The sequence below is a fragment of the Centruroides vittatus genome, unplaced genomic scaffold (genome assembly GCF_030686945.1).
Source record: "Centruroides vittatus isolate TY-2023 unplaced genomic scaffold, ASM3068694v2 contig_3187, whole genome shotgun sequence".
NCBI lineage: Eukaryota > Metazoa > Arthropoda > Arachnida > Scorpiones > Buthidae > Centruroides > Centruroides vittatus.
In genome coordinates this window covers 49,919-194,097 of record NW_027122049.1, presented here as the reverse complement: position 1 = coordinate 194,097, position 144,179 = coordinate 49,919, and the positions used below count along the sequence as shown (strand labels likewise).

Genomic DNA, 144,179 nt, shown 5'->3' with positions numbered 1-144,179 from the left:
ATCTCATTGATTGATAATTTTCTGTATTAATTAAAATTAAGACAGAATCCATCGAAATCAGTTATTTTTATTCACTTCAGTCCCCGGAACAATATTAAACTGGCAATGGCCTTCTTTTTTAGATGAAACAGGAGCGGGAAAAACCTTGATAATTAAAAAAAGTGTATGATAATATTCCATTTCATTCCTAATTTTCCTTAAAAATTTTATTACTCACAGTTTAATTTCTTCACTGGAAAATTTCTGTTCACTATTTTCATAATGTACATTAAATTATAATTTACTTCTCTGCGCCAATCATTAACTATATGAATTCGTAGAATATAAATGTTAAAAATGGGAATGATGTAAATTACATTCATACGTTCCATATAGAAATGCTGGTTTTTAAATATTTCGATCAATAATTGTCATTAATTTATATTATAAAGTTATAAATGGTAAATCGAAATGTCAATAGAAGTTGTTTTAAGCTATTTATAAATAAAGAAAAACAACTCAAAACACATTTAACATAGATTTTCATGATTTATCTTTTATAACATTTAAAAAACAAGAAAAAAATTTTAAAAAATATTCTTTCGATTTTTTTAAATGTTTGATTTAGTCTTAGTTTCATTTAAAAAGAAAATAAAAAAGAAAATAAATGTTAAAAATATTTTAAATCGATCATTTAGTGTTCGAGAATAACATCCCGCCATCTGGTGAATAAAATTTGTATTAATAAAATCTTTGTAAATATTTCCTTTAGAAAAGATGATATAACAAAAATTAAACATTAAAGCTCTTTAAAGTTACCAATTGGCACAATAAAGATTTCATCCGAGTTCATAATTTAATTTTAACGATGCTACGAAGTGAAATGAAACATAATAACTTCCTATAACAAGCTATAATTATGGACTCATCCATCATCCTTTCTTATTTCTAGACATAGGCGGATCAAGTTTTATCCCTTTTAAACTATGTATTAATATTTTAAAGTTACAATTTTACATCGGTTTACGATAACCATGATTCATTATTACACTTCATTATCAACAGTATCAGATCGAAGTACAGACGTCACTTCATACATTCTGGAACGGTTACATCTCTCCATCTTGTTCTGATTTAAAAACCAGAGAATACTTTTCTAGAATGTAAGTGTTTTATTTAAAAACCAAAAAAAAAAAAAAAAACAGAAAAATATATTTTATTTCAAAGCTATTATAAATAAGAAGATAAAGATGAAAAGTAACAGCATCACTTTTCATCTTTATCTTCTTAGATAGAGGAAATTTTCAATAAATAAATGGTACTTTTAGCTGAAGTAAATAGAATTATTTAGAATGTATAATCTTTCTTTTAAATATTTTCATTATTTATATATTAAAATAAATATTTAAGAATATTTTAAACTATACTTCGGATACATAAATTAAAAATATATTTATACTTTAATATACTTTGTATTATCAGCGATATTTTTATTTAAATGATTCCGATAATATTTTGGCATAAAAGTATCGAGAATTTAATCTCTTCTTTAGTTATGAAAATAGTTAATAACATCAGATTTGAGTTTTCGATCGCTTTACTGGACCTTAATCCTTTGATGATTAACAGCCATAATCGAAAATGAAAATAAAAGACATTTTTCGCCAAGTCAATGTTATAATTACAAACAAAAAAATTAATAATAAATAACCAAAAAATAATAATTTTGATTTGTAAAATTCATTTCCAAATTCGAATATTTAATTTTCGAACTTATTTTCAATTTTAAACATCGGTTTAACGATTAGACGTTCTAACTGTTGTGTTTCTTCCTGTAAATTTTCTCGTTAAAAATTAAGAATATATATTAATTAATAATAGAATTTAAATATTATAAAATGTTATTAATGTATTTTCAGCATTCGTAATTATAATTAGGAGAGATCGTTGCATGGCTAATAGAAAACATTTGGAGCATTTGCTCGGTTCTTCGCACGAGTTGAATATCTTAGATTCAAGTTTTATAAAAACTTTAGAACAGAAATTAATAGAAGAATATAAGGTATATTCTGGAAATATTTTACTGTTAATTATTTTAGAATAATTTAGAAATATAGAACAGGATTCGAATTATTAACATTATAAAATCTGTAGTTTATCTGATAAATTTTCATAAATAATTATGAATTATGCGCCCGAAAAGAACTTATTATAATATAGAAATGTAATTAGATATTTGATAATTACCTCCAATTTCGGATTTGTGGTTATAGGTACTTGGGCCCAGTCGGTTTTGGCACCCCTCCATCACAGATTCCACACTCATTGAAACTTATACATAAGGGATCCGTCCCACACAATATTAATAAGGGAAACTAAGACATTAGTTCCAGAATTTTGTGTCTTTTAAAAATTTGGGCCCTGAGCCAGGCTCAGCCAGCTCATAAATCTGGCACTAATTAGCTCCATTATAGAATATATTTAAATATCGCATGAAAATAAATTACAATTTATTACACAGCTTTATTTTAAACTACTGTGTGATTTGTAAATAAACTACAATTTATTTACAAATTACACAGCTTTTAGCATATATTTAATCTTATTTTGTTCTTTATTTATAATATTCAAATCGTTTATTTACTTCTATGTTTAAAAATTAATTACGATATACTTTTCCTTTAATATAATTGAATGAAATAATATTTATCTACATTATGTAATGCAATAAAAAGCTATGACGGATTACATACGATCCGGATTCCTAAGTAAGGTTTCCACTGATCTTGAACCTTGTCCCACTCTCCTTGAATAGAATAAAGAATACATTACATAACTTAAGAGTAATGTACAATACATAATATCACAAAGTCACATGAATCGATTACAAATTTTTATTCATTTCCTTTACATTTGTATTTTTAAAAACTTTAGTGTTTTTTTTTTTTTTTTTTTTTTTACCAAAGTGTAAGAATTTAAATCAACAAAACAAAACGTATCCGATTTAGTGTAAATGAAGACTAGATGACTAAGATTCTCATCGTTCATTCTTGAATGCAAAGTACTGAATTATCATCTCAAATATTCACGTGTACATAAAATTAAACCGTTTTTTTTTTCGTACATTCAATTGAACTTATTTTTCTCTCGGGTAGTGGCGCGTTATAGCTACCTGAGGCCCAGCGAATTCGAATTAGGAGACCCCATTTAAGGCCTTTTTTTTCGAGGGAATATTTGGAGAAAATATTTTCTTATGAAAGATCTGTTTGGGGCCCCTTGTTGATCGAGGCCCCAGGCAATTGCCCTTTATGTCCATCCCTCTCTTTCGGATTTCTAGCCTCAACCTAATGATTAATTCGCTACTGATAACAAGTTATTAGCATTCTGGCAACATAATTTATGAAATAATTAGCATAAAAATTTTTCTATAAAAATAATTCTGAAAAAATTATCAAAATTAAATATTAACGCTTTAAAAATATAAATTCGAATACATTTTTGCAGTAAGATTCTACATTTAATGTTTCATAAAAAAGAATGATTAATATTATAAGTTATGTAATTTACAAAAATTTATAACTTATGAAAATTTCAATAAGATTAAATGTATAATATTAAATATTCACATATTTATCTTTACATATTTACATTTACAAAATTAAAATACATATTCTGTCAATAATTATTTGAAAGTTGATGAGGAATTCAATTGTAAATACATATTTCAAAGGATATTAACTTTTAAAATATAAAAATAGAATGAAATAAAATTAACTAAGCATTCTAGAAAGGCGTCAAAGAAAAAATTAAGAAAAGACACTTGAATCAAATCAAAGTAAATAGTACATTAGCTGCAACTGGCCATGCCACCAGCAATGAAATTTACACCAAACTCGCCAAAGAAAAAGAATTATTAATAAGTGTAAGAATTCATAAATATTTTATCATTAATAAATTAACAAACATCTTCCTCACATTTATTAATTAAATTTTTTCAGAGCGTGAATGACGATAAATTAGAAGCAATTAAATGTCCAAGAGGAAAAGAAAAATTATCCGAAGAACAAGTTATTTTTATTTATTTATTTCATTATTTTAAAAACTTTAATGATAATTAACATATTTTCTGTTCAATAGAGAATTCTGTCATATGTTTTTAATTTTAATTTTGTAATAGAATTTCTATAACTAGATTAACAGTTTTATATACATTATATTGAAAAATACAATATATACAGCTACAACTCAAAGCAGTTACGGAATATTGCGATATAAAGATATTATTTTATAAGGTAAATTAATACAGTTAATCTAGTTTTAATGTTTTACGATCTTATTTATGATGCCGCTCTTAAAAATTTTAGAATAATCTCATTCTTGTTATGCTTGATTTGCTGTTGCAAACTACTTGTCTAGCATGAACACATAGTTGCAGGATACCGTTGGCTAGAATTACTTTGTCGCAAGATAATGCTGCCAAATTTAAAAAATCCTTTTTAATTATATAAAAAAATTATCAAAAATTTCATCGCTGTACTGTTTGTATCGCAATATCTCTTAATTGTTTGATTAGCAGTTGGATACTTTTCGATTACATTGTTTTAATATTCACTACTTTAATACTAATTCAATCGTTATCGTTTTATTTATAGACAACTGCGGATTTTCCTATGACAATGCAGAATTATTGTTCAAAAGATAACCTTCCTGATATTGTATCAGATGTGACAAAATGGCAGGTTAGCGTAAGATAAACCCATTTTTACAGAATTATGTAAAAAAATAAAAAATAATAATAAGAAGAATTAAAACGACAAAAAATAATAAATAAATATAAATAAATTTTTAAAAATTGCAAAAATATTAAAATACAAGTATACATTATTTTTTATTATGATAAAATTTAAAAATAATTTAAAATGATATTTGATGACCTTCACAATATTTCATAATCTGTAAATATTTTAAATTTCTGCTTCGGCTGTCAATATTTCCCTCATTCATAATTAACTTTAAAAATTAGATTAATATAACAAGATTTGTGCATTTATCATTTACCAGAAGATAATATGAAATTTTCAATAATTATTTTGAATATATTCAAATGTTTTGAACATGTAAATCATAGTTTCTACAACAAATTGCAAGACATTTAAAGTTACATTTTGTTTAAGAATTTAAATACATAATTTAATATAAATATAAAATTTAAATATATATATATATATTTACAGCAAAGGCAAATGGAATTTATTTCATCAAGACAAAAGATTCTTCAACGAAGAGAAGATACTAGTTTTTATGAAAAATATAAGTTTCCTTTATTAAAACAAATAAAAGAAAATAAAGTGAGTGAATAGGAATTTTATTCTGTATATAAGTGTTATTCATTTATAACTTATATAGTATGCCTTCATTAATATCTTTATGTAATAAATTTAAAACCAATTGCAGACATTAGAAGAAATTTACGCTACATCGAATTCTATTATTTGGAGAACAGATTTTATAGAAAATTGGATAGCCGATAGAAAAATTCTCGATTATACAGTAGAAAAAGAAGAAGATAAAGAAGTGGAAGAGAGGGAGACAGATATCAGCAGTACTTATCTTGAAATAAGCAAAGCAACACTTGCTTCTGAAATTGAATCTGATATGTTAATACAAGATAACAGTTCATATATACTCGTAGATGGCCAGAGAGAAAAAGTATCATTTCATACAGATCATAAGGAAGAAACTGAAAATTTACCAACACCAGATATAGCGGAAGCCATGCCGAAAGACAATATATTAATTACACCTATTTTAGATAACACAGTTATCAATGAAGCTGTAATTCTCAAGAAAGAGGAAGAAGCTCCAAATGTAATACCTAATGAGAAAATATCATTTGTAGAAGAAATTGTAACAGTTACATGTGTTGAAGATCAAAAAGACGAAGAAGTATCAATTAAGCATTCGGATATCGAGTTACCTATAAGTTTAGAGGAAAAAAGAGAGGAAACCGTTCCCAGTTCATCTGTTGAAAAGGAAGAAATTATTCTTACTCCACCAGTCGAATTTAAAGATTACGAAACTACACAAGACATAACAGATGAAACCACTCTAACTACACCTTCAGTTAAAGAAAAAGAATTAGTTACAACTATTGAAGATAAAGTAAATGTTACAATGCCTGCCGTATCTGATAGTGAAAAAGAAAATATTTTATCAGTTACTTCAGTTACACCTGTAGATGAAGAAATGAATACTTTAGAACCTACAGTTTCAACTAAGTCTTTTATAAAAGAAGAGATCGAAATAAATCAACAGAAACTCGAAGAAGGCGAAATTGAGTCGATTATACAGCCTGGAAAAGAGGAGACAAGTTTAAAAGAAATTAAAGAAAATGAATGTAAATCACTTATACCTTTCGGAGAATTTCTGTCAGAAAAACATGGCAACGAAAAGGATAAAATAATATCTGATAAAACGCTAGAAAATTCATTAACATCACCTTCTGAGGAACATAAAGATATAGTTACACCATATAGTGAAGAGCTAAAAGTTGAAATTGGACAGACATCAAAAATCAAAAATGAAAAAATTACTTCAAATGATAAAATCGAAACAGAAAAATCTGATTTATGTGTAATTTCTAAAGAAGTAAAAGAATACAATCCTCCTCCCACCCTTGAAATCGAATCTTCCCGTCCATCTTCTCTTGAAATGGAAGATCCTGCATTACTTACTAAAGAAATTAAAGAATCTAGTCAAATAATTTCTTCTAAAAACATAAATGAAGTTGAAATTTCTACCCTCGAAGAAACAAAAGAAATTTGTTTTGCGTTAAAGTCTGATAAAACTAATGTTCATGATGTTACAGAGAAAGAATTCGAAAACGATACTGATTATAGAACTGAAATAACTGATAAAAATGAACCAGAAGTGAAAAATAAAGAAAGTGATATAGATATTGAAAAACCCGTTATTTCCTTCGAAAATCGAAGGACAAAAATTTCTGTACCACTTGAGGCCAAAGAGACAGGTGGATCTCAAATTAATGATGAAATGAAAGCAAAAGAAATTGTCTCGGCTGTATTACCCATTGCAACCGCAGAAGACCCGTTCGAAAGTAAAGAAATTACAAATGAAGTGGAGAAAGGGAAAATTATCAATTCAAACGAAATTCCCACTAAATTTATAAATAAAAATATTGCAACCGATCGAAATAAAGAGGAATGTCATTCAGAAAATAAAGAAGATAAATTCGCATCAAACGATGATATTGAGGAGAAAATTGTTAATCGAACTGAACAAATTGTTAATGTGTCCAAAGATAAAAATATTCCATCCATAAAAGAAGACGTTAATAATAATAATAATACAGAAATTTCTAAGCAATTTATCACCGATAAACAAAATGACGTAACAATTTTAGCTAGTCATTCAAAGGAAATGAATGAATGTAGTGCATGTCCAAGTGCAATTCCTCAAACTAAAATAACAATTAAAAATGAAGCTTCACGACCAAATTCCTCAATACAAACTAATAACATTGAAACTGTTAGAAAAAGCAAAGAAGAAATTTCAATTGAGACGAAATTCGAAACTAATAAAGAGGAACAAATTCCAAATAAGCTTTCAAGCGAAGTTTTAGAAGGCAAAAAATTTGTCGACTTGCAAAATAATGATGCGAAAGATAAAGAAAATCAGGATGTAACTGATGTTTCAATCGAGTTTCAAACTGGACAACCGAACAAAGAAGTTTAATTAATAAATAGCTTTATGATTTTCAAATTAAATTTATTAAATTACTTTTTAATTGTTTTAAGAACAATAATTAAAATAAAATATAATAAAAAAGTGATAATAATTTTATAACTCATGCTGTTTTATATTATATAATAAATGTATATTATTTTTTAATCTTGTAGGTAACTTATAGCAATATCAGAGGCAGGTTATTTTAAATTTATAAATAAAATTACGTACCACAAAATAATATTTAAACACATTTTAATAGAGAAATAAAGAGGATTTTTTTAAATACACGAAATATATAACAAATAACATGTATAAAAATATTGTTAAAATTAATTTTCCACATTTTAGTGTGTTATAAATACAACTCTTTTCGAGGAAATGACGTAACGGAAGAGCGACATTGAAGAAATGACACCTAAGTAGATGAAAAAACATTTAAAATATATGTTCTCCATCTCAAATTAGTATTAGCTTGCCCCTGTACATCATACTTTTCTTTTAACAATAGAGTCGTGCCGGTCATCTATCTAACACCTTACAGGGGAAAGTTTTTGAATTGAAATAACACAAGTTCTGGTTGTATCGAAAGTTCTTATATAGTTAATCAGAGCCTCCTTTACCCAAGCTTTCCAAATCTTTTCTCGTCTTTTATCTATATAACTCTGTTCTAGACAGACGGACAACGGTAAAAATTTATAGGTCTACAATTTTTTCAAATTGTAGCCATACTCTATACAGAATATATTGTGTTTTCAAATGCGTATAACATGGGAAAATAAAGCAGGAATTCAAATTCATAAAACTTAAAATAATTTTTATAAATTAATTTATAAAATAAGAACATTATTTAACAACTTTATTATTTTATCTTTAAAAATTATAAGTAACCTCTTGGTAATTGGCATATCATTGTAACGCTGTCACTCGCATTCCCTTGTTGAATACTTTCATGAAATGTTCTTTCAAGTAACCCATTTCCTTTCTAAGAATGAGAATAATTAGATATATTAAGTGACTCCGAGTGAGAATAGAATCTTGTCTTGTCATAAAGACAATTTTTTTTTAATCGCTAATCTGGGAAAATTTAATAAAATTATATTTTGAATTCACTGTGTAGTGATTCATTGAAGCTATTTCCATTTCAAATTAATTAAATGGTTTACTAATTATAAAAAATAGTCGAAAATTTAAATCCATATTTGTTAAAAATTAATTGTTCTTAACAATTAATAATACTGTTTTAACCGCAAGAATGTTATCAAAGCGTACCGAGAATTGCGAAATTCAAAATTACTTTCAAACGTTTAATTAAAATCGAATCATATTTTATCAATTTTAATTCTTTGTTTAAAAAATTATTTAACAAATAAACAATTATGATACACATGGAAAATAAAAATAAACATTAAGATTGGTAATTTTATCCCGAACAAAAGTACAGAATAGGACGTTACGCTCCGTGGTAATCATAATAATCATACATTTTTTTTCATAAATTTTCATTTATTTAAAAAGTTATTGTAAGAAATATTACAAAATAATTTTTATAATTACGTATATATGCCATTTTAATTGTATCTTTTCCTGTAATATTTATTTTGCTGCTTTATTTCTAAAAAAAAAAAGAAATTCTACACTTCACTCTCGCTAATCCGAATATTTGTTTTTCGGTTTTTTCATTACATATTCCAGCCAAAAACAGCAAAAGAAATAATAGATTATTTTTTAAAATCATGTAAATTTGTATCAATATAAAATAATTATTTAAAATAATGTATATATTTCTTAATCTTTTGATTTTCCTTTTCACGAGTAAATAAAACTCCGCTAATCCAAACAACCTGTAAAATGATTAGTTTGGATTAGCGCGAGTACTTCAATTTCTCATGATAATTATTTTATTAATTGCTTTGATATTGAACCGTCACGCATGTAGTAAGATCGTCTTAATGCATAAAAATGAATAAATAATCTACACTAAATTTCATATTATAGGCTAAATGTTTATTTAGATTACCATTCAAAGTTAAAATTTACAAGAATATTGTATATCAGTTTTATGCATTTTAAGAGTTATAAAGTTTAAATGAGGTATATCGGTCTTATATTAATTAGATACAATATAAATTGATTATTTATTTTACAATAAAAAATAAAAAAATATATCTTTTCTAAAATCAGTTCTATAAACAAATAAAACAATAAGAAAATATAATAAAAATGATTAATACAATAGGTATTAAGTAAATCATTTAAAAAGTATGCATTCAATAAATCATTACGCTTTGCAAATATATATATTTAAAAAAAGCTATAATTTATTATCTCATCATTAAATTTTAAAAATAGTCTTTATAATATATACGTATTTCAATATTAAATAAGCCTATATAAATTCTTAATATTTAATCAAAATTCGTTAACTCTAATAATAAATTACTTTAAAAATGTATTTATTATTTAATAGAAAAAGAAGTATAACAAATTAGTGTTTAGAACCAGGTTTTTTTTATTACTAAACAGCCATAAAAAAAGCAGAACAAGGTTTTTGTTAAATAAGTTCTTGCAACACATAAAAATCAAGTTTTTAGAGTAACTTAACTAAAGCAAATATATAACTATATTGAGTATTTGTTTTGGGTTTAACCTTGCTAATCATTTTGTGGTTGGCTAGAAAGTATTTGAACATTTCCGACCTCGACATTAACCCAATCTGACCGTGCACAAACCGATTCAAATGACCTATATTGTGAGTTTACATACAATGGACGGGATACGCGCTGGGCTCTGTCATATTGGAAACAAAAGGTGGCATTTCCTCTAAAATGGTAAGGTCACACTAAAAATTTTGATATCTGAGATAGTTCTTTGTTCATTTTCAGTGAAATTTTAAAAAGAACGTTACCTCATTCACATTTATGTCTAGTTTAACTTATATCGTTTCGTATTACCACACGAATATAATCCTTGTTACATTGCAGTTAAAGGACATATTATACAAACTGTTTCATAGTCTATTTTAAAATAAGGAATATTCTTTGTTTTCTAGTTTTAAAAGCTTCACGAAACATATTATATTATTCAAAATATATTTATAATTCTTTATTTATTATAACATTTATTTAACACACAGAATATTGTTAAGGCTATGGAGTTTTTTCGAAATTATACGATCTTTGATCGTTTATTTTAGGTAATAACCGAATAAATAATTTTAAAATAATATTTAATTTATTAATTTTTGTTATTAGCTTTCTACTTTATTTATATTTTTTTATAATTTAATATTTATTTCATATTTAAAAGGATTTTTATAGCTATTAAATACATAATTTTATTATTATATATTTTAAGTATTTTCGAAATAAAAAGTATTTAGAACTCAATAAATATGTGTAAATATATTTAAATCAGTTAATATGTTTAGGCAGTATTTAGACAGACATTAATATTAAAATCATGGCTTTTTATATGAAAACTATTTGAATATTCTAATTTTAAATAAAGGTAAAAGTAATTTTCAAAATTTAATACGTCAAATAATTCTATAGATACTTTGAATAATAGAAATCAAGAAATTATTATTAAGATATTGAATTTGCGAGAAGTTCATATGATAATTTTAGGATTATTTGATTTCTTTTCACTTTAGTGAGTTAAATAGTTTAAATAGATCAAAATCTAATGTTGTTTTACATAATTTTAAGATTATATAAATTAAAAACATTCATAAATGTGTAAATGATTAAATATTTAAAAAAAACTCAAAAATTACTTGTTTTATTATGCTATATTTCAATAACTGTAATGATAATTATAATAATAATGAATAGAAAGTAATTTCTTTTTGTTTATTAAAAATTATAAGTTTCATTTTGTGAAATAATTATATATTAGAACATTATATAAATAAGTTAAAGTTTTGCTTTATCAGATCGTAAAATTGTTTTTAAAACAGAAATAATAAATTAATTTCAAAATTCTATAAAATAAAAGATAAATTTTCTAGTCAAAAAGATTCGATTATTTCATTTTGTGGGAATCGTCAAAGTAAAATGTTCTCAAAAACGGCGCCAACAATACAAATTAAGCATTAACGTCATAACAAATATCCAGCATTGATGTAATTTCCGTTGGATTATAATAGAACAAACAAACAAAAGAAAACTAGTATGATCATTAAACTTTCTTGTATAAATCTATTGCGTAATGGAAGGGTTTTAACCAGACATAAAAGTACAAAAAACGGTAAATGATCTCCAAGTTCAAGTTCACATTGAAAATGAAAGGTTATCAATGAATATTTATTTTCTATAGCACCGCTAAGTACAATGACCTGTCACGTCCAATCATTTGTGAACTCATCCGTTTATCAGTTAATATATATTAATAAAATATCCATTTTTTTATATAAAGAGAATTTTATAAATTAAATCAATTTATACACAATAAATTTTTACGGTTTTTATTATATATTTTACACGCAATTTAAATTATTTTTATATTATTAATAAAAATTTATTATTCAATAATAAACAAAATAATATAAAATGATAATTAGTATTTTAATAAAATAGTTTTAAGACTATACGAATTATTGAAGAAATGGCGTTAATCACTTAAAAATCTTCGTTTATAAAAATCGCTACAAGACTTATTTTTTATATGAAAGTCATACAAATACATCAGTAATGTAATTTTATTTGTAATTTATATTTGTAAGAACTAATACAGAATTTCACTGCGCGATATTAAACCCATTCAGTATAATTTGATATGATACAGTTTGCTTATTAGTCATTACAAATAAAAACTAAGAATGAAAAAGTAAGTATAGAAGTTAATGTAACAGGATATTCGCTTTCTAATTCATTCTTTTAACAAATTAATTCAGCATAGAAATACTGACATGGTTCCCTTAACCACAGAAATCCAATTAAATAGTAAATGATTTTTAATTCGCATGAATGATATCCAATGAGGAATCAAAGAAGCATAAAATATTTTATGGAGAATATCTCAGAATTATAAATATTAAATAATAATATTTCAATAACAATTTTTTTATATTTATTCTCGTTTGATAAATATAAACTTTATCGGGAAATGGTTATATTGTTATAGCTAGGGTCAAATTTATAAAATTGATATGTAGATATAATAATTTTCTAAATCTGACCGAACAAAGAATCTATCTAACAGTATCAGGATATAATTTTGGAAGGTTATTGAATCGGAAATATGAATGATAATGGAATAAACGTTAATGTACTCGCAAATGATATCGTGATTTTTTATTGTGTGCATATTATACAATAAGAAGAGGCATTTGACACATGGCGTGCTCATTCACCTTTCGCGCACCGTTTCAAGTAAATCAAGTTTTGGTTTCAATGTCACAACAGAGTCTTTCGAATCGGATTTCACTGAAAATTTCAAGGTAATAGCCAGCGAAAGGGCGTCAACTGAGTCATTCACCCATCGCTTCCCGGATATATATTGCTTAGCTACGGAAATAAAAGCTTACTATTTAAATAACTGTCTTATTCTATATCGTCCGTGATTGGTTTAACCGAAATTACGTCATTCTTCTGTTCGTATCTAACTAGTGGCCCGTCGAGTAAATTTTGCATCCCGACCATAAAACCTCACTTCATACACAATATAAGGAATATAGGAGAGGATAAATATGTAAAGTGGCAACTTACATGTGCAAAATGAGCTTCGGTAAAATCATGTTTCCTGTGATATCGTTTCTTGCAGCTCTGCGATTGTTGACTGAAGGTAGGACCTTTAAAAATGTTTCAAAATTAAGTTGTTATAAAATATAAATTATTAATAATAATCAATTTAGTTTACATAATTTATAGTTTTCGTTCGATTGATGCAGCTCTTACTATTCTAATAAATGTTAATCAACAGTACAAAAGTTTTTAAACAATTTCTATAAACATCACAGTTAATGCTTTCTTTTACAGTTTTTTAATTGCTGCATTGTATTTTGGCAATCAATTTATGTAATAAACATTGTGAAGTGTTTATATTGCCTTATTTGCCTGTTTAAACTGTGAAAAATTAATCTAAAAAGTATTCATTTGCACCTAGTTTATATTATGCATAAAATAAATAAATTATAGAAAGTTATTTGTATATTATGAATCTTATTGTTGCATAATTGCATTACTTGTTAATTTTTATTGGTAGCAATCGTTTATAAACACTAAGAAATAAAACATGTTCAGATAATATTAAAAAGCGCGTTTAATTTTCACATACATTCGGAAGGGCTTTCTTTGTAAAATTACAAGCGGAAAACGGAAGAACTAATACTACACGAATGCTGCTAAGCGGAAATGAGTCACAAAGTATTTCCTTCTAGTTATTTTTTAGGTCTAGGGATAAAATTAACAACGGAAGGTAGTGTGTTGACATTACTGAAGCTATGGTTTTATTCTAGTTAATATATAATTACTTAGTAGCATTAAATGAAAAATCTCCATTCTTTGCATTTCATTGACTTCATTACAATATACAGTACATTATACCTAAAATATGTTAATTATAGTTATCCGTATTAAATTTTTAGACTAAATCACTTGTGATTTTTATGTAAATACTGTATAACTGTCAGAATATTATTATTCATTTTTACTGTATTGTAAAGTTGTTCAGCAGGAAAAACACTTTTACAGGTATTTTCCTCAAAAAAAAAAAAAAAATATATATTTGATGAAAATGCCTCTATTTTTTAAATTGCACAAAAACAAAAACTTAAACTAATTAATGAATAAATGCATATTTATAAAAAGAATATAATGTTTATTATAAAATAATGTTTTTATTATAAAAATTACAAGATAATATCTAAATAAATATAAATTAACATATATTCATTATAATAAATATGCATAAAGTAAATGAATTTTACAGCTCACTCGTGTAATAATGGCAGAGGTATTTACGTATACGAGAAAATTCCAGACTATGTTTTAAGCGAAGGTTACGTTGGTGAAACTACGAAAGTTGAAGTGGTAAGAAATTTTAATGTGATAAGTAGTGTATTGTGAATATATAGTAAACATTTAATAATCTTTACTATATATTCATTATATGTTTTTGCACGTTGAAAGAATATATGTTTACCATTAATAATATATTAAAAAATACTCAATTAATTAATAACTAGGTAACAAAGACAGGGGTAGGCGGAGATGTAGCAAGAGAATGCGGGCAGATTTGCCTTAAAAATCAAAATTGCTTTTCTTTCGGATTCCTCCCGGGTAAAAGACGATCATCTCCATACGCACCACCGACTGATAATTCTTGGAGAAACGATTTATATGAAGTTCCGACATTAACAGCAGATTACGACGAATCTGTATGTTATATATATCAAAATAAAACATCAGCCGTAGGAACAGAAATTCTAGTTAAGAGACCAATGTCATGGCATTTTAATAAAATATGTCTAACTTGTAAGAGAAATTTATATAAAATGAAAATGAAATCTCATGAATTTGTAGTGAAATAGTTAAATTTTAATTGTTTTTGTTTTTTATATCTTTTATAAGCTCAAAAATTAACAAGTGCAGTAGAAAATTCTATACTTTTCGCATTCTTAAGAGTTCCTGGTTATAAATTTGAAGGAGAAAATGATAAAGATGTATTTGCGGCAAACGTTTCTGAATGCGAAAGTAAATGTTTTGAAGAAGACATGTGCAGGTCTGCAACATATAATATGGCTGGTCAACGTTGTCGTATGTCCACACAGACAAGAATGATGAATCCAAAAAATTATACTCAAGACGGAAATAGTGAATATTTAGAAAATATGGGCCTTCCTTGTAAGTATAGTTCGTGCATTTATTTCTTTTTACAATAAAATATAATAAAATTTAACATTATATAGTCCGCGAGAGATGTCCTTCAGTGGAATATGCATTAGAAGCAAAGAAAGCTGTAGAGGAATTATATGAAGCGGCTCTACTTTCTGTCTGGGATACAGAACAATGTTCTAAACAATGTGAACTCGCTCAAACTTTTACTTGTCACGGCTTCCACATAAATGAGGTATCCAGAACTTGCATTTTATATGACGAAGAAATATCTGGATACAACGAGATCCCTCGTCCTCAAATAGATAGCAGTGGTTCTTTACATAAGGTCATATGTAACACACTTGATCGAGGTTAGTTGTACTTTTAACTTTACATTCACAAATTAAGATCCCGTTTTATAAGGAATCTTAATATTAATAATTAATAATGATAAATCTTGAATTTGAAATATCATTTTCGTGATAATTTTTTCATAAAGTATGAAAGCGTAAGAATATAAAATTTAAATTATAAACCATTTTAAAAGAGAAAAAAGTTACTGTAAATATTTATTACATCATTAATGTTCAGAAAATAGAGTTAAATTCACGTATATTCGGTATGAATCCAAATGATACGGCTCCATTTTATATGGATATAGCTTATTTGAATGGATTAATTATATAAATCATTCACAATTTTAGTTTAATAACGCTCCTGAAATGGCATTTAGTAAAAATAATTCAAATTAACAGATAATTTATTTTACTTGAATTAACCGAATCATAATTGTAACTTTTTAATAATTTAAATTCAAGATTTATTAATTTTATATTAATCTAATTATTAAAAAATTAATAACATAAAACAATGAACATAAATCTCACGAAAAAGTACGAAAAAGTGCCATAAAATTAATCTTTTCACGAGGTAAGTTTTCTAGAAATCTAGTGGCAAAAGACTATTCTAGCTACGAAACAGAGATTTTAAACATTAAAAAAACTCAAAATGGAAACACTTCATCAGCAAGAAGAGAAATTTACAAATATTTTATGCATTTCTGAAGACCTATGACTTCACTAACTGCAAATCACTAAACTTACTATGTAGTTGACATCATATTATGAAATGTGTAATCTAAATAGACCTACTACAAAAAAAAACTTGAAGTAATTATTTGTTTCAACAATTCAAGATCAACAGAAAAATTATTCGTTGTGACTTTGAACTATAAAAATCATAAAAGTTTATATATACAAAGAAGGAAATAATAAAGTGTCAAACAACAATATTCAAAAACATCGCATTAATCGCATATTTCTCATCCTAAAATAAAATAACCAACAGTGAAACTATTTTTGAGTTTACTGATGTAATTTTCTGTTATTAAAATGAATTTGTATATGAATAAAATTTTAAAAATATCGAGAAGAGCGATTTCTCAAGGATCGGCAACAATATCTCATTCAGCTTTCGTTCTCTCATTTGACGATGATAGTTACTTCATTATAATGTAATATTTATACTTTTTTGATGAAGAGGTAGCAGTTATTTGTCGATGTACAGTACTTCATTCAACTTTTCAATCAAACACCGAATAGAGATGAAAATGAAAACAATTTTTCTATATTTGTATCTATAAAGTTAAAATTTTGAATGTGCATATACTACATCTATATTGACACAAATATTTATTTATTAATATAAAACACACTATTATCTATTTATAATATCCTATTTTTCGAAATATTTAATGTATATCTAAAAAGAATAGTTACTCGATTATGTAATAAGTAATACTGGAAGAATTAAAGTGCATTGGAACATTCAGTCCTCAAGAAGTTTATGTCATTGAACAGAAGAGAAAATACATTTCCAGGATGAAAAGTTAAACGAAACAACAAAAATTATTATTATTATTAAAAAAATATAATAAATTCTTTAATGATTATTATTTGGGCGAAATGAAATAATAAATAATAACAAAATAATTTGGAGAGATTTAATATATTCATTACAGAAAAATTGCAGATTAACGCAAAAGAAATGTAAGTAGATTTTTCTGTATTATGTTATACGATGATGGAAAATTTTATATTGAACGAGATACTGACAGTTCCATAAAATCTCCTTCCTAGACGGATTTAACTATACATGTCTTCGACGCAAGAGATTGGATGTGGAACATCAAGTGGAAGTGAAAGCTCATTCATTCCAAGAGTGTTTAGACGAATGTGTCAAGAGATTGGGTCACTCTTGCCAAGCTGTCACCTACAGTTCCGGATATTTATCTTGCCGATTTAGTACAGATCAGGACAATAAGAGAAGTGGACGACCAAAACTAGTGGATGACAAATATTACGATTACTACGAACTTAAGTGGCGTAAGTAATGGATGGAAGGGGAGACTATTAAAGGCACTAAAAACACTACTAAAGGCACTAAAACGATACTGGAAAATAATTAATTCTACAAATACACTGTTGCTTTAAACTCGTTATATTAAGATTTAAATATCAATACAAAATAATCAACATTTATTCGTTCCTTGAGTTATTAATTGCAAATCACTAACAATATTTTAAAATTTAGTATATGGAATATATTCCCTCAGCGACGTGTAGACCTATCTTTTTTTAGAAATGATAAATCCAACAGAAATTACACCAACACTTTCAATTTCTTCTTCATTCAAGTCACAATATTTTTCATTTTTATTTTATTTTATTTTATTTTAATTTAGATGTATTTAATTCGTTTATTGAATGTTTTAATGTTAAAAGTCATAATATCAGTAAACTATATTTTAAATTATTATATATTCTTGTATCATTTTGAAATATGTCAATTTATTCCAAATTATTTCCAGTGCGAGGAGCTCCTAATCAAGGACATCCAGGATATCCAGGAGGAAGTCACGGATATCAAGGAAATCATTTTGGTAGTCGCTCTGATAATCCTGGAAATAGCTACGGCCCCTTTGGACCGGGTGGAAATTATGGAGGACAATTTGGACCTGGATACATTCAAAACAGTAATTATGGGCATCCTCATGGTGGAGGGTATGGCGGAATTCAACACGGCAGCGGTTATGGTGGAATGCCTCAAGGAAGTGGTTACGGCGGCATTCATCATGGTAGCAGTTACGGAGGAAGACCAGGATCTTACGAGAGAAATTGGCACAGGCCAGGACCATCTTACCCATACGGACACAGATTTCGACCTCCGATGTATCCTCCTCGAGGTCCTCCTCCTATTCATGGAGGTTATCCTCCTCTTCCACCTCGTGGTCCACCATTTCCTCAGGGTGGAGGTCATCCTCCTCCTCCTCCTCCATTTATGCCCGGCGGTTCTCCAGAGATCTGTAAACCCGGAATGCTAGGAATGTTTCGAAGAGTAGGAACTGGATTGCGTATGAGAAACTTTTATATCCGTCGAGTTGTGAGAGCTGAACGAATAGAAGAGTGTGAAAAGGCCTGTATGGACGAAAAGGACTTTTCTTGTGTCGCCTTCAATTTTAGGTAATGAATTTAATTAATATTAAATAATTTTAAAATAAAAAACTTGTCAATGTGTGTACCTTAATTTTCTTTTTTAGAGCTGTTTTTCCAGATAATTGCGAGCTGACAGATCAAGATTCTAGACAGCTACAGCTCATTAATCCTGCTCATTTTGAAAAAGATTCTCAATTTGATTATTACGAAAGGGAAGGATATGGTACTGGAAATTCTGGTTGCATGGATGGTAGGAAGATTCTTAATAAAATTATCTGCTTTTTTAAAAAAAATCATAAATTCAATAATAATTTCATATTTAAATTTTTATTTTAGTTAGTCAAAGCTGTTCTTTGGATGGAATGGAATTCTCTTTGAAAACAACAGAACCATTTTTTGGTAGAATTTACACTTATGGTTTTTATGATTCATGTTTCTTTGATGGCAATGGAGGAACAGTAAATGTGTTAAGAATCAGCCGTCCGAATGGCTTTCCTAGATGTGGAACGCAACAAGTACATTATTATTATTATTATTATTTTATTTTAATTTTCTATGAAAAAAAAAAACATTTCTTTTTGTTTAAAGTAACTGAACTGAAATTCTTTCAGTATGGTGATTCTATGACCAATATTGTTGTCGTACAGTTCAATGATTATGTTCAAACAAGTAGAGATAAGAAATATAATTTAACTTGTTATTTATCTGGTCCTGGAGAAGCTGTTGTAACATCGAATTACTTAGATGCTAGGGTTGATGGGTCGGTAACAATTTGGTAACATTTACTAGAAATCTCAAATAATATATTCTAAATTTTGTATTTTTTAATATAAAGAAGAAGGTTTCCAACACAAATAGAACATCTACCCGCTCAGGATATGCTAACATCAATAATAAGGCTGATTATTTCATATAGAGGAACTCCAACAAATACTATTGCTGTTGGAGATCTTTTAACTTTTAGACTAGAAGCTAGAGGACACTGTAAGTAAAAATATGCTGGTATTATTAATTGTATTAATAAACTTGACAATAATTCAATATTTCTGTCTAAAAAATTTTTTTCATTTCTAGTTCAATATGATTATTATTCTGATATATTTGCAACAAACGTGATTGCCAAAGATCCATATTCTGGAAGACAAGTTCATCTAATTGACGCTAAAGGGTATAATTTTGATCTCAGTTTCATTTGTTATTAAATAACATTACAGATTTGTGATCAATCTTCACGTATATCAAATTATTTTATTGCAAGGACAAACAAAAACGATTCGATAAAGATTTGCAGGAAATAGAAGAAAGTGATAAAATGTAAATAATCAGTCAAAAGTACTGTAAAAATTTTCAAAAGAAAACATTTCCCTTTAGTTATATCCTGTTGCCCTGTACTTTCTAAGGGTCAATGGTAAACTATACAGGTACACTTCCTGTTTATACAATGCAAACATTGTCGACTACTTTCCACCATTTCCTACGATTGGTTATTATTTGTTTCCTCAATTAAAGATAATTTTTTTCGGAAATGAGTAGATAGTAATTTTCTCTTCTTTTTTTTATTTGTAATTTAAATTTTCAAGAATTTTACACAGTCTCATTTTATTGTTGAATTATTTTATGATTTCAGATGTCCTGTAGATTTATATGTTTTTCCGGAACTCCACCGCACACCCGATGGAGCACTGGAAGCTGAATTTTACGCTTTTAAAATACCAGATTCTAATTTACTCGTTTTCCAAGCGACTGTTCGAACGTGCAGAGGTCCATGCGAACCAGTACGAAATAAGAAATTTTTATAAATTGAGACAAGTGGCGAATTTGTAATTTAACAAATAAAATTGCAAATAATAATTATTTTCAATATATTTTCATTAGGTTATATGTAATGATCGCGATCGTCCTGGGTCTTTTCCATCTTGGGGAAGAAAGAAAAGGAGTGTCGTTGATCCCAATTCTAACTCTAATCTTAAAGCAGATAATGTTACTGAAGAAGAAGAAGATGTCCACGAACTATTTAAAGTCTATTTTGATCGAACTGATATACCACCGAATTCTCCAAAATCGAATAGTATGCTATTTTTAAAAAAATTATTCGGTTAATTAACTATAAATTTAATCAATTTAACTAATATACACTAAAATAATAACAACAGTAATTAATTAGCACGCGTTGATTATGAGTATTTTAAAGCATTAATTACTCTTTTTATCTATGGTAAGATCATTATATTTTGAATGCTTAAAGTTTTAAAATGTTTCAAAAAACTAATTTTGAAATAGTATTTGTTTCTATATAAGCTTATGTTTACGAAATATTAAAGCAGCATTTGCACAAAATGTTGCAATAAATTACATCATTACGATAAATGATATAGTACAATTTTGTAATACGTTTTATGAACAATTCAGATTTAACACATTTTAAAATCGTTTATAAATATGTAACTTGTGCAATTCTTTTTTTATTTTTATATTTTAAAATGTCTTTTGTCCATTTTATAGAAATTACAAAAGCGCCGGTATGCACGTTACAGTCAGGATATTACACACTGATGGCAGTTGTCATTGTACTGATTTGTGTTATTCTAGCCATGTCTATAGCTGCAGTTTTCTTTATAAGAAAATATAAATTGGCCGTAAGTATATTTAACAGATAAAACATAATCGAATAAATACAAAATTGTATTACAATTAATTATAAATCTATTTATCAGAAAAAGGAATGCAACACTTCTGGGACGAATCGAGGTCTTAGTAATTTATACATTAGCCGGTATCCCGCAACTGGTCGGATAGAAGATCCAAGTGAGCCAATTTATACAGATCCAGCATTATTTGAATCAGCCAGGAATATTAGACCAACGACGTTAACTCAATTTGGACGAACAAAGCCAGAACTCGATTAATTTTATTCACCGATTTGGATACTTGACTTAATATAATTCGGAGATTTCTATATTTTTTTAATGAAAAGCATATGGAAAAACTTCCTATCTTCATTCATTTTTAGTTTTCTTTTAAAATTCTTTTGAATGTAAAAAGAATTAGAACAAATATTTAATTTTCGGATGAAGGCTAAGCATTGTTTTTAAAAATTCTGTTTTTTTTTTTAATTAAAAACATGATGGAATTTTTAACAACAATCAAAGCTTTTAACAAGTAACTTATTTATATCTTCCGATCTTAGAATTACCAAGATTTGTGAACTTATAATAATGTAGATAATCATTAATTTTCTATTAAATGTTTTTGTCTTGTATACACTGAAATAAATTTATAGGCCAAATGTGATTTTATTGGAATCTTCAACGTGCTTTCATCTTAATAATCATAAGTCTTTTGTAAGAAAAAATCGTCTGTTATACATTTTAAAATACATAAATTTTATATTTGCATTATTCTCCAGACTCTTCATTTATTTACTTTTAGACACAAATTGTGGAAAACGAATTAAAATTTACGATTTACAAAGTAACCGATTTAAATAATATAAAGACTGAAGTACGAATAAGATTTAAAAAAAGAGAGTAGTTTCATACTATTTTTACTTTTTTACGGCCAAAATCAAGAAATTTATAGGCATATTTTGAATTTATAAATGAATATAATAACAAATCTTATTCTAAACATTATCATTTATTCATAATTTTATTTAATGTTATTAAACATTCTACTTAGCTTTTATTCCTTTTTTATTATATATAAAAGAATATAAAAATATTAAATTTAAAAAATCTACTTAATAGTGGTTATGGTGGGAAAATATATAGTATCATTTCATTGCCATCACTGATATGACCTTCAAATATTGTACGGTATGTAGGTTTTCCTGCTATTGTTGCTACCGGTTGACATATTCATTGAACTGTATTTAAATAATGATGACAGATAAATATGTTTACGTCCTTAGCGAACAATAATGTATAAATAAAAGTAATTTCTATATATATATATCATCCTTTATAATATGAAGATAAATAACAGATTATTTTATTGTCATCATAATAGATTACATTACATTATATTGATTTTTGCATTTATATTTCATGCAATCAGTCAGTAACATAAATTATGAGTTTTTCGATAGCTTAATTAGACGTGTACTAGTCATAACCACAAACATAGTGGAACCAAAATTGCGCAAATTCTAACTACGGTACATAGTTTTGCTAGGTCATACGAAACTTCTCTATATTTTCAAGCAAATGTTTAAAAAATATACAATAATTTGTATATTTCGAAGTAACATAAAATGTATTGTCAAAAAGCTATGCTATCTTTGAGTTTTTTGTTTGTTTCTTGCATTAATTATATGTGATGGTTGATCTAAAATAAATAGTTTTGAATGATAAATTTATATATAATTATTAGAAAGTATTATACATTCATAAATGACAAAGCTTGAAGTTTAACGAATTCACAAAAATCCTGTACATCTGTTTAGTCCATTATATTTCAAATCTATCAAGCTTAATTATTCTACGAAAATTCTAGATTTCAGGTAAATATAGTCTCTTAACGATAAAAAAATATTATATACACTTAACAAGAAATGTTCTATATCAAGTACAAGTCTGCTATCACATACTTTCTAGAAATATTTGAGTTGGAAATATGATTCCTTTAGTCCCTTTTTTATATTTATTCGTACTTTGTGAAAATTACCACTGACTTTGAAGAAACGAAATGAAAATATTAATACATACAAAATTAATCATTTTGTACAGTACATACTTAACTCGGTATTCTCGTTAATTTTTGAATAAAATATTTTGAATCAAGCCACGTTTAAATTTTATATTCAACATATACTTAACGATAAATAATGTACTTATTTTGTTATATTTTGATCTTTATCTAGTTAATTGAAAACATTCAAATATCACTTAGTAGTGTCACGCGGAATAATAATTAAAAGAAATTAATCTTGACTGTCGTTCACGGTGGTTCCGTAGTGTAGTGGTTATCACGTTCGCTTTACATGCGAAAGGTCCTCGGTTCGATTCCGGCCGGAATCACGTTTGCTTTCTGTCTTACCGGTTTCAATTGGTTCATTTTATTAAATGTTCAAGTAAAACAGTTTTTATTTATAATTTGAGTTTAATAAATTTAATTTAATTTAATACTAATTATCTAATGAATTGTTACTATATTGAAGAAGTTATTATAATAAAAACTTGTTTAATACAGTAACAATATACTGTAGGGGCAGGATGAGGACGTTAAGGTTTGAAAGGTCATAAGATCCGTAGCGTAGCGAGGGGGTGCAAGAGGGTGTATCATGCACCGGGCACCACTCGCAGAGGGGCGCCCAAATGGTCTCCAAGACAATCTATATGTGTTTCTGAAGGGGGAGAGGAGCGCCAATAAAGTGTCGGGCCCCAGTTATGCCCCGGGCGTCAGTTATCTTCGCTACGCCACTGCATAAGATGGCACTTTAATGAGAACAATAATTTTTTTATTCTCAGCAACTACAACATTTGGTAATATGTAATACAAAATTTAGTTTTTGAAAAACGTTTTTAAAAACAAGAAAATTTAATATTTTAAAATTATATGTAAATGCACCATCTTGCCCCACCCATGGGGTGAGATAGAGATATTATTTTTATATACAAGGACAAATTAAAATGGTTAAATTGTCGTTTTCTTCAATATTGGCACAAGAACAGTGTGCCCATTTATCACAACAGCTACATTTATTATTATTTTCCGAATAAATAAAAAGTTTGAACTTACTCGTATTTACTTTACCAGACGATACTGTTACTTCGCGCATGCTCAATTTCGCTATTTTGTAAGCAGACGATGTTTTTTTTCGTGGAAAAAATTTTTTATTTCGATTGTTATCTCACATTTTATTTTTTGTTAAGATAGTATTTAAATTTCAAAAATGTTTTCATAAATAAAATAAAACGTAAAAACATAAATAATAAAGTAATGCAGTATATACTGTACAGTTAGATGTGATTTAAAAGTGGAATATTTTTATTTTCTATAAAAAGATCATTTTTAAAATTATTTTTTCATATGTTCGAAAAGGTGATATAGAATTATCAACGACAACGAATTTAAAACTAGTTCACTGCACTATATTGCAGTACCTCTAGCCAGCAGCAGAATTCGTGGCCAACCTTGGACAAGATGGGGTACTCCATCTTGCCCCAACGTGCACTTTTCATACTGGCTGCAAACACGGGCAACTTTATTTTGAAACTAAACCATTTCAGTCTTAAAGGTTACTTCGAATACCATAATATCTTCATATAATAGGTAATGTAAAAGTTCACAATAATACTTATTTTGTAAAAACTTTGTAGCGGGCGTAAAATTAGATGAAGTATTGCTGAAACATGGAAAACTGTCTTACTTCCAAACAAAGAGAGCGATTCGGACGTTCTCTCGTCCCGTGATCCTTTTGAGGTTGGCATTTAGTTCCCCAAATAACAGCTAGATGAAAGCGCGTTAACCACAAATAAACAGACATCCCCGTCTTACCCCATGGCCCCATCTTGCACCACCTTCCCCTATATGGTAATACAATATGGTAGGATTCACTGTAAACATATATATCGGATTTAATATGAATAAATAGTTTCTTATCGATATTATCCAAAGTTAATTAACATTCGAGTTTGCTCTTTAAAACTTTTATTTGTGAATTTAATATAGCTTAATTTAGAAATAAGATTGCATCTTTGTATTACTTTTTCGCTTATTTATTTCTTGTATTATAATTTACAATAATTTTTTAGTATTTTTATTAATACACTTTCAAAATGAAAATATTATAATTGGGAAGGGAAGAAGCGATCTATCCATAACTTCTTACATGTGAAAAATCCTTGTCAGACGCCAATATACGATATTCGTTTCAGCTTTATAACGTCTTTATGTCCTGACATCACGAAAGCATTGTCTTTGCATCTTCCATTTTATCTTCGATCGCTTCGTCTTCAGAAAAATTTTTGCCACCAAAAGTTTTCTTTGGTTTAGGGAAAAAGTGAATGGCAATCTGATTTCCTGAAATTTTGGAGTATAATAATTTTAATTGGATACTATTCGATACTATTGTGATAACATAAGAGATACAGTCTAAGAATCTATAACACATAAAATATTTACTATATTCCATGATATATCAAAAACATTTATGTCTTACATGTTACAAATAAAAAGTAAATTAAAAATGTAACAAATTCATAAGCAATTAAATTCGTGAGAAGGTTTCAAAATTAGTTATGTTCTATATTGTTTTAAGTGCATCTTGCCAATTTGAATAAGTAAATTTATCATTCTGTCAACATCACATTACTGTGGTGGTACAAAAATTCTTCTGAAATTAATTAAATTTGAATTACATTAGAATAATTTTTCACAGATGAACAATCATTTGTATTGCGTTTTATTTTATGTATGTTTTGTTTCTAATTTTATGTATTCACACTTTGAATTTTCAAATCTAGCAATAAAAAAGATAAATATTTGTCTTTTAAATTTTTTATTTTTATCATTCATGTAATATATTAAATATATATTAAAATATGGAACTGTTATACATAGAAGTGTTGTATTGTTCATTTAATAAACTTCTTTTTACTTTCCTAGCTGTTATATACAACGGAGGAAAGTATGGCGATCGGTCAAAAAATGACCCCTAAAATTTAAAAATTTTTGGATTTGGGGTTCCTTAAAAGGTCAAAAAATGCAAAAAATTGGATTTTGTTCTTGTATGTATGGATATTCGTGTGTTTGAGAAAATCTATTTTGTTCACCTTGAGCGTAATAACTCCTGTGCCTTCTATATATGCATCTGGAAGAAATTTAAAATTACATCTAAGGAGAAATTTATCCTTAGGTACTTAGAATGTAAGAAGACTTTTACAGACTGGAAAGCTCTACATAGTAGAAAGAGAACTTAATCGAGAGAGAATATATCGATTTGTGGCATCTCGAAACACATTGGAGAGAGAATGGTCATTTTGATACAATTGACCACACAATATATGCTTCAGGTACAACCAAAAATGGACGTAATGGAATGGCCTTTATTATCGATAAACGCCTAACAAAATTTGTGGAAGGCTATGAACCTATCAACGATGCGGTTGTCTGGAGGAAGTATTCTGAGAAACTTTATAAAGACACTGGACAAACAAATGGTAATTATCAACTTTAGAATGGATGGACAGGGGAAGTTAAACCACCTACTCTTAAATCAGAAATAGAAAAAGCCACTCATAAATACATTAAGAAATCAAAACTTCGGGACCTGACAATATAACAAACAGACAATATAACCTCCGAAATTTTAAAAGCAATGGGAGAACTGGGTGTTGATATATTTCATAAAATCTGCTCTTTAATTTTGAAATCTGAGAGATGGCCGGAGAAATGGTGTAAATCAATATTTATTCCAATTTATAAAAAAAGTGCACCAACAGATTGTAGTAACTACAGAACTATCAGCCTAATTAACCATGCCAGTAATGCTCCAAATAATTAATAACCGTTTAAAACACTTCCTATTACCTAAAATAGCTGAAGAACAGTCGGAGTTTATCTCTGGTAAAGAAACTCGTAAACAAATCTTGAACGCTCGACAAATCATTGAAAAAGCCTATGAATTTAATGTCAAAGATTACCTAGTTTCGTATACTATACCAAAGCCTCTGATTGTGTAAAATGAAACAAATTTTGGCTCCTCTCCAGAACATGAGAGTCCCGCGCCATCTTATTTCGATGATCAGAAATTTATATGAGAACAACTCTGCAAGAGTAAGAGTTAACAAAACTATGTCTAATACATTTACATCTGAAGCTGATGTAAGACAAGGATGTCTTTCCCATTTACTCTTTAATGCTTATTAAAATAAATAATCATGAGAAGGGTATTAGATAACTGAGACGGAGGCATTTCCATCGGGGGACCGAAAAGTTAACGACCTGAGATACGCTCACGATACATTTATAGCATCCATTGAATCAGAACTTGAAAATATTATGAAAAGTCTTGAAACTGACAGCAGGGAATATGGATTGCTGATTGCTGCTAAGTAAAACGAAAGTTATGATAATTGATCGTTCCTTGACACAGACTAAGGAAACTGCAGGCTATAAGGTGGTGAATGAATTTGTTTACCTTAGAACACTTCTTACGAATAAAGGATGCGATAATGAAATTAAACGCAGAATTTGCCTTGCTCGCAACGCAACCTCTAAATATGGTTAAATTAGAAGGATTAAATTGGGTTTTGGTCCAGATCTTTCATAGTAATAGGCTAACACCAATAATAAATGGTGGAAGAAGACGCCAGCCTTCCAATTTAGAGCAACCACTTCGAATTCGAGTCGATATAGAAATTTTCATGAATAAATTGGTCTGGATACGTTGGGCCTCGTCCCTTACCTCTCTCCACCTGTATCATAGCCTATCCGCACGGAAAGAGCCATTTAGCATCTAAAAAGCTTAGAAAATACTCGTACTGTTTACAAAGAGGTGATTCTATATAATTTTTAAAAGACAACATAAATTTTGCAAATATTTATTTTCAATATAACTCATTCAAAACAATAAATTAGTAATCGATAATGTATTTAAAAATTAACACAAAATTAATATACTTAAGAATTAATTAATAAATTATTTAAAAGTCAATTTTGTTATCGATTAGTCGCCTTTTCTCTGGATTTTCGTACAGGTCTAATTACGTAAATTTTTCTTGTTTTACGAACAAAATTTCTTCCAGTATTTAAATTCTCGATTGCATCTGGTGCAATTTCTGTATTTCCTGTTCTTAATTGACGATTCGGTCGATTATCCTTCGACAGCAAATCTTTGTTTCCATTTCGTGAATCCGTTTGCTTCTTCACGAAATCGTCTTCTTCATCGACCCATTTTTCGCTCACTTTTTCCAAAATTGTGCAGAGATCCACTCTATATTTTTCGAGTTCCTCGCGAGTCGATGCTCTTAAAACAATGTGATTTCCTTTAAAATAATCTTTCGAATTTTTACCACGTTCCATGGACGATCTATTGTATGCATCTCCAGAATGAGTAACTCGGTTTGAGTTCCTGAAGCTTCCTTTATTCATTTGAATAGCTGGTGGTACGTTGTATGTACGATGGTATGGACCGTGTAAAGATCGTGCGTTTGATTGCTTAATGAAATCTTGTTAATTGAGTTATTTTCTGACCCACAATCCTTACTGAAATTATCATTTTCCTGTGTTTTTATGTTTTGCAATGCACCAGCATCATTACTCGTCTTCATGAAAACACGAGAAATGCTTTCCTCTTCGAATGGCACACCGGAAGATTTTCGAGAGTCGCAAGTATCATCTTCGTTTATACGGTTTCTCTTTTGATATTTGTAGAATCTGGTTTCTTCCTCTTTCTCGGATGAACTGCTGCCTTCAGGACTTTTAACTTTGATTATCGTCTGTATAGTTTCGATCCCATTCGACGAAGAAGAATGATTCTTGTCCTTTTCGGTTTTCGGTGACGTTGATGCCGGAAATAATAACGGAGTTGTTTCTTCAATATCTTCGTTTTCCGATGTTTCTTCCATTAGCAAAATAGTTTCTTTGCCTGCTTCTTCGGAACTGACGTGAAAAGATGATTCTGATAGATGTTTTTCGTGCTCATCATGCAGAAGCGAATCAATATCGACGGAGTAGATGGACTTTGGTTGTTGGGATACTTCGCATTTCTCTGGTCTAGACTGTTTTTCGTGAAATATCTTAAAGAGAATGCACATGAGCACAGTAAGTAAAAATATCAAAGATATAAGGCAAGTCACCAATACGTTGGATATGGCACGGCCGATTTTTTCTATTATAATTTTCATTTCTTGTTCTGTGATCTTTCTGTTCATTTTCAAATCAGTTCTAAAACTGTCTGGAACTTTATTTTCGTCATCTTCCTGCTTCGTTGGACCAACTAACGTTCTATTAATGAGATTTTTATCGTCGTTCTTCTCCGAAAATTCGACATTGTCATTCAATTTTCTTGTTTGTTCCGTTCCTTCTTTTTGCTCGATCTTTTTATTTGCGTATTTCCGCATAAAATTAAACTTTTTGTATTTGTTATAATTTTCTATAAAAGAAGGAAGCTTCGACACTTCACTTCTTGAATTTTTAATTATTTTTGGTCCAGTTACACCTCGCTTTTTTTCAAAGTCGTCATAATCTTGATTCTTGTCCATTGGCGATTCTTTAGTTTTTTGAGACGAGCTTGGATCAGTCACGAATTTCTTTTTTAGCCATATCTTATAGCTTTGCCCCACAGGAGCATAAATTAAAATAAATAATGGTAAAATAACCATTAATATAACGCATATATTCATGTTTTATCTTCGAAAACGCTTGTAGAACTATTTACTTCTGAAAATATTGTCAGACAATACTAGCATTGTTTGCATTATTGAGAACGCAATAATGAAATCGTTTACGGAACTTCATGTATATTAATATTTTTGCAGGATTCATGTATACAAATTTTCCATAATCGTAAACATTAATGCCTGTTGGCATAATATTTCATCTAATATTCAAATTTTAGTCTGTTGATATCGAAAAAGTCTAATTTATTTGAAGTGTCTCATGGTTTCGAACACATGAGGCAGTACCAATTTGGATCTGGATGAACAACCGTACCCAAATTGGTGGACGAGAACATATGGGGCGAGGGTAATGAAGCAAGATCTGATTTATATGGGCCAAATTAACCACGAACATTTTTGAAGTTCATATCCGGGCTTTCATAGCAACAAGATAATGCAGGACGAATGGTGGTGCTGATAAAACTTTGGAAGCCTGGATATGAAGCCCCATCTCTCGCCGCTTAGTGGTCCTATTCGTAAATCTGTCTGAACTCAGGTTGAAAATCTTGAAAAGGCTTTTTTAGCGTCAAAAAGTAAAATATGTAAGCTAGTGTCTTTGTCGCCTCGGCTATCCAATCACCTTTTTTTTTTTTTTTTTAACTCTTTCCGCCCTGTGGGCACTAAGAGGGCCTCTTTTAGTAGGCCCATTACGGGTTCGGCCAGGCCCACAATGGTGCGACCGGGTGGTGAGGGACGGGGCTCGACATATCCGAACGGACCACCCCCCGAAAAATTCCTGGGGATTATTCGACCCGTTCGGATTCGATCCCGGGTCCCCCAGAGCGGTAGGCTGCCACCTTTACCGCTCGGATCCAATCACCTTAGCGCCCACAGAGTAAATGGTCCTACCTCTTTATGGGCACAAAGATGACACCCTATTACGCTCAATTATAGGGATCCCAATTAGATTCAAATATATCTACTTTAATGGCATAAATATTTTTAACTTTACCAAAAACGCAATAAGTTTCTTTGCAAAATCAGCGAATTTAAGGTAAGAAGATGTAGGCACATCAGATGTCAGAAGTCCAAAGAAACACAAACACAACTTAGAAAAGAATTTATTTAATATTTGGCCCAGTAAGCTTTATATTATACAAGCGATAAACATTTAAGAAAGCAATTAAAAATGTTATAAAAACACAAAAGTTATATTCAATGCTCCACGCTCTTAGAAACTCGCGTAACAGATTTGCTCTGTCTGCTTCCGGCGTAACGATAATCTGTTGGAGGTTAAGCGTAGGAAGACTTTTGTTTCTTGGTGTCTACATAGCTCAAATCCCTGCTGGAGTAAGTAGCACGCGGATAGTTTCAATCCGCATTGTACTACAAAGCTGTTAAACACCCCCACCCGGCAGCCTACCGCTCTGGGGGACCCGGGATCGAATCCGAACGGGTCGAAAAATCCCCAGGAATTTTTCGGGGGGTGGTCCGTTCGGATATGTCGGGCCCCGTCCCTCACCACCCGGTCGCCCCATTGTGGGCCTGGCCGAACCCATAATGGGCCTACTAAAAGAGGCCCTCTTAGTGCCCACAGGGCGGAAAAAGTTAAAAAAAAAAACCCACCCAAATTAGACCAATAAACACAACTATTTATCTCCGAGTAGCTATGACTATGTTAGAAGCAGCTTGGGCTTTGCTCTGTCTCATCTTCGTACAATTCGTTTGTGGTATTCAGGCATTTTTGCTTCACCTGGATTTACCGAGGAAGCTTTTGTTGCTCTACGCTCTATGTTTGCAGATAAACCAACTTTATGCTGTTAAATAATCGACGAAATGGCTGTTAGACAACATAAATATTTTAATGGTTATTATTATCATGGTTATGTTGTCATAGGAACTAGGATTTGTATGACAGGAGAACTTGCAAAAGATGTTTTAGTTTTCATGGTAGTTGCTTTGATTGAATCTTGAAAGATTCCTTGTGTATATTTTTTATTGCTGGTTTATCTCCAGAAGAACGTAAAGGCTTGCTGAAACAGTGCCCACAACCAGGAGCAGATCTAGGTTTTTCGGGGCCTAGGACTATTGACGTTCAATGGGGCCCCATTTTTTGTTAGATTAAGAAATCAACTAATCACAATAACACAAATAATACTATAAATTATCATCATTATTATTAATATTAACTATTTTTTATTATACGATAAGTGCTCATTGTTAATGAAAAAGTATTAAAAATTTATGATGATAATTCAATTTTTGTGGGCCCTCGACACTTGGAGCCCAGGGCTTAAGCCGTATTAGTCCCTATGTAGATCCGCCCCTGCCTACAACGATTGCATGATGTCAATGTGGAAGGTAGTGGGAAATACTTTTGATGACACAAGCACAAATTTTTCCATTGCTAGAGCTCTGGTGCAAAAATTTCACCTAGTTATGTTATAGAACCTTGGTTTTCTCACCCTAAAAACAGCACTTCGATAGAAGTATTCCTTGATGCTTGCCATATGATTAAACTTTTAAGAAATATGCTTGCAGAAAAAAAAAAAATGTTGATTTTAGCTTCTGGCAAGGTATTCTGCACTTATTTATTTGTTGCACTGATAAATAAATGTAAGAGCTACATTTGACTTCATTGCATTTTTAGGTTGTCAAATGGGAGTATATTGAGACTCTTCGACAACTGCAAAGTTCTGAGTTTACATTTGGAAAAAAGCTCACAAAGGCCCACATTAGCTTCCAACAAATGAAAATGAACGTTTATCTAGCAATTCAAATATTTAGTGCTTCTGTGGCAGATGCTCTGCAAACTTACTTTTTTTTTAACTCTTTCCGCCCTGTGAGCACTAAGAGGGCCTCTTTTAGAAGCCCATTATGGGTTCGGCCTGGCCCACAATGGGGCGACCGAGTGGTGAGGGACGGAGCCCGACATATCCGAACGGACCACCCCCCGAAAAATTCCTGGGATTATTTGACCCGTTCGGATTCGATCCCGGGTCCCCCAGAGCGGTAGGCTGCCATCTTGACCGCTAGGCCATCCGGCCTCTGCAAACTTACTTAGAGTCCCAGTTGCCACAATTTGCAGGACGTGAAGCGATTGTCGATTTTGTTTGTGATAGGGTTTCTCAAACGGGATCCCGGCTGTTTTTTTAACCCGGGAAATATCCCGGGAAATCTCGCAAATTTCTTAAAAGTTTCCTTTTTTCTTATTTGTGTTAAGATTGAGGAAATTTTGCAAATAGAAAGTATAATTAACTCATAAACTGTCAGAATACATTTGTATTTGATTAATTTTAAGCCTGCTTGTTCGTTTTTTAAATTTTTGCTTGTTATGACATCTCACAGATTATCGATAATCAATATGTATTTGAGGCAGGACTCTGAAAATTCTTTGTCAGAACCTGTACCTGTTGAAAAACCTGTAATATCTTGAATAATTGCGCCGTTGCTGTCTTAATTTTAATTATTCCCAATAGTTTCAATAACTGCATTATGCCAGATTATGCAAATTGGGAATGGATAGAAACGAGTACGAAGTTTGTAAGTATGAAGTTTTCTTCATAAACCTGATTATTAAAGCCAAACGAACTGCCGAATTATCGGGCTATAAGCTTGATACTTCTATTAAAGCAGCTGAGGTAGACAAATCAAGAATAGTTGAGAGCAAAAAGAAGTATTGCAACGCATCTCGAAAACGAACTAGAAATCTTCGACGCTACGGGTGAAAAAACACGTAACATTTATGTTTTCTTAAATGCATTAAAGACTATTCCATCCACATTCATTGAATTGAAAAGGGCATTTTCAGTACCGGGACTTTTCATTATTAAAATAATAACCTGATTGAGTGATCGGAGTATTGACTATCTTTGCTTTTTAAAATCTTATTATAAAATTTACAATAATATTTTGTACTATATTTTATTTAAAAAACGAAAATTGCCTTTTAACTTAGAAGTTTGATCTAAGCTCATTTTTTCTTTAAATTTTCCACTCAATTCAAAGGTATTTTTTGTAAGCAGTTTTCACAAACTTTAATAATTTTTTTTTATTTGTGAAAATTTCTACGTAATTCAAAGATAATTTTAATGTATTTTACAACAGCATTATTAGAGAGGTTGCGGCCGAAGTTCAAACGTTAAACTTGTACGGCAAGCAGAAGTATACGTTTGACGTTTGAACTCCAAGTAAAACACGTCGCGCACTGACTCATGAAATATTGTTGAAAAATGGCGGAACACGTTTAGCAACGACGAATGTTACCAGCAATAGTAAATAAACAAATTAAACTGTTTTAAAGTATTTATAGGATGCTTAATAACAATAAATAATTAATTACTAACACTAAATTATTTTTAATTAGCGTCGTGTCTCCTTCTGTACGATAGGACTACCTCATACTTTTGTTAAGAGAAGTGGCTTATGTAAATCCGAAAGCAGCTCGAGAAATTATTTTTAAAAAATTTTACAAACATATTACGCAGTTGATGGTAGAAGATGCTGAGAAAGAACAAACATACTCCTACAGAATTATGATAAGCTATTATGAACACAAATATATGTCAATTCTATAGGCACTTCAAATCAATTGCAAAAAAAAAAAAAAATTGAATAATTAAATAATTTCTGGATTAAAATCGTCTGTTTCTTTACAATATCATTCATAAATGCTTAAGTAATCATAATTTTAAAAAAATACGTCATGATTTTAACCCCAAACACAAAAAATGAAGGTTAGGCCGAACTTTTACTCGCATGCTAGACGTAGGGAACGCCATTATCAACCTATGAGTTAATTATATTTTTTATTTGCAAATAGAAAGTATAATTAACTCATAGATTTGCCTTTCTAGAATTGCCAGATGGCGGCGCTCGACGTCCGACGTTCACGTTTTGGGCTGAAAACGTCGGCCGCAATCTATTAATATTATGATTTTGGAGGTTGCAGAACGTATTAAATTACTTTTAAAAATGAAAAATAATTATATCATTCGATTTCAAGATATTTTTTATATTTTAAAAATAATTATATCCCGGGAAATAGTTTACTTTTCTCCCGGAATCCCGGGATAAGCAAAAGACCGGGAAATGAGAAACCCTAGTTTGTGATATAGACAGGTATATAAATTTGCTTGTTGATGTAAAAATTGGTTGTGTATAAAAAGTTTTTAATTTAAGATTTTGTTTCGGACTCTACGATATCCCTAACAGTAAAAATTCATTTGATAGGAACTTTAAGACACCTTTGCGAGTTTCAAATCAGCATTTGTGGTGGCTCATTTTGGCCGAAATGGAAGATGGATTCCGGCAGCGCCTTTGAGAATGGACAGCTGATCATAAAGTCAGCACGACATACATCGTTGACAGGTTTTATTTGCCTAATCAAGGCTGTAAAAGCTATATTTGAAGAGCTAATAGCATCACCTTTATCTCTATTGGGCCCATCAGTGGCCAAGCGGTCTTCGTACCCTGAACACTACGAGCTCGGTCGTGAGTTCGCGCCTCGCTCGGACGGGCTGGCCTCGTTAAGTTTTCTGGGTTTTTCTCCACGTCTGTAACGTCTAAATAGAGGCCAGTTTCCCTTAAAAGACCTCCCGGAAGGCATCCCCACCTTGGCAGATCGTCCAAGTGTTGCGTTGCCATAACTTAACAAACAAAATTTACCTCTATTGTAGTATGAAGCAGATATTCATTGTGTTTCATTTACTATTACATAATTTTTTATCTGCATGTTTATTATTTTTTCAGTTATTTTCTTACATACAAATTGTCACAAGATCATATTAAATTGTTTTTTGATATGATCTGGGCAAAAGATGGATGGAACAACAACCCCACAACAATCTGATTCACTACAGCATACAAGTGTTTGCTTTTTTTTTTTTTTTTTAACTGTTTCGGCCCTGTGGGCACTAAGAGGGCCTCTTATAGCAAGCCCATTATGGGTTCGGCCAGGTCCACAATGGGGCGGGCGGGTGGTGAGGGACGGGGACCGACATATCCGGACGGACCACCCCCGAAAAATTCCTGGGGATTTTTCGACCCGTCCGGATTCGATCCCGGGTCCCCCAGGGCGGCAGGCTGCTAACCTTGACCGCTCGGCCATTCGGACGCTACAAGTGTTTGCTTACCAAGGCGTTTAGAAAATGTGACGTAAATAACCAACCGCGTTTAAAATTCCGGTAACACTGGTTACAATTTCCAAACGCCCCTTGTGTTTATAAACTTTGACTTTTATGTATATCACATTCTATTTCAAAATTCGTTTAAGTGCTCTTTTATTAATCTAATTTAAGATAATTTCTGTAAATTATTAATTATTAATATTTAATAGAATTATATTTTATTCATCCTATATTTTTAATTTTGTGAATTCGGAATATCGAATTGTCTCAGCAGAGGTCTCTGTTTTATTTCGAAAAACATAATTTGAGTCCGAATACTAAAACGTGTTGTTTTTAAGTAAATAAAATGAATTTTAATCGTATACTGAAACTGAGACAATCGGATTTAAGTTATCTTGTAACTAAACGAACTTTTACGTTTCATCAGTACAATGAATTTACAGGCAAAGGGAAGAAACTATTCAAATTATCTTTAATGGATTCCACGGGTATGTGTAAAAGAAACCTTCAAGTTTGTTCCGTATTGGCTGCCAAATCAAAGATGTTTTTCTTCCAAAGTCCGTTTCGATGGTTGAGTGTTAGATTAGATTTATTTATTTTCAAGACTAAATGGGATCCGTCTTTCTCGCTCTCGGAATTTATTATTGGTGCTAAACAGGTAAATGGAAACAACAAAATTGAAATGATGCTTTCAGGGTTTATATTGCGTTTATTTTAAATGTTAAATATATGTGATTAAAAGTTTGATGTTATATGAATATTAAAAGTGCTTGATTAAGGTTCCTTGGACCACACTGAAGCCATTTTTGGTAATTTTAATTAAGCAATTATTGCTGTTTTGATTAACTTTCAACAGGTCTACATAATTATAAATATTTTAGAACAGATTATCATACATTTCTTTTATGTGTGATTTTGTATGTGATATTTAATAATATAATTCCATGAATCTTAAATATAAGCAGCAATTCAGTTTATAATAATTTGATATGATTTCCTGCATAATGCCATTGAGTGAGAGACATGATTCTTTTCTATGAATGAAGAATGAAAATCTTATTAGTCATACAATTAGTTATTAACTAATATACACTGCTTGCTAGGGCACTGTTAGAGAGCAAAATCTATGTAGATTGATTCAAGCGTTAAATCAATCTGCATAGTTGTACAATCTCTACATTTTGCATAAAAGGTGTTCATCAGCAATCATTCTCAGTGCATAAAATTTGCATCTGTAGGAATAACATGTAATAGAGATTTGAAAGATGGTAATATGAAGTTTCAATGGAATATCTTCTTGTAAAGTTGAAATGGAATTTTTGTTTTTGTTATCCCTTTCCATAGTAAGGAATGTCTGTCATTTCATGTCAATAAAGACATCACAGTGTCTCTACTTATACTGTATATAGTATGTAATTCTTTCTTGTCCAGTTTTCAATACTAATTATGTCAAAAAAATATTGCTGTTTCCTAGCAGTTTATATATTTAGTATGTAAAATATATGCTGAAATATTTGCTATTTTTAACAATAATAAAAAGATGCATATTAAAAATTCAATGTCTTATGTTATAGATTATTTTTTACAAAGTTTGCCTTAAGAAACCTTGATTTAGACTACCAGTAAGACTCATTATATTTAAACTCCATAAAATAAATATACTTTTTGAATTAAAGTTTTTTTGTTAAATGATTTTTAAATTTCTTCATATTTTTATTAGATAATATACAATTAATCGTGTTCTATCAATGAATTTATAAATATTTCAGATTATATAGCTATATATATTATATTATATATAATATATATAGCTATTAGCAGATTATATTTTCATTTTGAATTAAATTTGTTACTATATTATAGTTATGATGTTACAATTATGATTATCATCATCATAAAAAATATATATAATGCAACCTTGAATTAAGGCTGTTTGTTAAATTTGTTTACTCTTATATTTATTTTAAAAGTAACAAAATATACTTAATATCAGCTAAAAAATTGTATTTATATCAAAAAATTTATCATTTTATTTTATCAAATTGAAAAAAAAGTAAAAAAATAAGAGAGGATTTGAATGAAAAACTAATTATTTTAAATAGATATTTTCAAAATATAAAATTAAGTATTTTTTTTGTTTCAGGCAGCTTGTACAGTGATAAATTTAACATCTCAGAAAAATTTTGATGATTTGAAAGGTCTTATTGAACAGTCAGTAAGTTTTTTATATTCCATATTTCATTATTTTACTCAATTTAATTACTTTATTCAAATCTATAGTTTTTTTTTAAGAAAACATGCACATGAATATTTTAGTAAATGAATTCTACAATTAAATAAAAGTCTCCTTTTTACTATTTGGTATTTATGTAAAACATGTGCCTGGCATTGTACAGGATTTGAGAGGGTGGAAGATTGGTGAGGTTGAGTTGGGAAATGATAAAAACAATGATTTTAGTAAGTAAAATGTACTTTTATTGACCTGAGTATTTGCAATAATTAAATGGCAAAACACAAAAAAATTGCTCAGGCTAAAGTTGGCTTTATGGGTAATTGATGGGATGGAACCCCACAGTATTTTTTCTAAGGTTTTGAAGAATGTTCATGCCAAATTTGATGTGAATTGTTATCATTCTCTCTCAACCCAACCTCACCAATCTTCCACTATCCCAAGTTTTTGGCCAATACAATGCTGGGCACATGTAGCTGGTTTTATTTAAATTTACTAATGTTAAAAAATAATGCAAAAAGTCAAAAATTAGCAAAAAAGGAGGAAGTTTTAAAATGTTAAATCACTATATGAGTATGTGAGTGTCTGACATGTTTGTCCTGTAGACTTAACATTATACCTTTGCCACCTCTCCAGTCCTGAATAATTGTGTCTTTATCAAATCTCTCTTCAGCAGGTACATCTATAGGATAAGAGCTTTAATCTGATACCTGAACTGTATTTTAGCCTCAGCTATTTACCCAAACTAAGTCAGACAAACTTAAACCCTCTTTCAATTAATACATAGATATTCAGTGGTAATTTTTACTTAATATTTTCTGGATAATGAAACTGTAAAAAAATGTTATCTAAAAATTAATTCAGCAAATAGATTTCCATACTGTATGTTGATTCTAGATAAGTTTCTGATTTCAAAATTTATAAGTCAATAGTCTAATGTTAATTGTCAAAATTATTCCGATGATATATATTTTATTATTAATACTAGATTGATGTGATATAATATTGAAAATAATTCAACTTGAATTGTTTGTTTACTTTCACTTTATCTTTACAATTTACAAAAATGAATTTATATATACTAGATATTTAGTAAAAATGCACCATGGGAATACCTGATGAAGCAAGAATGATGCACACTATAGCACAAAATAAAGGTTTTCTATCATTTTTTCAATGTTTTGTGGAAACATTTGACTGTTGTACATTAATTTGTTAGAGATCTTTTCTTCTATTAACAATTGTTTCTCTTGTTGACAATACGGCAAATGTATCTGAAGTATATTATGTAAGCTGTGGAAAAAGAGAGGCTTACAAAACACTTTAAATAATTACATTTTATTTCATGCTGCTTTTGTTGAAATGAAGGAAAAATTCATGTAAAATGTTGGAAAAGCAACCAACCTACCAAAAAGTTAATGATTAAAACAATCTGGAAAGTGTTGCTCAAAGAAAATGTTTTATTTGACCGAAACTACTTTGTTGAAGTGTGGTAGTCCTTCCCTGAAATGGCTGGAAATCTGGCATCCAACTTAAAACACTTCAATGGATAGATGATCCATCCAGCCTGTTTTTCCACACCTAATGTAATAAATAGCAGCATGCACAACATCTGCCATATTGCTGATGAGAAACAATTCTTAATAGAAAAAAGATCTTTAAGGCATTATTGCTCAATAGTCAAAACTTTTCATAATATTGAAAAAATGACAGAAAATCTTGTTTTTTTTTGCTATGGTGGATGGCACAATTCTGGATATTGATGTTTCATCAGGCGATTCTATGGTGCACATTTTATTGAATATCCAGCTGGTATAAAGATAACGATGTATATACAATTTTGATCCATGATTATAAAATTCTTATGTTTTGGAACAATAACTGTATTTCTTACTGAAAAAGAATGATAGTTTTTAGGATTAAAAAGTTAGGATTGGAATTAACTTTCTACTGATTATAAGTATGTTTTATATTCATCAAAACATTTCATTTATACTAAAACCAAAAAGCTACTAGACTTGTTTTTGAAGTATTATATAGTAAACCCACATTAGCTGGGATTAATTGGTGGTGAAGATTGTCCATGTTTATGAAAGTCTGTAAACTTTTGTAAAGAGCATGATCAGTTCTATACAAAAGCTTACTGAGCTTTAGTAGTTTATACTGCTAAATTTATTATTACAGGAAATGAGCTCAAAAAATTTTATGACAGTATAGGTATACAGCAATGAACACTTGAGTTATTTACTGACTATAGTAATATAACAAACAGTATCTCAAAAACTTCTGGATATCAAAAATACTTATTAATTATAAATTTATTTTAATTACTCATAAATTAAAATTAATTGTAATGAATGAAAACAAGTAATTTAATTTTTCTATTGTCAAGAAATCTTAAATTACTGTGCAGTTTTTCAAAAAATAAGTCTGATTTATGCAAAGACTGAGTTGGCAGCATCCAAGTTAGCATGAGTTTACTGCATGTGCATTTCTTTCATATTTTCATTGACATATCATTAAAATTAATTAAAATACTACTATTTATTTATCTCATTTGTAGAGGAAACTGTGATTAAATATTTTGTCAATAAATGTATTATTTGAATGAATTTTAAAATAAATAAATTTAATTTAAAATTATTTTTTAGGCTTTTCATAAAGTTACAGATGATATAATTAATCAAATGAAAGAAAAATCTGTTGAGAAGTTGATATTAAATCCTGAAGATATTCAAGTTGCTATTCCATATGAAGTTAAACTTTCTAGTATTGGAGGTAAATCATATACATTTATTAAAACTATAAAGTTACACTGTACATATAAATTTTTAGAGATGTTTAAAATCTTTTGAAAGAGATAAAGAGAATTTTTTAAATTTAATACCAAAATGTCCCACCTATAATGTAATTGTGGATTGTGTATTAAGATTTTTAATTCTGATGATTGTGTAGATTGCTGTGGGTAATTTGCAACAATTTTTCTACATTATCAAAACGTTGCTTAAATCATTTTAGTTTTCATTGTGTTAAGAAATATTCTTGACATAACAGCATGAAGGAGTTAAATTTCATTCATATAATAACAAGAAAATTTACTTCAGAAATCTGTTTTATCAAATTTCTTGCACCAAAATAAAATAAAATGCAAACTACACTGGAGGGCAAAAGTTAAGTTACAAGTAGTTTTTGCCTCACAATGAGATCCTCGAGCATTATATTTGTCCAATGGCTCGCACAGAAGGCACAGATTTTGTTTTAATGGACGATAATGCTTGTCCCCACAGAGTGAACTTGGTGACTCAGTATCCAAGACATTGGAATCCAAAGAATAGACTGGCCATCCAGGTCTCCAGATTTGAACCCGATAGAGAATTCTTGGGATGCTCTTGGAAGACGGGTGGGAAGTCTCTGTCCCCCACCCAGAAACCTTGATGAGCTCAGGACTGCTCTCGAAAGAGAATGGACTTTAATTCCTAACGAATTGATCAATAACCTTGTAAAGAGTATGAGAAGCAGGTGTCTAGCATGTATTGCTGTAAGGGGTGGTCACATGCCCTATTGAGTGAATAAATTTGTTATTTTAATAAAGTTTCTACTTTAATTTAAATTAAGAATAAAAAAAACATTTGTAACTTAACTTTTGCCCTCCAGTGTATTATCAAAATATTTCCAAATAAGAAATCAATAATATGACTGATTATGGGAAATCTAATCATGAAAGCATTATTGGAAAGATATAGTAGTATTCAAGACTTCAGTTATTGATTTCCTATCAGTTCTCCTGGTACACTGTGAGTACTGATACAAAATTGCATTAGAATATGTCGTATAATATATATTATAATATGTTTAACCAATAATTATGGGTTAAACACCAGAGCAACTGTAATATACAGAGATCATTTCCATAGATAAATTGTCAATTTGTAAGCTTTCAAACTATTACAACTTACAAGAGTTAACATTGTTTCTAAGGGAATGACCTCTATATTGTTCTGTACAAAAGATAATCATCATGAAATAGTATTATAACAATGAAAACAATTTTTCTGAAGTTATTTTGTGATTATCAAAAAATAAAAATGACCTAGAATGTGTAATGTTGTAAAAACCATATAGTATAATACACAGAGACCAAATTCTCCATATAACTGGAAGTTACTAACTCATTGCTTGTAGCACTGCAAAACTAAGTCATATATATGTAACATTACGTTACATTTTCAGCAAGTTAATTTACCATTAAATGCATAGTGCTCGATGTACCCAAAACACAAAAACAAATGAGCTTATCAAAAATACGTCTGGTCTCAACAAGTTCAGATAATTAAGTTTCTACTGTATGTTAATTATTTGAACAAAATTCTTAATTATAAAATTCAACCAATTGTAATTTACCATTAATTTAGAATGAAAATATATTCAATTAATGTTAAACATATTTTAAAAAGTTACTTGTTTAATGTCTGATTAAATTTAACCAAATCTTTTATTTCTTACTGAAAAATAATGAGTGGACACTATATCCAATCTTTAATTGGTTTTAATTATTTTTTCGAAATAAAATTTAGGCAAAAGAATTAAGATATTTATGGAGATTATACTCTACATTCAGAAAGATCAATGTTATATTTGCAAGTATATTTTATTACGTGAAAAGTGTTTTTTCATTCAATAATATTGTTTAACAATTTTTATCAATATGTATTTTTGGATAATAAATTTGACTCTCTTCAGATTCCTTTTAGCAGTTTTTTTAAATAAATTATTAACTATAATTCACTCTTGCTAATCCAAACTTGTATTAGTCTGAACACTGCTTAATCTGAACCAGTTTTATTCATAAGATTTCTAGTTCTTATTTTAAAAAATATGTAATTATGATGAAAAAGCATTTCTAGTAGTCAACAGCATTTGCAAACAAAAATGAAATCAAACTTTGTCTTTAACTTTATTTCAAACATTCTGATACAGACTTATTTGTTAGTTTAGTTTCAGTACTTGACATTATTTTTAAGAAAACTTTTGAATTTGTAAGATTAATATATACAGGGTGCATAGGAAAGTCCCTTTAACTGGAAAATTCTTGCAAACGGAGAGAGCTACAGCTGTGCAAGTGAGGTAATGGTATAGTAAAGTGACTACGCCCAATCTAATGCAAATGATAGCAGTGTCCCTAGTGGCGAAATTTGGAAGATAGGCAGTGCAAAAACGAAAACAGATAGAGCAAACTTTCCAATTAGAAAGTTTTAGAACATCAATTAATTAGTACGAAACGACATGCGGTTCACACGGATAAGATAAATTGTCGCCTGTAAACCCAAAAATGTCCAAAAGCGATGCACATCATTTTGTGTAAACGTTTGAAAGAAATAGCCATAGGTATGAAGAAATACGCACAATTTATTGCATAAAATGTGTACTTATGTCAATACAGTTTGATAACAATGGCGTGTATCGTGAGCAATGGCGAACTTTTCAAACATACTCGACATTAACTTGTTATCACTGTGTGACAGTTTGCCTTTCCGTTGTTTTTTGAGTGATGTTATCAAACTGTATTGACATAAGTACATATTTTATGCAATAAATTGTGCATATTTCTTCATACCTATCGCTATTCCTTTCAAACATTTACACAAAATGACGTCGCTTTCGGACATTTTTGGGTATACAGGCGACAATTTATCTTATCCGTGTGAACCACGTGTCTTTTCGTACTAATTAATTGATGTTCTAAAACTTTCTAATTGGAAAGTTTGCTCTATCTGTTTTCGTTTTTGATTTGCACTGCCTATCTTCCAAATTTCGCCACTAGGGGCATTGTTGTCATTTGCATTCGGTCGGGCGTAGTCACTTTTCTGGTTAAAGGGACTTTCCTATGCACCCTGTACAGTAGACCTCCCCTATAACACAGGTTCATATAACACGGATTCATATAACACAGCGAAAAAATTGTGATCGTGTTTGTATAACATGCTAAAAGAGACTCGTATAACATGGTAAAACGTCATCGCCGACTTGTGTCGTGACAGGATTGGGCAAATCTGGACCAATAGCGGATATTGTACAAACTGTTGAGTTTAAATGAGCACTGGACCTACTAAAAAACATTTATTATTCAATGGCCATAAAAATTATATTTTTATTAATGATGTCTCCAAAGTTAAGTTATTTTTCTGTGAAAAATTTGCTGATCAAGAAACATGCGTCTGCTGTTCGATGAGCTGCTCCGCGACGAAAACAAGCTTAAGCAATGGCGTCATTGAACGGTACACACTCGGTAAATAATCCTTCAATTTTTTGTTTATAGCATAGTTTATGTGGATTATTTCCAAAAAATTATACGTGATTTGGAAATATTGAGTCAAATTAGTCTAGAATCGATTAATTTTATGGAAGAAAATCTTTCAAACAGCCGTAGCCCCTAAACTGCACAAGTGCCGGGCTGTGATTGGCTCATGTATTTAAGTGACTCGTACAACACGGATTCATATAACACGAAACGTATCTACCGTGTTATAGGGGGGGGTCTATTGTATATACTAAAAATTGTAACTCTGTAAATAACAACATCGTACAACACTGGGGTGTAGTAAATAACTTTGCAACTCTGTACAGTATAATAAAGTACAAATATTTAGTACAAATTAAGAATTTTTAAGAAGACAAGCATTGTGTGTAATTCTCTTTTCTCTATATATAAAACTGCTAATCTGAACAATTCTGTACAATGATTTGTTTGGATTAGCAAGAGTGCACTAATATTAATTGAAATTGCTCATTCTTTATGATAATTTAGATGGTTATGTAGGTCATTATTTATTATATTCTTTAAGTACTCTAATTTATGAATATTCTCATTTCAGAGAACAACTACTGTGACATAGAAACAGTATTTATTGCCCATAAATTTGATTCCATGTTAGATCAAAGTAATGAAGGAGTAATTTTAGTTCTAGACATTAAAACAAAGTAAGAAATTGTGAAATTTATCATTTCTTATATAATTCTTAATTCATATAATTTTTGTAACAGTAAATATAGTGATACCTTGGTTTTCGTCGATAATCTGTCCGAAAATAATCAGCTAAATCCAAAACCAACAAAAACCAAAGCAATTATTTCCATATGAATCAACATAAATCCAATTAATTCATTCTAGACACTTCAAAATACATACCAAAAACACATTTTATAGAGAATTAATATAGAGTTAAATACTAAAAGCAATAAGAAATTAATATAAAAGACTAATTAGCATAAAGATAAAAGCAATGGAATTGTTTGGCTAGACACATGGGGTAATGTCTTGTCTTGTAGAAGCTAGTTGGACATGAGCTTCTAGCCTATATCGCCCCATGGTAAAGTGTGACCTAATTGTCATGTAATAGTAGTTGTATGCATTTATGATGGCCATATCGAGGGGAATAATTCCTTCTGGGAAATCCATAATATGGTAACTGGCCCCTATTCAGGCGATACAGATGTGGAGAAAACCCGGAAAACTTCATGAGACCAGCTTGCCCTGGCGAAGCACAAACCCACAACCGAACTCCCAGTGTTCAGGGAATGGAACCATTGGCCAATGGTGGGCCGTCACGAAGTAATGTTCACACAACGAGAAATAACACCACACTGTGCCAGAAAACACGTGGATCGCCGTTTGTTTTAGCAAAATTAGCAGCAAGGTCACTTGAGCACGCCGACGAAATCCGAGGCAATCGATGAAAACCGAGACAAATTTTTCATGAAAAAAATCAACGAAAACTGAAACCGACGATAACCAAAGTCAACGAAAACTGGGGTATTACTGTAAAATCACAAAAATTATTTCATCGCTTTTTATTAAAATATAAATTGCATTGTGAATTATTACATAAGGCAGTGATTCTTACATTTCTGAATTTCTCAATGATTAACTAAGTTTATTTTAAAAACATTTCTTAATATCAACAGAAAATTATCAAAAGGTAAAATCACACAAAAGAAATATGCACAAAAAATTAATAACACTAATTTGTGTAAATATTTAATAGTAAATACTGTTTGCATTAAATGTTGATTTGTAGCATGTGTCCTCAATCAACCATCATAATTTTACTAAGAAATAATAAACAGCAGAGAGTACTGAACATTGTATTATTTTTTAAATTACATTTATAACAAAGTAGTGACATAAACAATACATTTCACTATGCAGCATCTTTTTTCTTTTGTGTTTATTTTTTAGTGAATTAGACAATGAAAGTTATGGCCAAATCTGAGTTACTGTTGCCATTTGATGAAAAAACTACTTATAGCATAATCCCTACATATTTAACGAAACACCAGTCAGTTTACAGTCCTTAGCATTATGTAATGTTTTTACAAACATCTCCACTCCCTTGTAATGATTACCTGCATATCTACTCATATCTGTGTAATTTATAGATATCCCAAGTTCTAGCTCAATAGTTAAAGCCAATTCCATCATTTGATTATTAAATATAATTCAAGCTTAGTTTCACATATAACTGTTATATTGCAGGTTAGATATGAAATGTATAGAAAAAAATTATTTGCCAAAATCCCACAATTATTATTTTTATTTTTTTTTTATGGATCTGTTTTAGAATATTGGAGGAATAGAGATAATTATAAATATAGTTCGACATATTTCATTTTCTCCTGTGTCATATGTGGGAAATGATTCACTTTCTTTCCGTTTGGACAGGTTGAATGACCTGTGTTATTTTTAAAATACATATTTGTGAATAAAAGGACCATCTTGATTGCATTTAAAGTGGTAATACATGTTATTTAATTTGTTAAGTTAGTGTACTGAAAGACAGAAAGATGGAATGAAGAGAATTTGTGAATGGTTGGCTATAAACCAGAACACACTTCTAATCCCATTATTGAGATAAAAGAACAGTTACTTTGAGTATTTTTAATGACTTTGTTTTGATAAAATATATATATTTTTTTAAATCTGAGACAAAGGATATATGGATCCCACTCAGACACCTATTACATCTTTATATTCATCATTGTAAGCATACTCTCTCAGGCTATTGTTGTGCATTGTTTAGTATTAATTATCAGTATGTTCAAACAGTATATATTTTTATCCTGAGATACATGAGATGTACATACATATGGTTGAAATAATGTTTAAAAGATCTTACAAACATCATGAAAAGTAATGATTTTTCCACAAAAAGTATAAAGGTTAAAAAGGAAAGAACTATTCAAATCAGTCCGGATGAACGTGATCCAGATAAACAGGATTTGATTGTACGTTCCAAAGCCCAACATTTAAACCTCACTCTTTTTAAATCAATTTTTCAATTATGCATTGCTTCCAGGAATGCATAATTGAAAAATTGATTTCATTTTGTTCATGAAAATGTTTAATAGGACATAATATTATCTGATGTTCAAACTTTTATCATACTTTTGAGCTAATCTTTTTTTTTTTTTTAATGTTTCTGTTTTCACAAAAGAGAGAAGCTAACTAATTTAAGATGAGAAAAATACAAAATAAAAGCAAATTATATGATTTTACAAGAAATGAAGCCTGTGATGTGATACAAAAATTTATCAAACTATAAACATTAAAATGCTGTCAATGTTAAAATGTTAGTGTTATAGTTAACATTTCAATTTACATTTTGAATACAATAATGGGAAATAATATTAAAATTTCTACTCTACATAATAATTTAATTGAAATATTGATTCAATTTAATAGGTATTCTGTGATTTCATGTTAACAAGCCTGTTATTTAAATTTATTTTTATTAAACTTTTTCAAAACAAGAAGTTTCACACACAAAGATTTATTTATTTATTTATTAAAGACGTGTTCCCTCATCATCAGATGTTTGTCATCTGTTATGAATTTATAGAGATCGAATTTAATGTGAGTAAATACAGTACAAATTGTAATTTGTAGTGTATAAGCAAGTATAAAAGATGGCTGGATAGCTAAGATGGTAAAGATGCTACTCTGGGGGACAGGATTGAAACCAGGCAAGCAAAGAACCCCAGGAACTTTTTTTATGAGCAATTAATTTTGAATACATTGAGGTTGCTGAGTGGCCTCTATTAGTGTCCACAGGACAGAACAAAGTATAGAAATTTCTTATTTTCTTTTTCTGTAACAATTGTGCAATAATGGGTAATATATTAATACTATCAACATATACAGTATGTATTAATTTAGAATATTGTATGTTAAAAATATCTAATTATTTTTAGAAATGTTTATTCCATAATAAAATTAAGATTTTTTTTCCAGATTTTGTAGAGATTATAGTAAAGGGGCTTTTCCAAGTTGGATTATTGCAAGTTTGAAATTAAATATAAACAAACTTAATCTGTTTCCTTCTTGATCAGCATTGTTGTTTGTAATAAATAATATGCATTTGTAATTTTATTCAAATTATTCAAATTGAATTTATTAAATAATTAATTTAAAATTTATAAATATGTTAAAATAGTTAACGATAAATTGTAAGAATTCTATACAACGAAATTAAATAGTCACTTCTTAGACGTTAATGAACCTCTTAGTGCCCACAGGGCGGAAAGAGTTACAAAAAAAAAAAAAGAAAAAGACGTTAATGAGAAAATTGACTGTCTTCCATTGCCTCACCATTTTGAGATTATCTTCGAAATTTTTTTTTTCGTGAAAATCAAAATTACAATGTCTAAATATGCTAAATATGTTGAGTTAGACGGTTCTACTTATACGAATTTAGAGGAAAAGGCTTCTAAATTACCTCTGAACTTTTCAAACAGAAATTTGTGGCATACTGTGGAAGACCTAAAAGTTAATTAAATTATAATCACTGTTGTCATAATTGTTTCGAATATAATAGTAATCCGAATATATAGAAAGACTTCTCAAAATAAGGGAGATTTCAATTCCATATTGTACCGAAATTGATGCAGTCAAATTCGGTTTATATGACACACCGGCTTATGCGAAGATTTGCGGTTACACGCAAGAGGATAGACATTTCAATGTTAACACGTTCGATTAATATGTAATACAAAACGTGCCGTGATCTCCTGAATTCAATAAAAATTCTTGTATTACGTCGTTTCATATAAAGCACAGTCTTCCAACATAGACATAGTTCGTGTGACATCCCCGAAGTCATACCAGCTAGTGTCAACATAGTTCTGCATGATAGGAGGCACGTTTTTCGACATTAAAGTTAGCCACAACGCTTATGACGTCAACATTATCATCATTGTTGGGGATGAAAGTATAAGCCACTAACGACATTCACTCCAATTCGAAAAATTTCTCTGGTCAGCGCTTTTTACACTGTGAAAGTTGACATTGGACATTGGAACAGGAAGTTCATAAGATTGGAAAATTTTCGATAAAAATCTTTTAAGATTTATATCTTTTGATACTTTGCCATTAGTCTTTTTGTTTAGATGATATTTGCTAGTTAAAATCTTTTTGTAAAACGGACGTTTTACATTCCCAATGTATACCAACAGAAAATACAATGTTTACTATTTGCATTAATGTACAGTACGTATCTAAATAGCTCGACAAACTACGAAATAGTATACACTAGCGTGACCTAATAGTCGACAATACGAATTTTATTAGGAGACGTTTAAGATAACAACATTAAAAGTAATTTAATTGTCTGTTGTTTCATTATCTTTGTTAATCTACTGCGAATAAATGAATTTTCATATTCTTTCGTTTTCAGATATTTCATATTCGAGAATATGAAAGATGTAGTAAATACAGGAAATCCTCGTTAGTTCAAAACTCGAGACGAAATAATCGCGACTTCGGATTATCGAAGATTACGTATTTCTGTACGTTATGCCAAATGCCATGTAACTGATGTAATGTATTAAGCAAACAAAATACATAATGCCGAATTTTATTGGGCAAGACACGGCTATATCTAGTGCCTAATTGGTTGCATAATTAGTAATATAGCCGTGTCTAGCCCGATAGAATTCGGCATTGATTGGTGTCTAGCTTTATAGTATATCGGGTTTAGCGATGTTGTTTGTTTATGAAATACATAATGTTACTTTCGTTAATTAATTAATTAATAATATAAATAAACTGCAGGTAAACAGCACGTGTCCGATAATAACCTCACAGGTTGCCAGATAGGTTTTATAACGAGTAAAGCAGAATTCTAGAAAAAGCCTAAATTATTTTTAAAATCGCCCAACCCTACAAATATCTCAATATGCCACTTATAGCCCAATCTTGCCCAGCTGTATTTTATGAGATGAAAAAAAAGGATATTCCATGGGTAAGGTGACACCCGAAAATGAGTTACTGTAAAAGCAAAATCATGTTGACCAGATTAGTTATTTTTGGTCTATTGTTTTCTTATAGTATGGAGGCACTTGATTTAAAACGAATTAACCTACGTTAACATATCATCGAAATGTGATATACGTAGGTTAACTCGTTTTAGAACAAGTGCCTCCATACTATAAGAAAACAATAGACCAAAAATAACTATAATCTGGTCAATATGATTTTGCTTTTACTTTGAATTTCGAAGTAATCGTATTTCGAACTAACCGAAATTTTTAACGTAAATCTCTATATCCCCGGACAGGACAAATAGTACAGTTACAAACTAACGGAATTTCGAACTATCCGAGTTCGAATTAAAAAGAATTTCCTGTACCAAACCGCGAATATGGAGCTTATACTGTTTAGTGATAGACCGCCTATGTGTACACTTTTTTATACTGTACGTGCAGTTTTAATAAAATTTCACTTTTCCATGTTTTGATCTAGTTTGTATATTGAACCCATTTGTATATTGTAGTTCCTTTCTTTTGGCTAGAGGAGTGTGTAGCTCATATGTGGCTTTATACTCCAGAAGAAACAGGAGAAGTGATCGCACAGCGACCGAAGAGACGGCCTTATAGAAGACAGCCAATCCGGGAAGACAGACGAGAGGTCACGGACGCGACCAAAGCCGACCTTATAGGAGACGGCCACCGCGAGAAGGGGAGATAGAAATGCCTTCCGGGAGGACTTGGGGGAAAGCTGGCCCCTATTCAGGCGTCATTGGCAAGGAGGCGCGGAAACCCGGAAAAAACTCCCGCTGCCAGCTCGTCCGAGTGAGGCGCGAACCCCCGATCGAACTCCGGTGTTTAGGGTCTGGTCACCGCCATTATGAGCGGAGACAGAGTCCACCGGCCACCGGTGGGCGTATATTGTAATTCAAACTCATAATTTGTTTAAAAAATGCTTATTTGAAATTTGTACATTTTGTTTTTACGTTACTAAATCACTGTTAACAATAATATAGTAAAATAATTAATAATGCTCATCTATATTTCTTGGATGAATTTTAACAAGAGAGGATCTGTATTTATTAGCTGCGGCTTCATTGTCCCGTTCTGACATCAAGAAATTACGGTCATCCTATCATTTGAAAATCTTAATGAATGCTAAACTATTGAGTGGTGGTGTTGACACGACGTTTAATTTGCGAACTTTACACCATTGATTGAAATACAATTTACGATTAGTGAATTATTGGCTAAGTAATCTAACGGAAAATCACAAATTACCTGTGTCAATTACTTTTCCGTTAACAATATTGTAGATTTGATTTAAATCAGTACATTAACTCTAAAATAAGATATCGACAAAATTTTCGGACGAGAAGCTATGTAAAAATTTGTAAAAAAAATGAGGTCATTCATTACAAAATACTATGATCTGTTTAATTGAATCATTCAGACAAAAACTAAAGTCGCGCGGAATTTACTGCATTTAAATTCCGATAAGTATCGAATTATTTTCCCCCATGTGGCTCTGAGAAAAAAGCCAATAGAGGTAAATGGTCAGCTATTAGTTCATTGACAACTGTCTCCAGATTTGTTAGTGCATAATCTAACAAAGACGGAGGTTCCGGCCATCGTGGATTAGAAATCGAAATCTGCTATTTTGAAATTAATAATAATTAAAAACTGGATCATTTCCTGAGCCTTGGTAGAATTATGCTTCAAATCTATATTAAAGTAGCCAATTATAAATTGTTTTTGATTTACTTTTATCTCAGCTATGGCTTGAAGAACAGATTTAAAAACCCAGCAACGAGTTGCTTAACTTTCCCGTCAACATTTGGTGGCGCTATCTGTTAAGATATTTTATTTTTAAAACTTTTTATATTCTTAACTATTATAAAATGGCATAAAGCTTAATTTTGAGGGTAGGGATGGGTTTTATAAAAAAATTGTAAATGCTAATAACGAGTAAAATCGTCATTAAGTTTGACCGTACTCGAGATATGACGCACGACCCCCTCTATCTCCCCACTCCCTTGATCTTTAATTTCCAAAATTTGATAGCATCAATCCCTCTTATAAAGAAACCTACCTGCAAAATTTCAGAAATTTTCGACAAAAAGCACAGAGATTATTAAGCTTCAAAGTGGATGAAAACATCGTGCCCCTCACACACTAGAGGTGGGAGATCCAGTTCCGCTGCCGGAAATGGAAATGTTATAAATACGCATCCTAAAAAATAACTCATTGAACCGAAAATGTTAGATGAGGCTATCGGTATCATCATAGATGACGCTACAATCGGGGATAAATGAGGTTAACTTCAACTTAAATGGGAACTCATTTTTTATTGTATATTCTGATCTACATCAAAAATATACAAACTTTTATCTAAAATATTTTTTCGAAAGATGCACACATCGGAAGTTATGAGGGTTTGAAGTTTTATGCCGCTGCCAAACAGTACACGCGCGAATCTGTGGATATCATTGAAAAAGGAAGAAAAATGATTTAAGATTTACTAGGACACTATTATCATTTGATGGAATCATTCTTTTTCTTCAAATAATGAACTGATACAAAAACTAGCAGCACAGCGCGTTAAAGCCATGGAACTTGTGATAAAAAGAAGACGCTGATCCTGATTCCAGAACTGCCCGATTGATTCGAGTTAATTTTTGTAGAAAAAATATAATTGTATTGTGGAATAATTTAAAAGATTATAAGAATATTTAGTTTAAAAATAAGTTTAAAGTTAAATATTATCTAAATGCCGGAATACAGCAACGCTGTATAATGATCTGAAGAGGGTCCAACTAGGTTTATTGGCCCGAAATGCATAATTGTAACGTAAATCAATAAAAGAAATCTGTATATCATCTAAGTTATGTCTGTTCTATTGAAATCGGTATTGATAAGGATCCTACACAGCGTTTTACTTTTAAAAAATTTTATTTTTACATTTAAAAATTACCGATTCGGAAACTTAAAGCCTTTTTACGAAAGTTTTAAGAGTCTAATATATATAAAGATTGTCCACTTAAACATATATCCAGGGGCTAAATCTATCCAGCATTGCAGCGTTGAGTGTATGCATGCGGTGCAAGCTTGCAGAAACTGAAGGGAATCAATTTAAGACAGTTTAGCATAACACAAATAATCTCTGACTGTAAAGGATAAAGACAACATTGCAGAAATTGATACAAAAAAATAAGCTTTATTTTGTTTCAGAACATGTTCAAAAAAGTTTGCCTTCAGCGGTAATACAAAGATGTAGACGGTCGAGCATGGCGTTATTGATGGCACATTTCATTTTTGGTTTCACAGGGTTTTCGTATGTGTGTCTCCAGTTCGTCAACATCACGCGGCGCTGCTGGGTACACATCATACATTTTAGGTGACCCCATAGGAAAAATCCAAAGGAATTAAATCTGGAAAATGTGAATGTGGAACAGAATAGTGTTGTCCTACCCAGCTATTGCCCAACCACTCTGCGAGCCACTGATGTATGTCCATCCGGGAATGAGGTGGTACACTATCGTGCTGGTACCAAATCTACTGTTGTTGCGCCAATAGCAAGCCATTCGTCCACTGTTCTGTTTAGGACGTTTAGATAGCAATCACTCTTCAGGGTGTCATCAATGAATACAGGATTAAGAAACTGCGCACTCCAAATTCCATACCAGATGATTAAGGATTCTGAAAACCCTTCCGCCTTTTGGATACTAATAGGATCACCTTTTTTTAATCAAGCCAATTAATTAAGGGTTCGGCAACTCCAAAATGGAAGCCGGATGGTGTATGACGGGACCCGACATATCCAGGACGGACTACCTCGAAAAATTTCCTGGAATTTTCAACCATTCGAAATTCGTTTTCGGGTTCCCTAAAGCGATAGGCTGACATCTTAACCGCTCGACCGACACTTTAACCTTTCTGCCATCCAGCCGCAGAAGTTTAAGGTAAAACGCACTTAGTGTCCAATAGCGACCCAGAAGTCTTTAGAGATGGCGCAGAAAGGAAACAATATGCCTTACAAATTTTTAATTATCTGATGTACCCGGCTTCATTCGGAAAAACTCCAGAACAAGAGTGCAGCTGCGCTCTGCGCACCCCCTAAATTCGCTCTTTTTGGTGTCTTGTATGTCTCGTATATCGTGGAGCACGTTCTGCCCAGTGGCGCGCGCACATCGCGACAGTTATACTACGTACTGTACATTCCATTCCATTTCTTTCAAACCATAAAATGTCCTGAAAGAGATGTGGTTCGTCATAACTTTAACATCATATTACATCATTCAAATTGTTGTGCGGCATGGGTGCTTGTCAAGGCTACGCAGCCTAATTTCTGATCTATTTTGTCTACTTAAGTCCACAACCTAACCAGGGGTCGGCAAACTACGACCCCTCGCTCGTTTTCAATCCGGCCCGCGGGTTAATATTTTATTATATTTACTAGAAAAATTGCAATTAAATCAAATAGGGATGGCACGGCCAGTCTTATCTCAGATGGCACCACTGTCAGATGGGCACAAACGTGCACAAAACACTTAGATAAATTTTAGCTTCGTTAATACTAAACTTGAACCGATAAAGACCGATTATATGTCAGAAACATTCATCAACAAGCGATTTCAGTTTAAAAATCACCCAATTTGACGTATAAAAATTATATCCTTTGTTACAGTCCATCGGATTGTATTTAACATAAGTTAATAGATAAGATGAAATCAAACAATCAATGTTAATCAATGATAATCAATGTTATACGCTTTATTATGCATTTATGAAGAAATAAATTGTGTATATTTTATAAATTTCACCTGCTTTATATAAAGAATATACAATCTGAATTAGTACACACCATTTTTTTTTTTTAAGTTTAACATATAAATCGTGAAAAATAATCTGAAAATCTGAATTGTCCCTTTAAAAAATGAAGAGAAAAGGATTTTCTATAATTTTTTAATCAAATTCACAAAATACGAATATCTTTACGGTCGTCACGATATATCAGGTTAACATTGTCGGGATGTTTTGTAAATACAGAGAATAAAAATACAATAAATAGATTTTTAAATATATCGCAAAGATAAAATAAATATAAAAATTATATCAAATTAAAAAAAAAAATTTATATTATAGAATTTAAATGAATTTTATCTGTTCAAGTTTGCAAGGTATCGTAAATTACAGAAGCGATATAGATCCGCACTTTCTATAATAATATTCCAAATTTTTCTTTAATCATTTATGGTTTTATCAAAATTTATTTTATTTTTACTACAAAAATCTTCTAAAAAATTAAAATACAATTACCAACTGTCTTTAGTCCCATCAGCTATAGGACTATACGAAGATATGCATTATTATAACTCTGAAAGAATAGTCGATTACAGTATGAAACGATGATAAAATAGCCTTCTATACATCAAGGCTAAAATATTCTAATAAGGGCAATGTATATTTTGGTTAAAAGGAGAAAGAATTGAACATTTATTTATATTTCGTAATAATACATTCGTATCTAATATAATTACACTTTAATCTAGTTAATTTAAACGTGTGATAAAGATTTAAAAGTTAATGTAAAAATTTTTATTGCAGATATTTGAATGCTCGTCTTTACCGTCACACAAGGGAAACGTTTCGGTTGACTCCATGATGAAAATTTTTAACAATTTTCGACGAAGTTTTATACATTTTTGATTTGTCATCAATCTGAGATATCATTTGATGAAAATGGACATCTTCTCCATTCTGTGAGTTTTGTGGATCTCTAAATCGATGAAGATTTGTTACAATAACAGTTAATATGATCACTGTATAAAACAAAACCACCACCTACAAGGGGGGGAGAAAATTGTATTTAAAGTTATAAGACGAGAAATAAGTCCAAATTTCCATTTAAAAAAATACTTACAATAACGTAAATAACGGCTTCTGTCGTTTGTTCGGGAAACAAAACTTTAATTCTTTGAGAAAAGTCATCGCTATTCGATACGAGTCGGAGAGCCGTTGATATAACTGTCACGTTGCATGATATCGGGACAGAATGACTGTAAAAACAATAATAATTTCTATTTTAAGCTATACTTCTAACAACTATTTTAAATGGAAAACGAATTATTTCATTTCTTATGATGTATATCGATAAAAATTATTATATAATTATTAAATTCTTGCTACCGTTAAAGCTCTGAAGTGTAGACGTAAATAATAATTCGAGTAACCTATTCCTACTTCATATTTAAAAAAAAAAAAAAACATTTAAATTCAAATTGCCTATTTAACTTTTGATTTAAAAATAATTACAGTAGAGCGTCGATAAGTGGAACCAATTGGGGACTGGGGTCCTTCCAGTTAATGATTTGTTCCAGTTTCCGACTTTGTACGAAAAAAATACATTAACCTGTCCGATGTTCAAATTTTTCTCCGTTGCGTATCGCTTCCTGTTGAATTTTTCTCCGTTGCGTGTCGCTTCGTGTTGAATTTTCGTCGATTTTAAGCCTAACGAAAATTTTTATAATAATCATCGAGGCTATCGTATCGTTAAAAATTATTTCTGCATTTTGTACAAACAAAATAAATATATTAAAGAATATAAAAAACATGAAAATTATACTTTAGAAGTAAATTTAGTATCAAAAACATTCGATTCAGCACGACACAGTCCGACTGAAAATCGTTCCACTTTCCGGCCATTCCACTTACCGACGTTCCACTTATCGACGCTCTACTGTATAACGGTATAAAGGAACAATTATAAAAGCTAAATTATAAAATACTTTGCTTATTTTTGCATTAATATACAGTACTTTAACAATGTCTCAGTGTATATTTAATAAATTTTTTTTTGTTTTTATTCATTCTAATGCAAAACGAGTACGTGTGCTTGCAATTACAAATGCTAATTAACTAACGTTACATAAATATTTTATTGTATTTTAAAATGTTTTCTTCCATTTTAAATATTCATAAATTTTTAAAATAGAATATTTCAATTTATATATATATGTATATATTGTAAAAATTATAAACTTTACTGCTTATTTTAGTTAACTTTAATCTCTTAATAAGGTAACGTAAGCAATAATACAAATTCCATTGTTCGGGTATCTGAAAACAGTTCATTTACAAAATACTCCATTATACATAATAACGAGAAAGTTATTATATAATTAACTCACCTGAATAATTAAATTATTATTAATTACATTGTGTTTGTTTTATATTATCTCTGCTAAAATTCTTTGATGATACTTAACGGTAAATAAAGTGCAATTTGCAAGCTATGATTTAGATAAAAGATAATTAATTATTCTGTAACATATATATAATATTTATATATAATGGAATAAATTAAATTTGACTATTATATAATACAATAACTGTTGAGTTGATCATCGATAGAATGCATTTATAATGATATAGTCGCGAGTTTAGAATGTACTTTCATCTAATTTTATTACAAATTAGTAATTGAATTAGATTGCGGATGGCCAAACAAATTTACTTTGTAAGGACATTTTTAAATAATGTTATTAAAAAATAAAAAATTCACTTTACTATATTAAAGTTATTTGCAAATAGAGAAATTTTCAGGAAACTTGTTGCATATATTCTTTAGATGTCTGTGAAGTAATTATTCAAAGTAATTACAGACACCCGACAAAAAATTAGTTATACCTGCCACTGATGTCTACCTTACCTGCTGGAAAATGTAACATTCTAAGAAATGTGCAATTCATCTAAATATTTTGGCTGTTTGAACGTTCTGAACAATGAAATCTTAGGATTTGAAGAGCATCTATCAGTGATACACATGGAATCCTGTTGTTCCAGGGTGAAAATTGTATTCACAGAGCCCGTAACACGAGGAACACGAAACAACGATCGAATATGTCCGTTGGCCAGACAGGTCACCAGATTTAAATCCCATCGAGAATTTGTGGGACCATCTTGAGAGGTAGGTGAAGTCCACAGGAGTGCCCATAAATGTCGAGGAATTACGTGAGTGATTGCGAAGAGAACGGCTTAAAATTGATAAACTGTACAGTACATTATATACAACAGCTTGTAAAGTCCATGTCCCGACGAATTTTAGTTGTTGTTAAAGGTAAAAACCTAAAGAGCCGCTATAAATACTTTATCCGTGTTTTTAGCGGAGGCGATATATGAATAAAAAGCGAATTTATTAAAAAGACAAATTAATCCAATTTTTTGTACTTAATTTAAAATAAATTGAAAACTTTCTTTTAGCTAAAAACAATCAGACAATTCTTTAACTTGATATAGAAAATTCGAAACTTCTAAATTGTTCAGCGAACATTAGATGTGAATGATAATTGCATCAATTTACGAGTTGCGACTCTCTTCTTTACATCTAATTTACAACTCTTGAAAACGTATTCCACAACTCTTCTTTTCTAAGAAAAGTTTTGTTATTTTTAAACAAATTTTTTAATATCGAATTTTAGTATTAAAAAATACTAAAAATAAAATAAAAGAAGTTATAAGAAAGAAATTTAACAAGGAATTTATTTACTTATTGCGACCGTAATTCGAGGGATGAAATCATTGCATATCTCGTATATAAGATCAGATGATTAATTGCTATTTAGCATAAGCCATCTTTCACAATGCAAATAAGTTTTCGTAAAATGAATGAATAAATGATGAGAAATGGGCTTTAGATTTTAGTTTTTATTTATTATTTGACTAGAAAACTCTTGGCTAATTTATCTTAGCCAAGTTTTCTTGTTTAATATTAAAATCTCGCATGCATTTGTAAGTTTAATGGCTTATAAATTAGGTTTAAATATTTCGCTTTAAATAAGTAAATTCGTTAATTCAGTTTAAATTATTATTATTGATTTATTACTATGTTATTTACATTCGATTTTTTTACAGTTACTTTTAAACAATAACTTGATTATTATTGACAGTTACTAACGTCAATGCAAATAAAGGAATGTAACGGGCAGATATTGACGAATTCGAACTTTAAAATTTAAATAATTAAACCAAATAAGATATTATCAATAGACTCTTTGACAAAATTTCAGTATTGATAATATTTAACTCAATTGATATTGCCTAACACAGGCCTATAACTGATATTTAAAAAAAAATATATATTGCACCGTTCGATGAATCTAAATTGGTATTAAGATAAAGTAATAGTTTATCACAGTCGTTAGTTACGGTCTAAGGGGTGAAGTAATATTAATTTAATGCAGAAATATAAAAATAATACAACGAAATTGTTTCCAGGAGCATACGAAAATGGGTGGAATTCTTTTCGATTTGCATGTAGATCAGGTTTCCAATCATTTTGTTAGTGTGCCCCATCCTTTAAAAAGTTTCATTCATATTTTTATAAAATAGTCGAAATTAACAGGTATGATTGTTATTTTATGCTCTTTAATTTAAAAATTTAATACACACAGACACATATAAACTATTTTTTGTAACAACTGTAAGTGAACATAAACATGATTTATAATGATGATAAAAAAAATTAAAATTGTTAACGTCACGGATGGTTTCTCAGGATAAAATTACCAAAATGCGCATCATTAATGTATGTCATTAGACATCACACCTCATAACTCTTTAATCGAAATCGATGGTATTTATGACATTTACAAAGAAAAGTCTGCTTTACGCAGATATGCTAGATAATGGCGAATTTTCATTATCTTTTAGTTTAAAAAAAGTTAGAAGACTCGTCAACGTTTTGGGGGCATTCATAAATTTTCCTCCACTCCTCAAGGATTATCTCCTATACGTGGAAAATCCCGATACAGACAATAATTTTCTCAATCTTAACCTTTCTCTTTGTGATTCGATAACGAAAAATGTTAGGTTACATCCAGAAAAAAACAACAGTAATATATTTAAAATACGTAAATATTAATTTTAAAAAAAATTCTAAAAATCGATTAATTTCGTTTCTATTTTAAAGACAGTATAGTAATTTTGAATTTGCAATTATTTTCCTTAAAGTTATTAAACATTAATGATGTGCATACAATGAAATAAACCGATAAAATACAGTGTATTATAATTTTAAGGGTAGCTTTTCAATTGATTATTGTTTTCATTTCTAAAACATTAGTAAAATTTTAAAGATACAAAGTTCGCCCTGCAATAGCAAAATGATAAAAGTAGCCTTAAGTTATGGCTTGAGATAGTAATTGTTTAATAATATTATTATTATTAGTAGCATCAGTTAAATTATCGATTAAAGATCGTAGTTAACAATATGAAAGCATATTACAGAATACCGAAGATGCTTATTTTTGCAAAAGTGTTTGTTTTCAACTGAAATTTCCGTAATTTTCTAAAGTAAACTGTAATATAACTACCGTATTTATTACAAATGAAATATCAAAATTCCCAAAGGAAATAAAAGTTCTAACAACATTATTATTGAATATTCTCATAGAAAATATATCTATTATACGTGACAGGTTTAACTTATCTTGTTTCTACTTAATTCTTTTCACTTAGAACATAATTATTCACGAGAAGATATTAATTACTTTCCGAGACCGATAGTTATAATTAAAATGACATTTAAGTAATCTATGAATTAATCGTTATAGATTTTACCTTAAAATATAATAACGGTAATCGCGTTCGGAAATTAATTTTTTATTTTCCGGTGTTTTTTTTTAAATATAAAATACTAAAGTTATCGGCAAATGACTTTTATCGCCCGTGCCATAAAATTGCCAGATCCGTTACATACTTTTCGAAAGAATAAACTAATTACGAGATTTATAATCGTAGAAATTAAAACAGAAATAAATGGTAAGCTTAAAAAGAATTCTAGTTTTAGGTATTTAACTTAATTAACTAATTAAATTAAAAGCCGTCACGCGATTTCAATGTGGGGAAAAAAATCATAATGAGCGCAGCATAATTTGAAAGTGAAGAATATTAAATGTGAAAATGTTATTACGTAGAATTTATTTCTTTGGATATAATCATTTAAAAGTAAGATTAAATTTCGAAATTTTTCTTTCGGCTTAAATTATTCGAAATTTTCTTATCTCGGCCCATTATCATTTCTTGCCAATATTAGAATTAAAAATAAAATAAAATATATTTTAATAATTGATTAATAAACTAAAATAATAACTTGGCATTCATTTTTTTTAAATGCAATTATACACATTAAGTAATTTGTCAAATTCAATTTTTTTTTTTTGGTTCAAAAATTTTTATGCACTCTTTCCCTTTTTTTTTTAAAAAAAAAAGTAATTTTACTAAAAATTATTTAAAATATTGTTTAAATAATTTTTTTCTTTAAGATTAAACCAATTAACTGATGCAATTATTTAAATTATTAACTAATAAAAAAATAAAATAAAAATATTGTTTAACGGTAACAAAATTGACTGATTTCGTCTCCTTTATTTTAATTAGATTTAATTTATTATTTTATATTTAATCATATAATTTAATTTTGTTAATCGAAGAATTTAAAAAAGAAATTTTAAGCTTTAAGTTAATGTATATTCCATTCCCTCCCCCATTCACTAAGATCTACTAAGCAGTGGGCATACGGGATTTTGAGAATGTGGATAACACTCGAGGCTTGTATACCCTGTCATTTTTCGGAGAACGTTATTCAATTACCTTATAATTGCTTTAGTTACTTAATCTTACCTAATTGAAATCATGTAATTATTATTATTAATATATATATAATAATAATATTATTATAAATCATTATTAAATTTGTTTTTATTTTAAATTAACAAAACTAATTGCTTTGGTATCAAAAAGTGCTACAGCACTATATAAGCACCCCATTAGATACACCCCTGCTACTAAGATATAAGAGAATTTAGTAAAATCAGTGGCGTAACGAGGGGGTGCAAGGGGGTGTATCATGCACCGGGTGCCACTCACAGAGGGGAATGGTCTCCAAGACAAACTACATGTGTTTCTGGAGGGGGAGGAGAGCGCCAATTATGTTCGCTACGCCACTGAGTAAAATGCTTAATTTTATACGTAAACTAACTTGAAGATACAAGTATTTTCTCGCTAATACCCAAAAATCTTTCCGCAGACACTAATATGCCCGAGAACATATTGCAATTCCTAAACCAGGGAGTGTAAGTAATGGATTATTCTTAATTTGCAAGTGAAATTTTGAAAATCTGTCATAAATGTTAATAATACTCTTTAATCTAAAGATCATTATTAGCATTTATGACAGAAAACTAATTTAATCATTCATCCGAATTATTTAACTGATATATTTTAACAATTACGTAAAATTTTAAATCTGATAAACTAGTTATACATTATTTCTAACTCATTTGATTAAAGATCACTTTAAATTAATATAATATAACTAAAATAGTTATTATACTGTATAAAAATCTTAAATTAATTAATTCTTAACTTGAAAAATATTATTAAATAATTAAAAAAAGGAATAAAGTTTGTACTACAAGAGAAGGAATTGTGCGCTTCAAATTATTATTTAATTTTATTATACTATATTATTACTGACTGTACTGATAATAAATTATAGGAAATATTATCATAAAAAGCTATTTTAATTAGTCCAATTATTTTAATAACAAAGACTAAAGTTGTCAAAATAATTCATTTTATATAGCAATCGCCATTATCCTTAGGAAATTCTTTACTCTTATATTATTAAAAATTAACAATTTATCTAAAATACTTTTTAGTCTATAAATTGCATTTTCAATAAAAGCAATTAAAATATCTCTCATACATATTAAATTATTAAACAAGTTTTATAATAATTTAATTAAATTTTAATAAAATAGAATAGAATTGAATTAAATTATAATATTATGTATTTTAATAGAATAATAAAGAAAAAAAGAGAAAAAGACTTTTTTTTATATATAAAAAAGCTGTTGAATATCGGAACAGAAAAGAGAAAAATATTCAATATACAAAGTACATTGCTGAAATGATTCAAGAAAGTACAGTATATTAGAACCTATATTAAATTTTGTAAATGGTATAAAAGTTGCTTGGCTTTTCGAAAATTGTTTTCATGTATAATCAGTTCTATATTAAAGGATAAAAAAAATATATATTAATGAAAATGTAATACATTTAAGTGATTTTGCTAATTTAATTTAGTGTAAAAAATCAATATAGGCCTAGAAAACATTTCACTTTTTGATATTGCAATCTACTGTTAAAGGTTAATGAACCTGTATTCAAAACAAGATGTATGCTTAGAATATTAATTTTTTTTTTAATATTCAAAATATATCTTTCGGTACAATCAACATAAACTATTACATAAAAGTAAAATTTATATTATTTTGTAAAACTTAATTAAAACATTGTTACAAAACATTAAGCTAGTGGTTTAATTAAGGTATTATAGTATTAATTATTAAATTTAATTTCTGTTTCTGGAAGTAAATTTAATAATTATGATTGTTAATAATACGTAGAAACAAACATTTATTGCGATAAAGCCTATGAAAATTTCGTATGGAGTAGTACAGTATTTGAGATAACATTCGACTCGCTCAATACTATTTTACTTATAAATTAAAAACATATGTTAACAGAAATAAGTTGTTTTAATCAATATTTTCTAATTTATAAAAGTAGATTTCACGCAGATAGAAGATAAATTCAAAAGTTTCCATACAGAAGAGACTACCGGAAGGGACATACTTGTAATTATTGTGTGCACAAACATCGAATACATTAACACGCCTTCGCTATGAGTAAGGGGAAAGCATTCATATGTGCATTCATTAAACTGCATACATCATATTCCATGATTTATAAGTAGTTGACTGTTGACTGCATAATAAAGATTAGATATGAACAGTTGAATAATCCTACACTAAATAAAAGTAACAATTTTGAAAGCATTAATATAAAATTGATATAAAACGGGTATATTTTTAACATGATTTAAATAGAATAAAATGTGTATAAGCATTTTAATCAAAATATTTGAATAAGTCATTAAAATAAAGATGTAGAAAATATTTGATTTTAATTTTTTTTTTATAACATCGATTTAAATATCTGAGTTTTAATTATATTGATTTTAAGATATTTGGCATTCCTTTTCCAGATAATGAATATTGATGACATTTTACTAATAGAACGTGCATAATTACCTTCAGTTTCTTAATCAAACTTAAAATAAAGTTTATTAAACTTTTTAGAGATTTAAGTTATTTCTTTTAACCTTAAATTTTAGTAAGTTATTTATGTAAATTAATTGAGTGAACTATTAAAGTTTCAAATTTATCATAAATTATTTATGAAATAACTTCATGTTTATAATTATTTTAAATACTAAAATTAATTAAACCATTCCACAGTGGTCCAGGAATCTCAAAAAACACTGAAATTCTAGTGAAAAAGTGTAATTTCACTACGACATCGACATCCTCCTTCCCAGCATACAGTATATCAGCAAGCTTATGATATATGGATTCGAATTCACAAAAGTCCGTAAAGATCTCTATTCATTTTAGTTCGAGATATTTTCTTAGTAGAACTTCGCGGCATTTTAAAAATCTTTAGTCCTTGCTTCTTCAACTACTTTTGAAAGTTGACCGATAGGAACCAACTTCGTGATTAAATAGGCATAAATCAAGATTTTGTAGACACGTATAAACCAGTGTTAAGTATTTCCTTCATATTTTTTCCAAAAATTTGAAATACCCGATTGATAAGTCTGAATCATTATACTTTAGTCTTCTTTATCTGATGACAAAATTTCCAAAATATCTTGGAAAGTATAAGAACAGTAAATTCTAAAAGAAAGACTTAAAGAAAATAATAATAATAAACTTAAAATGTTAAAAACGAAACGTATGAATAAAGTAATACTCAATAGAGACATGAAGATCTCCGTATTATAAACGAGTTACAGTAGAGCGTCGATAAGTGGAACGTAGGTAAGTGGAACGATTTTCAGTCGGACTGTGTCGTGCTGAATCGAATGATCGGGTGTTTTGAATACTAAATTTACTTCTAAAGTATAATTTTCATGTTTTTATATTCTTTAATATATTTATTTTGTTTGTACAAAATGCAGAAATAATTTTAAACGATACGATAACGATATAATTTAACGATAATTTTAACGAATATAATAATCATCGAGGCGATGATTATTATAAAAATTTTCGTTAGGCTTAAAATCGACGAAAAATTCAACACGAAGCGATACGCAACGGAGAAAAATTTGAACATCGGACAGGTTAATGTATTTTTTCGTACAAAGTCGGAAACTGGAACAAATCATTAACTGGAAGGACCCCAGTCCCCAATTGGTTCCATTTTTCGACGCTCTACTGTATTATCTATTTAAATTAATTATTTACATTAACTATTTTAAAAATCATGTATCATCGGTGGAATGCTGCACATACGATTCAAATTTTCATCTGGAAAGGTCATTTCATGATAATATTGTACTTAATTCGATGTTTTAAATGTTTTATATAAAAATAAAATATACGCTATAATCTTACCTTACCTTTTTATGACCTAATATAATTTCTATGCAGATAACAGCAAATATTACTTCTATTTATTACATGTTTTTATATGTACGATATTAGATTTTTACAATAGCAGCAATCAACGTGAACCTGCACTATATTAGCAACAATTGATTTACCTTTACATGTATAATATGGCTTGCTATTATATTGTCAATACTCCAATATTCCAGAAGATTGATATTTTTATTGCCTACAAAAAAGTAACATTGTTGTATATTGTCGTTTTATATTTGCTAATACAATAGTTTGGATAAAAATCGAAACATTCGCTCCACGAATCGTTAAAAGTAAATCACAAATAGAAATTCTTTATTCAGATTTTTAACTTAATTGGCGTTTATAATATTTAAATTTTCTTTGTTGTTATTTTAAACAAACGTCAAATGTCTGATAATGCATTTAATAACATTTATTTGTATTTTAGACTGTGATAAATTAATTTTTTTAATCATTCATTTCGGAGCTAATGCTTCTAATTTGTACAAATAATTGAGTTTAACTTATATATTAATATAAATATCTTCTATGAAAATTAATATTTCAGTAAAACTTCTGACATTACACGAAAATACTTTACTTATATCTTCGATTTTTCTTCCATATTTCGGTTTCATTAAAGTATATTAAGTCTGCTTATAATTGATTTCTGCTTTTTAATTTCTTCTAAAAAGTAATATCATTCGTATATGGATGATATTACTTTTATAAAGTTTTTTAGAATGTTTAGAAGTGTATTTTAGAAGTCTTTATAAGGTATTGTAGAAAGTTATTTTCTAAAGCTTTAGAAGGTAACCTGCTATAAGGCTAGAAGGTTATTTTCTAAACTTTTGTTAGAAGATAATATCCATAATCACCTTTTTTAAAAGGTACCCTCAAGTTCCTCTAACTTGACTTGTGAAAATGAAGTTTATTTTTTAACTATTTAAATAAATAACAATTTGAAAAATATAGCAATTTTTTTTTTGTCAATTTTCATTCTTCTTACTCGAATAAATTTTAAGTATAGCATCTTCTCTTTACCTATTATATTTAAAATACTAATAGAAATAAAGTAATTGTATCTCATTCGGAAGAAAAATATATATAATGAACCTTATATTTCGAAAAATATTAATTACATATTTCTCTTTAATAATAAATGTTCAAAAAAATAAATACAATGCAAACAATTTAAACAAACTATTAATAAAATTTGTAACAATCAAGCAATTACCGAAGAATGCGTTAGTAACGACATTACAAAGTGTTTATTCACAATCTTTGTACGAGTATTTCGTGGTTGTTATCATCGTTCACGGAGAAAATATTCGTAAAAAAATTAAGAAAAACGAAATGCAGGATTAAACAAATCATAATTAATTAAAACACTGTATGAAGTTAATTCCTTAAGATTACAAAATGACTATTATATAATTGCGAATAAGGCAAACATTTGGAGATTATTTGCCAGCATTCTTACACAGTTTACAGCATAATAAATTCAAAATTATACATACTTTGTTTACGAAATAAATTTTTCATTATATTATAAATTAAGATAATCTAAATATAATAAATATGAAGGTTATTCAAATTAATTAATCGGGTGTTGCAATAATGAAATATATATATATGGAATGCTGGAATGAGAATTAATTTATATAATAAATAACATTAGTGAATTAATATATCTTCATTAAGAGGATATTTCATCATCTAATTCTGTAACTGGGATAGAATGATAAATTCGCTATCATTCATTTCTAATCATTTATCTTCATAATATAATATATCAGGAGCAAAAGTCTGGTGTTTGAATATTTTAAATTAATATTTATTTTTTTAACTATTACAGTCATTTATAGATAATTTTTTAAGAAGACAAATATCATTACTTTCATTTGAATTATTGTAAGTTAGTTTTAAATATAACAGGGGCGGATCACTTAATTACTTATATAAATTTGTCTAAATTATTTAATTAAATCCAACGCTAGTCTTTTAAATTCTAAAAGAGAATGAAAAATATAGCAACGAGTTGCGTAACTTTCCCGACAAAAAACAAAATTGTGTTAAAAACTCTTTATATTATTAATTATTATAAAATAATAAAAAAAAGTGAAAAAATGTAGATAGAATCTCTCTCTTCACGATGTTTCCAGATGGATGGCCAAGATTAAGACATCGGCTCTGGAGGAACCGGAATTGAATCCGGAAGGGCAACCCCCATGGGCTGTCTATTCCGGACTCCTTTCTTTACTCTTGTACCCTATTTGGGTCTAATCGAACCCACAATGGATATGGAAAAAGCTTTCTAGTTCCCATAAGACGAAAATTTTCAAAATTGTAAAGTAACATATGCTTGATTAAATTACTCAAATAAGTTTTACAGTAAATTATAAATTTATTTATATATGTTACTTACACAACAATACATAAATAGATTCGTATCTAATGGAACTAAACGTTGAATTTATTAGTCATGACTTCGTTTTGTAGAGCCTAATTAACAATAAGTAACGCTTTATACAGTTAGGTATTCTTTATAAAGCTAAATAATAATAATTTATATAAAGAAAAAATCATCTCTTCTCACAATGTACAGTTTATAAACTATCGTATTTCTAAGAAAAATATAGCACCACTAAAACAACATACTTGATATCGAAAAAGTAAAATAAACAATTCTTTGTTAATTTTATTGAATATAAATAATAAAATATTAAAATCAGATGAAAACACTGGCTTTGCTATCACAATTTCTCGAGTGGTGTGATTTAATATCCGGTTTTTGAAAGGAATTCATTAGATTTGCAAATTAATTCATTAATTAAATTATATTATCATCATCGCCACATCATATATTAGTTTTTCATCTTAAAATTTTAATCTATGCGGTTTTAACATCAGATGAACTTTTGTCTTTTTCTTCCATTTCATTGTTGAATGAAGTTAGTTAAATAAATAAAATCGTGCAATATAAGTAGATTTAACCTGTTTAATACTTGGATTCCGTGTAGTTGCCACGAACATGCTTGGTTTAATCTAGTTAAATTGTTAAAATTTCTAATATTTTAGCTTGAATTCAACAGTTTCTTTCAAAAAACACGAATGGCTGTATAAAAAAAATTTAAGCATTTTTAAATAAAATAATTGTGAAATAATTATTGAAATCTTTCTTAATTATTTGTTTTTAAATATTTAAATATCCTTTTCTTGCAATCTCTAATATTTAATGAGTTCTTTAATGATGTCAAAAAACCATTTCGACGTTTCTCCTACCTGAAATATTAACATATTACTTTGTTATAATTATTTTTTTAATCATCTTTCTTTCTTTCTGTCAGTAATAATCTAGTTAGATGTATCATTTAACTTTTATTTTTGCTCATTAATTTTATAATTTAAATCTGGCAAAATCCTAAGTCTTTGTAGCGATTAATAAATGATTTACGATCGCCGATTTCTTATCTGGAAATGAGAAATTAAATGGAGAGAATTAAGACGTAAAACAGCATCATTTGCATCATTGGCCTTATCGTATATATTTTCATTTATAATTAAGAAATGATTACATTTGAATCACTTTATTTCTATAATAAAAATGCTTCGTAGTAAATAAAATGTATGATTATAGATAAAAATAACTGGAATTGCATATAACTTCATACTGAAATCTTAACGTTGGATCTTTGATCGACTTATTCGTAGTAAATTTTAGATATTTAAATGAATCTAACTTAATTGCATGATTTATAATTCAATGCATTATTTTATTAAATATTGATAACTTTCACGAATTTCGAGAAATGTACTCTACTAATTTATTTTTTTTTCTTCAAAAGTTGTTTAATTATTCACAAATGAATTTATATTCGTTTGTTAACCTTATTAAGCATTGGAAAGGACGCCATTTTTCAAGAGAAAAGAAATTTATATTAACTTTAAATAACTTTTCTGCAATTCATTCTTAACGAATATTGCAACAATTTTCTTTATAATTATAAAAAGCGAATTAGTCGTGTCTTATTTATACTTTTACATTATTAATTCACCTGGAAAATCACTCATTACATGTTCGGCAACTTAATTTCTAAGGCAACCTGTTCTTGAATGTTTTATTAAAAGAATAATATTTAATATTTCCATTTTACCTTAGATCTTAAATTATATTCTGTTCAATAGTTACAAATCCACGCAATATTGGCGCCTGTATTATTTCACTTATTGCTCCTGATGAATTTTCCTTTCACGTTTCTTTAATATTTTCCTTTGCAATGTCTGTATTTATACTACTCTCAAAATCCTTATTTCGTGGTGATTATTATTTTCCACATTCAAATAAATCTAAGCAGGCAATCCATTTTTTTCATCCCTCGTATATAAGTCAAATTTCTATCTTTGCTTATTCTGTTGTTGAGTCATGATCTTCTTGACGTTTTCAGCTTTAGTTAATTTATTCTTTTCCTTAACATAAAAGCGAATTATACTTTTACCTTAAATACAGCTTATATATATATATATAAAGTTTTAAATTTATCCTACAGAACGTTTACTGTACTCATTAATTATTTTAATGATCCGCAATTTGTACGTCAAAACCTCATTCAAATTAATATATTTATTTATTTATTTAATTTTTATCGTAGAGAATGCAATAAAAATTCGATGAATTAAATATTTTTAGCTAATTAATTTCCTTTTATTTGTACGAAAGATAATGCGATTTTACTTTATAAAATTAATTAAAAAACACCCTTGGTGTTTCAAGTCAATAATATTATATTACTATATATAATATAGTATATAATACTTATATATACTATAATATTCAAGTCAATATACTATAAAACATACATTTGTTATAATAATCAGTTTTCAAATCATCTAATAAATTCACACATAAAAAAAACTCGTGTTTAAATGTCTGCCCATTATTAATCTAGCTCGATAAATATTTTTACTGCAACAAATTATACCAGATTTATGGGTTGAAACATCCCATAGGATTCTTAAATTGTGGCATCTCGATGTAAGAATAATTAAAACGTATCTCGAGATAGGCTAAGAGAAAATTCATTTATTTAAATTTATCAGTTATAAATATCTCCAAAATTAATGTATTCGTCTGACAATGTTTATTTACATTCCATCCGCGAATGGGAATAGTTTACATCCAATAAAAGGCGAAGAGAATTTATTTAATTCTTATCAATACATTCGGCAGACAGTTAAAATTTTAAGTGCGAATTTTAATAACTGTTACGTGTCAGTCTGGTACGATTATAAGCATTTTTAGCTGACAACTTATCATCTCTAGAACGATAATCTCGCAAATATTAGCTGTGAACGAGGAACTACAATCACTTTCGAATGTAAACATCCCCGAGGCCACATGTTTACATTGAAGCAACTTGATGCAGCAGTTTGAAAACTGTTAGAAATAGTTTATTCTGAGGTCTAAGTAATATTTAAATAAAAAAATACGATATAAAAGTCCAAATCGGTCGTTAAAGGTGTGATTACTTAAATTTACACAATAATCTTCATGATTTTATCATCGCGAATATTTGTATTTTCTTAAAGTTTAAAAGACGAACAGAAGTTATTTAAAAAAAATGAAATAAATATTACAAAAACTTTATTATTAAAACACATTTATTAAATTTTATACGTAAATATTCATTAAAGAAAATAAATGACACGACAAGATCTATCAAAACAGTTTTTAAAAGCTGTAAAATAAATAGTAAATAATAAAAAGTTAGATTTATTAGTAACATAATTATTGTATCTTGATAATTAGTCTCTATTCCAAACATTAAGAAATTAAATAGAATAAATGATATAAAGTTTAAGATTTTTTTAGTATTTTCTATTCATTTGTAAACCAAGCAATTAAAAAAAAAACATGCAATTACTTATTTAAGAAGGATAATTTTTCAGACAGGAAGCCAAAATTAGAGATGAAAACCAAAAAATAAATTTATTTCATGCTTATTTTGCGCAACCAATAATGAGTTAAGGTTATTTTATTCTACTCAGAAAGATAAAATAATGATAATTAATAGGCGCGGAATGTAGAAACGACGAAACAAAATGCAATTTACAAGTAATTTATTTAAAACAACCGGTGGATAATTTTCCAAATCTGAACTAAAGATAGAAAATGCTAGCGATTTCCTACTTAAAAGAAAAAAGAAATAATAATAATGACGACAGTACGTTCGATTTTTTTTTTTTAATTCAACTAAAAGTATAACAGATATGAAGAGAAAGGAATTCCATCAATGTGATAAAAACATTAAATTTTTTATTATTATAATAGATATAAATGGCACAATGCGTTATCGTAAAATGTATTAATTGCAATTCTAAAATAAAATAAAAAAAACATGAGATATAAACTACTCAAACCAATTAATCTGCACGATTATAAAAGTTAATACAACGTAAGATAGAAGAGTGCAATTTATAGGTTAACCCATGGCAAATTTTGGGTAAAGGAAGAAGGTGGATGACAAAAGAAATCGCTTGAGTGGAAATTCACCATTGATTAAGACCAACTCTAGGGAATAAGTTAATTGAATATAATGGAATATCTTATTCGTGCATATAATCTATTTTATATTTAATTAGCAAGAATTATTAATTAGAAGATTTTAAGAGTTATTCTCTCTCGCTTATGTAAATTAAATGCGACGGCGATAATTAATTCTTCCGCTTAACTATTAAACGGACGTGACCTACAACTTCTTTAAGTTTATCGGATGGTTTTGATCTATTTCTACATATAAACGATGTAACGAACGTCTCGATTATAATTAATACATGTCACGCGTTATCAAAATCAATAACCGATATTGAATTTTCTGCATCCATCCATCCTGTTATTTTACTACCGCCAATGAACTTTTTACTTTCTCCACTAATTTAGTGACCCCAATTGTTTTAATTATTAAAATATTAATAAATTAATTTGCGTATACATACAAATGTTTTCGTACAATCAATAATGGATGCGGAACAAAAAGTCAGAGACGGAGTAATCCATTAACTTTGCTCTGACATATTATCCCAAACAGCATACGAATTAGTTGCGTGAAATTGTCACGTTTGGTTCGAATTATTCAATTCTTAACTATAAAATATAAAAGTATTTAATTCGGAAGGGAAATAATTCAAAAATTGTGTTATAAAGTAATAAAAAGAAAACACTAAAACTAGAAATATTAAGCTTCACTTTAAGTTGACTCGTAACAATAATAATTTACGAGGAAGAATAGAAACTGCTGGATGTATTGTACTTTTTTGAGCACGATTAAAACGAAATTTAGAAATGTTTAATTAAGTAAAAAACAATTAATCCTACCTATTTCCTCGACATAAATGCGCGTCGATGTTTAAGTGAGCCATTCTACGAAGATTTCGATTGGTACTGGTACTAAAACTCCATATAAAACTACAGCACGTGGCTCGTCGTTTCGATTTTTCTCATTGGTTAATGATGTGAGCACACTCAGTTATGATACCACACAGATGTTAATGAACAAAGTTGCTGTACATCTATTCTGTATAGTTTAAAGAAAAGTATTTAGCTGTAGAAATTTAAAAAATTCTAAGTAAATTAAATGTAGCAGACTTGGTCATTTTTCACCGATAACCATCAAATTGCAATTTTTTAATCTCTTAGAACAGATTTTTCGTGTAAAATAGTTTTATAATTACATTTATTCAAATGTTTGATGCTTATTTTTATTTAAAAGAATAAAAACTTTAACCAGAAAGTATTTTTAATCTTTTTAAGTTTTATCAGAAATAGTTTTTTTTTTCTTCCTTAATATAACATTAAAAAATATTCAATTTATGTTTTACAATAAATTTTTTCCTTAATTTAAAAACTTATTGATTCTTAAGTAAAAAAAGAAAACATTATATTTTAGATAAACCTGTTCCATATTTTATCTGATACGATATTTAAAAGACCGAAAGAATTGTTTGTAAAGAAAATCAATCGAAGGAGGAAAAAAAAAAAATTATTTTTTGTAAGAGAAACCATTACTAATTTAAAATTTTCATCAATCAAGATCGAAAAATATATTACTGCAGTCTGCAATCAACTCATTCGGCTTTAAAAAAAAAACAGGATAATTCCACTTATAAATCTATACTGAAGTAAGTCATTTCTGACACGAAATAATTATAATTAGTCAAATTTACGAAGGTCAAAAATAAATTATTTTGATATAATTCTTGGTCTTTCTTGTAAACTAATCCAACAATAAGAATTATTTTTCTAAAATCCAAATAGGCAATTAATTTCAAAATTTTTATTGATATTTGGCTAACTTAATGTGTGGTTTTACTGAAAGTCTTTTTAAAAAAAGAGCGAAACATTTCGATTCATTTTTTTTTCTTTCGGTTGGCTTGATTTAAGTGAAGAGAATATATTAAAGATAACGATTAAATTATAATGAATAAATTTGATGAAAGCGATAAAACGTTAGAGCTAATGTTGTTGAATATAGAATAAATTAGAACATACAAGTATCAATTTAGCAAAATTAGATTTCTGAGCGGAATAAAGATATTTATAACGATTTAGATCAGTGTTCATTAAATTTCACTTTCTTTAATAAAGGAAAACTTTTGGCGGGGCCCTAGAGTAAAATTACATTATTATTATTATTGGGTTGCAATTTGAAAACATTGTAGACCTATGAATTCCCACTATAGTCCGTCTGTCTTTCCTTAATCTCATGAACGGAATCTCATGCGGAAACCTTAAGGGCAGAAGGCCTCGATTAACTATATAAGAATTTCCGATGCAAACCAGAAGTCACGTTATTTCAATTAAAAACTTTTCCGGTCGTTCCGGTCGTGTAACGGAAAAGTATGATATACAAGGGCTACTACTAATAATTTGAGGTGGAGAGCATATGTCGGTATGATATACTATACCATTCTGTTGTTTAAAAATTCGAGGACCTCCCTCAATTCGCCGACCATAGTTTCGGAATCATTAAAAGACCCATTGGGCGGAGAGTATAAAAAATCTTTTTAACGTACTTAAAAACGTCTAAATATGTTGTTGTAATCCATTTTTGTAGTCAAACCTTTTATTAATTTGTATCCATATCTCGTATTATATTTTAGTTTAGTATTATCTAATTTTTCAGAATTTACTTTTTGTTCAACGACACTCTTTTAATGTATTATTCTATAAAATACAATCCAGTATATATAAACATATCTTCTTTAATTATTATGCCTTTGTGTCCTTTATCATAACTTAAATTTATCTTTGTTTACTAGTACATTTATCAATTAACAGGACTTATTATACTGGAAAATTATGGATGCAGATATTTAGTCTTACAGATCAGAAATATTTTTTTTGTGTGTGTGAAGGTGAACTACAGGTGAACTAAATAAAAAAATATTATTTCTGATCTGTAAGACTACATATCTGCATCCATAATTTTCCAGTATAATAAGTCCTGTTAATTGATAAATGTACCAGTATACAAAGATAAATTTAAGATATCTTCTTTAAGTTTAGACATTTTACTGGTCACTACCTAAAAAAAGTATAAATAAATATTAATTTAATACTCAATTTGAGATTGAGAAGAGTAGTTCATTATATATATAACATACATAAGGGTCATCTATATCAAGGTTTCCCAAACTTTTTGGGAGCCAGAGAAAACTCTATGGAGGATAAGGCCAATCACAATAAAATATTAAAATTATATGAAAACGGTTAAACTTCAATATGCAAATTATTAGAGAAACTAGCAGGTAGGCCCGGCGTTGCTCGAGCAAAAGTTACTATAGCGAAGATTAAGATTATTACGTTATAGTCAACCTTACCCGTTTCCACAGAATGCAAGAATTGGGTCCCCCTGTTTCCAGACTAATTAGAGAATTTTTAGATGGGTCTAAAAATATGTTCGATTTCCCGCAAAAACGAAAAATATTGCACCTGCGTCTTGCACGTCGCTTTCTCTTAACACTTCCATTGTTGATGGAAGTGTTAAGCCTTAATCTTGTCTCTCTCTCCTGTGGAGAGGAATTTCGAAAAATCCCTTCTTATTAGTGTGCGTTCTCGTGACGTACCCTAAGTGTGTACCAAATTTCAACTTTCAACTCCTAACCATTTGGGCTCTGCGCTGATTATTATTATTATTATTATTAACTCGTCTCGATTATATATATAGATGAGTTATAAATAAAATAAAAATACTAAACCTAAAATGTTTTATTTGATATCAAACAATATACATCCATTTTTTTCTTGTAAAGAAGGCATATCGAATCCTTGCACGTGTACGTATTTTTTTTTTTTTTTTTTTTTGTTTTGTTTTGTTTTGTTTCGAAGGATATTTACTAATTAGATTATCCGAACGCCGATTAACCAAATGTCTAATTATCTGAACCATATGCATGATCAGTAGGAATAAATGCAATACGTTTAAAATACTGTGCTCTTACCCTGTAATTTCATTCGTTAAATGTTAATCCACTTATCCGAATTCCCTACCGAACGAATCAATTCGGATAATCAAGTTCTACTGCATTAAAATATACGCCTATCGCGAGTAGATGTACTGTACTACAGAGCGCATATACCGTGAAACTTCAATTTAGCACCATCATTTGTTCGCATTTGACAATGGCATAAAATCAAGTGTGGAGTATTTTAAAAAATAACAATTAAATTTAATAATACCATATGTATTGTACACACGTTTTAAATTTGAAGGTTAAGAGTTGCGTTATTGAACTTTAAAGCCGGATGCACACATGCGGCGCGGCAAGGAAAAGCGGCAGAATGACGTCACTTTTTCTCGCCGCAGAGGTCTATTTCGTGCCGCTTTTCCCATGCCGCGAAAGTTGGTCGAATTCTATCTTTCGCGGCGGCCGCCGCCAAAACGCCTTTCTATCAGCCAATAACATTTCGTCTGGCAGTCACGTCAGAAAATACAATCACGTGGTGTTTTAATGGCGGAAAGTTCGACGTGGTTAACCGAGATAACTAACATCAGAATAAAGAGGAAAGAATAATAAATTTAACACAAATTCTACACAGATACAGTAATCATATATTATTTAATTCAAAGAACAAAACAACCGAATCTTACTCGAAATAGTATTCTTTATCGAGAGATCTTAATCGAAGAATAAGCCTATTTTGTACATCAGTTCTTTATCGATCCAACAAAACATCTCGGCAAGATTCTTGCCAATACGATATCTCTAATCCAAAATATTCATTCGAATCTTCGACGAAATCTTCTAGCTAAATAAAACGAGCCGTACAAAACAAAATTTGTAAACACGTGGATAGCGGAGTGTCGATATCGTTCGCCATCTTGAATACTGAACGCATGCGCCGAAATGTAAACGGATTGCCGCTTGTGTGGTCGTGCTGTCGCGCGGCGAAGACGCGTTTGCGTCACCGCTTTTCCTTGCCGCGCCGCATGTGTGCATCCTCCTTAATAGAGATTGCGGGCGAAGTTTTCATCTCTAAAACGTGAACGTCGAATGCCGTCATCATGTAAGCCTAGAAGTTTGACAATTGCGTTTGGAACGTCGAACATGATTCCATTGACGTTCCAAACGCCATTGTCAAACTTCTGGGCTTACAGGATGACGGAGTTTGACGTTCGACGTTCACGTTTTAGAGATGAAAACTTCGGCCGCAACCTCTCTAATAATATCGCCTCCAACGCAAAATCTATCAAAAATGCGCTGTTATTATGAGGGCCACAAAAAATATTAAGCTCAAAAGGTCAAAAAAGATCCAGAAACACTGATCTAGATAATAATGACCACCACTTGCGTATTCTCGTTCCGTTTTTCACTTTGCACAATTCAAGACGGTGATTACACACAAGTTCTTCCCGAAATTAGAAACTAGACACAACTGCAAAATTATAACCCATGATTTTCGGCTAACACAAATACTTACAGAACATGGCAAATTTAATAATTATCTAACTAGATTCAAAATTATAAATCAACCGAACTGTAACTGTGGAGATAATGTACCCGACACTGTAGAACACATAATATATAATTGTGCTCTTTTCGACCCTTGGCGGAGGCAACTCATTACACACTTCACAAACAAATTAATTACCTGGCCCGTGGCACTAAGTGAACTCACACAGAACGAAGACGATCTTAAAATCTTCAAACGTTGCATCATAGAAAGCTTCAACAAATATGGACCAAACTAGACAAATAACGTTTTCCTATCTTTACTGTACTTTGTATACTTTACTGTACTCTGTTTGTTGATCTGCACCTACCCACTACTGACTACTGTTTTCATCTATTCATAATTTGTTATGTTTTGTATTTGTTTGTGTTACTTGTATGTATGTATAAATTTATATTTAAAATAATAATAATAATAATAATAAAATAATAATAAAATAAATTAAAAATAAAAAAATATTAAAAAAATAATAATAATGGTAATTATTACCATTATTATTATTTTTTATTATTATTTTTTATATCTTATTATCATCATTATTATTATCGTTATCATTATGATAACGATAATAATAATGATGATAATAAGATATAAAAATAAATAAATAAATACAATTAAAATAAATAAATAAATAAATAAATATTAAAAAAAAGAAAAGAAAAAACCAATTATACTGTTTTGTGTTTCTTGTCTTTATATGTATATTACGTTTGGGTGTTGGTGTCTACAACTATATGTTACTTAAGTCTTAATTTAGTATTTATTCTTGTATATAAGTTTAGATTTAGCCCTTTATTTTGATTTTGATTAGTATAATAAGCTATATGTACAATTCATGGAATGCTCAGAGGCTTGGTGATACTTCTACATCTCTATCTCTTCTCGGTATATTACATGCTGTTGTCCCACAGACTACCGAATGGGCAGCTTCCCTGTGCATTGGTGAGTCATTCTTGAAACCAAATATACACTCTTGTAACTCTCTTAGTGCTCTTTGAGCGGAAAGAGTGTGTCTCCTCAACTGCCAACTTTTACAAAAAAAAAAAAAAAAATTCAAGACGGTGGGGTTATTGTAACTTATTTTCTACAGCGCTGTATAAGTGGCGAGTAATTTCTGTTTTTGTCGATTCTGTGCTTCTTTGAATGAATCCTATCTTACAAAATCTTGCAAACTGTGAATTGCAATCATTGGAATAAAAATAAAAATCCGTATTATCAAAAAAACGTATATTGATATAATAATTCTACTGTATATTAATATTGGTCTAAATTTGTATGCCAATGTATATGCAAACCAGCTGACAGGTTTGTGCTGTTGGGTTTAATGTGCGTGTGATTCGTATAAAAAAAAAAAAAACTACAATAGTTATAGTGCAAATTTAGTTGGCGAATCCGGATATAAACTAAACTAAAGGTCCGTCATCACGGTCGCCATTGTCAACCTGCTCGCCTTTTTACTCCATCTATGAAAGCGGCTACTTTATGTCTGTCTATATGTTCGTGACCTGTGCTTTTAAGTCTGAAAGGTTTGTCATCAAGTCTGTCAATCTGTTCACATTTCTCTCATTCGATCTATGAAAGCAGATACAGCACATTGCGTTTGCTGTTTGTATGTTCGTGATCTGTGCTTTTAAGTCTGAAAGGTTTGTCATCAAGTCTGTCAATCTGTTCACATTTCTCTCATTCGATCTATGAAAGCAGATACAGCACATTGCGTTTGCTGTTTGTATGTTCGTGATCTGTGCTTTTAAGTCTGAAAGGTTTGTCATCAAGTCTGTCAATCTGTTCACATTTCTCTCATTCGATCTATGAAAGCAGATACAGCACATTACGTTTGCTGTTTGTATGTTCGTGATCTGTGCTTTTGAGTTAGCTGAAGAGAGGCGAATGCCCGAAACGCGACCTAACTAAATAAAGAGACGAATAATATGCCAAATGTTTTGAAAAACGTCACTCCATTGTGTCAATATAAAACAACGTAAATTAAAACACGGTTTCATTAGAATAAAAACAAGAATAAAAAAGTCTTTTTTTTTCAATTTTTGAATGCTAAGAAAATGAGACCCGTCGAAATTAATTGTGAAGTAAAGCAGGTGATGAACGGAAATGTGAGTGGTGCAAAATGTTCAATAATGGATGAACAAGCTCTCATGACGAAGATGCACGTTTGTCGCCCATCATTCGTCAGTCGTTAAACGTCAAGCGAACGAAATCTTGGAAGACAGACGCGTATGAAATACAGTTTTTCCCAAACAATTATCGTCAGTCACTGTAGTGGCATAACTCCTCCTCAACCAAAAAATCCACGAAAATTCAGACTCTTCCAACGCGTAAAATAATGACAGCGGTTCTTTGGGATCTTAGAAGTACTCTTGATAGACTTCTTGCATCATAGCTTATGATTAAATAGACCGGTAGTAAACGAGTACAACAACGATTTTAAAGTTAGTGAACAGATATAACAAATGTTTAAATTTTCTGGATGACCTTCATATATATGACTCATCCACGAATTGACCTTTTGGCTGTAAAAAAATCTATAATACGAATTACATCTCTGGCGTCGGCACAATTAAAAATGTTTTTGATAAAATGATCAAGACATTAAGTACAGAGAGACGATTTTAACCTTTTACATATTGAGGCAGTCGAGAAGCCTCTAAAGGAAGGTAGACTCAGCGGTGAGACTTATTTCCTGATATATATAAATAAGACAAGATGAAGATACTTTTAATGTCTCGTTTGAAAATTTTTTGCAAATTTTGAAAGTTTTTATTCGTGTTATTTAAATATGAACTCACTGAAATAAAAGAAACTATTTCCTGATATTTCACATTAACAAATTGTTTTTTAATGGAATATATATGTTAGTTCTGCATTATTTATGATATACATTAATCCATAAAGTGTTAAACTTATATATATATATATATGTTTAACACTTTATGATTAATATAAACTTATATAATTATATATATTAACTTATAAACTTATATACATATATATATGTATATATTTTTGTAATTTGCTAATAAACAACCATAACATATTAATTATAAAAATTATATTTTTATAGAGTTTTTTATTCTGAATATACAAGTAAATATTTTTCAAAAAAGAAAAAGAAGCTAACATTTTATAACAATAAAATGTTTGCTTCCTTTTTTTATATCTAAACTAATACCCAAGACCTTACATTTATTCTGATTGATTAAATTTTGTTGAATGTACTGTATACATTACCGAATAAAAATAATCTCTATAAAAATAATTTTATAATTTTTAATAATAATGTAACAAATGCAGACTGGTTAAAATGTTATATAATAATTACAATAAATATAATAATAAATTACCAACGAGCGCCTAAAAATCGGGCTATAAATTGGTATATAAATCCAATTTTTAGGCGATCCTTGGTAATTTATTATATACTCGTTCGGCTTAGAGATGTTTATTTATAAAAATATAATTAGTAATGTTAATGCAAACACTGTAAATCTTTTACTCTTAAAAAGAAAGAATAAGATTTTTCATTTAATGAACTTTTTATTGAGTCTTTTATTCTTAAATTTTCTCTTAAAAATATTAATAGCATTTAGGCAATCAAAAATATGATATTTTTTAAAATATCAACTACAGTTAATTTATAAATTTTAAATACAGTCTAAGCACATTTTTTTACTAAAAAAAATAATTCTCTTTATTCTGTCCCAATGTGCTACAGATTAAAAAGCAAAAATACTAAAGTGCTTAAAACACCAGAAACAAGAATTACAATATATTCACACTAAGTCATTTATACAATATATGTATTCTATGTAATGAATATATATGTGTGTATATATATATTTATATATATACATGAGCACAAACATACAGTTATATACATAAAAGTATGTATTTTTTTTATGTTTTACTCCATTATACAGCTCAAAATTGATTTTCAATCAATTGTCAACATCAAATATTTTATTTTAAAATAGTTAGTTATAAAATATTCTATCCTGACAATTTATATTGCAACATGTAGGTAATTATACCAATCAAGATAACAATATATTTATATATACAAGTTTTAATTATATTATTGTAACAAAATTTAACAAAATAAATATAAAAATCATATGAATAAAAAAGTTTATGATTCATATTTGATTTTAATTTTTGTAGTTAAGACTTAAAATAATTCAAAATATAACTTGCACATTGTTAAAATAAAAGAAAAAAAATGTATAATGTCTTTCTACCTTGAAAATTCACAAGATATATGAATAATATAAAAAGAAAAAGTGTGAAAACATTTAATAAGGAATGTAATCATATGCTTATATATTTCCAATTATTCAAATTAAAAATGAAATATTCGAGTTAAATATGGAAAGATCAGGTTAACATTGAATAATGATAAATCAAATAATCTTATTCTATGATTTCATTTAATGTTAATACTTTTTCACTAATGTTAACTGCAGGAATTCTTTAAAAATTATATTAAAAATAACATGTAATTGAAACATGTTAGGATTTATTAGTTTTTCATGAAATTCTTATTTAGAATTAGATCTATAAAAAAAGTAAATAGTGAATGAAATCATATTACATTTCATTTACTAAACAGTGGGATTTTTAAACTCTTTTCAATACATTTTTGCAACAATTATTGTGAATTGGTCAGTTTTTTCTTGTTTTTTAAGGTCTTTTTACTTGTGGAAGTTGACTTTATGGACGGAGCAGTACAGGTACTTGTTTTCTTCATCCTTAAAGAATGAGATGCATGTTTACAAAATATGATGGACTGATGATTTTTAACTTTGTCTTTTGCAGCTTTTCTTTTCTGTGCTTTTTTCTTGCATTTTTGGCAGCAACACCACCGTCATCTGGGCAGAGTGGTCTTATTATGAGAAACTGGTAATTTTGGATTGCTAATCAAAATATATTATATACATATATATTTATATTAGTAAAGTTAAAAGAATACTTACTTTTAAAAATTTGTTAAAGAAAATATAATTACAGCATTTAGTAAAGTTTAAGATGAAAAATAAATATACATCTATATAATAATAGATGTACTTACAGAAGAGGAGAATTATGAAGACATGATATTCCTTGCTGGATGCATGGACCAAGTCTAGTTTTAAGGACAGCATTATTAGTAGATGATGATGAAAGAGGCAAAAGAGTATAAGGTAAAGGTCGTAAATCATAAATAGAGTTCCTTGAATTAGTGATGGAATAATTAGTGGAAGGCCAGTTCGACGATGATTGGATGACCACAGCTTTTCGCATAGTTGAAGCTGGCATCATTAGCTGACGCCATGCTCTCCTATATTATAACAATTTTATACTGTGATGCATTCGTAACTATTTGCATCACTTTATTTAAATAAAATTTTTAATTAAATTCATATCAAACTATGAAGGTGAGTCAAAACAAAGTAAGATTGATTTTTCCCCATATAACAACTCAGGGCATAGTAACTGTGATCTTATTTCAAAATACTCTAAATGAAAATCAAAGAATTTATGCAATTATTTCTACTAATCCTGGAAGATATGTAGTAGAGAAGTTCTTTGTAGTAGTTTGAGAGGTTCTTCAAAATTGCCTCTGATGCTATGACTACTGTTGTGTAGATGATAAATCAGTAACCCATAACTTAGAATTCAGTGTTGGGACATAGGAAAAAGCACAAGATGCCAAATCTGAATAATATAATGGATATAAGATGAATGAGATATTTTTCAAGCAAAGTCTCAGTCATCAGTTAGCAATGTATAAGTACGATTGTCGCAGTGCAGCTGCTTGGCATGGCAATTGGGACATTTCTTGCAGATGTAATCCAACAGAATGTTCAGAGCTAACAGACTGTAATGTCCAGTGACTGCTGTATGCAGCAGCATGACATGTTGGTACACTATTCTTTGGCAATCAATAAAGGTGATGACTAAACTTAAAAAGTTGAGATGCAAATTTTCTTTAAAAAAGGCTAAAAAGTGCTTCTAAAAAGTATAAAAGTAAAATCATTTTATTGCACATAAAAATATATATAGAATAAGTAAAACTTGAGAAAATAATTGAAAATTTGAACCAGTTACTTTTGGAATCTGATCCATCAGTTTCAGTTTAAAAAATTACTGCAATTGCAAACACAAAAGTTGTTCTACATTCTCCATTGTCAGCTGTAGACAGTACAGGAAAGTAAATCTTTGAACTGAAAAAACAATCACATTAACAGGTATGAGAGGAGCATATTTGGTTTTCACTAAAAACTCCAGGTTTTGTGACTAAATAGATTCAGGAATTATATTTTTAATATCTGGATTTTTGTTTTAGAGAGTATTTCAGTTTCTCTAAAGCAAATCCATTCAACCGATTTTGGCATGTTAAAGATCTCCCACTGCTTCTCAGTAGACAGACTGTTTTTCTCCAGCTTAGAAACTGAAGTGCACAGGAACTTGTATAGAGTTCCTTTAATGTGACTTCTTCAACAAACTCTTGAGTTTCATGAGGCCACTGAAGACTTTTAATCCAGTTTACCAATAAATACTTCCATTAATCAGAAACAAGCCATTTTAATCCACATGACCACCTGGTTACTTCAATGCATTTCAGAAGTGGCAAGCCAATTATCATTTTATATAGATGTACAGTATATTCTCAGGACATATAATCAAAGTATCAATGTTCGACAGATTTGTGCATAATAGAATTAGTTTTGAATATCTTGCTCTGGCAGTAACAATTGATTTCTTGGTTGTACAGTAATTTTATTTGATTATTTTTATAATGAGTGAACAGAAGGCATGAGAATGGTTCTGTGATGATGTTAAAAAGCTAATAGAACTTTAGAAATGTAACCTTTGCTCATATTATTGCCAAAATGTAGATTATAAAGACAGAATGGAAAAAAACACTATATTTACCGATATTGCAAAAGAGTTTTCAATGACTAGAAGTGACTAGAAAAGTTCACAACTGAAGGAGCAAATGGCAGAACAAAGAAAAAATCAAAATGAAGAAAAGTGGCAATGGGGTGGTAGAATTAATTATTCAGAATTGTTTTCTGAAACTAACTTTTTAAATTTTAAGCAAATTTAAACAGAGAAATAAAAATAATTATGCCTAAATATGCTTACTTGAAACCAAAATTTGGAGCGTTCTGATGAATCTTTCCATTATGTTATAGAATCTTGCATGAGTATCTTTCTTTTTAATATTCTGGCCAACTTTTTTTTAAAGCAAAATCTCAAAATGTACCTCAGTCACACAAATGAAACTGAAAAATTGTCAGGAGTCTTCTATTTGCAGTTCTGTAATTAAATTGTTGAAACAACTGAATTCTAGTCACTTCGAAATCTATTGTTGGACCTAAATGGACCTCTTTTTTATTTGACAATAATGTTAATATTGCAGCTGTTACCTGTTCAAATTTATGTGGCATGGTTTAATGTATAAAAACTGAAATTGTGATAATTCTCATGACATCTAGAACTATCTTGTGTATACAGCACAACTCGTGACAGTATTTTCTGACAGTCAATGCTGAAAATATCAGCAATTTACTTGCTAGTGTAAACGATATTGCAAGCAATTTTTGCAAGACTTCAAGTTTTCTCACCTGTGGAAACACAGTCATACTCTAGCAATCAAATAGTGTCATATTTCCACATAAGTGTTCAGATTGATGCATTTATAACAGTTCTTTAGAGTAATACAAATCTGAAATTTGTTAGTGACATACTTTTGACAGAAAAAGAAAACAGTCTCAATTTGTTTTGACTCATCTTAATAAAATAAAAAATTATATAAATGTTCTTACAAACTATTTAAATAAAATATTACATACTTTTTACTTGTGGATGCTGTTTGTCTTGTTTGATGACGGCTTGTAGATCCTGAAGAAAGATTTTCTACAGAATTTTGATTAGTGCTTCTTACTGATTTAAGTGGTGACATGTAGGAGGATTGGGCAGGTGGAGTGGAAGGAAAATTCTTGTTAGACTGAGAATTGGATAGGTGATGAAACTTCACATCATCCACACTAATTTTTGTATAAATTTTATATAATATTAATATCAGTTTAATTTTATATATCAAAATCAATTTAGTGTAAAAAGTTTTAATAAAATACTAACTCTAATGCTCCAGTTGTTACAGATCTTGTGTGATGACGTAATGCTTTAATTATATTTAATTTGTCTCCTTGTGTCAAGCTAGAATCCTGAGTATCATTATTATTTTCCAAATCAGGACAAGATGTTTGTAAATTATTTTCCTTTATATTAAAAAATATTCAAACAAATTATAAGAAATAAAGTAACAAGAATAAATAATAATTATTATTATTATTTGTAAAACTCAAACAGACTATTTGTGCTTAACAAATTATTACATATTCTACATATAAATCAGACAATAAAAATTAACATTTTAATGTACAGTGGAACCTCGCTTAACAAGTATAATTGGTTCCAGAATCTTATTCGTAATGCAAAACATTCGTTAAGCGAAACAATTTTTCCCATATAAATTAATGTAAAATACAATAATGCATTCCATGCCAAAAAAATACTCAAATATTCTATGTATAAGGTTTATTCAAAGAAAATTATACAATATATATTGTTAAGGAGCATGAATTGTCTCATCTTTTCTTCTAGAACAGAATGAATCAACCTGGAATGCAAATTTGCAGGGGGAAAAAAAAAAAAAAAAATCACAGATAATTTGTCTGATAAACACACCAAATGATATGCCAAATTCTTGGGCTATGTAAAGGCTATAATTAAATATTAGAAATTAATTAATTTCACTAGAAGTAGGCAGTTGTGCTGCCATCTTGTATTAAATTTAATAATTATAAATAATTAATTTTTAATTTAGACATTTCTAAAATTTAATTTGGAATCGGTCATTAAATTTAATACAAGATGGCAGCATAACTGCCTATCTCTAGTCAAATTAATTCATTTCTAATATATCATTATAGCCTTTACATAGCTCATGAATTTGGCATATCGTTGGCATGTGTTTATTTAACGGGCTATGTTTGTTGATGTTTATACATAATATGTCTGAACACAAATTTGAAAAAAGTGTGACCACAAGTGACACTAAGATGCTAGTAGAACCAGTGCTAAACACAGACTGATAGAGTATGTGCACAATCCAGGACTTCTTCTCTCCTCGTCACTGCTTATGCGAAACATTGCTCATTAAGAAAGTCATTTTTTTACAATTTGCTTTGCTCATTATGCAAATTACTCGTTATGCAAGGTGCTCGTCAAGCAAGGTTCCACTGTAATGTATAATATCTTAAATTTAGTTAAAAAAATATAATTATGTGTAAAATTATAGCGGAAACTTGTTATAATAATCTTCTGATTCCCCTGAATATCATATAAACTGAACTCCATTTTCAAAAAATGCTTAAGTTTTGTCTTCAAATTTTATGATATCTGAAAGAACAATTTTGAGACAAGTTCTGTTCAATACAAATTTTCATCAATTTTTTTTTAAATTTTATTATGCTATTGTAATAGTAATGTGACCAGAAATAATTTAAATAAATTTTTATTTAAATAATTAATTAAAGTTTAACAAATATTTTATTAACAAATATTATATAGCTTTGGATATGTTTTTATTTTGGAAAAATTACATACAGATAAGAAAACAATCTGATATAATTTTCCAAAACAGAAATTATTAATAAAGTATATTCAATATCATAATATTTTGAATACAACAAATTTCAATTTTCCTTTAATATACAATGTAACTAGTTTCCACTTTCCTAATTCTTTCTTATTCTGTATGTACCATATTTACTTGAATGTTCACCTACAGCTTTTTTTAAAATAGACAACTTGAGATAAATTTATGTTAACAGAAATGTTCAGTATTTATTGCACATAAAATAGGTTATAATATCACTGTCTTCTATGGTAATGAAATCAAAAATCCCTTCACTTGCCATGTTAGGCTTTTCTGAATCAATAGTTGTTTTAGTCAGATTCTTGAGTGTTGTTTTAGTCAGATTCTTGAGTATTGTTTTAGTTGTTATATATGTGTAGTTATAATAAACTAATACTATAGTAATCAATTTGGATTTGATTTTTACATTTTCCGACATGTAATCATACTCAGTACCACTTAAACCAATGGAAATGCAACATTTCTTGAAAGAGTGCTGCATAAAGTTTTTCTGAAATTTTCATTCAAGTACTCACAACTTTACTGTAATAGACTAATGAGATTGAGTTAAGCTGACATCTTAAATATTTTCTATTACTAATAAAATCATTAAAATGATGCAATGGAATTAGTGATGGAGAAATAAAACACAAGACACTAGAAATTGCTAGTTATGACATATTACATCATATCTAAGATGTGATATGAAAACCTAAAAAAGTGTATCTCACATTCAAGTAAATACAGTGTATATGGAAATAAAATTTATATTATTTTGCTTACATCAGATTTAGAATGGCTTCTACTTTTCTTTATTTTTGATTCATTCAAATGAATTTCATCTACTCTATTGGAAATCCAGTTAACACTTTTATGTTTATCTTCAACTAACGATGCTAATTTATTTGATTTATCATTTTGATGCTCAACTTTTGAAATATGATAAATGCTCTCATTATTATTTTTATGCATTTCTGTTTTATTGCATAGATCCCCTTGAGTCCACAAGCTTGATTGTTTACTAAAAACAAAATGTTTTGGTATAAATTTAAATGATAAATTTTAAAAAATTGAAAAATTAAACATTAAATTATTTTCAAAATGCTTAAAATATTTTACAAGTAACAAATATATCACTCATTGTAGTGAAAGCATAATAATGAAATATGATGATTAAAAATACAGTAAAATCTCACTTATATGACCATCTTTGAAGTAAAAAATTTCTGGCTACATAAGTGGGGTGGCCACCTAGGCTAGGTTATGAAAAAATTGACTTAAAACTGTAATTAGAGTACTGCACTGAATCCTGCTAAAAGCTTATTAATACAGCATATAAAAGTAAACAAAAATACACAATGTTAAGTATAAAAGTCACTAATGGTAATTTAATTCAAACTAAAACTGAAGACAAAGTACATTAAAACAGTTACCTTTTTATTCACTTTAATGATGAATACAGAGGTTGTGTTCTATTCTTCCATCCACACAGTATGCTATGGATGGAAGGATAAAGGACATGTTTGTTCCCATTCTGACTTTGAAAGGTATTTTAATCTTTTTTATTGGATATCTTCTTTTTTCATGTTTTAAGGAAATCTTTTAATTTTCAATTACCAAGGCTAAAAAGGAAGATCAGATCATCATAAGACATATTTCACAACATGAAAGTGAATAAAAAGGTGACTGCTTTGACACATTTTGCTTCAATTTTAGTTTTACTTAAAAATAAATAAATAAAAACTTTACATAATATTGTACACCCTGTGCAATGTATAGCAATTCAAACTTTCATACAGAGTAATGAATTAATGCTGAATAATATATTATTGAAATACAAGGTACTCTACATGTATAATATATAAATAAACAACAACTAGCCTTTTATACATAAAGACACCAACCAATGCAGAATTATCGGGCTAGAAAACAGCTATAACAATATTAATAATTTAAAATAATTTGGAACTAGAGTTAGGCGTTAGGTGCTATCTCTTGCTAAATTTAATAATTAGAATTTTAAATAAATAACTTAAATAAATTTAGGTCTAACTGGAGGAAAAGAATTGGCTCGAAGTGGGACTCAAACCTGCAACTTCTGCTCACAGTGCAGATGTGTTGCAGTTTTCTAGCCCGATAATTTGGCATTGGTTGGTGTCTACATGTATAATGAATGCAAGCTGTTTGCAATAGGGTTCATTTAAGTATTGTACAGTACAGTTCTAGATAGAACTGTTTAGTAGCCATAAACAGAATCAACGTGTTTATGAAATGATAGTAAAGGTGTTCATGCTGTCATTAATTCTTACTTTTCTACATTAACAATTTGAAAATGGGGTTTCATAGACAACACTGTAATCACAAAGCAAGGTTTTACTGGGAGGATACTGATGAGTACTTCAATCCTGCCTTCACTGTTGAATAGCATACTTCCTCCACTGCTGATATGCTATTTGTGGAACCCATCATATATGACAATTGGTTACCCTTAGTAGTGATATCATATCACTACTAAGGGTAACCAATTATCATATATCTTTGAATCATTAAAGGCACAGGATGTGTTCAGAAAATCCTGTTCCTCTCACGAGAAGACTGCCAACAACAATTTTTAAGCAAAATAATGCAAAACTACAATAGGGTTTTCCATAAATATGGCTAGAGTTTTCCACAAATGTCTCTGTCACATTGCCACATTTCATTAGTCTGCATTCCATGGTCTCCAGATTTGTTGCCCATCAACCATGTGTAGAACCAGATGGAATGCCAGCTTCAGCAATCTACAAGTGTGAGGGATCTGGAGCAACAGATGCAACATTTGTGAACAAATCTGTTATAATATAACATATGGTGCCTGTTGTCTCCATGCTCAAATCATAGTTCCATATGTATCCAAGCATGAGGAGATTCTCTTCGTGCCTGGTACAAAGTACTAAAGATTCCTTTAAATTGTACCACTGTTCTACAGAAAATTGTCCCTTTGCTACAATATTGCAATTACTTATTACCATTGATATTATGTTCACACCAATAACGTTTCATTCAGTTCCAACGTCTCCTTCACGACGTGTAACTTTACTTGTCAGTGAATGTAAAACTATTAAGATTTAAAAATATTCAAAGTTTTCTTGGATATCCTCTATTTTGTGATTTTGTTATGTTAATCCTAGTTATAGGAAACAAATCTTTTTTTTGCTGTTAAACTGAAACATTTGTTTGCTGTTTTTTTAACTGAAACATTGAAGGAAAAAATCTAATTATTAGAAGAAAATATTTAATTTAGCTCACAATGGATACATAGAAACAATGAGGCTTCAGTTTATAAAATACAAATGTACTGTATACTCTATAGCTGAGTTTTAAAAAAGCAATGGTACAATATAAAATGAGAGCTATTATGTATTTTCTTAGAATTAAATAAAATTTAAAAAGAAGGTAGGTATTAATTGGGATATAACAAAGACCAGCTAAAACAAATAAAGGGTAGTTCCAGAGTCTTTCGGAAGTCATCTTTCACTTCATAAATATTAAATTATTATAAACAAAACTAAAAAATTCAGAAGTCCAAAAAATATGCTTAATCCTGGTTATATCTGATTGAAATTTGGACTTCTGAAATGTATTAGTGTTGTTCATGGTATTTCCAGATAAAAAAAAAATGTATAAAACTACTAAGTAACAATTTTTAGGATGACAGTTCTATTTAATAAAAATTAGAAAATAATATGGTAATTAAAAACAAACAAAAATCTGTTATTTTAAAGCTACTCAAAAAACTTTAATAATTGAAATATTTACATAATAGAAACAATTCTAACTTCTAACTTTAGCCTTTGCCAAAATTCATATAAAAATTGTTTAATAAATTGCAGAACTGAAATTGAAGTTCATACAATAATGAAAAGTTCCTAAAATAAAGTAGCCCTTACTCCAACAAACCCTTCTTGTAGACTACTGTTGGAATCTAGAGACTCCAATTCTCCCTGCAACTACATCTCTGCTAGACTGCCAGTATATAAAAATCACAGTTTTTGAAAGTTTGCTGAAAAAGACCACTGTTTGTAAATGCTGAACTTTATAAACAGAACATTTTTACGTAAAATGAAGTTTAGACCATTTACAAAAAATTTTTACATTTCTTGAGTCTTTCTTTTAATCCTTTTCACTACTCCAGAAGTAACAGTTATTATGGTTATTTTGAAGAAAAACTTCTTTTACAAAGGTAAAAATAGGTAAACAATTCACAAAGTTAAAATCGATCCAGTGTCAGCCTTTTATTAGAGGTTCTGACACTTTACAATTAAAAACACAAAGAATTCTTCTCACCATATTCTCCTTTTCCAATTTATAACTGCTTCAAGCCCTCTGGTGGTAGATACGAGTTTTTCACATCATTTGCATATGGTACAATTTTCAATGTTAACTCAGGATATTATTTCTTCGTAAAATGAAGTTTAGACTCATTTACAAAAAATTTTTACATTTCTTGAGTCTTTCTTTTAATCCTTTTCACTACTCCACAATTTTTTGTAAATGGTCTAAACTTCATTTTACGAAGAAATAATATCCTGAGTTAACATTGAAAAAAGAACATTTTTAATTTTTTGCACAATTAAATATTAAAACTTTACAAATTTAAATAAATATAAAAGAATAAAATCTTTAGATGACATAATTTTTAAACATTCTTTTCCATTTCAAAATGTTGTTAATTCCTAAATTTAGACCAAAAACATTCCAACTGTAAAATACTATTTATTGGTAACCATAAAGTAGGTGTTTTTATTTATTACATTATAGCATAAAATATGGTAACTTTTTAATCATACAATAGTTCTTTAGTCTTTTGAATAAAAAGGATAACTTTAGATTTATGTATCTAATTTTATACTACTAAAAATTTTTTAATATTTATAATTTACTAGATCTGTGTATTTAATATCACTTCACAATGCTCTCCATATCTGTGTAACAATTTATAATAATTTATTATATAAACAAAATTAGTTTTAAATATATATTAATTAAAGAACTATAAATAAAAATTTTGAAAAAATAATCAAATGGTAAGACAAAATAAAATGTAATTTAAAATAATATGAAGAAAATTAATAGTATTACTCTATAAAAAATAAGCAGATGGAGCTTAAGTTAATCAACAACTCAAAAGTCTTAATATTTATGAAACAGAATCTGAAAAACTTTGATACTCAAAAAACCTAAAATATTTGTTTTTTTTTTGTTTTAGAATTTCAGATTTTTCGAATAATGTAATTAACATCCCCTTTTGATTCCTAAGTCTGTTTTTCTGTAAGAAGTTTGTTTCTACTAACATTTAACATCAGTGAGTAACTCAGTTAGCCAACCTATTATAGATAATATTAGGGACAACCATGATAAGAACCATGCGTTTTTGTAATTAAAAATTTTTTAATTAGTATTAGTACATATAAGTTATCTTTTGCTACATCTAATTCAAGCACTGACATGTGTTTGAATGTGTACACAAGGGTGTGCATACATATATAGATGTGAGAGAGAGAGAAAGAGACAGCATGTGTGATTGTGCAATCAGAAAACAGTTGCTGGCCACATGAAGAGGCAATCCTTACACTTGTTGGCCATGCATGCAGAGACATTCTTACACCTGCTGGACACAAAAGTGGCAATCCTTACATTCACTCAGTTTTGATTGCTTTGTTCGGTTTTGATGCCCATTTTCTGTTAGGCACATGCAATGCTGTTTTCTTATTTTTGCCCCCTGACTTCTGTTAGGCAAGCTCAATCACATCAGGAAGCATGGATGATGTCACTTTGACCTACTGTACCTCAAAAACAAAGTCATGGACCCCCATTTTTTAATTACATTTTTGGATTACTCATCACAATTAATGGAAAATAGCAAAAGTTTTATCAAAATCAGCTGATCAAATTTTGAGAACAAACTTAATTCTATAAGCTAAATAAAAAAAACTGCCAACACTCCACCTCAAAAAGTCTTTCACTTTTTCTTTAATAAAATAATTTGGCCCAGAACATAAATATGAATACTTAAGCAGATTAATAAAATAAGTATCCTCAACTGAATTCTGAAAATTAATAAAATTAGATAAAGCCAAATAAAACTTAAGCATAAATAAATAAACATTTTACTTTGTATTTAGTCACTGATAAGTTTTGTCCTTAAATAAATTAAATTTATTTTTAAATGTTTGTATATAAATTTACTTTAAAATCTTAAATTTTAGAATGAAAAATTTTAAATTCTTTGAAGATAAGGATATTAATTACAAACATTTTGAGAACTAACAATACTACAACTATGAAAATAATCATTTACATGTTCAATGTAAATAATAATTATATTTACAGTAAATCATTTATAACCTTACCTCTCTAACCAATGTTGTTGCTGACCAATAATTGAACCTGGACGACAAATTCTAATCCACGCAATTGCTTCTGCTGCTGAGAAATGATAATGTTTCATAATATAGCAAGCTATTAATGTTCCAGTACGTCCAAGCCCCGCTGTAAAATATTCATAAAATATGCTATTTTTATTCAAAAAATTAAAAATTATTATAATACATACAAAAATTTTTATGATCTTTAAGATCTACACCATAAAAAACAAAAATAATAATAATATTTGACTCAAGCATGATTACCAAATGTAATAATATACATTCAAACCTCAGGTTTTGAACACCTCACTTTTCAAACAAAATTTTGAACTCATATTTGCCCTGGTTGCCATATGATAACTCAGTTGCAGAACAATCTAATCTGGCCACAGATGGTCAACTCCCTGTACCTCCTGTATTAAAGAAAGTTGATGGCCCAACTAATCAATGATAGGACTAATGATTCAGAAGTTAGTGATACTGGGATTGCTCACATCATTAAATGTCACATGAATCATTGATGATATTGCTATTTAAATTAGATTTCAATGCACATGCAGAAAAAATACTATTTCTACTTTTCAGTATGCACCACAGTTGAATCTAAATCAAATTAATGAATAAAAACCACGTTAATTGACAATCATGTAATATAAATGACCTCCAAGAATCCATGTTTAAATATACTCAAGTTATATTAATAAAATTTTGTTATTTATTATAATATATTATAACATTAATATTTATTAATACTAGGTAGCCAGTTAATTAAAACTAAAAATGATAATTTAAAAATAAAAAAGTAATTAAAACTTTGGCCTTTACACTGAAACTGAAACAAAAAATAAAAATTAATTAATTCAAATTTAAATTAAATCAATTAAAACATATTTCAGGAAAGTGTGAATAAAGTATTTGTCCTTGTTGATTGAGATTGATTTGGTTATATTTCTTTCAGGAAGTCAGAGCTGAACCTCTATTTATACCAGCTTTATAAACTGCTAGTTTCAGTTTTGGTTGGCAGTAATGGAACATTTTGCTTTATATATATTGCACTTATATGCATTTTTATGCATGAAATACAGCTTAAAAAAAAGCTTTGTTTTGGGGTCAGGAATGGATCAATCCATTTTATATCTTTTCTTATGGGAAAATTTGTTTCAGTTTTAGAACAAATTGGTTTTTGAACAACTTTTAGAAACAAATTAAGTTTGAAACCTGAGGTTTGACTGTAATTCCAAATATTAAATAATTACACATTATATGTATCTATAACATGCTATCATGTATGACTTAAGCAGTTTCCAAACCCTTATGAATTGGGCTTGTGAAAAAATTGTAGAGCTTTTCTGAGACATCCATACTCATCAGAGTGTAACAACAGATCTATAATTAGAATTTGGAACAAATTTACATTTATGTCATTTTTAAGCATCTGCATATTACTAACAACAAGAATGATCTTTATTAGAACTCTATTTATTGAATGTTTAATGTTGAGGTCATGTGATGACATCAGAATTTATGGATCTCTTTCGGTAACAAGTCCACCCCAGTCGGTGTTGGAGTTGGTAGATTTTTACGCAACTCCACAGCCAGGCCATAAACAAATTTCAGACTATATCTCTGATTTTATTTATAAATGATGTTTTTTCAATTAAAATATTTTATCAAGTTAGTTGCTTAATTTGTAAAGTAAAACTAATGTAACATAATTACCTTTACAATGAACTGCAACAACACCTTTTGCAGATTCTGCAATATCTAGGAATTGTCTCATGATGGAATCACTAGGAGTGCTGCCATCCACAAAAAAAAGATCTCTGTGATTAAAGCCATTGTCAGAAAATCGATGGGCATCATATATTTTTTTATTCAGACGAATAATAGTGGTAACATTGTGCGTTCGAAAATAGGGAAAATAAGTTTCAGGAGCATGAAATGGATAACCTAATATATTTTTATAATTTAATTAAAAATTTATTCATTTATTTAGATTTCCATTGATAATATCCAACTTAAAAATATATATAAATAATTAATATCTTACCATTTTCAATCTTACTTTTAGGATGAGGTCCACAAAATGCAATAAATTTGTTAGGTACAATCCAGTTTAAATCTCCATTTTCTACTCTCTAAAAAAATATATTAATAATTATTTTAAAAATTTTAATTTTTAAAACAAAATTTATTTTATTGAAATTATAATTGAAATAAAAACTACATATTTCAAATAATCATATCAAATTTTAATATTTAAAACTTTTAAATTATTAGTAGTTTTTGGGTTAATATTAGAGAGGTTGAGGCACACGTATTCATCCCAAAACATGAATGGCGGATGGACAAGCACTGCCATCTGGCAATTCTATACAGTTGATAATGGCATTCGCTACATCTAGAATGGTGAGTAGAAGATTGGTTAAACTTCATTTTTTTTGTGTTTGGGGTTTAAATTATGACCTATTTTATTAAAATAATGATTATTTAAGCATTTACGAATAATACTGTAAAGAAACAGACGATTTTAATCCAGAAATTATTTAATTATTCAATTTTTTAGCAAGTGTTGTGAAGTGCTTATAGAATTTACATATATTTGTCTTCATAACAGCTTATCTTAAGGTAGGTTTATTCTTGCATGGTATCTTCTAATGTCAATGGCATAATACGTTTGTAAAGTTCCTAAAAATTAATTTTTTGAGCTGCTTTTGAATTTACATAAGCCACTACTTCCCTGGACAAAAGTATGAGGTAGTCCTATCGTCTGATCATACAGTATGAGACAACGCTAATTAAAAATAATTATTTAGTGTCATTAAACATCCTATATATACTTTTAAACAGTTTAATTTGTTTATGTGCCTTTGCTGGTAACCCTCAATGTGAAATGTATCTGTCATTTTTTCAACAAATTTCCCATAAGTCAATGTGCGACGTTCACTGAGTCACGTGATGTTGTGAACAAGCGCTGCAACGTCTTTTACTTGGACTTAGAACGTCAAATGTGTGCTTGCCGTACAAGTTTAACATTAGTACTTATGCCTCAACCTCTCTATTAATACATAAGAAAATACATATGTAACCCTTGTATAATGCAGTAGATAACATTCTGAAAGATGTCCTGTTATGCAAATCCATGCTATACAAAACAAAGAACTAATGCAAAACATGGGATTACATTCCAGAAGTTAGCAAAAGTATACTATTCTTTTTTGTTATTAAAAAAAATATATTTATTAAAGCAATCAATAATTAACTAACATTATGTATTCCAATAACCTCACACAAAAAACCAAGAACGGTGCGTTATCACATATAATTACGATTTTCACAAACGTTTTCGAACATAAAAGTTCTTCATCAGGTGAAAAACGGACAACTTATAAAAAACATTCGATGGAACAGATTTTCGAAAGAGCCGTGCGCAAGATTCGAAATGTTACTCGTGTGGATGTCGTCACCGCTGCGCATGGGCGGAAGTGGAAACTTTCCTGTAATGTCATCCGTCATATATGAGCATTTGCCATGCGACGGATAACAATAACTCCTCTTTGCTGTTAATACATTTTTTATCCCAGGCGGTTTTGTGTATGTGTACTGCCTCCATCCATCTCAAATGGTGCATAAGGAGTGTGGTGTGGATGATCCTGGCCTCGTCAAACCTTGGCTGAATATCCGGTTCCGTGGCGTAACGTGCCAAAGCGGTTGTACGTCTTTGGTGACGGATGTCTGCTTTATGCTCTTTAATTCTCACTACTAGCGATCTTTTAGTGGAGCCGATGTACCATAAGTCTTCGTCACACCTGTGGTCTTTCAGCGGAATGGCATACACTCCAGGTAGCTTGTCTTGGTTGGGGGGATCTTTGGCATTCCGTAGCAGCTGATATATATTCGGGCATCTTTTATAGGTGATGCTGACTTGTTTCTTCTTGGCAACCTCCAAATATAGCTTCCTTAAATACGGATTGTAGGTGAGCGGAATGTTGTCTTTATGCTCTGTTGTTACTTGCTCGTGCTGGTTGGTTTGCGTTGACAGTTGGTAATTCCTCCATTTTTTGGTTAATTTACTTATAAGGTTGTAGTACCCATGGCTTTGAGCAATACTGCGTAACGTGTTAATCTCTTTTTGCAGAGCGTGTCTTGTTGAGGAATGGGTGTACGCCCATTTGACTAAGGTGTTGAATGCTGCTAGTTTGTACGGTATGGGGTCACAAGAGAATGTTTTCATACATATTGATAACATGTAAAAATGAATTTTATATTTTGTCAATATATTTCAATACAGGAATATTTACCAAAACTTATATGCAAGAAAAGCAGTTAAACAACAAAATCATAATGCAAGTAGGGATTGCTGGATCCCTCATCCAGCAATCCAGCTGGATCCAGCGCATTTTTCGGCCTGCTGGATCCAGCACCAAGTGCTGGATCCAGCGCTGCGGATCCGCAAATACTCAATTAGCTTTCTAAATAATTGCGCAAAAGCCTAAGTTGTCGCGTTGCCGCTTTGCTAACTACTAGACTGCAACTAATTACTTACTAATTATTGACTCACTACTTTACTAACACTAATAATTAAATTACTTATAAATCAACTATACCTTAATCAATCCAGCAAAATTTAATTAAATAATAACGTATTCAATCGCTTTTAACGATCTTCCTCAGTTACAAAAAAATACAATAGAACATAAAATGTGTTTCAACTAAATATAAAAAGAATAGTGCTTAATTACATCCCATTTTTTTTAAACAAGATACATAGATGTACTGCCAGGTCTGATAATTTTCGTATTGTATAACGACGTAATCCCACTGTTTTCAAACTTTTAAGAAACGATAAAAAGAAAGAGGATCGGAATTCAACAACGGGCATATATATTCGGTGCCTTTACACAACCAACGTTTCAATTCCAAGCTTGTTTATGTGGGTGCAACGATGCGCAGTTTAAAACAAAGGCTCAAGAGCACAAATATACAATCAGTAAGAACCTTGACAACACTGCGCTGGCATCATACGCAAGACACAAGGATGTTAACGTCCAATGGGATCAAGCGGCAATTATAAAAACGACGACGAATAGGCAAACGGTCAAACATCTTGAGAGATTGGAAATCTGCAAGGCGCACATGACAACTGGTTGTATGAACCATACAGATGCGGACTCATTGTCTACCATGTGGAGATTCTTTAACATTAATTAATGTTATTAACGGACAATGCTGGTTTCGTTGTTATATCTTATATACAGTAATACCCGAACTTACGCGATAGGTGGGACCGAGCAATAACCGCATAAGTTGAATTCGCGTAAGTCGGAGTATAACTTCGCATATAAATACATACTAATTATTTTTAATTGGGGCCGGAGACTAAAGAAAACAACAATTTAGAAAAAAATGTTTAATAAAATCTTAGATAATACATATGTATAACAAATTATATTATTAAAATCGTAAATCAAAGTTATTTTGTTATAGAAGGCCTCCTAAAATCTAACAAATTTGTCTGACAACTCAAAGATTTTTTCTCCCGCAAAATTTCCTCGTAGCATGCTAATAATTTTTTTTTATTTTTCGTTTTGTAGAAGAAATGCGCTCTTTGTTGGAGTCTATATTTTCTAAAATTTGTAACCTCTTTTTAATTAAACTGAGGCCTTCTGTCAAGTTTCCAACCGTTATTCGATCATCTGATTGAACTGGGTCTAAAGGATCAAGTTTTGCCAATTTACAAATTTTCATTTTTGTATCGAAGTCTTTGGAATGTAAAGTTAACATTATTAAAGATGGAGTTTTTCTTTTCTTGTTTGATGCAGAAGAATCAGTTCTACTTCGTTTGGATGACACAGTAGAGTCTCAAGTCTCCGTAGATATAACACAGAAATAAATAAGTCAAAATAAATTGTAGCTATGCGTCGATTCCGTGCGACACGTCCGAACCTGTAAGCTGAACAATAGTTTGGGGGAAGTGAGTAATCAACGGTTGCATGGCGCTCAAACAAAAGACGAATCGTCAAGATTTGAAAATCGCGTAACTCCGGGTTCGCGGTTCGCGTAAGACGGGGTAGCGTAAGTCGAGGTATTACTGTACGGGGTGTTTTTTTTTAAACTGACGGTACTCAGAGACATCTGTAGAGCAATCTAACAGCCGGACTGTCGCCAAATTTGGGAGAGTGACTAAGGACAACATGGGAAAGAGATTCCACGAAGAAAAAAGTAGTACCCAAATTTGCCGGTAGGGGTTGATTTGGCGCTGTTGTAGCGAAACAGCTAAGAATCTGCATAAAATTCAGCTGCAATTAACAAACACACGAATGAATAATCAGACAGAGGTTTCAGTGTAATAACGAAAGTTTAATTACTCAGCAAATAACCTTCTCTCTTCTTCAATGTGATCACCGTCCTGCTGGAAAAGGTATTGCATCCTGAACACCGTGTTCTCTATGGCTGAACGAAACATGTCCACAGGAATGTTCATCATGGTTCGAGAAACGTTGTCCTTCAAAGTCATCAAGTTTGGGACACTACCAAGATAGACCTTGGACTTTAAGTAACCCCACAGGAAAAAGTAACATGGGGTTAGATCCGGGGAGCGAGGCGGCCATGCAAGTGGAAAAAAGCGACTGATGACCCTTTCTTCAGTGAAGTGCTGGTAACTTTTTCGCTACAACAGCGCCAATCCTCCTCTACCGGCGAATTTAGGTACTACTATTTTTCTTCACGGAATCTCTTTTCCATGTCATCCTTAGTCACTCTCCCAAATTTGGCGACAGTCCGGCTGTTAGATTGCTCTACAGATGTTTCTGAGTACTGTCAGTTTAAAAAAAACACCCTGTATATACTTTTTCCGCTATTTATTTTGTTTATTTATCTATATTTTGTCTGTTTGGACGTTTTCCGTTAATTTTTATATTTATTCCGAACACATTTTATGTTCTACATTTAATGTTCTACTTTTTTTGTAACCGAGGAAGATCGTTAAAAATGATTGAAAACGTTATTATTTTATTAAATTTTGCTGGATGGATAAAGGTGTAGTTTATTTAACTTATTCTATTTCCAGTACATAGTTTTATATACTTATAAATAACTACAGACTAATATGTAGAGCCTATATAAGAAAACTGGTAAGACTGATAGCCACTTAGCCACTGATTATCCGTCCTTACATTATTATAATATATTAATATAAATTAATCAGTAGAATTACCTTTGCTGTTATTTAACTTAAAGATTACATTATAATTATAATCTAACTAAACATTTAAAGTTAATTATCTCTATCTCAAGTGTTAAACCGAACCAAAGTTAAGTTTACTACCTAAATGTGTAAGAAGTTTTACTGATTTATAGTGACCAGTCTAAATAATAAAAGCTTCTTAAGTATTTTTTAAAAATGTTTTATTTCATTTAAAAAACATAAGGATAGATAGATAGACAGATAATACTATTGCACCAAAAATACATCCACGCTGGATCCGCGCTGGATCCAGCTGGAATGATTTCAATCCAGCAAAAATCCAGCTGGATTCAAAACACTGCTGGATTGCAATCCCTAAATGCAAGTTATTCAAAACTTTTAATAAATTTTAAATAAATCACAAAATACAGTAGTGTGTCGTTTATCCAAATCAATTGGGGACTGGGGTTGTTTGAATAACTTATTTTTTGGATAACCGATTATGTTCAAAAAAATATGTTAACCTATCCCATGTTGAAATTTTTCTCCGTTGCGTCGCTTCGCGTTGAATTTTGGTCAATTTTAAGCCTAACGAAAATTTTTATAATAATAATCGTGGCTATTGTATCGTTAAAAATTATTTCTTTATTTTGTACAAACAAAATAAATATATTGAAAAACATAAAAACAAAAAAAATTATACTTTAGAAGTTAATCTAGTATCAAAAACGTTCGATTCAGCACGACACAGTCCGACTGGAAAGCTTTTGGTTAACCAACATTTCGGTTGATCGGCTTTCGGATAAACGACGCTCTACTGTAATTATATTTTATAAAAATCTTAATTTCTTAAAATTATATCAATACTAAATTTAATAATTATTATTTCTGTATTAAAGAATTACACTTACTTCATAATATTCATATTCATCTACATCAAATGTTTCAAAATTAATGAAGCCATTTTCCAAAGCCTGGAAGAGAATCCAAATAATATTTTAAGTAATGATAAATATACAAAGGCTAACTAAGCATTTATAACATGGGCACATTATAAATATAAAAAGTAAGCACTATGTTCTAAATTCTTGAAGTATTTTTTATTAATTTTAATTATATCAACTATATAAATATGAAAAAATATAATATCTGTATTAAAGATCTTCACATTTTGAAATATGATAATTTAACTAAAGCAATGTTTAATATTGCTTAATGAAGATAAAATGAAACTACTATAGAAATCTTTGTATAGTATCATTCATATTTTGCACATATAGCTGCAACAAAATTATCTAAAAATGCTTACTTGTCATTAAAAACTGTGATTACATTTAGGAGCATAATATTTTTCATTCAGATATTATTTCAGTATCAGAAAATAAGATAAAATTTTATGAATTTTTGGTAAAGTCAAACATAATAGTAACCTCTACACTTATATAAATATTAGAAACTCCACTCTATGACACAAGTTAGACTGCCTTTAGTAGATTAATCCGTGTTTCACGTCATTTCATAATACTCCATGTATTTTTTTGTAATTTGTAATATTTTTTTGAAAACAGTAAATATAGTAGAGTATGATGTTTTTCAGAATAATTGTACACAATTATTTGTTTATGAAAATAAAATTTTATTTTTCCAATAGAAATAGAAATGTATGCTATTTAATAATGAAAAAAAAAAAGAAAGAAAGAGGGAAAAAAGAGCCCATTAGGTTAAAAATAAGAAAAATTGTCCAAATGGCATCTGTCTTTATCAATGCATTATTGTAGCTTTGTGGAGAAGTTGACCATAATATTTAGCTGTCAGATGGCATTAAAATCTTATTTATAATGCAAGTACTTTCAACAATATAAAATCATCACCACCAGGCTAATAAATGTAGAATGGAACATCACTGTACTGTAGGCATATAATATTTTCAAAGTTCAAATATTCCAAGCATTTAAACTTCACCATGGGATTAGAGGGTCAGAAGTATACAAAAGAACAGAATTTTAAATAAAATGCAAACAAAAACAAAAAGTGCAATGGAACTCTCAGTTTTTATGGCATGAGTTTGTGATGTGTTACAACATGGAATGACTAGGGTAGTATAGCATCAAGATTGATAAATTTAAAAGTGCAATCCACAAGTTAGGAAACTAAAGTTTGGCTGTATTGCACAGGCACAAGGTGGAAGTGAGGAGGGCTTCCAAATAAATAATGTCCTACAATCGGCAAAACCAGAGAAGAATGGCTCGAGTCCACAAAGGCTGAAATTGAACTCCATGACTTTTCTGATCAGTTCTGTGGCAAATCTACATTTTGCAATATCCTGCTGGTGCTCTGCTAAACAACTCACCAGCATTCTGGTTGTGGCACCAATGTACCATATATTTTCTCCAGTTAGTGGATGCAAAAGAGGTTTAGAATAAACTCCAGATTTTTCAAGTTGACCATTGCCCACTGAACCATGTTTTGCAAAATTGCTTGGATTTTCTTTGTAATTTCATCTTTGAGGACTTTAGTATGCCATGACTTGTCAAGATACACATTAGCTTTTAAGTAGTTCCATAAAAAGTTATCACATGCTGAAAGGTTGAGTGATAGAGCTTGCCACTGAATATCCCCACACAGAGAAATGAGGTGCCTGAAATTGTTAATGCATTTGAAGTTCATTCATTGAATAGATAAGTAGCACTGTCTTTTCAAACCATAGTGTTCAATGGTTTATTTCATGTTTTTGCAGTTTTGGCAATATGTAATCACACAAAATCACAACATAACATTCTGAAATCACTGTTACTGGTTGTCCCCTTCCTCAGTAAGGACCAATTATGCCAAACTTCGCTAATTCACACCATGCAGTTACACATTTGCTGTGCAGGAGACATTAATAAAGTTGCCAAGGATTTGTTGACAACCAATAGCAGAAATTTTATTTATTAATGCATCTTGAGACATAAAAATGAGCCTCACCATTCATCATCATTATATTATTATTCCTTAAAATTTCTAGCATTGTCTCTGCAAAATTTCTTCAGTTTACAAAGTCATTTTGCTGTAGCTCCTGGACTAACATGATCTTAAATGGGTGATAATTTAGATCTAAATGTAAAATTCTTTGAACTAATCTGTCTGACATCTGTAGAGCATGAATTGCCTTATTGCTGAACAATTATGCTGAGCTATTCTCCATAGCTTGTCTTACCAGTTCAATGTTTCCATGAGTCTGAACAGTTTTGTGGGAATGCCGGGAGGTAGGACGGAGTCGTACCTCCCGGCATTCCCACAAAACTGGGACTTTCTTCAGCGAACAGGTCGGCAAGACCCACCCCACTGTCAAAAATGGCTAAATTTTTATGATATCCCGACTCGTCGGGATTGGGTAATTAATTGTCAGGTCGAGTGAAGGAAGTGTGTGGGTTCGTTGATAAGTTTGAGGCGATATTCGAAATAACGGAGACCATGATGAAAACAAACGATTTATTCAGACGGATAAACAAATACAGAAAATCTGACGCGTCCAGTTCCTAACCGCGGGAGAGAGAGAGTTTACAAACTTAGGGGTCATACCTCTTCCTAGGGTATATCGGTTGTAATCGAAGTACTAATCGTCTCGGTTCTCTGGTCGTGGAGGTAAGCAGGAGGATCGGTCGGGGCGGCTTGTCGTCGGCGGGCTTCGGTGACTTCGGGTTTCGGCCCTCGATTCTCGGGATGGATCGTACGAGTCGGGCGTCTTATGCAGACCTTCAGCGACCCCGTTATCAGACTTTTTCCCCCTTATATACTACAGGTCACATTATCTTCAATCACCAATCGCGATAGTGGGTGAATCGCTGATGATTCGATCTCTGTGACTCAGTTTGGATCCGGAGGAAAAGGAAGTGCGTTTCGACGGCGGAAGGCCGCACATCCTTAGAATTTCGACCGTTTCTCCAATTTCTCACGAGGGGATTTGAACAAAAAAAAAAAAAAGATTTTGGGCCGGGTTAAACCCGGTCCTCACAGTTTGTTCATCTCCACAAACTTTCCTTGGAAAAGCTAAAACCATCCTTCTCAGGTTTTTGATTCACACCAGAATAGTGTTCTGGCTTAGAACTCTGCTGTGATGTCCAACATTAAAATGAGTTCAAAACTTCTACTGAATCAGAGTCACCAAATCACCACTTTTAAAAAATGTTTCAACAAATGATACACAACTGCTTTCATGGTGATTGGTGCCCCCCAAGCAGATGTTATATCATCTTAAAAATGTCATATACCCCTGCCAAATCCTGTATTAAAACATTTTATTAAAACTAGGAAATAGTAAAACAAAGCGTTTGAATGATAGCAAAAAACGGCTGTGTGTAAAAAGGTGTATAAGAGTCTGTACAGTAAAACAAAGCATTTTAATTTAAAACAATCTATAGAAAATTAATAATTATCACCATCTTTAAAAATAAGATGATGTTGCTAAAAATTAATCAGATGTGATGATAGTGAATGAGATGTTAAAAGTTAACTTTTCAAAACTTCAAATTTTTCTAACATACAAAATAAAATGTTGAGTATTCATTCCAGTAGAGTCCCGTACAACATGCAAATAAAGCAAGCAACAACCCTCAAATTTTGTCAATCAGAAGTATATGTTTTTTCTCCAACTTATAGGCCAAGGTTTAAACTTTCATAAATCGGGTGATAATGCAGGTTTCAATAATGCAATTTCATGATGAATCCCCCGCGTTATACAGGACTCTACTGTATTTTTTTCTAGAAACATGCTTCCACTCACATATTTCATAGCAGTCAGTGAGATTACAGCCCCACACACACAGTATGGTATGATATCATTTGAGCTATTCATGGTGCTCATGTTGAACTTGACTAGTTTCTTTCTGTACATAAATAAACTTCTTGAGTTGCTTTTCCAGAAAATAAAATATTTCTATTTGACTATACATACAAAAATGAGTCTAGTTGATTTGTCCCTTCACACTGTACGAGGTTTATTTTCTGGAAATGTCATATTGGTCCCAGCAATTTTTATTAAATGTAATTATTAATTTTAATTGTGCTGTGCCACTGCTAGAGGACTTTTTTAACTATTTTACATTTTGTGGCGAATGGTAGCCTACAAGGAAAGTCAACTTCGCCAGTGGAATTGTTATTGCCTCGTACAGCGTGTGAAGGGACAAATCAACTAGACTCATCTTTGTATGTATAGTCAAATAGAAATATTTTATTTTCTGGAAATGTCATATTGGTCCTGGCAATTTTTATTAAAATTCTTGAGTTGCTCTTTCAGCTCAAGTTTGTTTCATGTATTCACCTTACAGACTTGTACAGTAATAAATTTTCAAAATCAGAAAAGACATTTTAAAGATATCCTGAATACATACGTAGGTCCATAGCCCCACAGACTAATAAGTTCTGGTACAAAACTTATATTAGTATTTTGCACCCATGACAAGTACAGTATATCATTTAAATTTTTATACACATTCTATTTGCTGTTCAATGTTTTTCAAATTCTATGTAAGATAAGTTGCAATCTTTGTTCAGTTAGCCATAAAGGAACTATGTAGGTTGTTCTTCTTTCAACCTCCAATGATCCATAAAAAAAAACAAGTGTAAATAACAAAACGAATTTATTATTGAACATTTGGTACAAACATGGTTATTTTCAACATAATCACCACAAAGATTGAGGCATTTGTCTATCTGTGGACAAGCTTTGAAATCCCCTCTTTGTAGAATGTTGCCACCAGTGATTGAGATGGGCCTTAACATTGTTTTGAAGATCGTCATTAGTCTCAGACCTCTGCCCTGCTAGCCAAGTTTTCAGTTCAGGAAAGAGGTGTGAAGACTTTCACCTTTCAGACTTCCACCTAGCTTGGAACTTTTTAAACACCCACCTTACAGCCCTGACTTAGTGCTGAGCGACTTCCACCATTTTCCTGAAGTAAAAATGTGGCTAGGAGGGCAGAGGTTCGAGATAATGACAATTTTCAAAATGATGATAAGGCTTTGAAAAATCATCAAAAATCGTCATTATCTTATCGCCACTGGCAACAATATTCTATGATGAGGGGATTTCAAAGCTCGTCCACATATAGAAATGCTCAATCTTCGTGGTGATTATGTTGAAAAGTAACCATGTTTGTACCTAATTTTTGGTAATAAATTAATTTTGTTATTTACACTTGTTTTTGTTTTATTGACCATCAAAAGTTGGGAAAAAACCTCATATAAATAAAATGAGACAATTCTGTAGTCACATTTTATTTATATGAAGAAATGTGATTTCTTCAATGAAAGAAAGAAGAAATTTGAAACTGGAAATATTATAAAAAATTTGGTCTACTATACCATTAAGAGATATGAAAAAACTAACGGTATTGAAAACAAAATTGATTAAATTTAACAAAATATGCTTATGTGAAGATACTCATTAATAAACTCAATCTTCCTTACACACCGGTGATTCAATCAAAAAATACACTTACGTAAAAACCAGATAACCGGAGTGATTAGTATTCGGGTCGCAAACGTTTTCGTAGCCTCTTCTAGGCTCTTCTTCAGGCTTAGTAGTAATAAATTCGAATATATTCCTTTTTGAAAGAAACGAGTTTCGAATTCCATCACGTGAAAACGTTCCAACATATTTTTTAAACGAATAGACATGGGAAATATCCCATTTCTCTTACATGTCAAAAGGAACTCCAGTTTGGCCCTTGCCTTGGTTAGGGCTATTACTACTTTGCGATAATTATTAGCCGGCATTGCTATGTATACTCAATCTTGCGACCCGAATACTAATCACTCCAGTTATCTGGTTTTACGTAAGTGTATTTTTTGATACTCATTAATAAACTTTTTTATTCTGTACATTTACTAATTATTTTACCTCATCTACATGAAATTGATTAACATTGTTTTTGAGTTTAAGAAAGTTAAATTATTATTATTACTATATAAAATTTTATAATTTCAACAAGAAAAAAAACATCTTACTTTTCCTACTGCATTTAAACAGTCGTGAAGATGAACATCATAACTTGATGGTCCAAAAGAAGCATCTCTGAAAATATTTTTTAGCTATGAGATAAAACTGTTAAAATTTTATATATTTTACATATACTCACAATACAATATACAATAAAAACAATATTTTGCTTAAAAATTGGTTATATAAATTTGACTTTTCTAAAAATTAACATAAAAAAGATGTTTAAGTAATTTAAAAATTAAAATTATTAATAATACAAACCTAAATGGAATAAATGGTGGACTGTTTCCACTTACTAATGGTTTAATAGCTTCTTGTGGAGTTTTCTTTAAGTAAATGATCTATATAAAAATTATGAAAGTAAATCTTGATTAATGTGAATATTGAATTTTAAATAATTGAATATATAAATTCTAACTAATTCACAGCTGCCAAGTAAAGTAAACACATTCCAATAACCATAAAATACAGCAAAAATTTAATAACTATAATGTTTTCAATCATTTTTAACAATCTTGCTCAAGAGGAATATACAACAAAATGCCACATATCAGTTAAAATGCCAAGCATTTTAACTGATATATGGCATTATAGAAAAAATGTTATAGTTATTAAATTTTTGCTGTATTTTAAGATTGTTGGAGTGTGTTTACATAAATACTTATGTACTTATGTGTATACAAGCACTTATGAGATAATTGTTCATTTAGATATATAGAGATTGTTTGAAATCATTTGGTTTATATAAAAAAATTAAATATTTCAATAAAACATTTAAAAAAATCTGAAAAGAAATTAAAAAAGAACTTAAGGAAATTAAAACAGCAGTCAAACACAAGTATTTTTCTGCAATTCAATGTAACTTCGTTTTCATTTTATACCTTCATAACTATTTTAACTGGTTTGTCAATAATGTGAAACAGCTGTTTTGAGTTATGATTCTATTTATTATTATTCTGTTTAAACTCTCGAATCTTCATCCAAAACAATTCTAAAAGTAAATATTACTTGAATACTAAAGAGTTAGTGTATATATATTCTATTCTAATTATTATATATTTCTCAATTAAATTTGATGCTTTTGTTGTTAAGAAAGAAAATCTCGTTTCTTTTCTTTCGAAGACACAATGTAGTGACGTAAACTTAAACACTGGGCGAATTTTTCATCCTTTTTATTTGGTTGGTTACCAACCGAATAAAAAGGATGAAAAATTCGCCCAGTGTTTAAGTTTACGTCACTACATTGTGTCTTCGAAAGAAAAGAAACGAAAAAAAAATACAAAACACGGTTTCCTCAAGATAGAAGAAAGAAAATGTTATTTTTTAAAATTTATTTTAGTTTTTATAAAATAAATTAAAGCTCTATTTCATTTTAGTAAACATTCCATTGCATATATGTTAACTTTAATCTCTCTCTCATAAAAAATCCATCGTCTAATTAAAAATGATTAAAAATTTTTAATTTAGTAACAATGTTGTATTTAAAACATGATATACAAATATTACTGTACTACATTATCTAACCCAAATTTCACAATTGGTATTTTGAATTCAAATATTATGTTAATAGACACATTTTTCTTGTAGATGTTTATTAACAAGATAATAACATATTTTTTAGAATATCTTCAGAGAATACATATGTATGTATATAAAATTACTCTGGCTAACTTTTCAAATTTTTCCAAGAAAAAGATATACACAGAGACAACCCATAAGTAAATAGACATCTTGAATGGGCATAGGCAATATTAATTCTGAAAAATACATTGCCATATTGGAAAAGGGTTGTGTGAGAAACCAGGGGCCAAGGGGGGTTCCCTATTAACCACTTAGTTGGCAACGAGTTGGTAAAACCCACTCACTTTGTCACTGGATGTCTATCGATAAATTGCCATTGAGATTGCAAGAACCTTCCGACATCAGGACCTGACGCCAGTTAGGATAGTTAAAGGTCCTAACTCGCAAATCGTAAACAAAATTTGAGTAGGAGAGTTGATTTGACTGTTGAGTGGGGATTGCAATGAGTAAGTCGATAGGGATCTAAAAGCCGAAAAATGGAGTTGACACCATGTTTAAACAAGCTAACATATTTAATATATACAATATAAACCTAGATTACAAGATAACTATGAAACATAACTACATACTAAGAATAAGCACAGTGCTCGCAAGGCCTAAGGAAGATAAAAGGAAACTGCTCCTGTTCTATGTTTAAGGAAAGAGAGTTTACAAGTATACTGACAAAATACCAAATACCTCTGCAAGAGAAGTTGTCTTCTATGGCTGGCGAGGCGGGTATGGCATGACCCAGGATATAAGGCATTTCCGCCTGGATAATGGCAAAGCTGGATCCTTGGAGGGAGTCCGTCAGAATATGGTGAGATGGTAGACTTGGTTCTAGGGGGAGTCCGCTGTTGTCTGCCCTGAGATTCGAGTACAAGCTCCTTTATCCTCCTTAGGCCTGGGAAAATGATCAGGTGACCAGCTGTTTGGAGATGAAGTTGCAGGTGTGAGGTCATCGGTGAAGAATTGGTGACACTAAGATGTCGTTTAAACAGAGCTGATAGTATAATATTTGGTTCAAGATTTGTAAGATTCATCCTGTTTACTTGTTCGACGGTTGACTTTCCCTCTTTTAACAATAGATTTTTATAATTCTTTAACAGTTGTTGACAAAAAGGGTGATATTCAATCCATTTTCTGTGCAATGTTTTCTTAATGATAGGCTAAAAATTTCCTTAAATTAGTGCAAAATCAGATCTGTCATCTCACAGTTGTCTTCAATATTCTCCAACAGGCTGATGAAAAACATCCACTCTGTTCAAGGAAAATGGAGCTCCTTGCAAAAAAGACCTTGAATTAGCCAGCAACATAAGGCATCTGCAAGCTTCATTGAGTCAGCCATCTGACATGAATCCCATTGAACACATCTGGAATCTGCTCAATTGTGAGGTGCAATGATGTTCTTGAAAACCCACTTCCTGTGGAGAACTTTATTGTTTTGCATGCCACGTGGGTCAACAATCCATAGGCCAAAATAGCAGAACTCATTGATTTGACATCTGACTGAGTTAAGACTTTAAAGAAAGAAAGTGGTGGAATAACTACTATACGTTTTAATATGCATATGTTGTATTTGTATCATATGGATATTGCAAAATAAAAGACAGTGTTGAAAATATGTGTGTCTATTTACTTATGGGTTGTCTCTGTACAGTACAAGGGAGATGCATGTTTACTAATAAGTTAAATATGTAATTGTATAAAATAAATTCAGTTAATTAAATATTTGAAATAAAAAATTTTTTTATTAATTTTTAAACTTTTTCTAAAAATTAAAAGAATCTTTAAATGTTAGGTATGACAAATAATTTCAAAATAACAGATGAAATTTCATATATTATTTTGAAATTATCATGAATTATGTCCCACAGATAAAAAAAAATTGTTTTTAATTTGAATACTTAAAATTTAAATACTCATTCAGATTTTTTAAATTTGTTCAATCAATAATGTAATAAGCTTAAGTTAAAAATTTACTGTTCACATTTAGAACAAAACTAATAATTATGATTTGTTTATACTTCAAAGTATAATTCAGTTTTGTATTTATTTTAATTTAAAATGAGACATTAGAGTAAGAAAAATATTTACTTTTCAAAAGAGGATATAATTTGATTTTTGTTGTGAGTAATAAAAAAAAAAAACCAGAATTAAAATTTAACAAGTTTTAAATAAAATAATTCTCAACATGCCATTTGTAAAAGAATAAATAGATTCAAAATGTCATTTTAATTTTTAAAATAAAATTCAAATACTGCAAATTATCATCACATTACACAAATTATTGACAAATAATATAATGCAATGTAGTTTTTATACAGTCAAACCTGTTTTATGCGGGGGATAGGGACCGCATAAAAGAAAATGCATTAAAAAAAAATCACGGGAAACTTTACCAGTGGCTATAAAAAATAGTTTTTGCAACACAATTAAAAAAATATTTTTTTTATGCGGTGAATAGGGACCACATAAAAAAAGTCTCACGTAGAAAATAACTCGAAACCGTACAAAATAACTAGGAATTGCTTTTTTTAACTCCTTGGGCCTTTTTCTGCAACACCTAATGGGGAAAAAAATCCTCTAAGAATTTTAATTTTTATATTAATTAATTATTTCCACTTAAATACCAATCTAACATTAAAAAGTTAAAAATAATCGTTAAATAATGATTTTATTTGATAAATATAGCTGCAGGAAGTGTTATTTCATTTAACAAGGCGTGAAATTTCACACCTGCAGTCTAAAGCTGGAGGGAAGCTAACTTACCACATCTGTTCAAATATAACATAATATTTATGGTTTTTATGCTATTAAAATAAGAGGGGACCGAAATAAACGTATGAGAAAAAAATTTTACTGAATAAAAAATGAAAAAACCTGCTGATGTCATAGAAAACAACCAATAGAGTTTTTAAAAAATTTTACAGGAGTCAATTATGTTCCAATTTGATTGAAATTTTCATATACAGCACAAAAGAAACATCGCACAAAACAAATCGCACAGAAAAAGACAGCACAAAAACAGGTTTGACTGTACATTATAAATAATAAATAATTTAAATCTAATGTAAAACAAATTACATATTATAATAAAATTTTTAAAAATATTTTTTGGGCTGCAATTTGAAAAAATTGTAGACTATAAATTCCCACTGTCATCTGTCTGTCAGTCCATCTTTCCTTAATCTCAGGAACAGAGTTAGCTAGATGAAAAAGACCAGATATGGAAACCTTAGGAGCAGGAGCCCAATTAACTATATAAGAACTTCCAATGCAAACTAGAAGTCATGTTGATTAAATTAAATCAATAAAATATTTTTTAATAATGTAGACATGCAAATTAAGAAGCTGTTCCAGAGTTCCACCAGAGGTCAGTAGATGGATATAAATACAACTGTTTTTTACCTAAGTGATATTGTGAAGAATTGTGATACTGTGTTCTTGGCGTCGGATCCTCTAAGAAAAGGTTGGCGTCAATTGTATTGTATGTATTTTTTAATGTCATTTGTCGGTTTTAAGTTGTTACCATCTGTCTCTGATTGGACAATAAAAAGGATAATTCTGCATAGACCCAAAATTATTTGTATGGTCATAATATTGACTTAATTTAATCAACAAAATTAATCCTTGGAACTTTGTTAATAGAAGTCATGTTATTTCAATTCAAAAATTTTCCCCTGAAAGGTGTTAGATTGATGAACAGCATGACTTTGTTCTTAAAGTATGATGTACTGTACCGTGTTGTACAAGACACTACATTACTAATTTGAGGTGGAGAGCATATATTTTAAACTAAATAAATTAAAAATAAGATTAAAAATTGCAGCCCAGCATTGTGACAAAGTCACAATAAATAATTGCACGTTAAGTTTAAATTTTTAACAAAATTTATATAACAAAAACCTTACTCGTTAATAAAGAAGTTAAAGTTTTATTATCCAGTATATAAATATTATAATATCTTATCCAGCTATTAAGGAATACTGCTTAAAAATAATAGTTTTATTATCTTAAACATTTTGATTACATTCCATCAAAAAATAAATTAATAAAATAATAAATAATTTAAAGAAGATTCAATAAAACATTTTTGAAACATGATAACATTGTATAAGTTATGTTGTTCTTAGAATGCTTCAGGATATGTCTGAATTTATTATTTTTAGTAGTATTTAACTTCTTTATTCAGTTTTTTGTATGAGATCAAAGAATTAGTTTAACTGTAGTTTAAAATAGAATTAATAAAAAAATTAATATTCTTTTAAACTAAAATATATAAGTTAACAAAATACTTACTATAATAAATGCTATAACTTACTGAATATGATCCAATAAGAAATGCTGCATTAACCCGTTTTTTATTGTTCATTGTTGTGTAATGAATAATTTTCTTCTTTGTCAAAGAATAAGACTATAAAACACAAAAAATGTTTTTGAATATTATATTATTAGTATTTGTTATAATATACTAAAGGTATGTCATTTGAGAAATATTAACACTACAGTACAGTCCCGTACAATACGGGAGATTCGTTACGCATTATAGGAAATCGCATTATCGAAACCTGCATTATCACACAATTTATGAAAGTTTAAACCTTAGCCTATAAATTGAAAAAAAAAAACGTATACCTCTGATCGACAAAATTTGAGGGTTGTTACTTGCTTTATTTACACATTGTACAGGACTACTATATTAGCTTTTAGGTAAGTTAAATCTTTCGTATAATGCAGAATCAGTATAAGTATATTCAATAATAAAGGAAATTTTGTTATATGGTTTCCAGAAAGAAAAGAAATAAAAATGAATGACAGAAAAAAATAGTAGTAATATAACAGTATTAAATTTATCCTTTATATAAGCTTTATCATATCCCACTTGGTGTTTGATAGTGCAACATTCTTATGTTCTATAATCAAAACATATATACTAACAAACATTCCCTATATGAAAATCCTAGATAGCATAATTTTTCAATCTAAAACTGTCTCTTCTCTTCAAGGCAAATTTAATAAATGAACATAGCCAAGGAGTAAGGCATATAATATACATTAAGAAAAAAAATTTGAAATTCTAAGTTAATACAGAAGAGCATTGATTATCCAAAAATCAATTAATCGAAATTGATTTCACAGAGTACTAATTCCAGAAATTATGAAGTTTTTATGTAATAACAATTGTCAGTGATCAGATATGCTACTATTGAGCTATCTCATTATCAACTGTAGTGTCAAGTTTTATTTCTTACAGTACAAATAGAAAAGTATGATTAATGAGTCATAAGCTTCTGATGCATCAACATGAATAGAAATAAACCTGAAGCAATATCCAACTCTCATGATAGTCAAGAGGGCTAGAGATTTAACAGAGTTAAAAAGAAAAATTACTTAAACCAAACTAAGTGACTTCTTTCAAAACAAATAAAAAAAACTGTAACAAAAGTGAGTACTGTTCTTCTATTTAATATTAATTCTTCTATTATGCATTTTATTTTGGATTCATCAGTAGGCTACATTGTAGATTGCAATGAAAAACTAGTGCTTGTTTTTAATACATTAGACAATTTTTTTTTTTTTGTTAATTCTTATCATTTTTATGCAAGACCTTTTTTTTACTATTGTACTAAAATTTTATCACATGTTTTTTTCAGTATAGCAAAAACCTCACTTAACACAATTAAGCCATTAATTAATTTTTTTAATGCACATTAAGCAGAATTGCACAATAAACAATAGAAAAAATAATTCATCCATTCATCAGTTAAAAAACAATTCAAAAGCTTTATTAAAAAATAAAATCAAATTTAATAAGAATTAAATGAACTATTTTTCTGAAAGTGGTATAAGTCCACTAGTGGAAAAAATGAGTTAATGATAGTTTTAGTGAGACATAGATGTCCTCTTTTTATAGTTATAATAACAAAGTCAATGATGTACAATATCCTCGTAAATTAATCAAAAGAAGTTTAACTGTAAAATGTTATTGCAAGAATGTTCTTTGTTTTTTTCTTTTTTTTTGAAAATGGAATAAGTCCATTCATAATAATCAATAATTTAAACAACTTTCCTCAAAGTCTTTATAATGCTAAGTGTAAAGTAGAAATAACATTGCAATATGAATATCTTTGTTATTATTACTTGTCTTAACAAAGTAATTTACTTTTCAATGTTGTCTATTTATAAACTCTTATATAATATAACTAAAAATGTTTCTTAATAAAGTTAATTATTCATTTCCTTACATGTTCTCATTTTAATTATTATTTAAATTAAAAAAATACATTTTCAGAACAGCCAACTTCCAATAAAATATAAATTTAAAATTGTTATTGTTCATATTTTTTCATAATTTGTTATTATTGAAAGTGGTATAAGTCCACTTGTAGCTAAAAAATCATTTATTTTCTTTAGCAAATTTATTAATTATTATTACATAATAAAATTTAACAAGTTTATAGTTTTAAAAAGATTAGCTGGCCTTTTGAAGCATTAAAAGACTTACATAAAAAAATATAATTTTCTTCAGTCTATTCTTTAATCCTTTTTACAGTCCAACTCAGAAGTAACAGTAAAAACTGGCTGGAAGATATAACTAAATCTTCAAAAAAACAGCAACCATAGAATATTAAAAAATTACACAAGTTAAAATTGATCAAATGTCTACTTTTTACTGTAGAATTCGGCACTTTTACAAAGAAAGAAAATTATATTTTTTTATGTAAGTCTTTTAATGCTTCAAATGAAGATAATCCTGGGTTATGCTGTTTATGCAAATAGCTACATTGTTTATTAGCTTGACTTATTAATGTTTGCCAATGTTTTTTAGTTGATTCAAATGCAAACCCTTAAATATCTCAATGTATGAATAAATGGACTTATATCACTTTCAAAAACAACAGCTCAAATCTTTATTAAATGTTTAAACATATGAATAAGCTATTTTCTAACAAATAAAATTAATGTGTCCCCTATAATCATATTTGGCTTTTGTGTTATACTATCATAGTTTTTATTATACATTTTTCTTATTTGACTTCTTTTTCTATATTTCGTAAGTTATTTATTTAATTCATATCAATTTAAATTTGTATTTTGAATACCTCAAAAGTTAAATTTTAAATAGAATGTCCTATTCATTGAACATTTTCTATAAACAGTTTTAAGAAACCCAATGATGGCATACAGGTGTAGGCTGAAAACATTAGTGAATAAAAAACATTCTCCCAGCAAATGAATAGGTGTGGTTGAAAATTTGTGCTTTATCTCTGCTGAGCGAACTGTAAACAAAATTAACTAAAAAATATCTGAACGTACTGTTCAGATAGATTTAGTTAATTTAATTAAAGGTACTTTGACCTTTGCATGTTTTCATATAATCTGTGATAGCTTTGTTAAGATTCTGATGGATTTCAGTTTCATTCCATATCTGCTTCAAACAAAATTTCTTTAACACATTCAAATGGGACTGAAAATTTGCTCAAATTCTTTTGTACTTAGCTTCTTAGTTGTAATATTTGCCTCTTGTTCACATTCTTTATATTCTTCTTCATATGCATGCTGTTCTTCTAAATGAAGATCATTCTCCCTTAACTATTTTATACAGGAATCAAGCAAGTTTCTCACATCTTCATTATCCAGAATATTCAAAAATATAGAAAATCCAAATTCTTTTCCAATTGTCCTGATTTCTTCAATGATGTTATCAGTTGAATTATTAAATCAATAAGATCATTTGCACAATGATGTAACACCTTCTGCCACACTGCTTTCATATTGCAAGCAGTGACTGCCTCCCATGCTAAATGAATATTTTCTACTACATGCTTGATATTGTATCTTTTCCAAAATTTGGGTAAAAAAACTGCATTTCTCTTTCTGGTTGAGATTGATTTACTTTTAGCTAAAAAAATATTTTGTTGGCATATGCTTTCAAAAAAGATCAGCTTCATTGATCTTGAATATTTGATGACAACATAATCACCTTCATCTTTTGCAGTTCTTTAAGAAACTTTGCTACAGAATCTTTATCAGCACCAGCAGATTCTCCAGTTAATCTTTTTTACTAACCTTAGCTGATCTGTCTTAATTCTTCAATCATTCCTCTCTCTCTCTGATCTTATCATTTTTTCATTTTAAATTAGGTCATATAAAAATAGAATAAAATTTAAAACCTAATTGTTTTTTAGTACATTAAGTAGGCCAGCTCAATTTTTAACAGTCAAACCATTCTAAACTTTCAATAAAGCTTTTGCATTCATCTAGAAACTTGATCTCTTTCAATGATTTAAAAATATTGTGCTTTTGCCTGGATATTTCTTGTAATAAGAGGTATTCCTTCCTGATTACAATCCTCAATCCAAAGTGAAAAAAAGACATTCCATCTCGATCATTATGTGGCTTCTATTTCGGTTGATCTGCATGCTTAAAGAAGCAGTAGAAACTTTTCCCTGTTCTTTGTATTCTTTGCTCATATTTGATATAGTCAAAGCTATAGACTTGCTGTATCCCAGGTCTCTCACAATCATTGTATTAGTAGCATCATATTCACATCTTTTAATATTTTCCAGTTTTTCCTTTATTATTATTTTTCAGTTCTTTTTAATACTGCCACCTTCCCTTTCAATGTTTCTCTTATCTACAAAAATGAAGAAAAAGTAATTGAGGAAAAAAACAATATGCACATATGCTTGCAATGATAGCTTTGAGTCAACTACTGAGTGGCACCAGCCACAGCCCACAGTACTTTCACTGTCACTGTCCTCTAGCTGCTACACTGACAAGTGCTGCAAATTAGTGAAAAAATTTCACAAAACATCAAAAATTGTTTTTGAGGCTTTCAGCTAATTTTTTATTTTATGAATTTTATGTTTTAACATATTATTATTATTTAAAAAGTTTTTCTATTAAACTTTTCTGTTATTAATGACCTATGAAGAAATATTTTTTATTCTTGTCATTTAATTACAATTAATTAAATAATTAATTGTAATTAATTCAATAAATAATTATATTAATTCCTTATAATTGTTTTAAGAGTTAATGTTATGATTAATTCTTATAATTAACTTATAAAAAAATATAGTATCTTCATATGGTCAATTACTTTCATTTGTTTTCTTAATCATTTTTTTATGGCCTATAACATGAGATCTACTATAGGTTTATATTCTTAATTCTTGTATTAATTAACATTGTATTGCCTTTGTTTAGATTTTTAAATAATTTATTATAATTATTATTGATTTATTTTCAGAAAGATACCAATTTTGCTTCATATCATAAAAGACACAGCACAGTTATTTTTTAACATATTTATATTAAAAAAAACTGCGCCTTTTTAAATTTATGCCTTCAAAGATTTAGCAATGCATCCTATAAAATTGTTATTTAAAATTATCTTTTAAAGCTATATACTAGAAATATATATGTATATATTATACTTTTTTACTTCATTAAATCTGAAACTCCACATCTTATTTCTACTTTTTGATATTTAATTGCATCCTGCAATCTAAGCTTGTTTAAGTTTTTCTTTTTAATATTTATAAACATTGTTCTATATTGTATTTTTCTTTTAATCATTGTTTTGATCAAACATCTTGTTTTTCTGAAGATAAATGCTTTTAAGTTTTAAACAGAAATCAGTTTAAAACACCCCCTTAACAGGGGAAACACTCCCTTTTTGTGAATAAACATTTATTATTATAATTTAAAACAGCGGTTCCCAACCAGTGGTCCGCAAGAGCTAAAATATGGTCCGCGAAAGATTTAAAAACTTTATTCATTTTAAATTATTATTCCCACATTGATACAAACTGAATTTAATTTTTACTAAAAATGTTATGTTTTCTATTATAATAGTACTGTTAAAGCATGTTACTCTTGAGTTTAATGATTAGTTATGTTAAAAGTTTTGATTAGAGTTTATTTTTAGATTGACACAGTTCATTTTTCTTGAACCTTGTGGTCCGTGCTAACAACAACGAAATCAAAGTGGTCTCTGGTCCAAAAAAGGTTGGGAACCGCTGATTTAAAAGATAATTGATGTAATACCATCCACAACACTGGCAATGTATGCCATGGAGAAGGACATACCTATAAAATGAGATGAAACAAGAATCGTCAGACTTTTGAAAGGGAGATGCACCTGAAATATTGGGTTGAGTCATAAATAAGTTCCGTTAGTAAGTAAGTGTAAATGACTGTCAAATACTTGCCAGATGTTGTGTTGCTTCAACTGAGTTTTATTAGTGGCTATTAGCAAATAGTCTATAAATGTAAATTTTAACACTGAAGTGTCAATAATGTAATAAAAAATGATTTTTGAATTCATTTAAAATGGAACATTTGAAAGTGCATGTACGCCATATCATGTTGTGGGAGTTTAAACTCGGCAATAATGCTACAGAAACAACAAAAAAGATTTGCAATGTCTACGGCAGTGGTGTAATTTCAGACAGAGCAGTTCGAAAGTGGTTTACAAAATTTTATTCTGGTGATTTCTCCTTAAAAGATGAAGAAAGACCAGGCCGCTCCTCAGACTTTGACGACGACGTTTTAAAGGTCCTGATTGAGCAGAATCCACGGCAAACGACGAGGGAGTTAGCAGAGAAACTGCACACATCCCAATCAACCATCAATCGTCACCTCCAAAAACTAGGAAAAGTAAGCAAGCTGGGAGTTTGGGTTCCACATAACCTCAGTGAACGGAATAAAGCTGACAGAAGGTCGATAGCTGCTACCTTGCTTTCTTGGCAAAAAAGGAATTTTTTTTGGATAAAATTTTTATGGGAGATGAAAAGTGGATCACATATGAAAATGTTATTTCGAAAAAGACAATGGGTTGACAAAAATTATCAGCCACAACCAGACCCTAAGCCCAGTGTGCATGGAAGGAAAATTTTGTTGTGTATGGTGGGATTGTTGAGGAATTATCCATTTTGAGTTGTTGCCACACAATGAAACTGTTACTGCAAATGTATACATACAACAGTTAGAGCAACTTCGGCTAAAACTTCATGAAAAGCGTCCTGCACTTGTTAACAGAAAAAAGTTCACCTTATTGCATGACAATGCAAGGCCACACACAGCGAAGATGACACAAGAAAAAATTTTGGAGTTTGGCTGGTCTGTTTTGCCTCATCCACCATATTCACCGGACCTGGCACCAACAGATTTCCATCTTTTTCGGGCACTGCAGGATGCTTTACAAGGGCAATGCTTCCAAAATGATGACCAAGTCCAGGAGTTCATCCAGGAGTTTTTTTATTCGAAACCACCAGAATTTTATGCAAGGGGAATTGACAAGTTGCACGAAAAATGGCAAGAAGTCATTAATAATGATGGTGAATATGTGTTAGATTAAAGTCTATTTTTGTACATTTTATTGGCAAATAAATTTCAGTTTAGAAAACGGAACTTATTTATGACTCAACCTAATATATGAATGGTTTGGAAATTTATAAATCAAGAAGAAAAGACAGTTCAGTGTGTTAACCCTTTCCCGGCCAGGGTACCGATCTATCGTTACCCTAATTGTTTCACAAAATGGCCAGGGTACCGATTCATCGTTACCCTGTTAAAAATTGATTTTTATAAAATTTATCGACAACAGATGTCAGCACTTGACGGCATCATCTTGTTTATCGTCTGTTTCACATATTGTGTCCAGGTGGTGTTTTGTTGACTTAAAAAATTTTAATTATCGATGGTTTTTCCTTAATTTTTCATTTTCTGATTATTTTTTATTTTATTTTTAGCATATATATGCAATAATATTACTATAATAAGTTCATTAATGCTATAATAAGTTTATTCAGCTATAATATGTTAATGCATCATAAATATTCAAGTTATGACCTTCAGTTCTGATATTTTATATATTTTTTTAATTTTTAATTTTTTATTATTTTTTTAAATCTAAAATATCCGAAAATGTTACATCTATTGCTACTGGTAATCATATGTTTATTACGAAAATAAATAATCTTGTTTGATATAAAATGAATAAAGTATATTAGTTCATTATATTAGTTGAAAGCAGAATAAAGTTCAGACTTTAAACAAATCTTTGATATAATGTGCGATAATTTCACAACGAATAAACGTACATGCATAAATGTTATATCAAATTGTACAGAACAATATTGTACATGTGTATTGGCTCAGTGACAATAAGAATGAAGTAACCAGGCAATGTTAATTTTGACAAATAGTAACAAATTTTCAAGTCTGAATGTCAGTTATCATATATATATTATTTTTTTCTCATAAATTTTTCAAACAAACTTTATTGAAGTATGTCGTATTTAAAACTAACTATATTGATAAATATATGTGATTTTTTTCATATGAATAAAATAATAATTTAATTTTTAGTGAATTTTTAAAATAATATTGCCTGATTCACCTATTTTGACCTTGGCCGTTTTACAAAATAAGGGGGCGTGGCAAACGGCAGGCTAAGGGTTAAGTTCGATATTCAATTTAACAAAATTGTAACACGTGTGTTTATGTTACGTAGTGTTGATGTACAGTCCACAGCTCTGTCACACGTGTCAGGTGTGTTGTGTAACTATAGACTTGAGAATGCGGGGAGAGATCTTCCTGCCTAGAGAGGGAAAAATTGTGCTTTTTCCTTTGGTGTGGCCAGGCAGTGCTGACCGAAGTGTGTGGCTATGCTGACCAAAGTGTGTGGCTGTGCTGACCAGAGTGTGTGGCTGTGTGGCTGGCAAAGAACCAATGTTGTGCCTTTATTAATTAATTGTCGGGTGCCTGAGTGTTACTCACTAGTGTTGAAAATAAATTACAAATAGTGTTGTTGTTGTGTTATAAATAATTTGTGTACTGTGTTTAGAACGTGTAAACAGCTACATGTTAAAACATTTTACACAGTGAAATTTAAAAATGAGGGTAATGTGTCAAGAATTTGGAAGTCTAGATATGGAGATTCCCAAGTGTCTAATTAAACAAAAAGACTAATTTATTTGGATCATTTTTATAAATACTTTATAAGTTTATGTTGACAGATTATTTATTTGTATTACGTTTTTAACCAACTACAATGCTGAGTATAATTTTTAAAATACTTTGTTTTTTTATTGTATATGATGTTCCATTTGTATTTGAAAAATATTTTAAATGTATTTAGCTGATGATCCTCTTAGAAAAGTCAAAAATATTAATTGTAATTAAACATTAAATGTATTTAAACTGATGTTTATTTGCTGATTTATGAAAAGATGTTCTATAAATTTGCATTAGTAGTTAAACAGTTTCTTTAGTAAGTAAAATTCAGATTAATAATAATTATTATAATTATAGCATTAAAAAAACCTTAAAATATTATACAAACTTTTACCTTTAACTTTTTGTTCAGTTTACAACAGTAACGATATAACATTGCGAGATTTAGAGGCCCAAAGTCAGCATAGAAACTAAAATAAAAGAACTTTATAAATATATATATATATTTTAAAATATCTTAATAATTTGCATTACTTATATTCACAAATTCATTACTATTAAGCAAGCTTAATACACAATAAAAAATCTTAAAACAGATATTCATTTTTAATATTTTTTGTTGCCAGAAATTAATGATTATATATATATTATAACACTGAAATTCAAATGAACAAAAATATATCAAGTTTTCAGCATTTTTTAAATCTTTGTATATATTTTATAATAATGAAATTTAAACAAATAAAATCACTTCAGAGTTTATAATAATAAAAATAAAAAGTGTATCTAACACCTAGATTTAATATCAATTATATATATTAAAAGTATATGTATAAAAGGATTGTATACAACTTTACACTATATTCAAATATCAAGAAAGTAATTGCTAAGTTATGATAACCAAAATATTACACAAATTTTCAATAAAGCAAACAATATATCTTTCATAGTGGTAGAAGTTTAGAAAAATATGAATATTTTTTAACCCAGATGATGGGCTATCTTTAGATGTAAAACAATGTAAGAAGAATGCTAACATAAAATAAAAAATTGTGTAGGATGTACAACTGAAGGAAAGATAGTCTATGTAGTTAACAGTTGATGTGAAAAACTATACAATGATAGAAACTCCTTAGTTAACAAATGGAGTAATAGAGTGTAATAAAATCATAATATATTATCTCTCGCATTAATAGAATATGTAATGTATGTTCTTTTAAATTTTTAATAATATAAAAGTGTTGTTTTATAATAAAAAATATTTTAAAACTATTTAACATTTTTGACTGTAACTAGTTATCTCCAGAAACACTAGTCAAATGATTTCCAAAGTGGTCACTACTGCTCCCCTGTGGGCAATAAGTAAATCTAAGGGAACAAACAGAAGCAGGTGGGCAACAGGAGGTGCTAGAGGCAGGTCCTGACCAAAAGGTGACCATAGGCAAGGGTTTGGGTCACTGAAAAACCTTTCCCTTTTTTCTATTAAAACGAGTAAGAAGAAACATTGCATGTAATGGTTTCCAGATGTGGAGAACAATGTATGAGGTGCATTCAAGTTGTAAAGTCTCTTATTTTTTTTTTCTAGGGGAAGGAAACAGGTAGCAACATGCGGTTTTTTTTTAAACAAAGTGGACACTGTTTGTGGTCACATAACTGAGAGGGTAGCACCGCACGATGCACAGAACTCTAGCAGCAGCAGTTCGAGTGAGAGGTGTTTTTGACACTTAAAATGGCAATGTTTTCATTACAAGAACAATGCGCAATCATTCGTTTTCTGCACTTGTGTGGAGTGGCACCCACCAAAATTCATTGCCAGTTGAGTGACACATGCAGTGATGATGTCATGGATGTGAAAAATGTGCATTCACAGGTGCAACAGCTCAAAGAAGGGCGAATATCGTATGACAACAAACCGAAACATCCATGCCCACGCACCAACCTGTCTGACAACGTGATTGCATGAATAGAGCAAGTTGCTTCATGTGTGCAATCATGTTGTCATCCCAAATTGTTTCCAGCATTGAGAAAAATGGCTGGAAAAGGCTGCACATCTGCTCTTCCATAGAGACAATGCTCCAGCTCATCGGATGATGATAACACAGGAGTTTCTTTGTGAAAACAACTTTGAAGTGGTTTCTCATGCTCCTTACTCATATGACCTTGCTCCTAGCAATTTTTGGTTGTTTCCAACAATGAAGGACACACTTTGTGGTCGCACATTTTCCAGTCATGCCACTCTAGCATCAGCGATTTTCCAGTGGCCAAAACAGACTCTTAAAGAAGCATTTGCAATAGCCATGATGTCATGGCATCAAAATTGTGAAAAATGTGTACATCTGTAGGGGGATTATGTTGAGAAATGACAAAAGTTTCAATTTGTTTATTTAAGTATTTTGTCAGGAAAAAATGGGAGACCTTAGAACTTGAGTGCACCATGCAGCCAAAAGACTTTTTACAGGGAATCCAGAAGCTATCCAACTGATGACACCAATACGTTGCAAAGGAGAGAGATCAAGTTTAAGAATATGATGATGAATATCAATGTATGACTTTTGTTTTTTGTTTCATTTTCAAATTATAATTTATCTGTGAACATATCACATATATATTCCAAATTCCAAATTGAAAAATAAAATTTATTGGAATTTATTTGGAATTTGAAATTTCAAAAATGAACTATCATTTTCTTAACACAAATTTGAATTGTTAGCTTTCAGTTTTGAATTTTAAAAATAACTATTATTGAACTAATATTGATATTAGTATTTCAATACACAAAATATAGTGTGATTCAAATAATTAAATCTGGTTAATCTTTATTACAATATATTTAAAATTATGACTTTCATCATAAACCTATTTGGGATATTAAATTGTTATGATGATTATTAAAATAAATTTTTAAAGAAAAAATTTCTGAGTCATTCTATATTGTGCCACAATCTATTAAAATTTCTAAGTCAACAAATTCTTTCAATAATGAAACGACAAGTTTGAAGTTCTTTCTATATTGTACCAATTAAAATTTTATAACAAGAGACATATGTTCACAATACTTTTTAATCAAATAATGCAATAAATATTTAAAAACAACTAATCAGTTTATACAACTGTTTAGAAATTGTTTGTATTGTCAGCTACATTTATACATTCAATAGAATAATTTATGTTAATCAAATTTAACAAACTAATAACTCATAACATCAGAAATATTTTTGTTTTCAGGTTATTTTTGAAATCATATAGATTTTAATAACTACCAATATCAATAAAAATTTAATTTTATATACTGAAAACCAATCCAAATAAAACATTAACAGATTTAATCAAAAATCATTAATATCAAAAGTAAATATAATAAAAACTGCATTAGATTATTTGAAATGATTTGTATAATCATTTAATGCATGATAATTTTATAATTGCAGTTTATTGATTAGATATGTCTTTATAACATAATTTGTTTCAATGATAAAGGAGCCACATAAAGAAATCATTCAAAAAATAAAAAAATATTCATCACAAATGGATGAATATTTATATAAAAATAGACCAATATAAAATTTATAGAAGCAATTTATTATTTATATTAACAGATGTTATCCAAATACAGCAAATAAAAAAATGAATTTAATTTTATGATTTTATTTTTAGATAGTAAGTTGAAAGCTATCTGCTATTTAATGTTATTTGTTTTTAAGACTTTAGTTAATATTTGTTAAAATTATAAATGTTTAATTACTGTATGTATAAAGAATATTTATTGTCAGGTATCACTAAAAATTACTATTGCCATAGATTACTGAAATTCACTAATTTCCAGTAATATTTTGCAATTAATTATTATCTGGATTGTCAAATAATGTTTAAAAAAATATCTGCATCTATGAAAAAATTCAAACACCTTCAATTACTTTAGAGTTATATAACAAAAAAAAAATCTTTGAAGATTAAAAAGTATCACTATTCATTTTCTTAGAATATTTCTAAAACTTTATAAAAGCCATATACGAATATAAACATCTTACAAAACCCAATACATTACAATAACACTACATCAACTGCCATATAACATCAGGCTATTTACTGGTGATAATAATTATAAATTACTAATAAGTAACTCTAGGATCAAATTTATTAGTAATTTATAATTATTATCACCAATAAATAGCCTGATATTATACAGCAATTGATGTAGTGCCATTTAGGGATATCAAATCTTTGGCTTTTTAAATCTTCAAAGATTTGAAACATGATTTTTGAAATTTGAACATGATGAACTTTGAAGGTTTTAAAAGTTTTAAAGCCAACATTTTTGCAATAGTAATTTATTGTTACTAGAAATGAATAAATTTAATCTATTATGAATTGATTAAATGAGAATTCTTAAAATTAAATTCATAGACCAGAAATTTTAAAAAAGCTTTCATTTTAAGATTTCAAATCCAATTATTAAATACATTTGAGAACTTCTTTGAAATAAAAAGTTAAGTATAGAAAAATGTTAAAAAGATAATAAGACAATCAAGGCTTTACTTTTGTTAAAATGTTACCACAAATCAAGAAAACCCTTTCACTATTAGTTGATATATTTTCAATGGTTTTGAAAGCTAAGTAAAGTTTCTCTACATTTTAACTATGTTTGCATGTCAACACCAACATTTTAATTTCTTCTGCTTTGAAGTTTACTTTTACTATTGTTTAAATATTAATTAAAATCTTCATAACTTCAGCTCATTTTTCCTGAAGCTTCAAAAGTTTTGATTGATACCCTAAAGCAATATACAAAAGAAATTTTTAAAGTTGAAATTCTTCTAAATGTTAAAGTTTGTTTTATACTTTTAGAAAATAAAATAAACAAATTTAGCTATTAGCAAAACAAAATTATTATGTAGTATAATAAGTTAGATGATACAATGAATTAATGTTACATTTTGAAGTTTTTCAAAAAATATCTATTTGTTAATATCTCTGATTTGAAAGAATATGTTGCATTATGTAAAACTGTTAAGAACTAAGTCTGAAAAAGTATTGTATCCATAGCTAAGAATGAATAGCAAATATTTACATTAAATTATGTGTATTTTTTGTTTAAGTCTATCAAATGGGTATTGCTTATGATCTAGAAATGGATTAATTCACTTTGTATTATTTTAATGGGGAAAAATTGATCCAGACTGCAAACAATTCAGAGTCCAAAAAGCCTCTTGAAATGAATTAAATTCAAAGTACAAGACACTACTGTATTGCAAGGTGGCCAAGTGGATAAAACCACTGAACACTGGTAGTTGGGTCATGGATTTGCACCTTGCCAACAGGTTGGCTACATTGGGTTTTCTTCACATTAGTGACATCTGAATAGGAGCCAGTTTTCCATAAAAAGACCTCCCATTCTTGTTGGTGCTTACAACTGAGAACCAATTTGGTCTAGTACCAATTTTGTCTAAAGTAGGTCCACCATGGAGACCTATCTTAGACAAAAAAAATTTCCTTAGCCATTTGTCTCACCCATGCAGTTTGTGACTTGCTATCACACAGAACCTCATCTGTTAGATGTGCATTCTATGTTATTCATGTATTAATTTTTATATCAAAAGAAGTTATCTCAATTATAAATGCTCATCGTCTCTCCATCTCATTAATGATTTCCTAATTTTAATAATTCTTCCTCATCAGATTTCTCGTGTGTCAAATCATCATAAACAAATAAAACAAACTGTATTGCAAGAAATCAAATAAAACATACTTGTTAAATTTAATCTAAAACAATGTAATTCTGAGAATTCTTTAAAAAAGTTAGAACACAATAAATAAAAAATAACATATTACTTACTTTTCATAAATTAAATCTTCATCTATACAAAAATAGTGAATTGTTTGTGTAGACTTAACTTTTCCTGTGATGCGAAAAGTTGCAAAATACAAACGATCTGTAAAAATTTTTTGATTAAATATTTAGAAATTTATATAAAACTCAATAATAATAATAATAATAATAATAATAATAATAATAACTCGCCCGTGGTCACCACCTGGTCGTGGTGGGAGAGCCCAGTAATTTTACTGATCCATAGGGCAGTGCAGGCTGGAGCATAAGCTCCTGGTAGGGACACCCATGCCAGTAAGGTCTATGGGGAGAAATGAAGCTAAGAGTGACCACACCCACATTCTGTGGAGATATTTATTATGGTAATAACTAGATCAAAGTGTGATACCGGCTCGGACGTCGCCCGGGTTAACAAGGTCCGCGTTCGTGGGTTAGGCAGAGGCTCACGTTCGAAAAATAGGCCACAGTCTCCCTTGGTTACCGGTGGCGAAAGCAGCACCGGCCCAAGCATGGCTACTGCAATGCCCTCAACAGATGTGAGGAACAAACCCAGCCTTGGTGTTTCTGTGGCAATGCATCCACAGACCACAAAGGCTGGAAAACCACGCCAACGGATGAAATGGACAGTAGAAATGAACAAGTTTATCATCCGTAGTTACTACACCATCACAAAACTCGAAACAAACATGACAGCATACAGACAACAACTACACCATAGATTCACACAACAGTATCCTCACCTCACTGTCACTGAACAAAGGGTTGTTGATCAAAAAAGAACAATTATACACAACAACCTTATTCCACAAACAACACTTGAACTTATCAAACAACAGGTTGCTGATCAAATACATCAACAGACAGAAACATCTAACATTAATGAAGATCATGTAACCTGTCAGGATAATCCAGCAACAAGCATTGATAATAACACACATACAACAATTACCACTAATGATACTACAGACACTTCCTCATCCATCACTGATAACATAGACATGGATTTAGTTAATACACTCTCACATATATTTCAGGAAACACTCACTAAATATACAGGCACAGATCCCACACAACGACCACGAATACCAAAAATCAACACGTCAAAGGAAGTAGGAAAAACACTAAATTACGTAAACACTCACTTACTACCACACTACATTCATTCAATTTCTACACTCGCAGACATTCATACATTAGTTTATGCTGGAGCAGTCACAGTAGTGACACACCATGGGCTGAAAGTACAATCACAGACAAACACACAGAAAACACAATTCTATCACAAGCCTGCCTGGCAGAGAAGAATAGAAATACAAATAAATGACATTAGACAGCAATTAGGCAAGCTGACACAATACGCTAAAAACAACATAACACCCAAATTAAGGAAACAGCTCAAAAACATTTTCAAGAAAATAAAAACACACACAAAACATGAACATCACAACACACACATTACAGAATACATTGATACACTAAAACAAAAACTTGCTGCCAAAGCACGTAGACTCAAACGATACAAAACATGTACACTACGAAAACAACAAAATAAATTATTTACAAACAATGAAAAACTCTTTTACAGACAAATCAATAACAAAGCAAACACTGTTACACAGCACAGTGGCACACCAACAGAAGAAGAACTCACAACATATTGGTCTTCTCTTTGGTCCAGTGCTGTCACGCATAATGCTGATGCAGGCTGGATCGAGGAGGAGAACAGAAACTTGCACAACATACCAACTATGCCCTGTGTTGAAATAAGCATACATGATTTCCAATACACTGTTAACAGAACACACAACTGGAAGACACCTGGTGTAGACAACATTCACAATTTCTGGTACAAAAAGTTTACATCACTGCACCAGGAACTAGCTAAACATCTAACACACATCATCATCAATCCACAAGACATGCCAAATTTTCTTACCCAGGGCATCACCTACATGAAACCTAAAAACAACAATACCACAGACCCCACACAATACAGACCAATTACATGTCTTCCAACACTCTACAAATTATTGACATCCTGTATTGCAAACAAAATATACAAACATGTTGAAGAACACGACATTCTAACAGAACAACAAAAAGGTTGTCGTAGAAACCACAGGGGATGCAAAGAACAGTTACTCATAGATTCAGTCATTCTACGGCAAGCACACAAACAACACAGAAACATACACATGGCATATATAGACTACAGAAAAGCATTCGACAGTGTTCCACACAGTTGGCTGCTACATATTCTACACATGTACAAAATACATCCATCACTCATTGCATTCTTTCAAAACACTATGCAGCACTGGAGAACAACACTACATCTCAGGGTTAGTAACACTTCCATACAAACAAACCAAATTTTTATTAGGCGAGGAATATTTCAAGGAGATTCCTTGAGTCCTCTCTGGTTCTGCTTAGCCCTGAACCCATTATCCAACATGTTAAACAACACGCAATATGGTTACAATATCAGACACGAAAAAACAACACAGTTTACACTGTCACATCTCATGTACATGGATGACATAAAACTTTATGCATCCACACAAAAACAACTTCATCAACTCCTACAAATCACACATTCATACACCAAGGACATACAAATGGAATTTGGCCTAGATAAATGCAAAACAGTTCACATAGAAAAAGGAATCCTGAAGAAAGAAGATTTTGCACTTGGAAATGGAGACATTATTGAATCCATGGAAGAGGGCGAGTTCTACAAGTATTTAGGATTCCAACAGGCCAAACTAACAGAACATACACAAATAAAGCAAAGATTAATTAAAGAATACCAAAGTAGGTTAAATGCTATTCTCAGAACACAGTTAAATGCAAAACACACAGTTAAAGCAATAAACACATATGTCATCCCAGTACTCACATATTCTTTTGGAGTTATACATTGGACTCACACAGATCTCGAGCAACTCCAAAGGAAAACAAGAACAACACTTACTAAGCATAAACAATCATCATCCTAAATCCGCCACAGAAAGATTAACCCTTCCACGTAAAGATGGCGGACGTGGCCTGATTGACATAGTTAACCTTCACTACAAACAAATACAGTCACTGCGAGAGTTTTTCTACAAAAAACAAGAAACATCACAATTACATAAAGCAGTAACTCTAGCAGACTCGAATAACACACCATTAAACTTACACTCACATCATATGGACACAACACAACATATAAAAAGCATAGACACCACTAAGCAATCGTGGGCTCGAAAGGCACTCCATGGCAGGCATCCTTATGATCTGGCCCAGGATTTTGTTGACAAAACTGCGTCAAACAGCTGGTTAGCTCGGGGATGCCTCTTTGGGGAGACGGAAGGATTCATGATTGCCATACAGGATCAGGTCATAAATACTAAAAACTACAGAAAACACATACTCAAAGATGACAAAAAACATACACTCACAAATGACACATGCAGAAAATGTCACGTCATGCCAGAAACTATACAACATATCACCTCTGGTTGCAAGCTCTTGGCACAGACAGATTATTTACACAGACATAATCAAGTAGCAAATATAATACACCAAGAGCTCGCAAAGAAACACAAATTAGTAGACATCCACGAACCATACTACAAATACATCCCACAGACAGTATTGGAAAACAACACGCACAAAATGTACTACGACAGAGCCATAATCACAGATAAAACAATTTACCACAACAGACCAGACATCACACTCATTGACAAACACAATAAAATCACATACATTATAGACATATCCATTCCAAACACTCACAATATACAAAACGCATGCACTGAAAAAATTAGCAAGTACACAGAACTCACCCAGGAAATAAGGCATCTGTGGAGGATGGATAGGGTGCTTATTGTACCTGTTGTTCTCTCCTCTACAGGTGTCATACCACACATACTACACAAAAGCCTGGGCACATTGGAATTGAATAGAAACACATACATCACACTGCAGAAAGCCACTATATTGAATACATGTCATATTGTGAGAAAATTCCTGAATACAGACACACACACTGATACACTTCTTTAATTTCTGTTTTGGTTACTATGCCTTGACTCTGGTCCGGCATAGTACACAGCCACCGGTGTTAACCGAGTATATCTCACTTAACCCAACATAATAATAATAATAATAATAATAATAAACATTACATTTTTTCAAATAAATTAAGTCTTAATTGAGATGAAGTTTTGATTATTATGTGAATCTATAGCTAAAATTAATTATTATTCATTTGCTAAGTACATATTAAATTTTTTGCATATAAAATATATTGATATTTTTATTAAGCTAACAGAAAATATCTCTCATTTTATTAATCCTTAACATAAGATGGATGAAAATATTTTTAATGACATAAATATCCATTTACAAAAGAAAACAATTAACTGATTCATCTATAATTTGCACAGAGCTAAAGCAAGTTCTTTGGAACAGTTTCTAACCTGAAACAGTCCTGTAAATTGAGCCAAATGTTTTGTGATTAAAGTTATTGTTGAAAAAAGTACAAAGGTGTGTTTTGTGATTTTATGCAAGAAATTCCAGATTTTATTGAGATATTAAACTACAAGCAATAATAATAATTTTGTACAATCAAAATTTTGAATGCAGCTACTTGTGAACAATAATAATATTTAAATCAACTTGCAGGGTAATGTAGTTTATGTTAAAACTACATTTAGTATGTAATATACAATAGGATCTGCTCATTGAAATCATGAATATCATTATTAGTCATTTAATTTTATCAAAATTAGCAACTCCAAAACATGCATTCCAAATACACTTGTTATATTTCACTTATTGTAATCAGAATTTGGCCATCACTGAGTAAATAGTTATTTGTAAGCTTTTTGCACTATCGATCTCAATATGTGACTGATAATATGCAATAATGATCAGTTACTTTATCAGTCTTAACCATTGATTTAAGCATTAATCATTTTAATTGTTATCTGTTGCATTTTACAATTTCTTTCATTTTTTTACTTCAATTATGTATTAGATGTTAAAGGCAATGGCAAGCAAACATCACTGGATGATTAACTATTAATTAATAATAATAAATGAATCTTAAAGTCAAACAATTTTTAATTATTTTATCACTCTCTTTTAAGTCAGAATTAACAAAATTAGAATTTGAATTAATTGAAGCCAATAAGTACCATAATTTCCTGCACATAAACCAAAGGCTGTATATTTTAATATCAATTTGAAAGCAGGTACAGGGGTGCAGGATATACATAGACAATTATGATAAATAAAGCAACATGCTATCAGTCATTCAATGTCATCAGTATAGCTGTCTTTCAAAATGACTACTATAACCAGATTCTACCATATATTCATTTATAATCTTAAAATAAACTTTTTTTTCCAAACATTATTTATTTATTTTTAAAATATTATAAATACATTCTATAATTTGGCATAAAAATAGAATGAAATATGAAGGTAATTTTATAGTTTAAGTTGCTATATTTTTTAATACCTGACAAAATATTGATATAGAATTTTAATGTTCTATATTAAATTTGAAAATATTTGTAATATCCTATAACTATTTTAAGTGCATATTTTTTTGTACAGACAATATTATTGTAAGTTGTTATTAACCCAAGAAAGAATCAAGAACATTTCTCATGAAAATATTCTTAGGGTTCCTACCCATCTTCATGTTTTAATTTCCTGACATTTTCAGGTTTTCCCAATAAAAATCTCAGAAAAATGAGTTCAGCAAGGCCATAAACATTTGTATTTTTTAATTTTGATTATATTTGGCAAAAGAGTATATTTGAATATGACAATAAAGTGTACTATACCTTTAAAGGGCTTTATGGCTTTTTGCTATATTTGACACATCAAATGACAAAATGTTATATCTCAGTTCCAATTATGTAGAATGATCAGTGAGGGCCATTTTAAAGAGAATTGTTCAGAAATCATAATGGAATTGCAGGAATAAAATCCATTATGATCTCAATTTTATAGAAATTTTTAAATTCAAAAATTTAGATTAAAGAAAGAATACGGTTAATTTTAGTAAAGTTTTTATAGGTTCTCCAAAGGATAACAATCAAATAAAGTTCACATTTGCAATGTTTATTATACATCTAGTAGAACTTTTGTTTGTGCAAATAAACATTAAATAAACATGCCATACCAGTCATTAGCACCTCCATTGTTGCTTGAGTGCATCCTTATGTTTTGGCTTTGTTGATTTAAATTGGAATGACATAAATTTTAAACATTATCAAATTAAATTAGTGAGTATTTGTTTTTTGTCATGTGAAATATCTTCTATTTTTCCCTGATTTCCAGATCAATATGAGCCTGCCTTCTATAAAGCATAAAACATTATAATTTTGTTTATAGATCTATGTAGAGCAGTAATGTGAGAAAGGGAATGAAAATTTGTTCCTTCTCATTCCTGTATAATATTCTTTTATTGATAACTTCATTTGGCATAATCACTGACTTTTTTAATCTGTTAATCATATAGTAAAACTGTCAAAAAGATAGCAAAATTCTCATAAAATGATGAATGAAAATACTAGTGATATAAATGACAAATTTATATATTACTGTTGACTTAAGAATAAATTTACTTTAATCCCATATCTTTACATATTAACAATGATGACACTAAATATTCAGAAACTAATAATTTAAACCTTGATCATGTTTGGTTACCTTAATAGTAAATTTTATAAAAACTTCATGGTGTGAGAATTTGTGTAATTAATGAGTATTCAAACTTTAATTTAGTGCCAGTATTTACATCTAAAATTAACATTAAACAAAGTTTGTTGCTAAACTAAACTACCTCAAACAATAAATATAGTGTATATAGTAATGAGGTCAACATACAAGTTTGAGCATTTGAAAATCATACAGTTTAACAATGGTGTCATTTGCAATACAAAATCATACACTTAGTAATTCACAGATACTGAATGTTTCTATTTAATATTTATAAGAAAAATCATTAACAAAATTCATTTGCACTCCATAAGGATGATGCTATATAGTATGCATTCTATCCAGGTTTGATTGCACATTCTAAACTGCCAATAGGAAAGTTAAGAATTATTTCTGTTTCAAATGAAGTTTTCTTTTTGAATTCAGAAAAGAATAAATCTATTTTTATTATATTTTATCTAAAAATAAAAATTTTATGTTGAAAAACTTTTTATGACAAAATCCTGAAAAAGATATTTGGCTCATAACTATATAAAACATAATAAAAGATGTCATCAAAGTGCTAAAATATCCTTCTTGCTAATATATCATGTTTTAAAAGCAAGTTTTAGTAATAGCCTATTGTTTTGATTTTTCATTAATAAAATATAATTTTAAAAAATGAGTAAAAATTAACTGATGAACCATACAAATTCTTATAATACTATCCGCCTGTTTTATTTATTTTTTGGATTGTTGTCAACATTACAACAATTAGTAAATTTATTAAATCTATGAAAAAAATTATTTAATTATAATTTATATTCTACAATTATAGAAATAGAACTTGGCTCAGAATCAATTTAAATAGCATACTTGCTACATAAATATAGTTATAAATAATTTTCTCCTGATGATTCTTATATTTGATAAAAGGTATAATGTAACAGGAAAATCAAACATTGACATTAGAAAATAAAATGTATAAAAAAATGTATTTAAATATAAACTTTGGTAAGTACTTTTCCTCGTTAAACAAATCAAATTAATATCATTTGATATTGTTAAATAATAAATTTCTATAAAATTTCAGATAATAGAATTTAAATTATCTTTGATCAATTTGAATTCATCAGATATTTGAATCAATAATTTAAAAGCATTGACATGAATTTTATCAGATAAACATATAACCAATGATTGATTACTTAACATATACCTTTAATATCTATAAATAATCTATAAAATAAATGAGATAATTTGTGTAATTTTTATTTATCTTAATAAATAAAGTATATTTAACAAGCACCATAAAATTTTATTATCTTAGTTTTTTTTCAATTTAAAAAATTTAGAGCTACAAATGATTTATTGTTAACAATTAATTGAAAATTAATGATAAGTACTCCTCCATATTTATGACTTGTAGAATTATTTAAAATTTAATCAATTGATTTATAGTCTACTTAATTGATTAAATGTAAAAATTATATTATAATTCAGCTAACAAATTTATATTTGTTTGGTACATTAGCATAAATAAGTTTATAATTTTATCAAATAATATAGCAATTCAAACACACTTACACTTAGTAAATTTTGAATGTAAATTTAAAATATATATCATACATTTCTAAAGACTCACATCCTTTAAGCATTAGTAACATAGCTTTATTAATACAGAAAAGGGTCACCTCTAAAAATAATAATTGCTAATATATCCAGTAAATCTCATTACGGATTGTTTTATGGATGTTAATATCAGATATTTTATACATTAAAGATGAATACATTTGTCAAATTTTGAAGTATTTTAATGCGCCAATATCAATTACATAAAATGGCGCAATAAATAAATTTTATGTCTTTTAAATTGTTTTATGTGACGTTAGTTTGATACATCAAAACTGTTTTAAATATGAGAAAGTTACTGTATTTAATATATGATTAAATACATAGGCTGTTTTTTTTTCCAACCTCCAACAGTCCATAAAAAAAAAAAAACAAATGTAAATAACAAAATGAATTTATTACTAAAAGTTAGGTACACACATGGTTATTTTCAACATAATCACCGCAAAGATCGAGGCATTTGTCTAAATGTGGACAAGCTTCGAAATCCCCTCTTCATAGAACATTGTAGCCAGCAACTCGAGACGAGCCTTAACGTCGTTTTGAAGATCGTCATTAGTCTCAAACCTCTGCCCCGCTAGCCAAGTTTTCAGTTCAGGAAAGAGGTGGAAGTCTTCACACATTAAAGGTGTGACGACTTTTTACCTTTCAGACTTCCACCTAGCTTGGAACTTTTTAAATACCTAGTGTACAGCCCAAATTTAGTGCCGAGCAACTTCCACCTTAGCACGCGAAGACAGACAAATGCCTCAATCTTCACGCCAATTAAGTCGAAAAGTAACAGCATTTGTATCCAACTTTTGGTAATAAATTCATTTTGTAATTTACACTCATCTTTCTTTTACGGACTGTCAGAGGTGGAAAAAAAGAAATCACCCTCGTACACTAATAAGTGAAAATAAAATTAATATATCAGACTGTTTAAGTTATTGAACTTTTAAAAACAAATTATTTTATTGGAGTATATATCAGAATATTATAATCTTTCTTGTTTATACATCAATAATTGCCATATAAATACAAACACGTTGTTGCTTACGTCATCTTAAACCACACAGTGTTATAAGCCAACATCTCGCCATCCTGTAAAATTTAAACCATTTAACCTATTAACCACTATAAACTGGTTGAAACGTGAGAGTGAAACGACAAATTTCCACTTATTTACGTCATCAGATTACAGGAGTTGTGATTACTCGATTATTACTATAGATTTGGCAACGAACCAATTGTAGTTAAGATAAGTGGATGTAACGTAGATTGGCTTCGAAACAATATAAATATGTAAACAAAAGTAGAAGCGGATTTACCTTTAATAATTTCTGCGATGTGAACTATATCCTTGTTGAAATGACTATCCATCATGCAAAATTCTATTTCGACCACGAAAGAGAAATAAATCAAAATCGAACGGAAAAACCCGATCGAAATTTCATAATATATATAAATGTATTTTTAGTCTTTGCAAACATTAACACGAAAGAGTCGACACCTCTTCATTTTTTTAATATTTTCACGGTCAACATTTCATATAAATAGTAAACAGATTTTGATTGTAGTTGAAAAACATCTCATTTGTTAGAAACTTCGTCGACGCAATGCTAACATACGACAACTAATCAGACAACCACACTCAAACGGTTGAATTTCATATATTCCGTTCCGCCAATCAGCTCGTTTCCTGCACTCGTATAACCTTACGTCACGACCGTCAACTATACAATGCCATCTATGAAAAGATTTTTTGTTTAATCGTTTATTTATAATAATAAATTATTTTTATTAATGTATTTATGTAGGATTATATTAAAATAATTAATATTAATATTTGAAATTTATAATTTTAATAAATTGTCTTTAATAATTTCATTTTTGAAATTGAATGTTGATATTTTTTTTAAAACTCTTTCCGTCCCGTGGGCACTAAGAGAGCCTCTTTTAGTAAGCCCATTATGGGTTCCGCCGGGTGTTGAGGAAATGGGATTCGACATTTCCGAACGAACCATCCTCAAAAATTTCCTAGGGATTTTTCCACCCGTCTGAATTCGATCCCGGGTCTCCAGAGCGGTAGACTGCCACCTTGATCGCCGGCCATCCGGCCGTCTATATAAACATGTACAAACTTATATAGTTTTCTAAGTACGGGTTTTATATGTAAAAATTATATAAGAAAAAAAAATTGAAAATTTTGAGCTATAGATTGAATTATTTTATTATTGATGAGCGATAATTTTCTTTTAATAAAATATGAAATTGTGGAAAGTAGAACTATTTTCTGATACAAAATTTACAACTTGTGCCGTATATTTTAACTTGACGAAAGCAAAATATCTCAATTGTAAATGTATAAGAATGATTCAGTTTAACATTAATCAAAAACCTACAAAAGCTTCTTCTAAATACAATATTAATGTACTGTGTGTAATAATCTTGAGATAATGTAAGAGAGTGTGTATTTTCCTAAGATCGAATTTTTTATTGCTGAGGTCTGACTACTGATGTAAAATTCATAATATATAATGTTATATATATATATATTAAATTAATTCATAATCAAAATATATCTCCGAAAAATTTTCTTTGAAATAATTCAATGAAAATATGTTAAGTATTACCTTTTGATCGAAGGATGGTTCCAGTATAGATGCAATAGACTCTTGTTAGCGTCAAGTTATCGGTAAGTATCAATAGTTTTCAATGTCCAGCAAACCCTATGTACTTTCGTGTATACTCAATTCCACTCAGGAGAAACCAGGTTAATTAACGGCTACCGTCAAATCAAATCAACGTCTTTTTTGCTTACCTGCCAATTCATCGTATGTTTTAAAAAGTTTTAAAAAATATATAAGTGAATTTGGCTGATTTTTGTATTCTAAATCTGAAGATCTTTTTCAGAAAATTGAAAAAGTTCTGGCAACAGAAAATGAAAGTACTACTTTGTAATTTTATTTTATATTTAAGGATTCTTGTTTTTTAAATGTCAAAATCAATTCTAACGAGTATGTACAAAGTAATCAAGAAAATGATAGTGAAATTGGCGACATTTTTTAAAACTCTTTTTTCCCTGTGGTTATTAAGAGAGAAATTTTAGATAAACCATTATGAATTTAGCCGGGTCAACAATAGGGCGGCCGAGTGGTAACCGAAAAATTCCTGGGATTAAAGTTGGTGATTAATGAAGATTTTACTCCTTATTTGCATTTACAATTTTTTTCATAATACTCATACATAGGGAGCCCCAGTCTGGACCTGACGACGTTTGGATAAGTAATAGGCAAATTAAGTTTATTTAAAATTAGATAAATTTTGTCAAGTTCTTTCAAAACTAAAAAGTTTTGTAAGGCATATTGTTTCCTTTCTGTATTCCCCTCTAAAGATTTCTGGATCCGTTGTTGTCTGTTCCTTCGAGGGAAAGTTTCTCTCCCGGCAAAATCTTTTTATTTTGATTTCATATGAATGCTGTCTCGTTAAGAACGTTATTATTATTTTTTAATTTTAATTTTAATTTATTATTATTATTATTTGGTAGTCTCTGGAGTGTCTCTATTTAGAGATAAAGAATCGATGGCTCATTATTATCTTTCTTGTAAGCACTGCAAGAAGGAGAGGTGAGCACTGCGCAAAGTGCTCCCGATTCCAGCAATCCGACAGATTAACTGTGGCGAATATTTTTGATCCTCAAATATCAGTGGGTCATTTAATGGAGTATATTCGGTAAACTAAGCGCTTTTGCCAAGCACAGCATAGTTGGATTTTTTAAACTCTTTCCTCCCTGTGGGCACTAAGAGGGCCTCTTTTAGCAAGTTCATGAGTTCGGCCAGGGTCACAACGGAATGTCCGGGTGATGAAGGACGGGGTTCGATGTATTCAGACGAACCACCACTTGAAAAATTCTTAGAGCTTTTTTGACTCGTCCGAATTCGATTGCGGGTTCCCAGAGCGGTAGGCTGCCACCTTGACCGCTCGGCCAACCGACCTGAGTAGTTGGGTTTATGAGCACCATTACAATATTGTTCCAAATAGAAGTAGTTATTTCTACCAGTTCCACAAACTCGTAGTTGAATTGTAAGGCATATTATCCATAATCTTGTCCACCCGAGGAATTTTTCTTGGGTGATCCATCTCAAATATGTCTGGTCTTGTCCCTCGGATGGGCCGTCTCATTTTGTGCCTAGTTGAACCCACGATGAGTGTGAAGAATGCTCTCTAGTGCCCAGAAGGCGAAAAGAGTAAAGAAAAAAGAAAATCTCGACCACTGCACAAGAATAAGAATAAAAGAACTTGAGATTTTAATATAATCACAAACAATTATTAAAATACAGACAAATGCGTGTTAATAATAATGTGCGTCATAGATGCACTGTACATATTGCGATCATTAAATAAATCCACAATATAAAAATTATTCGGTTATCTCAGAGGCCATCAACCTATAGCATGCATGCCATGCGTGGCATGCGGAGCGATAATGGCACGCTGCAGGTTCCAGTACTACAACATTAGAAAAACGAAACATTGAACATTAAAAATAATACTTAAATATTATATTTATAATTAATTCGCTGACAATTCCAAGCAAACTTTCATTATTCTTATTCTTATTATTATTTTCGTCGTTCAGATTATAAAATCACATTACATTTTGTCCTCCGTGTGACCAAGGTGTGATTCGAGGTAGGAATGAAGAGAGTTTCACTTTTTATACCCGGGCCTTCAGAAATAGAAGTATCCCAATCAGAGATAGCTTTTTTTCCTATTGTAAGCCTATCGTAACTAAGTCGCGTGGTCTTCCTCCTCTAAAAACTTCAATTCATTATTCTTTCGCATTTTGTTTATTACCTATAGCAATTATTGACTAAATAACTGTACCAGAAGCAACAGAAATATGAATAATTTATTGTTAATCATTAGGTTCCCTTGTGATTAATTGATAAAAATATGTAATATATATTGTTCAAAATTTTACATTTTCTTGGGGATAAGTTTATTCGAGTATTTCAGACGAATGATTTAGACGAGTATTTAATTCCAGTGTTTTATCCAGTAACTTTTGGACAACTGCCAATTTAATAACTCGGTAGCTGTCACATAAATCAACCTCGCTATTAATTTTTGTTCATTGGGGTGCCATAAACAGAAAAATGGCAAATGATAACTAAATGAATGGAAATAACTTAGATCATCGTGTTTTAATGTTCATTGAATCAATTCCCAAACAGCAAACGATAGAGTTCAACTGGTTGGTCCGACCTTGTCGCTTGTCGTGCGATTTCTGTGTTAAACAACAAAAATGCGCGAAAGTTGCAGAGTGTAAACCAGGGGCGGATGCGCCTTGTTCAAGAAGCTTGGGAAATATACGGACTGACCCATGCGCTTATGAATGTAAAGGGACCAGACCTACTGGAGCCTACGGAAATTTCCCGACGGCTCCATCTATCCCTAGCATAAACTAGCTTTAAACTGGCACTCTGAGTCATTGTGATTTTTACTTTAGCAAAAGTTTCCGATCTTAGGGTTATCAAGTGTTAAATCGAAGTTTTATATATTACTCTACAGCCGGTCAATATTTTGAATTAATTCACACAACTTCACAAAACAATATTTTTTGACACTTCTTAGTAAATACAAAATGAAAAACAAATACGACAGATTTTTTTTTCTATTACAATGATCATCTTTTCTTAAGTTCGAGTTTGTTAAGTTGACCCACATTTTGAATATACCCAAAATTAAACTTGATATTTTTATTATATTAAATTAGACAAGTATGTTAAAATTAAATTTGCATTTTTATTATTCCATCTGTCAATTGTATAAATTACACTGATTTCGTGCAGACGACGACTTGAAAAAGTTGAAAGTCGATAATTTAAATTTATTTTCAGAAAAAAGTTCTCTCTATTAATGCTTATATTCTATTTATGTTTTTATCAGGAGAAAAAACATTTTATTTTATTTATGCTTTAACGATTTTTATGATAATAATTAATTACTAGAAATGCTAAAAATACTTTACATTCAATTATTTGAATTGAAAAATTTATTACATTTATTACATTATTGTATTCATAGCAAATGTCCACAAGATGATGTGACCGTGATGTAGAATAAAAATTTCATATAATTGAATAGAAATTTCTAATCATAAATACAAATTCACTTAGTTTAATAGCATTTTTCAAGTATGAAATAAGGCAACAAATACGATAATATGGTATTAAAAAAATACAGTACGTAACTGAAATAATACAGTACTTATTAGATTTGATAGTACGCAAAAAATCAAATTTGAAATTAGAATTTCTTCTTACGTTAGAGTTTTGATAATAAAGATTTTTATATGATCAAAGAAGTGAATGAAATGTGAGGTTTCTCGACAGGGGGAAGGGCGAATCAGTTCGACTCAAGTCAAGGTGAACAAGGAATAAGGGACGGTATATAGGTAATAGTGGACAGAGTCGGCGCGTGTGGTGAGGAGGTGAGGCGGTTGTCTCAGGCAGCTCTTTCAAAAGTGGCATTTTCATATCATACATTAAAAGAAAATTTTTCAATGTAAGTACTTCAATTGGAACTTTACTTATTTATTTATTTTTTCTTGTTTTGCACCGCGCCGGGTTGCACTCGCACTGATATCTTTT

At 29.5% G+C, this 144,179-nt stretch overlaps 4 protein-coding genes and 1 non-coding gene across 10 annotated transcripts; 4 read left to right on the top strand and 1 right to left on the bottom strand.

Annotated features, from left to right (window-relative positions):
- The first annotated feature begins 1,745 nt into the window (after positions 1-1,745).
- LOC136973514 (repetitive organellar protein-like) lies at positions 1,746-7,734 on the top strand. Its single transcript, XM_067268244.1, has 5 exons — positions 1,746-1,813; positions 1,899-2,041; positions 3,978-4,046; positions 5,214-5,327; positions 5,434-7,734. Exons 2-5 carry the CDS (start codon positions 1,931-1,933, stop codon positions 7,732-7,734), a joined length of 2,595 nt encoding a protein of 864 aa, XP_067124345.1. The 5' UTR covers positions 1,746-1,813; positions 1,899-1,930.
- A 5,573-nt stretch (positions 7,735-13,307) lies between these two features.
- On the top strand, positions 13,308-22,027 carry LOC136973516 (uncharacterized). Its single transcript, XM_067268246.1, has 16 exons — positions 13,308-13,512; positions 14,659-14,759; positions 14,915-15,203; positions 15,300-15,572; positions 15,638-15,916; positions 17,684-17,929; positions 18,415-19,066; positions 19,144-19,289; positions 19,376-19,554; positions 19,651-19,799; positions 19,875-20,023; positions 20,114-20,207; positions 20,667-20,814; positions 20,915-21,107; positions 21,542-21,675; positions 21,754-22,027. Exons 1-16 carry the CDS (start codon positions 13,437-13,439, stop codon positions 21,943-21,945), a joined length of 3,300 nt encoding a protein of 1,099 aa, XP_067124347.1. The 5' UTR covers positions 13,308-13,436; the 3' UTR covers positions 21,946-22,027.
- A 1,957-nt stretch (positions 22,028-23,984) lies between these two features.
- Positions 23,985-24,057, top strand: TRNAV-UAC (transfer RNA valine (anticodon UAC)). The gene has a single exon. It is a non-coding gene; the product is annotated as a tRNA-Val (tRNA).
- Positions 24,058-36,800: 12,743 nt separating this feature from the next.
- On the top strand, positions 36,801-56,763 carry LOC136973512 (m-AAA protease-interacting protein 1, mitochondrial-like). Of its 2 annotated transcripts, none has more exons than XM_067268242.1 (5): positions 36,801-37,149; positions 38,635-38,706; positions 41,373-41,499; positions 45,594-45,699; positions 56,629-56,763. In XM_067268242.1, the coding sequence occupies exons 1-5, from the start codon at positions 36,838-36,840 to the stop codon at positions 56,684-56,686; spliced, it is 675 nt and encodes a 224-aa protein (XP_067124343.1). In that variant the 5' UTR covers positions 36,801-36,837; the 3' UTR covers positions 56,687-56,763. The 2 variants fall into 2 exon arrangements, with proteins under 2 accessions (XP_067124343.1, XP_067124342.1); XM_067268241.1 differs by lacking the exon at positions 56,629-56,763 and adding an exon at positions 49,010-49,198.
- Positions 56,653-139,218, bottom strand: LOC136973510 (dual specificity protein phosphatase CDC14AB-like). Of its 5 annotated transcripts, none has more exons than XM_067268236.1 (15): positions 138,852-139,218; positions 129,211-129,307; positions 123,772-123,847; positions 114,730-114,822; positions 109,107-109,186; positions 108,851-108,917; positions 102,775-102,837; positions 96,728-96,815; positions 96,397-96,627; positions 94,663-94,801; positions 89,054-89,291; positions 86,710-86,849; positions 86,421-86,615; positions 56,945-57,080; positions 56,653-56,865 (listed from the first exon to the last, which is right to left on the bottom strand). In XM_067268236.1, the coding sequence occupies exons 1-15, from the start codon at positions 138,904-138,906 to the stop codon at positions 56,653-56,655; spliced, it is 1,911 nt and encodes a 636-aa protein (XP_067124337.1). In that variant the 5' UTR covers positions 138,907-139,218. The 5 variants fall into 5 exon arrangements, with proteins under 5 accessions (XP_067124337.1, XP_067124338.1, XP_067124339.1 ...); XM_067268237.1 differs by lacking the exons at positions 56,653-56,865; positions 56,945-57,080 and adding exons at positions 82,132-83,495; positions 83,651-83,899; XM_067268238.1 differs by lacking the exons at positions 56,653-56,865; positions 56,945-57,080 and adding exons at positions 82,132-83,450; positions 83,651-83,899.
- Between the last annotated feature and the right edge of the window lie 4,961 nt (positions 139,219-144,179).

Bases quoted from the DNA above. Each gene is read 5' to 3' on its own strand.
- LOC136973516 (XM_067268246.1), top strand. From the start codon at position 13,437: ATGTGCAAAATGAGCTTCGGTAAAATCATGTTTCCTGTGATATCGTTT. The intron at 15,204-15,299 runs GTAAGAGAAATT...ATCTTTTATAAG, and splicing joins TAATAAAATATGTCTAACTT to CTCAAAAATTAACAAGTGCA. The intron at 21,108-21,541 runs GTATGCTATTTT...TCCATTTTATAG, and splicing joins GAATTCTCCAAAATCGAATA to AAATTACAAAAGCGCCGGTA.
- LOC136973512 (XM_067268241.1), top strand. From the start codon at position 36,838: ATGAATTTTAATCGTATACTGAAACTGAGACAATCGGATTTAAGTTAT. The intron at 38,707-41,372 runs GTAAGTTTTTTA...ATTATTTTTTAG, and splicing joins AAGGTCTTATTGAACAGTCA to GCTTTTCATAAAGTTACAGA. The intron at 41,500-45,593 runs GTAAATCATATA...TTCTCATTTCAG, and splicing joins TAAACTTTCTAGTATTGGAG to AGAACAACTACTGTGACATA.
- LOC136973510 (XM_067268236.1), bottom strand. From the start codon at position 138,906: ATGATGGATAGTCATTTCAACAAGGATATAGTTCACATCGCAGAAATT. The intron at 108,918-109,106 runs GTTTGTATTATT...AAATATTTTCAG, and splicing joins CCACCATTTATTCCATTTAG to AGATGCTTCTTTTGGACCAT. The intron at 96,816-102,774 runs GTAAGTGTAATT...ATATTTTTTTAG, and splicing joins ATGAATATGAATATTATGAA to AGAGTAGAAAATGGAGATTT.
- LOC136973514 (XM_067268244.1), top strand. From the start codon at position 1,931: ATGGCTAATAGAAAACATTTGGAGCATTTGCTCGGTTCTTCGCACGAG. The intron at 2,042-3,977 runs GTATATTCTGGA...AAATTTTTTCAG, and splicing joins AATTAATAGAAGAATATAAG to AGCGTGAATGACGATAAATT. The intron at 4,047-5,213 runs GTTATTTTTATT...ATATATTTACAG, and splicing joins AAAAATTATCCGAAGAACAA to CAAAGGCAAATGGAATTTAT.